The 144,179-nt window shown below is 44.9% G+C and overlaps 3 protein-coding genes across 4 annotated transcripts; all 3 read left to right on the top strand.

Moving 5' to 3' along the window:
* Nucleotides 1–29,912: 29,912 nt before the first annotated feature.
* Nucleotides 29,913–56,577, top strand: Mmp2 (matrix metallopeptidase 2). The gene is made up of 13 exons (XM_041649935.1): nucleotides 29,913–30,322; nucleotides 32,896–33,122; nucleotides 34,064–34,212; nucleotides 35,129–35,257; nucleotides 35,451–35,624; nucleotides 38,290–38,463; nucleotides 39,486–39,659; nucleotides 41,995–42,150; nucleotides 43,106–43,247; nucleotides 46,724–46,860; nucleotides 49,470–49,629; nucleotides 53,647–53,756; nucleotides 55,721–56,577. The coding sequence occupies exons 1-13, from the start codon at nucleotides 30,170–30,172 to the stop codon at nucleotides 55,822–55,824; spliced, it is 1,989 nt and encodes a 662-aa protein (XP_041505869.1). The 5' UTR covers nucleotides 29,913–30,169; the 3' UTR covers nucleotides 55,825–56,577.
* Nucleotides 56,578–58,177: 1,600 nt separating this feature from the next.
* Nucleotides 58,178–118,161, top strand: Lpcat2 (lysophosphatidylcholine acyltransferase 2). Of its 2 annotated transcripts, XM_041650013.1 has the most exons (15): nucleotides 58,178–58,420; nucleotides 66,358–66,497; nucleotides 71,135–71,352; nucleotides 72,647–72,759; nucleotides 74,519–74,579; nucleotides 75,524–75,582; nucleotides 77,124–77,158; nucleotides 80,250–80,304; nucleotides 87,536–87,618; nucleotides 89,883–90,008; nucleotides 91,166–91,319; nucleotides 109,241–109,339; nucleotides 113,106–113,241; nucleotides 116,186–116,361; nucleotides 117,260–118,161. In XM_041650013.1, exons 1-15 carry the CDS (start codon nucleotides 58,250–58,252, stop codon nucleotides 117,500–117,502), a joined length of 1,869 nt encoding a protein of 622 aa, XP_041505947.1. In that variant the 5' UTR covers nucleotides 58,178–58,249; the 3' UTR covers nucleotides 117,503–118,161. The 2 variants fall into 2 exon arrangements, with proteins under 2 accessions (XP_041505947.1, XP_041505948.1); XM_041650014.1 differs by having other exon boundaries at nucleotides 116,186–117,391.
* On the top strand, nucleotides 101,923–102,672 carry Capns2 (calpain small subunit 2). The gene has a single exon (XM_041650015.1). It carries the CDS (start codon nucleotides 101,923–101,925, stop codon nucleotides 102,670–102,672), a length of 750 nt encoding a protein of 249 aa, XP_041505949.1.
* Nucleotides 118,162–144,179: the final 26,018 nt, after the last annotated feature.

The following is a 144,179-nucleotide window of genomic DNA, read 5'->3' as shown; positions in this document are numbered from 1 at the left end:
AAAAGCCTGAAGCGGTTTCGAGAATCTGGCCCTCCAACCACTGTCGTGGTGTTGTCCTTTGGCCACAAACCTGCGTGTCGCTCAATCTGACTCTTATGCTTTCTACATGGTGATAGCAAGAGCCATGAGCCAACGGGTCTGAAAGCGACTCAGCTGCCTGTAAGTTTTGGCATCCCGGAGCCCAGCCCCTTCTTTCTATTATACCCATCTCTCTCCTATCAAAGTCTATGATTCAGTCACCTCTAAGCATTGACCCAGAGGTGAAGGTCAAGAGAAACGTGTGATGGCTTTGGTTCCATCTTAGCTCTTCCTAAGGGTATGGCCTTGAGTAAGACCTGTGACTTAGGGGTGTCTGATTCCTGGCGGGGAAAACAGTGACCTTCCCCCAGGTTGTTATGGGAACGACTGGTGCCTGTAGTCTGGCAGGCATCATCAGTGTGCTTGGCCTTATTTACCAACGGTTCGGCTTCTACTGACTCAACCACTATGGTTTGAAAATACTCTAAACAGAACTGTGTCTGTACGGACTATATGCAGGCTTTCTCTCTTGCTGTTACTCCCCAAACAGCACAGTAAAGCACTCTTGGGCACAGCATTTCTATTGGGTTCGGGATGAAATGAAGCATAAGGGAGGATTGTGTAGAGTGTAGACAAGTTTTGAGCCATTTTATAAAAGGGACTTGCGCATCCATGGATTGCGGCTTCAGAAGGGGGCCCTGGAACCCTACCCTCACCCCACAAAGGGAGGTGGCATCATGCTGAGGATGAAAAACAGTAGGACAGACAGAAACAGTGGTATCAAGGAATGGCAGCGCTTTTTTTGGTTGTTATCTCTTTTTCTTTATTGTTTTTATTGAGCTATACATTTTTCTCTGCTCCTCTCCCTTCTTTTCTTCTCTCCTTCTACCCTTCCTGTGACCCTCATTCTCCCATTTTACTCAGAAAATCTTGTCCTTTTTATCTTTCTATGTAGATCCATGTATGCCTCTCTTAGGGTCCTCTTTGTTGTCTAGGTTCTCTGGGGTTGTGAACTCTAGACTGGTTTTTCTTTGCTTTATGTCTAAAATCCACTTATGAGTGAGTACATATTATATTTGTCTTTCTAGGTCTGGGTTACTTCACTCAATATTTTTTTTTGAGATCCATCCATTTGCCTGCAAATTTCAAGATGTTATTATTTTTTCTGCTGTGTAGTACTCCATTGTGTAGATGTACCACATTTTTTTTATTCCTTCTTCAGTTGAGGGGCATCAAGGTTGTTTTCAGTTTCTCGCTATTACGAATAGTGCTGCTGTGAACCTAGTTGAGCACATGTCCTTGTGGTATGATTGAGCATCTTTTGGTTACATACCCAACAGTGGTATTGCTGGGTTTTGAGGTTGATTGTGGAATGATAGCTCTTAAGGATACTTCATAGACTGTCAACCTGTGAAAAGAGGAGTGTCAAGTCTCCTTTCCTAACGGATGCAGGATTGTACAGCCAGATGCAGAGGGACAGGTTCCATGTAGTGAGTGGGGACATTTCAGTGACAGGCAATGGTCATCCTAGGGGTGACTCCCAATGGCTCTGCAGGCCAGTGACAGAACTTCCACCTCTTCAAGGAAACCAGAAATATGCAATTCAAAGTAATCTTTACATTTGAGGGTGCTATGAGCCTATTCAGATACTTATCTGGATACTCGTCATCAGATGTAATTCAGAATCCAGATGTTTTTAGATAAAGAAAAATAATACAGCAAGGTTACTACTTGCTGCCTGATCTCCAGGCTGTGTCTCAGGCTGTCACGCTCAGGCCTGTTACCACTGCACTAAAACACTAGGGCTGGAATGATGGCTCAGAGGTTAAGAACACTTGCTGCTCAACATGAGGGCTTGGATCCATATCTCTGCACCCGCAAAAGAAACTGGGCACCCCGTTCATACCTACAGCCTCAGGTCTGACGTGAGCTGAAACAAGAGGATCACTCGAACTCACTGGCATCTAGCCTGGTTAAGCAAACATGAGCATCACATTCAGGGAGAGACCCTGCTCCTGAAGAATGGATTGGAGAGGGGCTGGAGAGATGGCTCAGTGGTTAAGAGCATTGCCTGCTCTTAACGTCCTGAGTTCAATTCTGGCAACCATATGGTGGCTCACAACCATCTGTAATGAGGTCTGGTGCCCTCTTCTGGCCTGCAGACATACAGACAAACTATTGTATACATAATAAATAAATAAATAAATAAATAAATAAATAAATAATTTTTTTAAAAAAGAATGGATTGGAGAATCTAATGATGGATAAAAGATGTTATCTCTGGTCTGTGCATAGATAGAGGTACACACCATTCACATACAGTCACACAGGTAGACAGAGACACACAGACACCCAAGATAAATTATTTAAAAAAAAAAAGATGACACTAACAGAATCTCCAGCCACCATCATGTTTCTGGGACACAGTCCTATAGGAAGCATCACTTTTTCTGGCCAAGGGTTCCAGCAAGGACAGTAGGCATGTCTGTAACCTAATGGGATCCCTTCCCATTACACAGCCAGTCAGGGGTTACCTGCCCACCTAGGACAGATGATGGGCTCCCCTTGGCCTACTCTACCATGATTTGAGAGCTAAAGAGACCGAATAGAGGTAAGATGTCGGGCAAAACCACACATTCCCGTTGCTATGGTGACTCAGTTGTGCCTTCTTATCAGTATCATAGCTGGTAATGCTAAGAGAGGAAGTAAGACTTAGCAAAGTCGCGTAGCTTGTTATCAGCAAGTGATGGAGTATGGCTTTGACCTAGCATGACAGGATTCCTTGATCTACACCAGTGAGCCAAAAGAAGGGGGAGGGCGGGGCCAACACCCACCTTCTCAGTAGAGCTTACTCCACACACATACACACATGCCACAGACCCAGCCTGATCTTCTCATCCCACAGCCTGTGCTGGGGGAGAGAGTTGAGACAGAGCTTGGAAACAGTCCTGGACACACATGTTATTATGAAAGACCTCAGCTGTGGTTATCTTTCCTTCTTTTTTTTTTTTTTGCAAATGTAAATTTTTTTTGCATGTCACATAAAACACTGTAATGACAGTTCATTGAGCTCTACATTGTTCTCTGCTCCCCTCCTTACCTCTCCCCTCCCCTTCAACCCTCTCCCAAGGTCCCCATGCTCCCAATTTACTCAGGAGATCTTGTGTTTTTCTACTTCCCATGAAGACGAGATCTATGTATGTCTCTCTTAGGGTCCTCATTGTTGTTTAGGTTCTCTGGGATTGTGATTTGTGGGCTGGTTTTCTTTGCTTTATGTTTAAAAACCACCTATGAGTGAGTACATGTCATAATTGTCTTTCTGTATCTGGGTTACGTCGCTCAAAATTATGTTTTCTAGCTCCATCCATTTGCCTGCAAATTTCAAGGTGTTGTTATTTTTTCTGCTGTGTAGTACTCCATTGTGTAAATGTGCCACGCACCGCACCCCCGTGTCTGTGCTCTGTGCGCTGGCACCTAGTTACCAAGCTTCGGGCAAGGGGCTGGAGGCTGAGAGACAGACTGATACACACAGCTCCAAACGCTGGTTCAGAAAGCCCCTTTTTATTAACACCATGTAGACTTAAATACACTGCAGTTAACGGTCAACAGGTGATCCTCTGATCCTCTAACTAGGCACAGCTTCTAGCAACTTATATTAGAATGTTCTAGGAGGGAAAAGCAACTGAAGGCCAGGACTCATTAATCTCAACATAAATGTACCACATTTTCCTTATCCATTCTTCAGTTGAGGGGCATTTAGGTTGTTTCCAGTTTCTGGTTATGACACTTAAGGAAATGTTCAACATCCTTAGTCATCAGAGAAGTGCAAATCAAAACAATTCTGAGATTCCATCTTACACCTTTAAGAATGGCCAAGATCAAAAACACTGATGACAACTTCTACTGGAGAGGTTGTGGGGAAAAGGAAACACTTCTGCATTGCTGGTGGGAGAGCAAGCTGGTAGAGCACCTTTGGATGTCAGCGTGGCGATATATCAGAAATTTAGGAAACAACCTTCCTCAAGATCTAGCAATTCCACTTTTGGGTATATATCCAAAGGATGCTCAATCATACCACAAAGACATGTGTTCAACTATGTTCATAGCAGCATTGTTTGTCATAGCCAGAAACTGGATCCTTCCTTCTTTCCTCATCCCTTCTCTCAGTCCAGATCAGCCTCTCTAGAGAGCTACTCAGTGAGCACTCAGGGCGAGGCCCCACTGTTCCTGTTTTAGCGCTGGTGATTCTCCCTGTGAACTCTACCTGGCTCCATCTAGGAACTCACCCTGAGGTACAGATTTGATCAAGGGCACAGAGTATCCATGGCCAAGCAGGTGCACAGGGGCAGTTGACGTTTTAAACGCAAATAAACCAAAGCCTGAGTTTGACAAAGACTCATGAAACCCTATTATTTATTGTGAATATGTATAGCTCTTTCCAGTTTGGTCGCTTCTCACCCTTCGCTTCACTTTTGAGGACGGAGGTTACTGGTTCTGTGGATAGAATGTAGGGCCTCACTAGACAAGCAGTTGACCACTGAATTATATCCTCACCCCTCATTTGCATCTTTACAGCCATAAAAATAGAACCCAGTAAGAGAGATCAGGAGGCAAATTGCTTCCATTTACAGACAAGAAGTGAACACCAAAGGGTCATTTGTCAAATGCTTACCAGAACTAGGTAGTAGAAATGGCCTAGAACTTTCGAGTCTTTTAGACTGACACATGTGTGCATGCAATATGTATATGTATACACACACACACATACATACATACACACACGCACACACACACACGCAGAGAGAGAGAGAGCTAGGAATCTGGAGCTACAGAACTACCGAAAGAACTGGTGGACCAAAAACCTCACCCCAGCCATTGTACTTCCCATTGTCAAAACCCTGATTTAATTACGTCACAACACCAAAATCTCTCTGAGTCATGGGTCTTCCAACAAAAGATCTGTTCTCTGCCTACCTGCTCTGGGTTGGGTGTGGTTTGCTCCGCCAAGGGTCAAGTGTTTGAAGCTTGGTCCCCAGTGTGAAGAGAGCACAAGATAGTAGAAGCTGAACGGGGTGATAAGGTGATAAGGTCTGAGAAATCAGGGCCCTTGGGAGTGATTTATGCTCGTCTACAGGAGTGAGCTTCCTCTAATGTGTTGGTATGTGTGGTGCACCATGCCCACTGCACTTTATACGCTACTATATAGTTCATGAACTGGGCAAGGGGCTGGAGATTGAAACACACAAAGACTCACAGACAGAGACACGAGTCATCCTTGATGTAAGAATGCCCCCTTTATTGTGTTCAGGGTCAGCTTATATAGGGATCCTTAACTGATTGCTGCACCCCAGCCAAACCCACCAGAAACCACTCTCCTGCCATCAGGAACTCCTGAGGGTCTTGTGCTCAGAGCAGCTGTGAGCATAACACGTTGTTTACAAGAAATTCAGGATCTGGGGGTTCACAGCTCCCAATAAGTATGGAAGAATAAATCTGATCTCTGACTCTCTCTGGCTTTCTGTTTCCCTGGGCAATTCCTTCTTTTGGCACAGACTCCCACTGAGCCACCTATAAGGCTGTGCAATGGTGACTAAGGGTCCTCATCAGAGGCTGAGGAACTGGGGGCCTCCATGTTTGGACTTTCATCTTCCAAAACTGTAACGTAAGTAATCCTTTCTTCTGTGTAAGTGTGCAGTCTTAGGTACTGGCATGGTTGATATCAAATTTCAACTTGACAGGATCTAGAATCACCCAGGAGACAAACCTCTGTACTTGTGAAGGAGTTCCTGGAGTAGGTTATCTGACATGAAAAGAGCCACCCTAAATGTAGATGCCACCATCCCTGGGGTCAAACATTGTGGCATCTGGCATTGCAACAAATGCAAAGAAAACATATTATAAATACAATGTTCATGCTTTCAACACATTTTCTTGTTCAATTGCTTGCTATTTTTCTTTTTTGATATGTATTTTAAACATTTTCTTCTTGTTTATTGTTTGTGTCTTTCACTGCTATATTTCTTATTGATTTCTAGAAACTCTTTTTATATTAAGCAAAATCACCACTGTAGGCTATGAACTGCAAACATTTCCTCATGTTTAGTTTACTTTCTATACTTGTCATTTATCCTTATAAATATTTATTTGTGGGCAAGTTGATCAATGTTTTCTTTTATGACTTCTCATGTTTCTGTCAAAATTTGAAAATTCTTGCCCAATCTCGGATTATTTTAAAGTTCCCCTTTCTTTAATTTTTGTATGTTTTGTCATACATATGGAGACACTGATTTACCTAGGATTGATTTAGGTGTAAGTTATGAGGCAGGAATCTAGCTTTATCTTTTCTTCAAAGATGCATGCCCATGTTTTTCAAAGACATTTATTAAATAAGACTCCCCCCCCCCACTTGTTTAAATCTGCTAGCCTGGGTAGGAGCTGCTGTTTCAACATTCTTCATTTGGTTCCTGATCCTGGGGATGAACAGCACAGTGGGCCAACCTCACATCGTGCTCCTCTTTAGCTTCAGGTTTCCACCACCAAGGAAAAAGAATCTGAATACTGAAAAGGGCACTAGAGCTCTGTAACCAAAAATCTGCAATGTGAACATTGATAAAGCTTATGTATGGGGGTCCAATTCCAATGTACATGAATGAATCCCCAGCCAAGACAGCAGTGATGTCAAAAATGTAATTTGAGACTATGACCTCATAGTAATGACCATCACCTACTCTCTTAACCAGAATGCTTCACCCCTCGTGTGTGTGTGTGTGTGTGTGTGTGTGTGTGTGTGTGTGTGTGTATGGTGTTCATGTATGTGACTGATGCCAGGGGTCACAGCAGATGTCTCCTTTTGTCGTTTTCCACTGTGTTTTTAAACGCTTTGTTTTAAATTGTGTGTATGTGTGTGCATTAGTGCAGGCGCAGTGGAGAAGTCAGTGGTGGATGGCTGGAGTTGGAGTCACAGGCAGCTTGAGCTGCCCTACATGGGGTGCTGGCAACTGAACTTAGGTCCTTCGCAAGAGCAGGAATACTGTTAACCATCTAGTCCCCTCCATTATATTTTTTTGAGACAGAGTATCTCACTGAATCCAGATCACTGAATCCAACTGACTGAACTGGCTCACCACTGAGCTACAGGGATCCATGTACCTCTGCCCTTTCCCTTAGCCCTAGAATTGCAGGCACATGTCACAGCATCTAGCTTTTCCAGGTCCCTCTTGTTTGCATGTCAACCCAGCACTTACTACCTGAGCTACCTCTCCAGCCTCTCCAGTAACTATTTAACTCCTGGGAAGCTGAGGTGACACTGAGCCCTGCTTCCCATAGGAGAAGGCCTGGCTGCAACTTTAATCTTCTTAGAGAAAATCTACTGAGCAAAATTATGACTTGATATGGTTGCACTTAGCCAATAGAAGCTCATAAACCATCTTCCCATCATCATGTGTGGTGCAAAGGAGTCACTAAGTGCCAGGAAACAGATGAGAACCCCGAGCTCCCATTCATCTGCGGCTTTAGGCGAGGGCAGCATATTAAAGTGATTTCAACTTCAGAGCAGAGCTCCCCAAAGAGTGCTCCAGTCTTAATTAAAATGTCAATGAAATACAAAAGTGCACGAGGGACGTTTCAGAAACCATTCCCTTTCAACTTCGGGAAGGCTGCCTATGTCTTTCTTCAAACCCAGCTTCTGGGCCCTCCAGCATGGTGACCTCAGCTAGTCACCCTTCCTTGATGTCTGGGGAGCCCTTGACCAAGGCCCACCCTCAGGGAAAGCTGGAGGGAGAGGGGTGGCAGAGGCCATCGGGAGGTTTCTCTGTTCCTTCAGCTGAGGCTCAAGATGTCATCAGATGCTGCACAGCCTAGCACTGTTCATAGCAGAGTGGAAAGATTGGGGGAGCAAGTGGAGAAAATACCAGCTCAGACTGGCTAAGCACAGCCAACTAAGAGTAGCGAGCATCAGGACTTCCTTTTAGTCTAGAAGGTGGAAAACACAAATACCTGTGGAAAACAGGTGATATGACTGAGCATTTGAGGGAAGTGGAGAGGAGTAGGAAGTCGGTGGGAGGGAGGTTGGGGGAAGACTAGAAATCACACCCCTTTCCAAACAGCTTCTGGCCTACTCCACAGTTGCTTACATGGGAAATGCAAGCCTGAAGCCAGAAACCTGCACTTTTAAGATGTGATATTTCTGTGATTTTTATATTGGCTATTTATTAAATATTTCCCCCCTGATGGGTCAATTCTACAACAAAAGTAAACCAGGCATGTGGATGACTACAGCCTTTACTCTTAGGATGGTATTCTTGGACTTCAAAGCCTCTTTCCTTCTCTCAATTTCAATATCCATCATCTATCCACCCACCAACCCACTCATTCATCCACCCACCTATCCATCCATCCATCCATTCACACACTCTCCCACCCACCCATCCATCCATCAGTCCATCCATTCATCTGTCTGTCCATCCACTTACTTAAGCATCCCTGACTTCACCCATCTCTGCATCCCTTTATCCCTATATCTATCTATCCATACCCATCCATCTATTGACACATCTAGTTACCAATCATTCATTTAATCATCCATTCTTCTACTTGTCCATCCACCCAGTCATCTCTCCACATGTTAATTTATTCACTTACCATGCATTGAATATTCATTAGTACCTGCAGGTGCAAGGTAATGTAAAAGAAACAGGAACGAGTCTAACCCCAAGTCCCAACTCATGTGCAGCCCTGGTTTTGGTCCTACTTTTGACTTTAGAGAGGGAACTAGCCAGGGAGTTTTAAATGTCTATGTGTCTTTAAGAATGGCCAAGGGCTAAAAGTTGTCTTCGCTGCCGCAGTTTCTATCTTGAACACGCCTTGAGCCAATGCCTTTCTTTGAGTCTTTTCCCACAGGACCGTCTGGAGCATGGTAAGGAGACTGTGGTTACATGTTATAGCCCTTCTGGTTCTTGACTCCATCTCAAGCTCAAGGTCAGTTATAGCCTTTGCTCTATCCGTTGAGTGACCCTCATTAGGTTAACATGCTTGAGTCTGTCAAAGATTCCACCTCTGCCAGGATCAAAGCCTCCACGACAGCTGAAATAGAGATCTGACATCTTTGGTCAAAGGGGAGGGAGCACAGAAAAGTGACACCTAGTACGTTCTCAAAGAAGGATGAGCATGGGGCTTCCATCAAAGGAGCTATGCAAAAGGGGTTCCCTCTCATGCTCCTTGGCATTGCCAACCTCGACTGCACCCGGTACAACCGGGGGGGGGGGGGGGCGATCCCAGTAGCATGCCGAGCTCTTCCACATAGGTAATGCCCCCCTTACTGTTGGTATGAGGATGCAGGGAGAGAGCAGACTTGTGTCCCTCACCTGATGTCACTGATAACTTACAAGGATAGAGACCTTGATTTAGCAGTTCCTATGGCCCGAGCCCCAGTGTCTAGCATGAAGACTGCACATAGTAAGTGGATCCTTTGTAGACTGGCTGGCTTACTTGGAAAATATCATGTTATTGGTGGGAATTAGGGACCAGAGATAAGGAGGGACTTGCTTGAGTCCCGTTCCCCTCTTCTTGCTATGTTCTCTTTGTTGCTTTCTTTCTTAATTAATTAATTAATTTATTTATTTGAGACAGGGTTTCTCTGTGTAACAGTCCTGCCTGGCCTAGAACTTGCTTTGTAGATCATGCTGGCCTCAAACCTACTGAGATCTGCCTACCTCTGCCTCTCAAGGGCAGGGATTACAGGCATGTGTCACCACCACCTGGTGCTCTATTATTTTACATTTTATATTTCATTCTTTCTCTGTCATACTCGGACACCAGAAATCCATACATACATAGGCATACTGACAGACTTATGCATTTCATAGCCTCAGGAAGACACATAGACACAGAGTCAAAGACACCCAGACTTAATACACAGCACAGAGACACAAAGTAGAACAAAAAGACACTCAACATCCAGAGACCTCTGTGGTCTGACTGCATCCTCTAAATTCATACTGAAATCCTTCTCCCCAAGGGGATGCTATTAAAAGGTAGGGCCTTTGTAAGGTGACAGAGACTGGAGTCCTTGTGAAAGAGTCTGGGAAGAGACTTCCTGCCCTTCCTACCATATAAGGACAAAATGAAAGACCATTGTTTACAAACCAGACAGCGGGCTCTCAGCTCTCACTAGATAGCAAACCTCCCAGCATCTTTGTCTCAGCCATCACAGCCTCAGAACTCAGGCAGTACATTCCTGCTATCTACAATTGTTCTAGTTTCCGATACTCTGTTAGAGCAACCCAGTGGCTGAAGCTGGAGACAAACGGACAAACGTACTTAGACACATAGACACGTGCTTACAGCCTCAGACACAGACACACCTTCACACCCAATGCACACAGACACTTGTGCGCACACCACTACACACTCACAGGTGAACATGTGCATCAAGGGTCACACAAGTAGGCCAGTACACAGAGACACTTACAAACTCACACTTTGACACCCCTATGCGCACCTTCCCGACCTCATCCCTGCCTCTGATTCCTGGTGACTACCGAAAGTAGCCGTAGTGAGTGACCTGGCCACCATCTCCTTCTCTGAGTGTCAGAGCCGCCATGTCCATCAAAGGTCACCCAGGTCCCCAGGCACATGCTAATATTTATCTTCTGATTCAAGCTGCCTTTCTCAGGAAAACTCTGTCTTTTAAGCAAAGATCTTCTGGGTCACAGGAAAGGAACAAACCTTGAATGACATTTCTGCTGGTGGAAGAATCACACACACACACACACACACACACACACACACACACACACACCGCCTTTCTCTCTCTGAGACACTGAACCAAGGCCAAGACATTCCACCACGGAGTGACATATACACCCCTCCCCACCACTCTCAACATCTCATGTTCTGGCATTTACTTTGCTTGAGGCCTGAATTAAGAACAGGCCCAAGCATAGACACATTTATTCTTAGATTTGGATGGAGGAGTAAAACCTTAGCTCTGTGTGTCTGAGGTTTGGAAAAATCGTTACCTAGTTCTTGGGTTACTTATCCAAGGCTCAGGGCTGTACTCTTACTCTTCGAGGGACTGCTTTCATGGGACCTATATCTGAGTTCAAGATTCCCAGCCCTCTGCACTTAGCTTCTCCCTGGGTCCTGTGTGCATCTGTGTAAGCCTTCTCACACATTCACCAACCTGGGACCTTTTAGGGCTCTGCCTTCTGATCAGCCAGCCAGGGGCCCCAAGTCGATTGCTATGCAAGATTTATGACTGCATCATTTCCAGCAGATAATTTGATCATAATTTAGCATTTTTTTTTTTTGCCTTTTCAAGTAACTCAGACATTCCTCTTTCATGGGGATGGGTACCCCTTTGGGGAAGCAGGGATGGGAAAGACATGCCCGGCTTTGTTCTGGCTCTGTTCCAGAGAAGTCATGTACACCCCCTACATCTTATCTGACTTTCCAGCTTTTGATCAATAGCAGAGGATATGTGTTTTATCCAAACACGAACCAAATGCATTCAACAGATTACACATTAATTTTACCATCATGACATTGAGTGGAGAGATAATCCACAAAAGTGCTTCAGATTTCTTAAAAGTGAATTTAATTAATAGTGGTCATGTGCGCTGGAGAGTTACAGTCCTGAGAAGCTATGTTCTGTACGTCTGAAAATGAGAGCTTATATTTCAAAGGCTTATTGCAGTGGAATTAAACGACCCAATTTATTAGTTGTAAATGTATGATTACTGCAGCTTTGCTACACACACACACACACACACACACACACGCACGCACGCATGCACCTGCACATATGCCGCATATTCTAGCTGGATTTAGTACACATAATCCTCTCTTCAAGGATCATATTTTGCAACAACGCTGCTACTCCATTAATTTATTTGTGAGATAGAGACAGGCAACTGATCCCCAACCTTCTGAACCCCAAACAGAAACACTTCCGAGTTTTTCTGATTCTCATTTCCATTCCTGCAAAGTGATTAGGAAGTGAACAAGGCTGCTAGAACAGAGGTGTTCTTTGCTGTCAGGATGGAGTTGGAGAGGTTGGGGGAAGAGGGGCTGGGAGGTAGAGGCTGCAGAAGGCTTGGGGCTTCTCTCCTCTTATTCAGGTGTGGAGACTGAGGGAACACCTGCCACGCTCCAGGCACCACACAGAGCACATTCCACAGGCTCTCTCCTTGATGGACCCCTCTCAGAACAAGGCCCTAAGGCAGATGAGTGAGTTGCTTGTTTTCATGATGAGGAAACCGAGGCTCAGAGGGATTGCCGAGAAATTTACAAGCATCCCTGAGTTCATGATCAGTGGGAGCAGGACTTGCTTGTGGGTCTATCTGTCCCCAGAGTCTGTGCTCCTGCCCCAGCTCCTCTGATCCTTGCCTATGAGTGACAGACTGTTCACTGGAGACAGAGGAAAGGGATGGTGGGCAGTGAGTACGTCCCTGGTGGCAAAACATGAGTTGGAGAAAGAGTAGCAGCTAATGGTGGTGAGACAGGATGTGGAGTGTGGTACCAGCAAAAACTGTAGGCATGCCATTGCACTGGGTGTCATCAGACCAAGGGAGAGAATTCCTGGAAGAAGAAGTTCTTGCAAAACAGACAGACACTGAAGAACATTAAGAAAGAGTCATATTTACAACACCGGTGAGGGCTAACGGTAAGAGAACAACAGAAAAGAGAGAGGCATGAGTCAGAGGCAGAGGTTAAGCCTGGGATATGGATGGTAAAAAGTCTTTAGTTCTAGCAAGAGAAGTTGAGGTTTCTCCTGGAGATGAGAGAAAGCTATCCATGGTTAATGAGTATGAACTGATAGTACCGGAGGGGAAAGTTGCCAAGTCACTTATCTACGGAAGCCAGTTGGGCAAAAATACAAGAGATAGAGAGCTGGAGAGGCTGTGTAAACCAGATAGTGTATCCATCTACATAGGTGTCTCATACTGGAGATGATGGAAAATTGCTAATAGAAAATAGAAATTTCATTAGGTTGGTAGGTGACTGTCTTAGTTTCCTTTCCCTTTGCTAGGACAGAATATCTGACAGAGACAACTTAAAGGAAGGGGACCCTTTTGACTCACAGTTCGGAAGGAACAGTCCATCATAGCATACAGGATGGGGAGGCGGGAGCAGTCCATCTGTGGCAGCAGGAACTTCCAGCAGCTGTTCACATTGCAATGGCAGACAGGAAGCAGAGAGCTCACACTGGACACCTGGACATGGCATGAACATCAGTACTCACCCTAGAGGCCTATGTGTGCCAGCTAAGGTCCCATGCCCAGAGGTTCTCTCTATGACTTACCCTCAAATAGTTCCAGAACCATCTAGCAAGTCTGTGGGGGGGCAGATTTCACATTTAAAACATAACAGTAGACCACAAACTAACCCCCCACACACCTTTCTTCATATGTGTCCTTTGCAACGTGACTCTGAGGTTGCCCTATCATAGACTAGAGCTATCCGCGGCAAGAGAGACAAGGTGTACTTCTATTCTGAGCCTGGCCCTACATCCCTTCTATCTCTGTACCACAAGCCTTACCCATCACCAAGGAAGCCCAGACTGGCCTGCCAGAGGAGCGAGCCCACGAGCTGTAGACCTGCATTTATACATCTACACGGTCAGCCTGACCCAGCCCTCTCTCCTAACTCCCCAGTTCTGCCAGCAAAAGGGAGCCCAGCCTCAAGCAAGCAGCAGCCCCACCCCATCATCCTGTGGACTAATGAAAAATAAAGGTTTGTCCTTTTAAGTTCTATCTTGGATCGGTTTGTTACCTGGCAATAGTGAGAAGATACAGTGACTCACTCGTTTGAAAAATAGCTCCATGCTTGTTCTCTTTCACCCCCACGAACAACTCTGGTACAATATTGAAAATCACTCCATTGCAGTTGACACAGTGGAGGAGGGGAGGAGGGCCCAAGAACATTCTGTATTCTGACACCTGGCTGCCTTTGCCTATCAGCGGTTGGTTGTTCTCAGCTGGGGAGTCCATTACAGATTCCATGAGTCATACTCACCCCAGGTCAACTGTTGCCTTCTCAAGCAGCTGTTGTCTGCAGTGGTTGTGCTCACAGCTGGCCTCCATACGGACATCTCCCTGTCAGTCCTGAACTCTGGGCTCTGAGGAGAGGATCTCGTTGAGAAGCCCGGGTAGTGGACTGCCCAATCCTCATCCCCTTAAGGTACGTCTCCTCAGTGAAGTGCCCTCTGCCGATGTCACAAGGGTGTCAAGCAACATGATCACCCCCACTCATGTGTGGCAGCACCTACTGCAGGCCAGGTACAGTTTGCAACCTGGAATAGGCAATCTGCTCCTCTCCGCAGCCATGTAAGATGGTCTTGCTCAAAATCACCCTTGCTGGTACGCTGAAGAGCCAAAGTGTTCCCCCAAAACTCTCACGCTGAAGGTTTATTCTCCAGTGTATCAGTGTTCACAGATGTGGCCTTTGGGAAGTGGTTGGCTGGTGATGACCTTGACCTCTTCAGTAACTCCATTACTTAATGGAATGGTGGAAGTGGGAAACTTGAGGAAGTGGGAGGTAGTTAGAAGAAGCAGGTCAATAGTGATCCCTGGAAGGGTGATACTACTCTCTCTCTCTCTCTCTCTCTCTCTCTCTCTCTCTTTCTCCATCTCTCCTTCTTTCCCTCCCCCCATCTGCCTCTCCCTCTCTCCCCCTCTTTCTCTCTCTGCTCTCTGTCTCTCTCTCTCTCTCTCTCTTTCCTTCTCCCTCTCTCCCCAATCGCTTTCCCTCCCTGATCACCATAGTCTGCTTTACCACAGGCCCAGAAGCAATAAAGCAAGTGATCATAGCTAGAAATAAACCTTTCTTTCTATTTTTTGTCTCGAGTGTTTTTCCACAACAATAGAAATCTAATGTGCTTGGGGAAATGAAGAAACTAAAGAGGAAGACGAAAGAAACCCCCTTCATTTGAACAGGGTATTACATCCGGCCACCAAAGGAGCCAGGGCTCCCTAAGCCCCCCAAGCCCCACTGGACTCCGAGCAGAACAGCCTGGTTTAAGAAGCCTCACAGTCTACGTGGCATTTTGCCTTCGGCATGCTCATCCTTCTCCCTTCTAACCACCGCGAGCTGGAACCACACACCGTCTACAAGGATGTGGGTGGATAACTGGGTGAACCAGGGGACCATAGCTATAGTGGACCATGAGAAACAGATACATGATCGTCACATGGGAATGCCAAGGGAGTGGGGGGAGGAGGGAATGAGTATGGTAGCTGGTGACCAGTTCTCTCCAACGTGTCCGCAAAGTTCCAGGCCAGGTATTTCACCCTGAGTCAGTTCTAGCCCTGAGCATCTGTCTGGCCTGGGCAGTCTTCCTCTTTCCTGCAGCTTTCCTGCAGCTCTTTTAGGAGCAAACACCTTATAAAGAAACCTGATCACACCTGCGCAACCACCTTCTGTGACTCCCTATTGCCCACAGACCAAACGGGTGTGACAGAGACAGCATGGAGCAACAGGGATTGGGGAAATCTGTGGCAACTTCTGCCTGTCCCTGCTGCCCCGGGCTTCCGTGTTTCAGATGTGCCGATGGCTTTGAAAGCAGAAGGTGGGGCGATGTCTTTCTGGGTGGTGTGCCACTTTGTGGATTTGGCAATAGTCCTCAGCCTCCAGTGTGTCTCTCTCCATAGCCGGCATGTGCCTGGGGGAAAGAGATGCCCAGTGGGATGGGCAGGGGCTCTAACTGGGTCCTACAGCTGGGCCTATCCTATCATCATGCCCCACTCCACCCTCCACCCAAAGGTCCTCTGTTCAAGGCTGATCATGTTGTATAACTTATACACTTCTGTTTTAAGTGTTTTCTGCCCCTGCATCTTTTTGCCCATGAAGGATGGGGGTAGAAGAACAGGGCCAGGCATGGCCCCCTGGGATCCTGAATCAAGGCACCCAGTGGCTCAGAAATGAGGCCTGCCTTGGCCTTGATCTCTTTTGTGCCCGTGTTTGACTATATTGGGGAAGCTGGGCCTTGCCTGCAAGGGAGCCATAGAATCCCCAGATCTCCCTCGTATTCCACCCCAGTCTCTCCAGCGCTCTGCAAAGGAGGCTCCAACAGTGAAGGGAGGAGGTCTTGGCCGAGGTCAAGTGGGATGGTGCGCAAACAAAGTAGGGGAGAAAGGCAACCTTGAAACTGGATGAGGTGGGATCCATGGAGAGGTTTGGTTGAAAGGCAGGATGTAGGTGTTTGGGCATCTGTCTTGGCTGCCCATATGGAGGGCAAAGCCAGCTGTGGCAATATTTCTAACTAAAGGGAGTGAGGTGATAGACAGAGGTCCTGGGCACCAGGAGCCTGGGCCAGAAGGCCATGTAGCTGCTGGCTGGCTGCTGCATACAAAAAAGAGAACCTACAGGATTCTCAGAAAAAAAACAAACAAAAAACAGCCAGGCAATGGTGGAGATACATAGAGAAACCTTGTCTCAAAAAACAAAAACAAAACAAACAAAAAGCTAAACAAGAAGAAAGAAAAAAGAAAAAGCAGAGCTGGATCTTGTCACTAGAAGGATTGTGGTCACCAGCTGACTGTTGAGGCAGTGACTGGCTCCTGACATATTTTAGTGACAATGGGGATCTGCAAAACTTTGATTCCTGCACCTCAACCTTGGCTCCGGGCCCCCTAAGGCATGACTGCAGAGATAGTCCATTTCTCCTCCTACGGAGAACAGGAGGCTCATCTGTGTTTGTGCCTTGTAGCCCTCAAGTCCGAGATTCAAGCCTGGGAAATAAGCAGAGAGAGCCTGCATCAGTGCTCCCTCACTGTGTGACGTTCCCTAATTCTGTCAATGCTCTCTCTCTCTGTCCGTGCTCTCTCACTGCAACTTTGAGTGAGCGTCTTAACTTCTCTGGGTCCAGGTTTCCTCACACATAGAGGAGATCTTGTTTTAATAATACATCCTCAGGACTTTTTCAGGACCAATGAACCAGTGCACTGAAGTGCTTTGGGTGGGAGCTGCCAACACAGTAACAGCTGCAAGCCGCCATCACTGTAAGTGTGGCACGTTGCTTTTGCCTCTGATTGGCAGGTCAGTACACACTTCATCTTCACCCCAGCCAGGATAAATATGACAGCTATCCAGATGAGGAAGAGCATTGTGCGACCCTGGGTCAGAATGGTTCTGCCCCAATGGTACCTCAGGTTCTTATTGTTGTTCTCTTTGCTGAGGCTCACACTCAGTGTCTTGTGTGTGTCTGCCAAGGAATCTGTTATTGAACTACAAGCCCCATGCTTTGGGTGATTGATATAAGTTTTTGCTCTGTAGCCCAGGCTGGACTAGAACTTGCCACCCTCCTGCCTCAGTCTCTAAATGCTGGGGTTACAGGTGTGTGCCATCCTAGGGCATCTTTAAGTGGAAAACAAGAGCGCTGACCTTTCGTGCTCTGGTCTAAGGGTGGCCAGCAGTCCTGATGTGCAGTACAGGAGCTCCGTAAAATGGGAAGGAGGGCCAGGTGGTGGCGGTGGCGCATGTCTTTAATCTTAGCAGGTAGATCTCTATGAATTCCAGGCCAGCTTGATGTATAGAGCAAGTTCCAAAACAACTAAAGTGACACCGAGAAACCCTTCCTTAAAAAAACAAAAACAAAAACAAAACAACAACAACAAAAAAGGTCAGGGGGAAGCAGGTGCCTACAAACTCTGCAAGTGTGTGTAAAGAGAAACATCTCCAGAAGTCTTTAAAGCCATGCTTCTCAAACACAAACTTTCCCAGGGTTAAGTGCTGTGGGAATTGAGTTTAGTGGTTGAACCTCCCACACCTCGCATTCTGAATTTGTACACTAATTCGTATCAGCTGGCATTTTAAAGAATCTACTCAAGGTGATTCTGAGGCTGAAGACCACTGGGTGTGGTTGTTCATAATCTTCGCTAGATGGCGCCAAAGCTCAATGAATTACCCTTCCTGGCGCTCTGAGCCCCGAGGCTGCTTTTTCAACAGCCGCGCCACCAGATGGCGACACCGGTCTGCTCGAGGACAGCCAGCCTTGAGAATCAGAGCTTCTCAGCTCAGGTGCTTGGAGCCTCTGAAGGTAAAATGAGGCACATCCAGCTTCATCCTTACCAGAACCCAAACGGCAGGGACTAGCCCCTTGTTACCCAGACACAAGCCTATACCCGGTAAGTGCTCGAACACTTTCGTCTGTTGAACTAATGTATGCACACGCACACACACGCACACAGCATGTTTGGGAAACCTGCAGAGAGCATATTATTATAAAGAGAGTGATTGGTTTTTGAGTGTCTGCTGCATGTATGCCAGGCAGTGTTAGATGTTTAGTAAGCACTAACCGCGTTACCACAGCCCTGTGTGGTGATTGCACACTTAACAGGACAAATGAAGGAAGGTTAATGCCACACAGTTAACAAGGCACCCTCTGTTTGTGAAGATGGTTGCTCCTGACTGGCTCTGAATCAGGGAGGTCTTCCCGGAGGTGTGCTTTGAGCTGACATTGAAAGTGCAATAACCTTGGATTGACCTCTGGGCCAGGGGGAGTCAGGAAGTGGAGATAGCGAGGGACAGAGAGGTGCGAAAGTGGGCAGAAGATAGTGGGGCGGGTAGGTGTGACTCTAGGTCAAAGTGTGCATTTGCAAGATAGGAGTGCGGTGCTAGCAGCAGCTGTGAGGGAAATAAGGGAAAAAGCAGACTCTGCTTGCAGCATTGTGCAGACTTAGCTGTGTGTCCTTGACCAAACCACTTAACTTCTCAGGGCTCTCTTCTTCTAATCATCTTCCAAGGGCTCACTGGGTGTACCAGGTGTCCTGTGTGACAGCGTTTACCACAGTGCTTGGCTCAAAACAAGCCACCGGTGGTGTAGGAGGGTCTTCTGTCTATGTATTACTTTCATTGGTTAAATAAAGAGACTGCCTTGGCCTAGTTGATAGGGCAAACTCAGGTAGGCAGGGAAGACAGAACAGAAGTCTGGAAGGAAGAAAGCAGAGTCAGAGAGAGCCATCTGCCATGAAGCTGCCAGATCAGACATGTTGAATCTTTCCTGGTAAGCCACGACCTCGTGGTGACATACAGATTATGAGAAATGGGTTGAATCAAGATGTGAGAGTTAGCCAATAAGAGGCTAGAGCTAATGCACCAGGCAGCAATTTATTTTTTTTTTTATTTTTTTATTTTTTTTCGAGACAGGGTTTCTCTGTGGCTTTGGAGCCTGTCCTGGAACTCACTCTGTAGACCAGGCTGGTCTCGAACTCACAGAGATCCACCTGCCTCTGCCTCCCGAGTGCTGGGATTAAAGGCGTGCGCCACCATCGCCCGAACCAGGCAGCAATTTAATTAACACAGATTTCCATGTGGTTATTTTGGGTGTACACTAGCCGGGAGGGAAGGAACAAGGAGCCAGCACCTCGTACTATACCCCTGGCAGGTCCTTCTCGGTACCATAGTTTAGTTTCCCACCTTGTCACAGTGGCTATGGAAGGTGATAGTTCAGTGAGGACAAGGGGCTCCCAAAACCAGAAAGCCACAAGGATGCTCCAGTGCAGATCGCCATATGGAGAAATCATCTTGTCTGACACACTGGTGCCCAGAGATGCCCCTGCAGCTGCATCCCCACTGGACCTTGTTCCAGGGCTTTCTTTACTGATGCCAGCTTAGAAACACACTACCCAAACATTCCCAAACCTTCCAGGACTCCCTCCTGTGGAAAATCTCTGTCCTCACCCTGCCCCAGGATCAGTGCTGGAGGACCCATGGCACTGTGGGTACCAGGACCATCACAGGCTGACTCTGGGATGGAGGATGGAGATGGAGGTGCTCTGGGGAGAGGTATCAGGACGTAGAAGAGAGGAAACAGTACAAGAAAGGCTAGCTGCAAGGCTCTGCAAGGCCCATCCTTCCTGCAAGTTCTGCTCAGGGATTCCTTAGTCCTGGGGCATTTCCCCTTTAAAAAGGCTTTCCACTAAGGGACATGGTGAACAAACCCCCTTCCTGTACTCCTCTGTCTTGGGAACTCCCTCTGAGAGCTGCGAAAGCTGAGCATTGGGGTTTCCTTCCAAGGTGGGGGCAGGGAGTTAGTGGGGTTCTGCTTGCTGACAAAGCTCAACCTGTCTGAGCCAGTCCAAGAATGAGGAGGAGCTCACTGCTTCATTAACCAGTCTCCCCACAACCTGAGCCTCCTGAGAGCAGCAGGGCCAGGGTTGCTTTCTCCCTCAACTTCTGGCTTCCTTGTGAAGACCTCATATCTCTTCTACCCCTGTAGTAGCAAAGCGGGAAGTTTTTGCCCGCAATGGAAGCAACTCACTAGTCTTGATCACTGAAGACTTTTCCCCAAGGCAATCTTATGTACAAATGATGAAAAAGCTACTGAAGTCGTACTAAGTATTAAAAAAGCTCACGGAACTGGGAAATCTAAGGCTATGTTGCTTTCCGGTGAAGATGGATCAAGGGTGTCAAAGTCTTTGACATCATCTGCCCCTCCCCACTGACCTTAGAAAAGCTCCCCATATACAGCTACACACAAATTCAATATGTTGGGGGCATACTGGCACATGCCTGTAATCCCAATACTCAGGAACTGAGGCCAGTCTGGCCTGCAGAGAACCAAAATGAAATGACCAAAATATAAATAGATTGGGAATACAGCTCAGTGATTGAAGGTTTGCCTAGTGTGTGCAAGTGCCTAGGTTCAATCCCCAGGTGCCCCAGAAAATTAATAAAAGTTAATGAAGTAATTAAAAACTAAATGATTCATGGGCTCTTGTGCCTATTTAGCATGATGACCTAAAGGCCTCAGGGTGTCCTCTGACCTCAAGCCCTCCCTTGAGATGAAGTGGGGCTCCCATGGGTTAGTGTGTGTGTGTTGTTAACAGCGGATATAGGGCAGGTCCAGGCCCCAGCTCTTCAGCTGTTTATTTCTTCTTGAGTGTAGTAATAGGGGTGGCGGGGCTGCGTCCCCAGCACCCCGGCTGCCTGGCTAGCTTATGCCCAAAATAACAACACACAAACTGTATTCATTTAATCACTGCTTGGCCCATTTCTATCTAGCCTCTTCTAGGCTAATTCTCACATATTAATTTAGCCCATTTCTAATCATCTGTGTAGTGCCCCTAGGTGCTCTTACCGGGAAGATTCTAGCCTATGTCCATCCTGGGTTGGAGCTTCATCGCGTGCGCCTGCCTGGGAGCTGGGAGCATGGCGTCTCTCTGAGGTGTCTGCTCCCGAGAGGAGAGCTGTGGAGTCTGAGCTCACTTCCTCTTCCTTCCAGCGTTCTGTTCTGTTTACTCCTCCCACCTATCTTCTAACCAATGAGAGCCAAGCAGTTTCTTTTTATTTAACCAATGACCTTCCTCCATCACCTGAGCATCTCAGACAGAGGTCAGCCTAAGGCAGAAGCCGTGGATTCTGGTGATGGGAAGTAGGTGATGGGGTTGTGATGTAAGAGGAAGGGGACGAGGCAGGTGAGTGGGACAAAAGGCAGAAAGGTGGAGGTCGCAAGGACACAAACTGTTCTCATGTCCTTTCAGCCCAGACAGGACCTCAGTCTACCTAGCTGGTTCAGTGTAGACCAAACTTGCCCGTCCTTTGCCTCCTTGATTTCCCTGAAGGAATCCTGCAGTCTCTGAGTACCAGATTCACCTTTCCTTCTGCTCACGTTCAGAGAATGTATTTTCATTCATTTAAGCAGTTGTTGAGACAACAAGTATTTATTGAGCAACTACTGGGCACGAAACCATCCTAGGTACTGGAGATGCCACTAACAGTCTAGCACCAAAGTCAACAAAGAACTAAGAAATGAAAGCAGTAAGGGTATTTTGAGGGCTGGAGGCATGAGTGAGTAGGTAGGAGGGTAAGCATGCTAGCTGTGTGAGCACAGACCCCAGCACCCTTATTTTAAAAAGCCAGGCATGTGTCTGTAACCCCAGTGCATAGGGAGGAGACAAGAGGGTCACCGGGCTTTCCAGGTACCAGCCTAGCTCCAGGTTCTATGAGAGACTCTGACTCAAAGGAACAAGGCAGACTATCCATCCCTACTCCCCAGCTCCTGACTGCTTAAGACAAGACTCTAAGAATTACTGAAGGGTCTTGTAGCCACAGCAAGGAATTGAGGTTCTACCATGGAAGTGAGGTGAAGTCAGTGCAGGTTGTATAGAGCAGCCAAGACTCTCAGAATCACTGGGGGGTGGAAGGCTGGAGCTGGTTCCAAACTGCCTGGGACTCCCTGGCTCCAGTGAAGTCTTTACCACTGCCCCTTGAAGGGGCAGTGTGTTCTGGGCCCTGGCTTAGGGACAGGGGTGGGTGACTAGGAGTGTGTCCCTTAGGCTGGAGATCAAGACATAGTGTGAAATAATCCTCCTGTACACTGTGAAGATGTGTCTTTGCCAAGGCACCTTCTGATTCGTTTAATAAAAGGCTAACTGACCAATAGTAATGAAGTAAGAGGTGAACATGCCATGCTGAAAAAGGGTACTACTACATAGTAGAGCATAGATAAGAAATGTGGGTTAATTTAGGATGTAAGAGTTACTTAGTAACAATTAGTAACAACCCTGGCTATTGGTCAAGCATTTACAATTAATAAGTCTCTGTGTGGTTATTTGGGAGTTGGTAGTCCTGATGAAAAGATCCACCTACAAAGACAGTGAAAAACAGGGGAGAGCAAGAGGCTATCAGTGGCCTTGGCTTCCCAAAGTTTTTCAGGGGCCAGCCAAAGTCATCTAAATATATTTTGGCAAAGACAAAACAAAGCCAGTCAAAGGGACTTACTGGATTACTCACTAAGGTTTCGGCTGCTGCCTGGATATTTACAGAAGGCTGGACAGCTTAGTGGGGGCAGGGAAGGAGAAGTAGGAGGAGGTTGCCTTCTTTCCCTCAGTCTCCACTCTACTGCCATCTTTGTGTCTCTTCCACTTCAAGGAAGCCATGGTCTTCTACTACCCTATGCCATGCCAAGTTCACTTACAACTGAAAGTCAGGTGGTGTAGGAGGGTCTTCTTTCTATGTGTTGCTTTCGTTGGTCAAATAAAGAAACTGCCTTGGCTTTTTGATAGGGCAGAATTTAGATAGGTGGAGTAGACAGAACAGAATGCTGGGAGAAAGAAAGCAGAGTCAGGCAGATGCCATGGCTCTCCTCTCCGAGATGGACGCTGGTTAGACTCATGCCAGTAAGCCACAGTCAAGTGGCAATACACATTAATGGAGATCGGCTAAACTAATATGAGAGAGTTAGCCAATAAGAGGATAGATATAATGGGCCAGGCAGTGTTTAAATGAAGACAGTTTTCATGTAATTATTTCGGGTGTAAACTAGCCCGGCGGTCGGGTGCTGGGAACGCAGCCCGCCCCACCTATTACTACAGAGTGGCGCCCAACATTGTAACTAACTCCACATAAAACCTAAGAGGACTTAAAAAGGAATTCTAGACACAAACATAGAGTTTAACACAGCTTTTTGCTGTTTGCTAGGGCGTGCTGTAAAGAGATTTCCCTATTCAGCAAAAGCAACAGAAAAAAAGCAGCACCATTTTAAAATGCGGCTTCCTGGGCCCTGTTGCTGGTACAAACTCCGGCTATGGTGCATTTGTGGGCCTGGGTGTTTTTGTGTGCACTTGGGATCAGGAGGAAAGTAACTGAGACCATGCCCGTGGCTCAGCTCTTCTTGCCTGGGCAGATGGCGGAATCAGGCTTGGGCAGGTGGGAGAGCATGGTGGATTCCTGCCACCATACAGACAGATGTTTCCAGGCTGCACAGTGCTCTGCATGGCCAGTTTGGCTATAACTCAGATAGAAAGAGTTTATGTGCCGCACACTCGGTCTCAGAGTTAAAGTGCTGAGTGTAGCTTCTACCTGGCTGCTCCACAGCTAGCAGAAATCATACGTTCACCATTTTGAAAATAAAGAGAGGTGGAGCCAACATCTAGAACAGCCCGCCGCTCTGCAGCTCAGAGGCGCAACTGATTCAGAGTCATAAGCAGCTCCGCCATGTTGAACTGGGCAGGGCAAGCCTGCAGTACCTGTTTTTGACCTAGGAATGTCACAGTTTAGATTTTTAAGTGCTTAGTGATTTAAAGGCGCAAAGCAAAAATGTTCCTGGACAGTAGAGAATTACAGACAATGCAGTAGGACAGATTCAGACATAAAAGACCTCTAAATGGGTCATAGTGTTAGATAGACATACATATTCTTGGGAGAGAGAAGAAAAAGAAATAGAGAATAAAGTTAATGCCTTAAAAAGGGTAAAGTCTTTAAAGAGACAGAGTACAGATAGTTATAGATTAAAAGAAATAAAGAAAAATAAGCCACGTAAAAAAATGGAAAATTCACAAAGAGCTACAGTCCGGTGCATCCAAAACAGAGACCAGCAAATGAATGTCCCTGAATTATTGTATTATTGGCTGGATTTGACAGATTCTCTCTCTTTCTCTTTCTCTTTCTTTCTCTTTCTCTCTCTCTCTCTCTCTCTCTCTCTCTCTCTCTCTCTGTGTGTGTGTGTGTGTGTGTGTGTGTGTGTGTGTGTGTGTTTGAGACAGGATTTCTCTGTAGCTTTGGAGCCTGTCCTGAACTAGCTCTTGTAGACGAGGCTGGCCTCAAACTCACGGAGATCCTCCTGTTTCTGCCCCCAGAGTGCTGGGATTAAAGGCTCGCACACCACCACCACCTAGTTTTCAGCTGATTCTTAAAGCCCAGCTGAGTCTGCCTAGCCAAGGGGTATGAGCTCAGTCTCCATCCAGGTCTATGCCAGGCAGCCACTGTGGATCTGGGAGGTGGGTCCCATCTGCTGAACCCCATCAGGATGAACCAAGGACCCAGTCCTGGGAAGACACAGGTGGCAGATGCCCACCTCTTGCAAACTTTAGGTAATTGCATTGTCCCTGTGAAGAAAGACCAGCTGTCCTGATGAACTGTATTTCTAGTTCTTTGTTTTCTGACCGTAACCAAACTTATCTCAAATTCCAGGAATAATGAGTGCCCCAAGCTTCCACCCTCTGACTGGAAGTGGCCTGCTTCTCTAAAGCAAGAACAATCATCTCCTAACAAGAAACAAATTGCCCCTAATATGATGCCCTGTAGCCAACAGGACCCAAAACCAGAGCTGAGATAATCATCAACCAGACCATGACTGGACCAGGAATGCTTGGCTGTACACTCTTCTTTTGCTCTGTCTCCATATACACCAAAGTTTTAATAACACTCCAAAGCCGGGAATCGAAGTGATGGTTCCCATTTCATCCCAATGTGGCTACATCAGATCATGTCACGTCCTTGCTTCTCCACCACTCCTTCCCTTCTGATTGATTGATTCCGGTCAGGTGCCTCTGGAGCCAAGGTCTCCTGGAAGCAATTCCTGTTTCCTCAGTGTCACAGACTCTGACCTAAAGGCATTGGCATTCAGCACCTTGAACCGTGTTCCTAACAGAGTTCCTGAATGAGCAAGTGAATGAATGGATGAGTAAGTGAACGAATGAAATGCTTGTCATAGCCTGGCACCTACCTGCCACGTGCAGCCCGGGTAGTTTCCTAGGTCTGTGGTGTTCTAGTCACATCTCTATTGCTGTTGAAGAGACACCATGTCTAAGGCCAGTTATGCCAAAGAAAATATTTAATTGGAGGCTTGCTTACAATTTCAGAGAGTCAGTCCATGACCACCATGGTGGGGAGCGTGACAACAAACATGGTGCTGGAGCAGTAGCTTAGAGCTTACATCTTATTTATTTATTTATTAAAGATTTCTGCCTCCTCCTTGCCACCGCTTCCCATTTCCCTCCCCCTCCCCCAAACAAGTCCCCCTCCCTCGTCAGCCTGAAGAGCAATCAGGGTTCCCTGCCCTGTGGGAAGTACAAGGACCACTCACCTCCATTCAGGTCTAGTAAGGTGAGCACCCAAACTGCCTAGGCTCCCACAAAGCCAGTACGTGCAGTAGGATCAAAACCCAGTGCCATTGTTCTTGCCCATAAATAAAGGACATTGAACCTATAATTCGTGATCCTAGAGAAGCTAAATAAGAAGGTGAACCCAAAGAAAAATATATAGGCATCCTCCTGAATATTAACCTTCATCAGGCGATGAAAGGAGACAGAGACAAAAGACCCACATTGGAGCACTGGACTGAAATCCCAAGGTCCAAATCAGGAGCAGAAGGAGAGAGAGCACGAGCAAGGAACTCAGGACTGCGAGGGGTGCACCCACACACTGAGACAATGGGGATGTTCTATAGGGAACTCACCAAGCCAGCTGGTCTGGGTCTGAAAAAGCATGGGATAAAACCGGACTCGCTGAACATAGTGGACAATGAGGACTACTGAGAGCTTACATTATCCACAAGTTAAGAGCAGAGAGAAGAGAAACTGTGGTGTAGGAGGTCCTTCTGTCTACGTGTTGCTTTCATTGGTTAATAAAAGAACTGCTCTGGGCGTATAGCAGAGCTGTAGGGGAACAGAGCTAGTCAGGGAAAACTAAGTGGCATGCTGGGAGAAAGGAAGCAGAGTCAGGGGAAACGCCATGGATCCACCAGAGACAGGCGCTGGGAATTTCACCCGGTAAGCCACTGCCATGTGGCAATACACAGATGACTAGAAATGGGTTAAATTAAGATGTAGGAGTTAGCCAATAAGATGCTAGAGCTAGTGGGCCAAGCAGTGATTTAATTAATATAGTTTCTGTGTGGTTATTTCGGTTCTAGTTGGCCGGGACAAACAAGCTGGCCTTCCTCCTACACAGCTGGGCCTAGTGTGGGCTTTTGAAACCTCTACCTCCCCCTCCAGCCTCCCCCACCAGCAACAGTGACACACCTCCTCCTACAAGATCATACTTAATCCTTCTCAAAACAGTTCCACCAACTTGGGACCGAGCATTCGAATATATGAGCCTAGAGGGTGCTGCTCCTATTCCAACCAACACGCGTAACAACCCTCCATAGATAACTCAGCTCTGAAGGTCATCTTCTCCCAGTTCTGGATGCCAAAGCCCTCTCAGGCACCTGCAGGGCCACGTGCTCCCCAGGAAGATCCCAGAGAAGAAGCCTTCCTAACCTCTTCCTGCAGCTGGTGGCCAACAAACTCTTGTGGAATAATGTCCTCTGGGCATGGCGTGGCTGCTGTTTGGAATCAGAACAGCTGTGACTACCCACACAAGGCCCTCAGAGGATGGAGGAAGAGATGGCTCCAGGGGCACACAGGGCAGGGTACGAGGGTTCAGGCGTGACTCCTGAGATGGTATGTGAGAGATGACCTTGCCCCTCCCTGAGGATTATATAAGCAGGCAATAGTAGTTGGCCAGGAGGGATGTTTATTTGACTGTATAACTCCTTGTTGGAGAAGGGAGCCACTTGTTCGTCCCAGCCACCCAGAACCAAAATAATCACACAGAGACTGTATTAATTAAATCACTGGTTGGTCCATTAGCTCTAGCTTCTTATTGGCTAACTCCTAGATCTTCATTTAACCCATCTCCATTAATCTGTGCATCACCACAAGGTCCTGGCCTACCAACAAAGTTTCAGCATGTCTGTCTCTGGCAGTTCCATGGCTTTTCCCTCACTCCAGCCTTCTTTCTCCCATGCTATAGGCCAAGCCAGTTCATTAACCACTAAAAGCAACACATAGACAGAAGGACCTCCCACACCAGTTCCTCATTTATCCATAGTCCTGTATGAATCCCCTTATGCTTCTATAAAGAACTCCAAGTAAAGGCAGGTCGGTTAAAGCCGCACTTGCTACCAAGCCAATGGCCTGAGTTTGATCCCTAGAACCACATAGGAGAAGACAACCAATTCCCACAAGTTCCACCTAGGGACTTCAAAAGAAAAGTCCCTCCCTCCCTCAGAGGAGCCCCAAACCTCTGCTGTTTGGGCTCCAGGTCTCCCTAAGTCTTTCAGGGAAAGGTTGAAAATGACGCCAGGTGTTCCTAGAACATGATTCTGGTCTCCGCTCTATTCGCTCAGGTCCCTATCTCTGTGGAAAGAATCCAGATGAGACAGGCAGAGTGTGGTGAAGAAGACATGGTTGTTGGCAAAAGAAAGGAAAGCATGCTTCTCGGGATGGGGGTGGGTCAGGATGACAGACACCCCTGTTTCGATGCGTTTGTGGGTAGGCTTCATGCTGTTTACAGGTTCTAGAATGGATAGCTTTCCCCAGGTGAATGACAGGCCCATTTGGATTGCCTTTCCGGAGAAGGCAATGGTACACGAAAGGTTCTGCTGGGTAGGAATTGTGCAAGGTTTTGGCGTTTAGTTTGTTACCAAGTAATAACTAGCAGACAGTCCTGGATGTCTCAGGACTTAACGTCCCCTGTTGGGTTATGATTCAGATCCCATTCCTCTAGCCTGTAAGCATTCCACACTTCCGGTCCTTGTCTCCACGACCGTGGTCTAGTATTTCAGCCCTAATGTCCTTCGAGGTAGCTAATATCTAGCTAACTATTTGACATAGTAGGTGACATGTGGGTAACTAGGGCTGTCACATGGAAAGTGGTACCCAGGGTTGCCAGGTCTTGGATAGTTTTTTTTTTTTTTTTTTTTTAACGAAACCAGAAACAGAAAATCTGATTTTTACATAAGGCTTCCCGAATTTCAAAATGCTATTCAACCCACAAGCCACGAGTTTGTAACCCCTGCTTTAGTGAGACAACTTTTTCCACTTTCTCTACCCACTTTCCAACTTGGCTCTCTGGCTATCCACAGGACTTGAGGGCCCGGTGCCAAATGGGGCTGGGTCAACAGGCAACCCCCTCCCCAGAGGTTGCCCCTCCCCAAAGCCTGGACTGTTCACTCAGATGGCCCAGTTTCCTCCTACAGATCCTGGTCCCAAGAGACTCCTTGCTGCTGACCCTGGTCAACCCCATCCCAGGCCTGCCGGGCAAGCCTGAACTTGTTAGAAGCCCACTGAGACCCAAGTCAGAGAGCTTTCCCAAGCCATGGGATAACTGCCACGATCTCCAAGCACCTTAGGCAGTGATGCTGGCTGTCTCAGCCCATGGCCTTGCTCCTTTAATCAGGCCCATCTTACCCTAATCCCAACTTCTTCTTCCCAGACTTGTCCTTACTGGCCCCTTGGGCAGAATAGCCTCTACCTTTAAGATAGAAGGTACATCCTTCTCTGATATATCTTGCTGAAAATGTCTGTCCTGCTCCTGCCCTGTGCCCCAAGGGCACATGTTGGTGGGGGGGGGGGGCAGTGGGTAAGGTCAGACTCAGTTGTCTTTCCTGAGAGGCTCTTTCTCATGGTGGAGTGCTGTGTTCTTCAGTGTATGGGTTCCACTGAGGACTACCAGTGCCACCAAGCAAATGCCTACTTTGGGAGGGAGGAAGGGAAGAAGGAAGGGAGGGAGGGAGGAAGGGAGGGAGGAAGGGAAGAAGGAAGGAAGGAAGGAAGGAAGGAAGGAAGTTAGATTCTACCAGCTTCTATTTGACTCTTTCTACATCTCAGTTTCCTCTCTTAAGTTTCCATGGCTTAAAAGTTCTGCTTCACACTCTCAATAAAGGTCAGGGTCCTCTTGCTTCTAACCATCACTTTTCCAACACCCCTGTCCCATGGAGCTCAGTCTACTGATCCCAGCATCCCTCCAAAGCCAAGGCCACCATCCAATCTCTAAATATCAAGAGCCTCTACAGCACCAGTTGTTTAACTCGAGGGTCCTTAGCTGTACTCCTGGGTGGGAGCCTGTAGGTGCAGCGGTGATAAGGAGCCCAGCTACAGAGCAAGGCTGGAGGTAGCTGGAGGCGGAAGGGGGATGAGAAATGCAAGAAGAGGTAGGAAGAAACTGAGAAGAGGGAATGGGAGTGGGGAAGAGAGGGGCGGGTCAGACTGCGCCACCCCTCTCGCCCGCCTCACTCCCCTACCCTCCCCACCCGGTTGGGTGCTGCCAGCACTCTTTCAGCCCAGCCGGCCACATCTGGCGGCGTCTGCCCGCCCCTTGTTTCCGCTGCATCCAGACTTCCCCCCAGCGTGGCTGGAGGCTGCTGTGTGTTCACCCAGGGCTTTAAATACACAAAGGGATTGCCTCGACCACCACCAGGCACCCGAGGTAACCGGGCTAGTTGGGACGCGGAACCCCGTTATGAACCCCTGAGCCTTGCAAAGCCAAGCCAATTTAGCAAGGGGATCTCGGAACGGCTCCGTGTGGAGCAGGCTCCAGCCGGGCGGACCCCAGTACACAGCCAGCAACCTCAGGGTGACACGCAGACCCCGGGAGCGCAACGATGGAGGCAGGAATGGCGTGGGGAGCGCTCACTGGCCCTCTGCGGGTTCTCTGCGTTCTGGGCTGCCTGCTGGGCCGAGCCATCGCTGCGCCATCGCCCATCATCAAGTTCCCTGGCGATGTCGCCCCCAAAACAGACAAAGAGTTGGCAGTGGTAAGTTGCTACGCTGGCTTCATCCAGCAAAGTTTAGACAAACTTTGGAACCGGAGGCCAACTTTCCTCTGACTTCCTACTGGCCTACCGAGTCGGGAGGGGCTTTGGTAAAACGTCTGCTAGGGTCTTTGTAAACGATGGGGAGAGAGTTTGGGTAAGAGGAGGCTGCTGATAAGTAACTTGGGGAAGTTCAAGGTACATGCAGGGACCAGGAAGGAGCACAGGAGGGGGGGATGATTGCCTTGGAAAACATCTGGAAAGGATTGTTTTTGTGAATAACAGAGACTTTGTCTGCGTACCTAGGGGATTTGGTCCGAGGTGGGCTTTATAAATGTCTTTTGGATGCATCAGGAGAACTGGCAAGAGAGCCCTTGGCAAGTATCTTGGCAGGCCTTTAGTACACTCAGTTTAAGAGGGAATCTATTGAAAATCAGGAGTGTGCTTTGGCATATTTAATTTGTATAAGCCTTTACGCATAGAAAGATAGCCAAAGTAAGGCTTGGCTAATTTATGGGAAACTTTGGCACACATCTGGAGACAGGCCTTTGGTGAGACTCTGGAGGGGCCCATTTGGCAAATCAAAGTGACTGGAGGGAAGCCGAAGGTGCATTTTGATGCCTTGGTTTAAGGCAGAAGTTGACCAGGAGGGTCTGAGCTGAGTTTCTTTGAACTTTTCTCTGAGGTCAGAGGATACAAGGCTGGTGGACGTGAGGAGCAGGCGCAGAGGGCCAGGGCGCGTGGGGCCGGGGCGGACTGAGCAGGGCTGGGGTCGGCCAGCGGCCAGCACGACCTCCTTCTTGGCCAGCATCCAAGCTGCGGCTCAGATGTTGTTGTGTGAGCGTGCTCCTGGCTCTGGGGCTCCCGGGTAGCAGCTTTGCATAAACCAGACTGGAAGACAGCTGCCAGGCAAGACCCAGCCAGGAGTAGGCACCTCTCGCCATCCATGGGCCTTGAATTGGCTTAGATGTCAGGTCTCAGGACATCTGCACCTTTGTTGCCATTATTCAACCATTGTAGGAATCTTCCAGCCAGCCTCCTCCCCAGTCTACCCAGAAGTAGGAATCACATGCTCTTGGATAGCCTTTGGATGTCCCTGCTGTATGAGACACCAACTCTCTTTCCACAGCCCTCCCTTTAGAGCCTCCATCCTCTCTGGATAGATGGGTTGGGAGATCTTAAAATATTTAGAGGGCTACCCCCCAGCCACACAAGAGTCTAAAGTGATTTGTTTGTTGACTAAGAGTGTAACTTAGGAGCAGTTACCTGGGTCTCCATGCCTTTTGTAGCCTAAAGAAGCCTTTGTGACCTAGAGGCACATGCTAGTGAAGAGAGCTTAATAAGGGTGTGTGTGTGTGGGGGGGGGGGGGGGTAAGCCCTGTGGTGCACACCCGTCAAGCCAGCCTGGGGAAACTGGGACTGGAGGGTCCTGGGTTCAACTTTAGCTTGGGCTTTACAGTGAAAAGATCCAAGACAAAAAAGAAAAAGAACAGAGGGGATTTTGAGCTTCTGCTGCTCCCTGCTTCCTCTCAGGGAGTGCACTGAGCTCTGAAGATTGATTGGAACTTCTGCAGTGGCCATTTCTGTGGAGTCAGAGGGTCAGAAAGGCACCCATCTTTGTGATCAATGGGGAGGTGCTCTTAGGTTCTTAGAAGAGTGTTTGGCACCTGGGAAGCACTAGTCAACACCAGGCCTTATTGCTGTTACACCGCCATTTTCACCTCTACTGTCTGCCATGCCCTCCTTTCCCTCTTTGGTACTGCTGCCGAGGAGGTGAGACCCAGTCCGGATCACTTCTGGTTCTATTCACTGTTCCAACTAGCCCTTCCCACGTATTTAATCTCTCATTTCTTGGTGATCCGCCCACATTCTTGCACTGGGTTTGAAGTGCAGGTCCTGATCGTCAGTTTACCCCAGCAGTAGCCCAAGGAGTGGCACGTGGTAGGTAGGCATCTATCAGTGCTGGCTGGTAGTCTGAGGCAGACCCTCTGAAGAAGAAGACCATTCTCTGTTTAGAGATCACAGATGGGAGGTTTGAAACTCAGGTCTGCTACCAGATCCCATGCACACAGTTCCTGAATTTCTTTGGAAGGAAGGAAGGAAGGAAGGAAGGAGAGAGAGAGAGAGAGAGAGAGAGAGAGAGAGAGAATGAAAAAAGAAGGAAGACAACGTATGCCCAGGTCTGTCGGGAGGTTCAGTAAGATAGAGGCTGGAGTATCAGGGTTCAAGCATGGGCACTGGAGCATGACCGCTTGGAGTCAAATCCAGATGTGCCATCTGTGAGTGGTTTCAGCTTCAACACGTCCCTTAAGCTGTCTTATGTATACTGAGCAGTACATAAATTCACATCTAATAAATTAAGGGAAATAAAAGGTGGTAGCTATTCCATTTATAGACGCACCACCCAGTTGGTGGGTGACAGAACTTATTTGAGAGCCTAAGACTTCACTCAGTGTCCTTGAACTCCTTAATTCCATCCTGTCCCAAGTAGGGGGTATTTGGGGAGTTGTTGGGGCTGTGTGCTTTGCCATCCCAATGTGGTTCCTGACTCTGAGCCCACCTGTTGTCTCTTTCAGCAATACTTGAATACTTTCTATGGCTGCCCCAAGGAGAGTTGCAACCTCTTCGTGCTGAAGGACACCCTCAAGAAGATGCAGAAGTTCTTTGGGCTGCCCCAGACAGGTGACCTGGACCAGAACACCATCGAGACCATGCGGAAGCCACGCTGCGGCAACCCGGATGTGGCCAACTACAACTTCTTTCCCCGAAAGCCCAAGTGGGACAAGAACCAGATCACATACAGGTGCCAAGGAGGGGCTGGGGATGCGGGGCCAGCAGCCTGAGGGATGTGAGTCTCCTTGGGACTCGTCTTTCTAATTCAGGGATCCCACAAAGTGTCATTACTGAGATCTGACCATACAGAGACATACAGAGTTCTTGGTGAGTGGAACCAGGCAGACCTAGACTTGAGTCTCATACTCACTAACCACAGGGCACTGGTCTTGTTCTCCCACACTTTGAGTTGGTATCCTTGGCTATGAAACAAGAATAAGAAATTTCTTTCCTAAAGGGGTGATTGGGAACCTAAATTAGACGACATGCCAATCAAGGGCTTCCACAAAGTTTGTTACAGAGAAGCGTCTAATAAGTGTTGATGATTGTTATTATCATTTGGACCATTAGAGTAGGTAGAGGAAGCTTGATAAGCAACTGATAATTGTGGTTTTAATATTATAGTTTTTTTTTTTTTTAAGATTTATTATGTGTATCGTGTTCTGCCTGTATGTATACCCACATACCCACATACCAGAAGAGGGCACCAGATCTCATTATAGATGGTTGTGAGATACCATGTGGTTGCTGGGAATTGAACTCTGGACCTCCAGAAGAACAGCCAGTGCTCTTAACCTCTGAGGCATCTCTCAAGCCCTTAATATTATAGTTTTGTTATGATTTGTTGCTAATAGAGCTAAGAGCTCCACTCTGTGTGGCTGGCATTTATCAAAGGGGAGAGCTCTGCCTTTTGTCCAATATTGCACTGTTTGTGTTCCTGGTGTCCTTGTCCCAGACGGAAGTGAGAGCTGAGGAGGTCTGGGGATTCTGGGATGATCAATAACTATAGGAGGATGTCCTTAGCTTGGCTCCACACATATGTGCAAGGACATTGCACATACACACACTGTGCACGTAGACAGTTGTCCAGATGGACATGTGCACACTCGCATGCATTTCTACCCTTTCTAGGATCATTGGTTACACACCCGACCTGGATCCTGAGACGGTGGATGATGCCTTTGCTCGGGCCTTACAAGTGTGGAGTGACGTGACTCCTCTGCGCTTCACTCGCATCCACGATGGGGAAGCTGACATCATGATCAACTTTGGCCGCTGGGGTAGGCAGAGGGGGACTGGAGGGTGTTGCAGCGGGGCCGTGTAGACATCTGAGACTCCATGCGGGGATCCTGAGGGCAGGAAGCTTACCAAGCAGGTGCAGACACTGGATGTGAGTTAGTTGGAAGTGGCAGAACACGGCCCAACATGGGAGAGCCATGACCATGAGAGCAGAGGCTGCCCCACAGTGAACCAACCCATCATACAGCGAAAACCTACCGCGCCCTCTAAATGACAGCCCCTAAATGGCGACTTGGATTTAAAGTAATACAAAAGGCTTTTTAATTAAAATTCAGTTCTCACAATAGCAATATGGGGGGAAGGTGGACTAGAATCTTGGGTCAAACCGCCATCTAAGCTGTTGGCATGAACCGGCTGCAGCATACATATGAAGGCTGCTTTTGTCGGTACAAGGTGGTAAAGCAACGAAGGCGGAGGGCGGGGGAAGAAGAGCATAGACTTGGGAGTAAGGTGAGCATGCTGTCACCGTGGGCCTGAGGGCTAGCTCCCTGGGTAGTGATGACAGTCTGTCATGAGAGTAGGGCATGGCAAGGAAGACGGTGCTGATGGGAGGCATGGTGTCAGGAGGATATGTGGTTAGCATGCTCTCGTGGTACTGGAGGCACACGGGTGAACCCAGTGCTGTTGATAGCGATGGAAGCAAAGGTCAGTGGTGCAGGTGAGGGCACCCTGTGGACTTGAGAGCGGTGTGGTCCACCGCATGGTAGCAACCAAGCTAGAGCCTTCCCGTCAACTCCCTGCAATACCTATCCTTGAGAACCCCAATGGGAAAAGGGTAGGAGACAGGTGCTCGGCGGAGCAAAGCATTCCAAACACAGATGAGGGTGTAGCTGGTCTTAAGAACCAAGTTGTTGGGGTGTGGGAACGTTAAAAGCTAACAACCAGTGTGGGTTTCAGAGCATGGAGATGGATACCCGTTTGATGGCAAGGATGGACTCCTGGCACATGCCTTCGCCCCTGGCACTGGTGTTGGGGGAGACTCTCACTTTGATGACGATGAGCTGTGGACCCTGGGGGAAGGGCAAGGTAAGACGACCTCCACCTACCGGTATGCTTCCCGGTCCTCTAGCAAGCAAAACCAACCTTAAGCCCTTCATCTGCTGTGATGGGGTGAGGATGATGAGATGGGGGAGGGAAGTCAGCCTCTAGGGTGAGCCCACAGCCTAGTGTCTGATGGAGGCCCTGGAGAGGTAGGTGTCCTGCTCTGTGTCCCCTACAGTGGTCCGGGTCAAGTATGGGAACGCTGACGGCGAGTACTGCAAGTTCCCCTTCTTGTTTAATGGCCGGGAATACAACAGCTGCACCGACACTGGCCGCAGCGATGGCTTCCTCTGGTGCTCCACCACCTACAACTTTGAGAAGGATGGCAAATACGGTTTCTGCCCCCATGAAGGTGAGCGTCTGCCCTGGTCTCAACCCTCATCCTACCCAGGTCCCCAGCCTATGTGTGTTTCTGCCATGCCTTCCCCTTCCACATTCCACAACCGGTTAACCTTCATCCCGTATCCTGAGGTCAGCCTCCTCTACAGTTATAGCATATATTGCTTAATGTCAGGCTCAAGTTATAGAAAGTGCACAGCTGTCCAGGTTCATCATCACCATGGGAACACAGCATCCTTAAACAAGCTGAGATGGGTATAGAGTTACCAGCCAGTCTGACCTTATGGGACCACTGTCACATGGGATTGCCACTATACGTGTGGTCTGTTGTGACTTAAATGTTACTTTTGTGGTGTATGACCATATGTACTTACTTCATATTTACTTAAGTCACCTCAGGTTTTTAAGTTTCTCAGTATTATTTGTGAGACATGAATTTGGGCATATTATTTTTTTCTAATATACACGAGAATGACCTTAGATATGTTCACAGACCCTATGGTTGTTTCTGGGGCCACTTTACACTCCAAACAAGACCCAGGGCTCAGGGACAGTAGGACAGGATGGCAGGAGGACGAGAGAATAAACTTGAGGCACAGAGATGGATTGACGTTTAACAGTGGCGAGAGAACAGGGCTCAGTCCGAGCTGGTACTTGGTTGAAGTAGGGGCTCCAGTCTGAGAATATTAGCCCACGAGAGTCAGTGTAAGTGGTCACAGCTACGACATCGGACTCTGCCTTCTACCCTTGTGTCATGACAAAGGCCTCCAGCTCCACTCTGTATGTGTGTGTGTGTGTGTGCGCGCGTGTGCGTGTGTACATGCTCCAGTGCTCATGCAAGCTCAAAATATTCTTTGCCCCGTCTACCATCACTTGAGGTAAAAGTGTATTGATATACACACTCAACCAACTTTGAAAACATCCTGGACATGCCTTGTAATCATAAATCTTTTTAAGAATCTGCATGGCTTCATACTTGGCCAGGCCATCTCACTTGATGGCTATAGAGATCAGAAGTCCAGAAAATGTTAGAGAAGCGGGAGAAAATACAAACATACTTCTGAGTAGCAGCTTATTTCCCAGCCCATAAAGACTTTACCGGATCATAGACTGAGGACAGTCTGTTTGGGGTGAGGAGCGACTATAATTGTATATAATTGTAATAGCTTGTGGCTCTCCCTGTCCCTCTCGCAACGCAACACTAACACCAACCATCTAGACAGAAGGAAACAAACAAAGAGTTTCTATTTGTCTTCCTGTTGACATCTTTCTTTTCCTTCTTTCTTTGTCTGGAAGATCCAACCCATGGCCTCACACATGCTCGGCATGCTCTCCTCCAACACTGGCCTCTACCCGCAGCCTCTTTATGCTTTTGTCACGTAAGCTAAACTTTGTACTAAGACTCAAGCTATTGACTGTTAGTAAATCAGAGATTTTGAAAGTCTGTGCCTTGCATTTCCCAGTAGAACATGAGGAAAGACAGAAACTCCTGAGTCAGCCATTCTGTTAGAACAGTCTTCGTGGATAGATATGGAAACAGCCTCCCATTTCATGAGCTTGGAAAGGCTTCCTCTGTGTCGGACACCAGCCATTCCTTTGGTCCATAGCCAGGTGCAAGTACGCATAGTGCACACGTGCTTGGGTCTGGGGCAACAATTCTGATTACTCAGCCCCTCCTGATGGCTGACTCAGTGTCTGCTCCCTGACCTTCTCTTCGGGAGGAGGGTTGATCCCAGAGGAGATGGGCTTCTGGGTGGCAGAAGCAGAACTGGCGGGATCCGAGTTATCACGTAGCCCTTCCCCACTCAGAATCACCAGGGTCTCTGGGATTCACTTTGCTTCTTCCCTAGGTCCCACACTTGAAGCTTCATCAGGGAAAGGTGTCTTGGTTGGGGATGAGCAGAACGACTCAGATATACGACACAGATAGAGAGTTCTGAATTTGGGAGGCCAGAGGTTGGACTCCATTCAACCTGTGGTAGAGTTAACAGGCCTGGTGAGGTCACCTCTGGCAGGGCTGCGCACAGATGGTCCTTGTTATGCACTTGTGGTTTTGCTTGTTGGCAGTTCCAGAGACACCATTTTGTAACTCGAGTGGAGGGAGGAAGGGCCCAAGACAGGCTGACCTTGATCCCTTCTCTCCCTGTGCTCCAGTCCTGGCCCTACCTGGGGTCATCGGCGTGGGAGGCTTGGACCCCAGCTGCCCCTGCCTCCTTCTCCTTGTACTCCTGCAGGGACCACAGCGGAAAAAGAGCTGTCCAGAAGGGACGGGAGCTCTCTCAGCCAAGCACATCGTCACCAATGAGTAGAAACTGGCTTTTTAGATTTTTTTTTTTATCATTTTAAATTACGTGTTGGGGTGTGTGTGTGTGTGTGTGTGTGTGTGTGTGTGTGTGTGTGTACACAAGAGTATAGGTGCCCTCCGAGCTTAGAGGCATCAAATTCCCTGGAGTTGGAGTCCCAGGTGGTTGTGAACTGCCTGACCTGGGTGCTGGGAACAAAACTTGGGTCCTCTGGAAGAGCAGCCATTGCTCTTAACCTCAGAGCCATCTCTCCAGTGCCTAGAGATTGTTTGCAGTTGATATTTTAACACAGCAACAATTTGACTTGTATGAGCCAGCTCTGCCCAGGCCGATATCTCTCTCAATGGCGTCTTCTCCCTCTCTTCTGCTCTCCAGCCTTGTTTACCATGGGTGGCAATGGAGATGGTCAGCCCTGCAAGTTCCCATTCCGCTTCCAGGGCACTTCTTACAACAGCTGTACCACGGAGGGCCGCACAGATGGCTACCGTTGGTGTGGCACCACGGAGGACTATGACCGAGATAAGAAGTATGGATTCTGCCCAGAGACCGGTGGGTATCACTGCCTCTCTCTGCCCCTCAGAGGCAAGCGTTTTACCATGAAATACCCGTTTGTCCACCCACAGCGTCCTTTCCCGAGACGAGCTGCCGTTACCACATGAGTATGGAAGTCAGCTGGTGTGGTTGTGCTTTGACTTCTGGCCAGCCACCTTGCACCCTGCTCGCTGGCCTGCACCCCTTGTTTTCCAGTTCTGACACACACTGTATTCCTCTCCCATCCTCTGCCCTTGAATTTCGCCTCTCACCTTCTCTTGGCTATATCTCCTCTCAATCTGTTATTCATCCTTTCTCACTTCTCTTTCTGCAACCTATGTTTACTGAGCCTGCTTCTTGAAGCTAACTCAGTGATTGGTCTCAAAGACTGAGCCTAAAGACTCATCTAGGATCATTGAAACCTTCTAGAGTGTTGAGACCATCAGCTTGCTCAGTCCTTTGGATGTTTGGCCTCTCTGCTCCTATCTACAGGGGTCCAGCTCTGGACTCTGAACCATGGCTGCCTGTGTTTAAACCTTGGCTCTGATAATTCCTTTCTTTCTTTCTTCCTTTCTTTCCTTTCTTTCCTTTCTTTCCCTTCCTTCCCTTTCTTTCTTTCTTTCTTTCTTTCTTTCTTTCTTTCTTTCTTTCTTTCCAAAACAGGGTTTCTCTGTAGCTTTGGAGCCCGTCCTGGAACTAGCTCTTGTAGTCCAGGCTGGCCTCGAACTCACAGAGATCCACCTGCCTCTGCCTCCCGAGTGCTGGGATTAAAGGCGTGCACCACCACCGCCTGGCTTCTGATACTTAATTTCTAGCATTATCTGCTCAGCAAGTTTCTTAAGTTCTTCAAATCTCGGTTTTTCCCATCTATGATATGGAGATGTTACTACGGGGTGTCTACCATGCCAGGGTTGTTGGCGGGGTGAATAGGATGGATCGGTACCCAGGGAGTGGATGTTAATGTCAGCATCTTGTCATTGTTGCCTAGCAGTGACCTCACATCCTCTGCTGCCCCTTGACCTGTGTTCCTTATCCCACAGCTATGTCTACAGTGGGTGGGAATTCAGAAGGTGCCCCATGCGTCTTCCCCTTCACCTTTCTGGGCAACAAATACGAGAGCTGTACCAGCGCCGGTCGCAATGATGGGAAGATATGGTGTGCCACCACAGCTACCTATGATGATGACCGCAAGTGGGGCTTCTGTCCCGACCAAGGTATGAGGCCCTGCACTCCTCCACACCTGAGCTGGAACATTCTGAGGATCAGGTGACTTTCAGCACGGATGTTGTCTCTTGACAAGAACCTCAGTTAGGGTTGCTATTGCTGTGAAGAGACACCATGCCCACGGCCACTCTTATAAAGAAAACATTTAACTGGGGTGGCTCGTTAGAGGTTAAGTCCATTAAGATCATGAAGGGAGTGTGGAGGCTATGTAGGCAGACATGGTGCTGGAGCTGGGAGTGCTACATCTTCTAGGCAACAGGAAGTCGTCTGACTGTCACACTGAGGGAAGCTTGAGCAAAAGAGACCTCAAAGCCCACTGTCACAGTGTCATACCTCCTGCAACAAGGCTACACCTCCTACTAGAACCACGCCATTTGAGAGCCATTTTCTTTCAGACTACCACAAGAGACCCCCATTGGGCCTTCAGACCTCCCCACCTGAGTAGAGACTCCGCTGAGCCCTAGTGATGACAGGTTCCTTGCTAAGGTCCAGCCAATTCAGTCAGACACTCCCACAGCTTCCAAAATGAGACCCCCTTTCTTACTAGGCACTGGCCCTGGGTGGGTCTCAGCCCTGTTATTTCCACTCTTGTCTTCCGCTCCAGCCACCCTTCCCTGCAGGACTGTCACTAGCAGGAGACAGCCAATGACCTTAACTGTCGTCAGGACTATAAGCAGGGTGCTTCGGGCCTAGCTTTCAGGGCCCAAAGGCCCAGGGTTTCAGTTTTCAGGTAGCCCAAAATGTTCAGGCAAATCGAGGACCTGGCAGAATTAAGCGAGCCTCTGTCCTCGTTTGATTTTTGTTGTTGTGAATAAACGCTTCGGAAGGAAATGGTCACAGGCAGGCTTACACTCCCAGGTTGCAATCTATCCAGGGCAGTCAAGAACTTAAGGAAAGAACCCAAAGGCAGGGACCATGAAGAACACCACTCACCCATTTCACCGTCTGGCTCAGAGGCTCATGCTTAGTGAACTTTTTATAGACCAGGTCACCTGCCCAGGGACTGGAGCTGCCCATAGAGGCTGCGTTGGCTTTCATCAACTAACCGTAATACAGTTCCTCACAGACATGCCCGGAGAACAACCTGATGAAGGCAACTATTCAACTGAGAGTCTTGAACTATGATTCTTGGCTGTGTCTCATGGACGGTTAATGTTAACCAGTACAGTCCTGTTGCTATTGTCCTTAGTGAATGGCGCAACTGGGCAAATCAGCTTTCCTTAGGGGTTTTTCTTGCCCCAAATCCTATGCTAGGAGAGATGCTGGCATCTCCGCTCTGTGCAACTTCTGCCAAAGGTGGGATCTCCATCCCTGTGGAGAGCCTGTGGCCCCTCGGGCTGTCATGTACAGAGCATAATGTATTGGTGCCTTAAAACAGCATCAACCTACTCTTTGCTGGGCTGGACATTTAAAACCAAAGTGTTCCCTCCGAGCCTGTATCACTTTATCGTCCGCTTCTGTCATTACATGCCCATCTCTGCGTCTGTCTCTTCGTCTCTCTTCTTAGGAGGTCATGAGACACACTGGGTTAAGAGCCTCTCCATTGCAATGTGGTGGTGCTTTAACTTATCCGTTATTTGAGGCAGGGTTTCACTACGTGGTCCACGTTGATCTCAAGTTCACAATCCTCCTACTTCAGCATATCAAGTACTGGGATTATAGACCTATAACACCACTCTTGGCTCTGCCTTCCAGTTTCATGACATCTGTAAATAAGATCACATGTCCTAGATAACCAGGAACAGAATTTGGGTGTTTTTTTTTTTTTTTTTGTGGTAGTGGGGCCCATGGGATAACAGGGTGTGGTACATCATTTGCCTGTTCTCCGTGGCCAAGCCTGAGCAACACATACAGGCATGGATATGTTTTTAGTTTCCCTATGGGACTAGAGATACTGCAATATCATCAAGTCACACTCCCAGGGAAGTGGTTTGCACTCCCTTCCCCGAGCAGAAGTGGTGAAGCCCTCAGGCCAGACTATCCCATTGGCTCTCCCTCTTTGATATCCCGAGTAGCAGCTTTGACCTCCACTCTCACAAAGAGCCAGGAAGTATGATTTTTAACAGATGAGCCTCGAAGCAGATGCTTCTCTCTCTCTCCCTCATACCACATGCAGCCATCACCGGGAAAGAGCAAGCGGATGTTGGCTGACCCACTCAAAAGCAACAGAGCTCTCAGGAGAAGGAAGAAATCAATATACCACTTGCAGAACTTTAGGCCCACCCCAGAGATGTCCCCCAAAGTGTTCTTCATATGAGGCAAGTCTTGATGCCAGTCTCGTCGCTCTGTCTCAAATTCTATCCCTTGTCCCTGCCCTGGCATCAGGATATAGCCTGTTCCTCGTGGCAGCCCATGAGTTCGGCCATGCAATGGGGCTGGAGCACTCACAGGACCCCGGAGCTCTGATGGCGCCTATCTATACCTACACCAAGAACTTCCGCTTATCCCAGGACGACATCAAGGGGATCCAGGAGCTCTATGGTAAGCCTCGGCTTGAGGGCCTCTGCGGGTGGAGGTGTCTACAGTCATCCCACAGCCTGGGTGGGAAGCCACAGAAGTGGAAAATTCCAGATCTCATCTAGCCAGAATGGTCAGGGGGCATGAATGGTGCCTGGTCCTTGGGCTTCGTAGTAATGCTTCAAAGGGCCACTCACACAGCCCTGTCCTTTCTAAATGAGTCTTTCGTGACCCTATTGGCTCACCATTTCCAGGGCTCTCCATTAGTTAGGTGTGTAACCCAAGGCAAGTCTAGGTTTCAGTGACCAGATAGGGTTCAGGATCTAGAAGAGTCAGCTGACTATCCGGCAGGATTTCTCTGACGCAGAATGAGAATGACGGCATGGGAATGAACGTTACCAATCTTTGTAGGATGCTGATATTTTAATTTGTGATAGAAACATAACAGTTGGTTCCTGCAGCCAGTGATTGCTTATTGTTTGTGCTTTCGGAGAGGCTTGAGGTTAAAAAGTCAGTCCATTGCCTAAAAAAAAAAAAAAAAGAAATCAATCATATAATTGATAGATAGTCCTTGTAGTTCCTGGATCAGGCAAAATAGTGAAGGTAGAACCTGAGTGGGAAAGCCTAGAGACATTGAACTTGGGAAAGAACTGGAGATCCAGACGGTAAGGGGTGGCATTGCGGTCCTCTCTAGACCTACTTTCCTCAGATGTGGCTGCTCATCAGGAGGGATAAACAAGTGAGTCCTTAAGAAAGTGCCACAGCTCTGAGGGGACCCAGACTTTCCTGTTCTTACAGTAAGAGACCACACAGGATTCAGCCTTCTCTTAGCTCCCCCGTCTACATGCAGTTGCCCCTGAGGCAGATGTCTCTTCCTTCTAGCCTTTATGGGTTAAGTGAGCAGTATTGGGGTCTAACCTGGTGCTGAGAAGTCTATTGCTGGGGAGAGTCTAAGTTCAGGTGTCACCCCATCCCCCAGGGCCCTCCCCTGATGCCGATACTGACACTGGTACTGGCCCCACCCCCACGCTGGGACCTGTCACTCCCGAGATCTGCAAACAGGACATTGTCTTTGATGGCATTGCCCAAATCCGTGGTGAGATCTTCTTCTTCAAGGACCGGTAAGTCAGGCTGATTTTGTCTTTCTTGTGTTCCCGCTGTTTGCTGAGGACCCCAGGGACCTCACAGAATGACCTGCAGTAAGCAGTTTCTGCTGTGTGCCTCACTACCTGCAGATCTTGGTGGCTTCCACGTGGGTGGCTCTCTCGAATTCTGGGTCTACCAGGCGTCTAGGCTATTGCAGCAGTAGGAGGTCAGGTACATTCCACAAGCCACTCATTCTCCTACAGTTAGCAGATACTTGTGGCAGAGGACAGAGTGTTAATAGGCCAAATCAAACCATTCGCGGATATAGAAAGATTTGATGCACATCATATCTGAGAATCTCTTACCAATGAAATCGAAAAACATGGCTAAACTGGGCATCCCAGTTCACCCCAGCCCAGCCGTAAAAGATGGAGTGCATTGTTATGTATTAAGGCACATGCAGGCATGATTCTAAAGTAGGTTAGAGAGAAGAATGTAGGGGGATTAGCCAGTCTTCCATTGGCTTTCTCCCTGAGTGCTATTGATCTCAAGTGGCCAAATTGCTGTCTGTATAGAAAGCAAGTGACCATAGGTGGAGAGAAATTATTTCCTTCATTCTTCAAGGCTATGGTCATGACAAACAACTGAGAGTCACCCTAGTGCCTTAGATCTCTGGGTAATAGCAGGAACTGTCTAGTACCTCTTCAAAGAGTCTGTTTATTCATCTATCTGTCCTTCATCTATCTGTCTATCCATCGCTACCTTCATCTATTCCTCTATCACCTGTCTGTCTGTCTGTCTATCTACCAAGCATCTTTTTCTGTCCATCTAACCTCCATTATCCTTCCATACATTGATACAGTTATCCACTCACCCATTCATAGTGTATAAGAGTTAGAAAATTGGGTTGTCAACGTAGAATACTACGGTCGCTATCTACAAGTTGTATGGCTACCAGTAGGCTAATCGTTTTCTTTGTACCTCTGTTTACCCATCTCTAAGATGGGGCTAACATTTTACCCTATCAAATAGGGCAAAAATAAGGATCAGATGAGTTTAGTGCTAGAATAAGGCCAGCACAGAGTGTGCTTGTTTATCCCCATCAGCCGTCACCTCAACAAATCATAGTTTAGCAGCCCGTGTGCCAATTGCCTTGATGGTAGTTGAGGAAGGGAAGATGTGTGGTGGGGAAGGGGTTTGTTTAAAGTCACATTACTGTTCTCAAGAGAAGTACACAGGTCTCCTATCCTAGAACCACCTGGAATGAGGATATTAAAAAGCCACAGGCTTCTGCCCTCTTCCTGAGCCCTTTGACTGTACTCTCTGGGGGCAGGGCACACTTCTCTGCATTTTACCAAATTTCCCAAGTGATCCGGACGCTCTTTGATGGTGTACCACTGTGTGGTTAGGGAAAGAAAGCCATAGCAAATTGACAGTAATATAAAGAACTTCTATCTAGATGTCCCAGTCAAGGAAGGCTTCAGAGTGACGGTGTCCTCTCAACAGGGCCTTTAAGGGGAAACAGCATTTTGTTGGGTGGTAACAGTAGTGGCAGATTAGGAGCCATAAAGCAGAGACAGATAAAAATTCCTGAGTTAAACACTGTAGGACAGAGAGCCTGGGGAGGCTAAATGATATTCCAGGAATGTCCTCTGTTCCACAAAGGGCTTCTCTTCAGACACGGGGGCAGGGATGGGACACACATGCTCTGTCCTTCACTGCATATACCACTGGCCAGTAGGCAGTAACAAGAAGGTGGAGAGAGAAGTGAGAATCAAAACACGGTAAGTCAATTCTAGTTAGGTCTTAGTGCCCATGCCAGTATTAGTGATTACAGAGTCCCCTGGTATGCTGCTGCACCTTGTAGGGAGGGGGAAGAGGTGCGTGGGGACTCTAGTCTCCGGCAAGATCCCCAGCTTGGAGCACTTGACACTGTAGAAACTGTGACCAAGTGTAGTGTAGAGCTGTCAGAAGCGAGAATCGCAGACACTGTTCTGAGCCCATGCCCAGGCCAGAGCGGATTCTGACACAGCATCACAGTCTCTACCAAAGAACCTAACTGGGCGTTCAGTGCTTCACTGAGCTAATTTGCTGTAAATAACTAAACAGTAAACATACATAAACATTGGTGCCAGGCTCTGGAAGGACAGCACAATACTACAGGGTTCGTGAATATGGATTTTGGAGTTGGACATGCACTTCAGTCCAGATGATATCATAATCATAATCTGAGTGCTGTTTAGCAAATTAGGGCCGTAACCCTGCTTTGTTTGTGCTCCCTCAAGTAACAGAGTTGCCACCTTCTCCTATCTCAAATTAAAAAGTGGAAGAAAAATTGGTCTTTCATGGTATAGCTTCCAGGGGTAAGGCTATTTGTTTGAAAGGTCAGAGGAGGGACAGCGACTTGTTTTTGTCCATTGACACTTTTACATGGCCCCTGTGCCAAGACTGGGTCCCAAGATGACTGCCAGGGGCAGTTAGGACCACAGGCTTCCCATGTCCAGCTAAAGTGTGGGGTGAGGTGGGACGGAGAGAGAGATGTCTGGAGGTGAGATACTGGTCTATCTGCTCAATCTTGTCATGCTGATTGATATAAGACGCATGGCAAGGAATGTTAAGCTAACCAACTTTGGCAAACCAAATCATCTGGAAGGCTTGTTCAAACAGAGTCTCAATCATAAGCCAGATCTCAGGTCAGGCCCAGAAATTTGCATTTCTGATACATGCCCAGGTGCAGCTCGGCCCACTGGCCTGAGGATCACAGTCTGAGAGTCAGTGGCTCACCTGTGTCCAACCTGCCACTAAGGCCACATTGCAGCTGAGGACAGCTCTTGTTTTGGTCATATGGCGCTAAGTCATGTTACAGTGTCTAAAGTTTGGAGACACCTGGGACTCATCCCTAGGATGGAGATGAGGTCATGGGCAGCAGGGACTCGTGGTGCTGAAGGATGGGTAGAAGTGTGGAGCTGAGAGGAAGGATGGTAGAGAGAGATGCTGGATGCTGGGCAGATAGCTCATCAAGTGCACGCACATGTTAGGCAGTTCTGAGGCTTACATTTTACAAGGCTCGTTCGTACAAGTGCTTGGCTCTTTGTATACCCTTAGTAAACGCAGCTCTTAGTTTGCCAAGACACCCAGCTTCATTCCATTGAAGTTCAGAAAATGCTTTGAAGCGCCTTCAGCCCCTGCCTCACTCAGTTGGCTTCTAACCAAATAGGACTGATAGATTAACAGCACCCGCTCCAGGCACTCAGCGCTGGTGTTTCGGAGAGACCCTGAGTAAGGAAACACAGTAAGCCAAGACAGTCTGGGGAGGCTTCCTGGAGGGGTGGGGGCAAGAGGGAGGATGGTGTCTTGCAGAGCAATCTCCTCCTATTCCCCAGTGTCCCCCTCTAACCTTCTCTAGATCTTGCCACCTTTCACTGCCCTACCATGTTTCTGATTGGACTTGGCGGTTAGAGCTTTAGAGGAACGGAAGGTGTGACTTCTTATGTCCCATTCCTATCCCCAGGTTTATTTGGCGGACCGTGACACCACGTGACAAGCCCTCAGGGCCCTTGTTGGTGGCCACCTTCTGGCCTGAGCTCCCAGAAAAGATCGATGCTGTGTACGAGGCCCCGCAGGAAGAGAAAGCTGTGTTCTTCGCAGGTATGTGGGAGGGTCTTGCTGGCCCTCAGTTCCCGTTTAACTGGATCCACTCCTCCAGGCACCCCATCTTCTCTAAAGATCCGTCTCAATGTAATTTCCCAAAGCACAGGGTCTTAGTTGGGTTTCTTTTGCTGTGATAAAACACCACGTTCGAAAGTAACTTGGGTAGGAAAGGGTTTATTTCAGCTTACAGATGTAGTGTAGCGTGAAGGCAAGTCAGGGCAGGAACTCAAGGCAGGAACTGAACCAGAAACCATGGACAAACACTGGCTTGCTCCCCATTGTATTGGCTCCGCCTGTGCCTGCTTTCTTATAGACTCCAGGACCACCCACTCAGAAGTGGCACCACCCACAGTGGGCTGGGACCTCCTACATCAATCAGTAATTAAGAAAAATGTGTCAAGGGCTTGCCAGCAGGCTGATTTTTTTTGGAGGCACTTTTCTCTACTGAGAGTTTTCCCTTCTCAGACAACTCTGGCTGTGTCCCGTTGACAAAAGGGGGAAGCTAGCCAACACATACGGGATTTTTCTGGGAGGTTGGTCTAGACACCCAGCATCTACTAGCCTCGCCTTCAGGAGGGACATTTCCTCCCCTCTGGGTTCTTTGTCAATCTCCTCATTCCTTTCCTAAAGGAAACAGTCTTCTTTCAGTGATGTTTCCCTCACATCACTCCCTTGCTAGAGTCTTGGCTGGTAGCTGCTTTAGTTAGACCTTTAGTGTGGTGTGTGTGTGTGTGTGTGTGTGTGTGTGTGTGTGTGTGTGTGACAGAGAGAGAAAATCAGAGAGACAGAGAGACAGAGAGAGAAAATGAGAGAGAGAGACAGAGAGACAGAGAAAGGGAGAGAGACAGACAGACAGACAAAGACATGCATATGCACACATACATATGTTGTAATAAGAACGGCGGGGCTGCGTCCCCAGCACCCCGGCCGCCTGCTAGCTTATGCCCTGAAATAATTACACGGACACTGTATTCTTTTAAACACTGCTTGGCCCATTAACTCTAGCCCTTACAGGCTAATTCTCATATCCCGATTAACCCATCTCTTATAATCTGTGTAGCATCAGTCTTACTGGGAAGATTCTAGCCTACGTCCATCCTGGGTCGGAGCTTCATCGCGTGTGCCCGGGAGAGGGGAGCATGGCCTCTGCTCCAGAGAGCAGAGCTGTCGAGTCTGAGTTCACTTCCTCTTCCTCCCAGCATTCTGTTCTGTTTACTCCACCCACCTATGTTCTAACCAATAAAATGGGCCAAGGCAGTTTCTTTATTAGCCAATGACCTTCCTCCATCATACATACATGGTCTCATGCAATCCAGGCTGGCTTTGAACTTGCTGCATAGCCGACGTTGGCCTTTAACTTATGATCCTCCTGCCTCCTCTCAAGTGTTAAAATTAAGCATTTGCCATCACATCTGCTATAATTGGATGCCGTGAATGGAACTCAGAGTCTTGTGCATAGCTCTCTACTAACCAAGCCACAGCCCAACCCCAAACTATTTAAAACATTATGTATATTGTGTGTGTGTGTGTGTGTGTGTGTTTGTGTATTGGGGGCAGGGGTGGACATGAGTGAGGGTGCTCACAGAGGTCAGAGGCATTGGTCCCCCTGAGGTGGAGGTACAGGTGTGTCTTAGGATTTCTATAGGGCATCTTTAATCTTACCTCCTATCTTCTAGGGAAGTCAGAGCAGGAACCAGGAGGCAGAGATCGTAAGCTACCCAACCTGGCTACTGGGAATCTAACTCTGGTCTTTAGGAAGAACGGGAAGCACTCTTAACCACCAGACCATCTCTGCAGCCCCAGCCTCTCATTTTTAACATACAATGCTTTGTAACATGCATTGGTTTGAATAGTAGTTCCAGTAGGGGAGCATCTAAAAACAGGATGTAAACAAACTATTCTATACATGGTATTTAGATGCCAAACCAGCACTGTTCTTTACTAGGCTTGTTACCTTTGTCTTTGTTCAGAGGCAGGGCTTATGGCATAACTGGGGCTGGGCTTTGTGTTGCTGTGTAGCCCAGGCTGACCTTGATGGTGCAGCTAAGATTTGGGGCACCGGCTGTCCCGTATATGGACAGCTTCCACCTCCGTCTTTGGTGATCCCGGGTCCTGGCCAGGCTAGCTTTGACTCCCAGGGCACTTTATACATGTCAGATAGAGGGGCTTCGTGGAGCAGACATGACACTTCCATGGGCTGCTAGCCTCCTTTCACTGTTGCCTTTTGTAACTGGCTGTAACCGGCATAAACTGTGTGCAGGAGCGGGGATGTAGTTCAGTTAGTAGAGTGCTTATCTAGCCTAGAAGTTCCGTTCTCAGCACTGTATCCATCAGATGTGGGACAGCCCGCCTCCATGTAGTCCCAGTACTCAGGAGGATCAGGAGTTCAAAGCCAGCCTGGGTTATATGAGCTCTTGTCTCAAAAATGAGACATAACTGTGTGGTGAGGCCTGCTTCTAGAAACAGAGCTAAGACATGAGCAGGAGGCCATTCCCTGTTGAGAAAGACCCAGTAGGCTCTTCTGCCAGAGAGATGATGGCGGAGGGCAAGATGGGCCTGAGGCATTTCTCCACAGCCACTGACCCGCCTTCTGCCCCTTACTTCAGGGAGTGAGTACTGGGTCTATTCTGCCAGCACTCTGGAGCGAGGGTATCCCAAGCCACTGACCAGCCTGGGCCTGCCCCCTGATGTCCAGAGAGTAGACGCTGCCTTTAACTGGAGTAAGAACAAGAAGACATACATCTTCGCTGGAGACAAGTTCTGGAGGTAAGGGGGCCCCAGGTAGGATGGCAGCATGGCTAGTTTCATGGGGCAAGACTCTCTGTGGCTTGATAGACATAGTGTGGGTAGACACCCGCTCCCTGGTCTTTAGCCTGCCTGCCAGCCGGCCCTCACCACACAATGCACCCTCTTTATGACACTGTTAGGGCTGTTCTGGCCAGAATCCCCCTTTCCTTTCTCAGCCGCCTCTGATTGGGCCTGTAGATACCTCGTCTAGACCTTCATGTTATAGCAACTCACAGTAGAGTTGGTGATATACATGCAGGTAGTAGCTGATACTGTTGCTATTGTAAGCCAGTTGCTATTGCAAAGGCCCAATGAAGTAGGAATCACTGATCTTCCCACTTTTCACATGAAGAAAACAGGGTTTCAAAAGGTTAAATAACAAACTTCAGGTTCCATGGCCATGGAGTGACAACCAAGCTTTGAGCCTCTTGGCCCTGGAGAATGTCCTACTTTCTTTTTTAAAATTTATTATGTATACAGTGTTCTGCATGCCTGCCAGAAGAGGGCACCAGATCTCATTTCAGATGGATATGAGCAATCATGTGGTTGCTGGGAATTGAACTCGGAGCAACCTGAAGAATAGTCAGTCAGTGCTCTTAACCTCTGTACTCTTCCTGATACAGTGGAGACCCAGGGAGGGAAGGTATAGGCAAGGCAGCAGAGGGAAATGAGGAAGACAAGATCCAAACTAGGCCCTGGGGTGTCACAGGCACCCTCCCCCATGTCTGCAGCAGGCAGCCTCCCCCATGTCTGCAGCAGGCACCCTCCTCCATGTGAGCAGCAGGCACCCTCCCCCATGTCTGAAGCACGCACCCTCCCTCGTGCCTATAGGTCTGGCCAGTTGTGAAAACTGGCAGGGGAGTAGTTTAGAAGCAGTTGGTTCAGCTCCTCTGGTGAGAAGGCTCTAGCACTGAGAAGCAAAGGTCTGAATGATGGACCAGAAAACAGCATCCCTGGACGTAGCTCAAACACAGGATTATGTTTATCATCCTTCACAATTTACCCATTGGGATGCTTAGGCCCTAAGAAGCTAAAGGACTTGGTCAAGTCACTTAAGTGTAAGCATAGCTCTGGCCCGGAGCTATGTTTAAATCTGCTTCTCCTCTTTCTCCCCTGTATCCCCTTCACTGTGCACTCTGGGTCATTTGATCAATGAGGAAAAGGGTAGGCAAACAAAAGCTTTGCGGGCATCTCCTTCCCCTTTCCCTCCCATCTTCTGTGGCTGTGAAGGCAGCCAGTCCATACCCAGGAACCACTGATGGAACTCTCAGACCTTGTCTGCTGTCCCCGAACAAACATTCCTGCTTCCCTCGGAGGCCTCAGTCTCCTCCTCCTTCTCTGCCCCTCACCTCACCCGAAACTGCCCTGATTCAGCAGCTGCTTATGTCCCCCGGCTGCCCATGGCAGGGTGGAATTTTGAAGGCACTGCTGAGATACTTAACAACCTAAGCTGATTGGTATCTCAAGCCTCGAGAAGAAAAACAGTCTGCAGGAAACCACTGAGCAGGCCTTTTAGCCCATGGGCTCCGGAACACTCCCCAGCACAACCACGTACTGCGAATGGCATCTCAGGCTCTTGAATTCATGGGCACTCTAAATCTTTAACTCTGCCTGTGGTGAGCTAGAGAAGTCACAGACACATGATTCAGGAATCTCAGACTCCTAAAAGCCCAGGTGATTCCCCTGTGGTGCGCGGGGAGCATTGTCACCGTCTTCCTACTACACACCCTCTGTGGGTACACATGCAAGAACAGGCATGTCCCATATGAGCAGGAGTGTGTACGCATGCATAGACTCACAGGCCCTGAAATGCCTTGCTGATTTCTTCTAATCCTCTTCCTTGACAAGGCCTTCCTCCAACTCTAGATGCCAGAACAAATACCGTCCTCTGCTGAGGAAGTTCCGTGAACCTTGGGTAAAGGCTAGAGTGGATAGAGTTGGTCCTAGCTTCTGGACTGTGCATTCAAGGGAGACAGGTCCCTCCCAGAAAAAAACAGCACAATAGTTTGAAACATTTTCTTGGGCCATGACTGCAGGAAAAAGAGAGTGTTTGGAGTGACCAGGGTGAGCCACTGTCTGTCCCCAGCATGCCAGGAAGCCCTCAGCCACTGCCTTTCGAAGTTTTCACCAAGACCACAAATACATGTTCAGTGTCCTTTATGTGCTGTGCACAACGTAAATTCATTTGCATCTCACATTGGTGACTCCTTCCGACCTGTGTGTGCTCTGGGTGAAGGCTATGCATATCATCTGGATTTTTCATTTAATGTATACATTGTTATCAGCTCCACTTTCTGGACCAGGGATACCAAGGCTGAAGTAGGCCAAGGACACATGGAAAACCTGGGACTCAAATGTCGCTTCTGACACTTGGTATTGCACCTTCTACATCTGTAGATCAGCTGCCCAGATCATGAGTCTAGAGGGACAGGGAGGAGGTGACACCTCTTCTGGATGAAAAGAACTTTCAGTAAGCAAGTTGTTTGGTGTCTCTGGCCTTCACGTATACAGTGGGGTTGATTCCTGCCCTCTGCTTGTGCCAAGGAAAGTCCTTGAGGCTTGGGACACATATTCTGTATCATTTTAATCCCAGGGATTTATGGTGAGCTTGGTAGTGGTCAGATGGGGGCATGGGAATTTTAAGCTAGGGGACTTAGTTTTGGTAACCTGGGCCATGAAGAAACAGCCTTCTTAAGAAACTGTCTTCAGATGAAGCTGTGGTTTTGAAGGTGTTACTGCCAGGTCTTGGGTGATGAGTTGAAAGCGAAACCCCTATAAAAATAGCCTTAGGGTAGTCTATGGTTGGAACCCCTGATGGGGGTGGTACAGCTGCCACCAGGGGAAAAGGAGAGCCAACCAAAATGCTGTGCAGAGCAAAGAAAGCTTGTCCATCACCAGGATGGGATCCAAAGTGATCTGTTTAGAAACTTTCAGCTCAAAGGTGAGGCTTGATCTTGTTACTGAGATATCCACAGGCACATAGTCGGAGCACATTAGCTTACGCAGTGTTGAATCTGTATAATGAAATGAGTAGGTTGAGGGGCAGAGGGAGGGGAATCAAAGGAATAAAAAGGACAACAATTCAAATGTTTCTCCAAGGAACTTAAAACAACAGCCAAGGAGAAAGACTTCATAATGAATAAGGTATTTACCTGGATTAAAGACAAGCCCCAGAAGGGACTGGGGTGGCATGCAGTCTGCCAGTGAGTGACTCATGGCCTTGAGCTCACACCCACCACATTGCATTGTAACCTCCCTCTCTGAGCCTCGGTTCACTCCCAGACATGGCTGGTCATCTCTGCTCAACAGATGAAAAAGCAGCAATTTGTTCAAACCACACAGTGAAAGAATTATGGGTCCACTCCATTGGTCCTTGGACTGCAGCCGGGAATCAAAGGTTGTAAGGGAGGGGCTGAAGAGATGGCTCAGCAGTCAGCAGCACTGTGCGCTCTTCCAGAACCCTGGGTTCAATTCCCGGTACACACACACACACACACACACACACACACACACACACGGCTCATAACTGTTTACCTATAACTCTAGTTCCAGGGATCTGACTCCCTCTTCTGGCTTTTGAGAGCATTCACACACATGGTGCGTAGACATATGTGCAAGCAAAACACCTAAACACATTAAAAATAAATCAATCTCAAAAGAAACTTTAAAAAAAAAAAAAGTTGGTAAGGGAACACTCAATTCCCAAATCCCTGCTCAATACCAGACATGGGAGAGACGCAAACATGTGTTTCTTGGTGGCAATGACACTTGCTCTTCGGTATCGTCTCAAGAATCAGGAGCTAGTAGAGTGGGATTCAGAGTCAGGTGTAGGCCCCCACACTGCTGCCTGCTTCCTCTCTGAAAGAGGCCAAGTCTTTTTCCCAGACCCTCTCTGTGCCATCCTTGGATCCTTCTCTCCAGGACTGGGGGGTGAGAGTGGGCAGTGGGGACTGGCCTTCAGCGAGGCCATTTGCTTTTCCCTGTCTCTTTCCCTAGATACAATGAGGTAAAGAAGAAAATGGATCCTGGTTTTCCTAAGCTCATCGCAGATTCCTGGAACGCCATCCCGGATAACCTGGATGCGGTCGTGGACCTGCAAGGCGGTGGTGAGCTACCCAGGCCTCTGTTGGCATTCTAGGATTGCCTGCCCCCCAGCCAGGAAGCAGCTCCTCCTTTGTACACACTCCTCAGGGCAGCCATGCAGTCCTGGAAAACAAACCAGTCCCTTTAGCTCAGTGCTGGGAAGGCAGCCAGACTCCTGACCCTTGCCGCCCCAGCCAAACTCCAGGCTGTAAGACCTAGAAAGGCCCCTCACAGCTGCAGAGCCTGGAGCCACAGTAGAGGAGGCCTGGGAGACCTCCAGGGACCAGGAACATGGCCTGGTGCCCTGGATTCATTCTGGGGGTTGAGCCAGGCTGTATTGGGTTTCTCAGGAGGCCTTGTGACCATGTCCCGTCAGGAGCACGGTTCTACTTGAGACAAGGCAGACTTTGTCATGCTCTGTCACTCCCATGGCAATGATCTCCCACTCAGCAGCTTGCTTCTTTGTCGTGTCAGCACAGGAGAGCATTTGGGATTTGAAAACCATATTCTCAGGGAGGTTTCTGTGACTCCCTGGGGTGCTAGAAATGAAGTCAGTTTGGCTTTTTAGAGGAGGTGTTAGTTCAGATTCACAAAAGTTTTATTTTTTTTTAATGTGGTGCATGTGTGTGTGTGTGTGCGCGCGCGCGTGTGTGTGTGTGTGTGTGTGTGTGTGTGTGGTTTTGCCATCTGCAAAGCTCACGTAAGCGCCCATGCTGAGGTTTCACACACGCAGAAGGAAAGCAGTGTCTAATCAGGTGCTCCATTAAGGCTGACCTTCAACCAAATATCTCTCAGGTCCATACTGTGAGCTAGGGTTGTAAATGGGGTAAACGGGATCATGTGTGTTTGAAGGAATTCACAGGTTCTAAAGCCTCTAGAGGCCAGGAGGGGAAACAGTAGAAAATAAATTATGCGTGTGTGTGTGTGTGTGTGAATGTGTTTGTGCACATGTAAGTGTGCATGAGTGTATGTGTGAGTATGCACATACGTGTGTTTGTGTGGGTCTAAATGTGTGTGTATGAATGTGGGAGGCTGTGTGTGGGTCTAAATGTGTGTGTGTGTATGAATGTGGGAGGCCGTGTGTGTGTGTGTGTGTGTGTGTGAGAGAGAGAATTTGTGTGTGTGTGTGTGTGTGTCTGTGGTGGATAAGTGGATTTGAGTGGGGGGCTGAATGTGTGAGTATGCTTGTTTGTGTGTGTGCCTGAGTGTGTGTGGGTGGAGGGCCTGAGTGTGGGAGTGTGGGAGTGTGTGTGTGTTGGCAGGGAAGGGTTGCTTCTCAGAGTCTGATGACTGTAGACATGCAAGAGTAGAGCCTTGTGGTTTTTAGACGTTTTAGAGACTTAGAGAGAGGCCAGACATCTGCACATGCATGTGACATTGCCAGATGTGTTTATACCTTGGCAAGTCATTCAGAATTAAAGACAAAGTGAAGCAAACATTTGTATGAACCTAATAAGCCTGATAGGCCTGGGGGGTCTCCTACTTCCCATCCCCTGATGTGTGACAGTGCTTGGCTTGGTGCTTGTGCTCAGGAAGTCGCCAGGAGCAAGTATTACTAACTTAGTCTCCTAACAAGCCTTAGACAGCGGTTCTCGACCTTCCTCACGCTGCCACCCTTTAACACAGTTCCTCATGTTGTGCTGACCCCCAGCCATAAAATTATTTTTGTTGCGACTTCATAATTATAGTTTCACTACTGTTATGAATCATAATATAAATAACTGACATGCAGGATAGCTTATATATGAACCCAAAAGGGCTGTGACCCTTGAGAACCACTTCTCTAAGAGGTTGGGTCCTGATCCCTGGCTCAGAGATGAGCAGTCAGTGACTACAAGACCCAGTTTCCCTGCCATTCCTCTTCCTCCAGCCCAGAAGGTCTTCCCAGGCTGAAAAGCTTCTCCCCTATGCCAGGCAGAGGTGACCATTTCCAGAGACATTCCATGTGCCATGCATAGGTCCAGTCTCTCTTCCTTGTCTCTCTCAGGTCACAGCTACTTCTTCAAAGGTGCATATTACCTGAAGCTGGAGAACCAAAGTCTGAAGAGTGTGAAGTTTGGAAGCATCAAATCGGACTGGCTGGGCTGCTGAGCTGGCCCTGTTCCCACAGGCCCTGCAATCAACACTGCACACCAGGCCCAGAATACTGGGGAAGGATGTGGAGGGGCCTGGCTGCCCTGCCTTCAGCTCTGTAGTTAATCAGCCTTCCCCCTCACCTGGTGACTGAAGATTTAAGAGCGTGGCTTCTTTTGTGTGTGCCCAAAGAAAGGTGCTGATTGTACCCCTCCCAAGTGCTTCTCCCCCCACCCCCTCCCCCACCCCCTCGGGGATGCTTGGATGTTCTCAATGCAGCCCTCTTTTGGGCTGCCCTGGTGCTCCACACTTGAGGTTCTTCTCATCTCTGATCTTCTGTGGCTCACAGCACTGTCAGAGTCAACAGAGACTGTCTTAGGAGGGCACTGGTGGCCCAACAGCCGGCACAGGGCAGCGGGATGCAGGTGCGTCCAGGTGGAATTTGGAGACCCCTGGTTTCTCACTTCCGGCCGTCCTCGTGTCTGCACGACATTAGCGGTTTGCTCTGTGCGCGCTTCCTTCATTTCCCTCAAGCTTTTCCATTTCCCACCATGCTGCATTTCCTGACGCAAGGACTCCGGTCGTCTGACATCACTGCACGGTGCCTCTCAGCCCACATGCTTCCTTGTGCGCTCTAGAGCCTCCTCAGTCTCTTCCTCCACTGGATGGAGGAAAACCAAACCAGTCGCTTCCTGCTCAGCCTTCTTGCTTCTCCCTTTAACAGTTCCCCATGGGAAACGGCCAAGAAAGATAAATAAAGACACCAGTTGAGTGACAGTGTTTGCCTCTGTTTTAGCAGCTCATGGCCAAAAGGAGGAACTTAAAAGGCAAACCTCTGCTCAATGCAAGGCACAGATGATGTGTGCTGGGAAGATCAGAGCTGCCAAACCAGGAACCACATGAAGAGCGGTTCTGGTGCTGCTGTTATGGGGGTCTGTTGGAGATCCCCCCCACCCCCACTCTCTCTCTCTCACTTTCTCATGTTCTTAAACTGATAGACATCCTAATGATAGTGCCGATAGCAAGGAACAGCAACCACACAAACCTCTTCTTCTAAAAGCCCCTATGATCAACTTTACAGACCCCTGGAAAGGGGCAGCTGGACCCAGAGGACAGTGGTTTGTCTGGGGTCAGACAGCTGTTAGAAACAGATGTTGTCTATTGTTTTGGGACTAGGAAATGGAATGAGGAATGGATCCGGTTCCTAGAAGAGATCTCAGTGGGTCGGAAATCACTTCTTCCGTAGCCAGCCCACAAGTTCCGATTCTTGAAGGTCCCTCTTGCAAGTGGCTGGCTAAGGATTTGCAGCCCTGTTTGAAGAGTCTCTAGGCTGAGAAGCTGACAGACTAGCAGAAGCTCGTTGTTAGTAAGATTCTCTGTTACATATTCGGAGAGAATTCAGCTGCTCCCACCACACCATGTCTGGAGTGTTTCACTATGAACGCTACAACGCATTATTTAATTCTTACGACAGCCCTATGAGGTAGGAATTACTCTCCCACTCTTAGAGGAGGCAACTGGCTCAAAGAAGTTTACCGACTAGGCCAAGACCCCCTACACACACACACCCCATGCCTTCTGGAAGCAGAGTTAGTCAGTAGGAGTGAATGATTCAGTAGCTCCATTCTTCAACCCTGGCCAGTCAGGATTCTACCCACTAGCAATTGGCCTAAGGTCCTGGGCAATCCCGGTCTTCCTCTTCCCCTGCCTTCAGCCTACACAGCTTCAAACAGGTCTCATATTTCCTCAATACGAAACTGCCTTGGCCATTTCCCGTCTCTGGGTCAGGTTCCTCATCCACAGTGGAAGCCAGTTGTTTTTGCCTTTTCTAAATAATGGTTCAGTTTGCCATGAAAGACAGCCATCTCACACCGCTAATTCCTGCTTTGAGTGGGACAGAGTCTACCGCTCTGCTGCCAATTCCTGTCTCAAGTCTCTCTCATCTTAACCTACAAACACTCCCAAATTAAACAGGTTTACACAAAAAATGAAACGCACACTGGAAAGCGAGCAGAGATAAGCAAAGCCCACCCGGGTTTATTAGTTTACTTACTAGGTTGTCCCAGGGGTGTTTGTGTCGCCTCAATTCTGAGCAGGCAAGTGTGGGTCACAGAGATGAGTGGTTTGGTTTAGGCACAGAAAATCCTTACGGCACAGCAGAGACCAGTGTCTCTGCTGTTAGGACCCTTCAGGTCCTTGCTTGCCTGCTAGGAAAACAGGTGCTATGTTCTGAAAACAGGTACCTAGGAGGGCGGGGCCAGAGCCAGGGGCGTGGCCACGGCCGGGGGGCGGGGCAGTCCGTGGCTAGGTGACTCTGGCGCGTGCGCAGAAGCCGGGAGCAGCGCCTGGGGCTGGTACTCTCGTGGGTCTCTGACCGAGGTCAGGCAGCAGCGTCCACCCGCGCGCTCTGGGTCCCTAGCTTTTTCAGGCGCCGGAATCCACGATGAACCGGTGCGCCGAGGCGGCCGCGGTGGCGGCCACGGTGCCGGGCTCAGGCGTCGGGGACGCGGGGCTGCGGCCACCCATGGTGCCCCGCCAAGCGTCCTTTTTCCCGCCGCCAGTGCCCAACCCCTTCGTTCAGCAGACGCGGATCAGTGCTGCCCGATGGCTGCAGGTAGAGGCGCAGTACGAATGGAGGCGGAGGGGATGTGGTCGGACGGAGGAGGCTGGGGAGGAGTCGTGCATCCAAGAGAGGAGGCACCTGAGGGCGTCTGGTCTGAGAGGGAAGGTGTCCAAGAGGATCGCAGGTCTGAGGGAATATGAGGGGATCGTGGGTCTGACGGAGGAGGCATCTAAGAGGATTACGAATCTGAAGCAGGAGACGTCCGGGGAGATCAGAGGTCTGCCTCTGAGGGGTCAGTGTGTCTGGCTCAGAATTTGTCGGAGGAATTGAAACTCCGATGGGGTAGGCATCTGAGGAGACAGTGAGTCTGAAGGCGGAGGCTGTCTGAGGTGTGGAGTCTGGTACGAGAAAGCATCTGAGGAAGAAAGCTGTGGTACTGACTGGGAAGGGTCATGAGAGGGCAGATAGGAGGATGTGAGATCTGGGGACACTGGGGGATGGGATGACCCGAGAGACGTGAAGGCACAAGAAGGCACAGATGTCAGCAAGGAAGAACCCATATCGGGGACTATTCTTTGCCTGAGAAGGGATGGATGGGACAGGAACTTTTGTATCGAATTTGTGGAAGCACAGACGATCGAAAACTACCAGCTCTCAGCGTTCTCTCCTTTTTATGCCCTTTGTAAAAAGGGGAGTCCGTCTGTACGGGTAGAGTAAGCGAGGAGGCTGACAACCTGGTCTATCCTTGGAAACACAGGTAAGGCTGTAGTGGTTTAACCAAGCAGGGACAACCGAGCTGTAATTAGGGATGCAAAGCAAAGAGATAACTGGCAGACCCATGAAGGTCTTAAAGAGTTTTTTTTTTTTAATTTGAATCAGTCTTCACTCGGCGCACCTTTTCTAGATTCAAAGCTGACAAGAGAGGTAGCCACTGTTGAAAATGGCCACCACAAAGGAAGTTGTCTTTATCTTGCACAGGACAGCTTTTACCATTAGTTCACTTTTTTGACTTCCTCTGTGGTGAGGATAGTGATTGGAGAACAAGATAGAGGATGAAAACGTTGACACTTCCCTGCCCATCTCATAAATTTTGTTATGTTGGATTGAAGTAATGGCCATTTTTGTATTGTTTTTGTATACAGCTCTAAGACTAGTGACCTCTCTAGAGGGGACCTGTGAAGCACTGAGCTAAGTGTCCAGTGGGCTGAGGTGGTAGTGGTTAGAATAATGATAGTTGGGGGGGGGGCGTGAGAGGAAGAGAAAGATAAAGGATGCGGAGAAAGTAAGTTTCCAAAGTTCCTCTTTATGCCTTGGATCATCTGCAACACTTGCGAGCACATTGCCATCCTTTATAATGAACTTCAGACCCATAAGTTCTATTCAAATGAAAAGGTACCTCTTTCTTTGGGTGCAGAGTTTGGAGGGAGGCGCAAAGCGGCATATTTAAATCTCTGTATTGTACCTTGAGTAGATTATTAGTTTTTAAAAATCTTCTAAGAGCGCTCTTTTAAGAACTCCAATAGAACCACATAAAAGGCAAAGAGCACTGGTCACTTGTTAGGTCTGTAAATTTGGCCTAGTCACTTCCCTCCCCTGTCTATTACATTCTCTCATTCTATTATAATGAAAGTAAGTTAAATGAGGTAATATGTGGCATAATGTAGTTTGGTTTGCTGATTTTGTTTTTCCTGGTTTTTCGAGACAGGGTTTCTCTGTAGCTTTGGAGCCTGTCCTGGAACTCGCTCTGTAGACCAGGCTGGCTTCGAACTCACAGAGATCCACCTGCTTCTGCCTCCCTAGTGCTGGGACTAAAGGCATGCACCCCCACTGCCTGTCTGGTTTGCTGATCTTAATATAGGCAGTTCTGCTGTGTGTCTGTAATTGTATCCTCTACTTGAAATTTGCTGCATGGATTAAATTGTTGTGATATAGTCAGGACATTCTCTCTTCCTTCCTTCCTTTCTCCATAATATCAGTGTTACCATAGGTGCTTCAATAACATGAATAGCATGGATAAAGGAAAAAATTGAATAGGCATAGATAAAGTTGAATATTTATTCTATCTAGTTAAAATACAGATTTGCTATCAATTAGGTAAAACAATATACTTGGTTCAGGCTAACTTTAATATTGAATTATGATTGGCGACTTCCTAAAGATTATTGTCACTTGGGCATTTCATTATAGGGCTTACAGTTTAAATCTGCCCCTTCTTTATTTATGTATTTTTAAAAATCATTTATCTTTAATTTATGTGCACTGGTGTTTTGCCCGCATTATGCCTGTGCGAAGGTATTGGATCTCCTGGAACTGGAGTTACAGACAGTTATGAGCTGCCATGTGAGTGCTGGAAATTGAGCCCTGGTCCTCTGGAAGAGCAGTCAAATGCGCTTAACCGCTGAGCCATCTCTCTAGCCCCTAGTTATGTATTTTTAAAAACTATTTAAGGGTCTTTTGCTACTTTGTGGTTTGGAAGAAAGTAGCCTAATTGTTATTGCTGCAACAGAATTTAGAATTAAAATGATTAGTTAAAATTATGAGGTTATTTGCTCATATCAAAAATATTTGTTTGCTGCCTATAATACAGTACAGATCTCTGGACATATAGAGGTCCACAGAAAAGATCCTGTGTGCATGCTCTGGAGAGGTCCCAGGAAACCCTAAGATCTCATCTCTGACTGACCTGGAGGATCTGTATAAACAGTGCATCAGCCTAAGTTTTGAGCTGCCACTTGTACTGACACATACCTCAGTATGTACAGCAAAATCTCGGCCAGTACTGGGAGATTTGTTAGTTCCTACACTAAAGGAAATTCCTGTATTCATTAACTATTTATCAAATTGATCAGAGGCTTCAGTAGCCACACACTAAAAGGAATCTAATACAGAATTAAATTACAGAAGTCCCCGGCTAAATGGATCAATGGGAGAAAGCTGGGTGCAGAAACAAACACATGTCTATGGCCATTGATTTTTCTACAAGAGTGCTGGAGCATCTCAATGGAGAAAGACTTGTCTTTTCAGTAAGTCTGGGATAAATGGATTAACGTGTACAAGAGAATTAAGCTCACGTCATATCATATAAAACAGCCTAAGCTAATAAGAGAACTAAATATGAGAAAATATGAGAGTTAAAATGATGAAAGTCTTAAGCGAGAACATAGGTGTAAATATTAATGACCTTGGACTAGTCATTCATTTCTAAAATAGACAATAAGCAAACACACACACACAGACACACATGCACACAGACACATATGCACACGAGGTGGGGCAGGAGAAATCGATAAATGGTATTGCCAAATTAAATGCTGTGTGTTTCAAAATATACAGGAAATTAAAGGATGCAAGGAGTGGCTCAAACCCTTGTCACGTAAGCATGGCAACCTGAGTTTGGGTCTCTGGAGCAAGCTGGGCAGGTGTGGTGCCTATAATCCCATACTAATAAGGCAAAGAGACAGGATCCCTGGGACAAGCCGGCCAGTTAGATTAGTCTAAAATAGTGAGCTATGGGTTCAATAAGGGACCTTACCCCAGTAAATAAAGTGGAAAGTGATCTACCATTGATTTTAGGCTTCCCAATGCATTCAATCTCTACTCCACCCTACATGAGCCCACAGCAAGCACGGACACCATGTAGACATGTTTAATGAAAGAAAGAAATTAAAGTGATCACCTAGAAGATTTGAGAAAGTACTTTTACATAACATATCTGTTAAGGGTATAGTATCCTAAGTGTGTAAATCACTCCTAGGACTCATTAATAAAAGGCAAGTCAATCTAGAAATCCGTACCGATGAGGAGAGGCTGCTGGAGGGATGACTCACTTTGTAAAGGTGTTTGCCGTCACACCTGATAACCCAAGTTCAATCCCATGACCCACATGGTGGAAAGAGGACCGACTCCCACAACATGTCCTCTGTCCTCTACACACGCACTACATCACACAAGCTTCCCCACACATACAGTATACGCCTATACATACAAAATAGAAGATAGATAAATGAATGAATGAATGAATACAATATGAAAAGAAAACTTGACTTAGAAATTAAAAGAAAATGAAGATAGTTTTAGAAGGAAAATGGTGAGAGGCTGCTGTAAGAACGGTGTGAGGGCCCACAGTTTTGACTGAAGGTCCAAGAGTTCAGACCTGTTCTTGCCCCTCAAGGACAAACAACAAGACTGACCAAAGGTGTGGCTACTGGCTGCCCCACTCTTCCAAGGCCAGTCAGCAGGATGTTTTGATTTAAGGGCGTGGTTACCAGGTGTTTGGAGGTATAAGGAGGTAATTAAGGTTCCTTGCTCTTTGTTTCATGGGAATCTTGTATCCTCCTCCTTTTGTTTGGGATATATAAGTTTATCACTGAGAGTAATAAACTTGGGGCTTTTTGGCTTTTTTCTTTTGACTTGTATTTACTGGAAACCACCACACCCCACACCCCAACTGTGTCTGTTGTCTATTTCTTTCCTCAATCCACACTCCCCTCTGGAAGGTGTGCTGCCTCAACTTGTGGGCTGAAAATGGGAATAGAAGTGGAAGCCCCTGACAGGACTGAATATAAGAAATGGTAAATTGCCAGGCGGTGGTAGGACATGCCTTTAATCCCAGCACTCGGGGGGCAGAGGCTGGTAGATCTCTGTGAGTTCGAGGCCAGCCTGGTCTAAGGCTGGTTCCAGGACAAGCTCTAAAACTACAGAAAAACCTTGTCTCAAAAAAAAAAAAAAAAGAAAGAAAGAAAGACAACAAACAAACAAAAAAAATCAAAAAAGAAAGAAAAGAAAACGGAGCCATGCATGGTGGCACCCACCTTAATCCTAGTGCTCTGGAGGCAGAGGCAGACAGATCTCATGAGGTATAGGACAGACAGAGTTATGCAGAGAGACACTGTCTCAAAAGCAAAACAAATTAAAAGAAAAAAAAAACAATGAAAAACTGCTTGCGGATTAGAGTTGTGTAGCTCACTGGTGCCACAGTGTCAAACTGCTTGTGGCCCTGAATTCAATATGCATTACAAAAAAAAAAAAAAAAAAAGAAGAAAGAAGAAGCTGTGGAGAAGGCTCAGCAAAAGTCTCATGCTGCTAAGTCTGACTATGTAAGTTGGTTTTCCCAGAACCTGGGTGGTAGAAACTGACTCTGAATTCCACACATACGCAGTAGTTTGCATACACATGTTTGAGCACACATTTGACATACACATACACACACGTGTGTACCATATACCATACACACGCACCACACCATACATACATGCATCATATACCACACACACGTGCATCATATGCCACACACACCCACACACATGCATCATATACCACACATACACACACACTATACCACACACACACAAATAAATAAGTAGGTGTGAATTTTGTAAAAGAAAGAGATAAAGAACGTTTTTCCAGTTGTAGGAACACGCTAAATCATATCAAATCAAAGCACAGATCCACAGGAAAGGTGGAGACTATTGGAAATAATACTTGGGAATTAGTAAATAAAACTCATTTTTCTTCTTCTTAATTTAACCAAAGAACTATAAAATATGACATTTAATGCAGACATCTGACAGTATTTTCTCAAGTGTACATATACGTAGATGTGAAGCATCATGAAGAATTCTGAAAGGATGGACTTGCTCTGGTTTGTCTTGCACTGTGTGTGGACTGGTATAGTTTTAATTCTGAGTTGTCATTTATTCAATGTACATGCTATCGTTCTCAGAGCACCTGCTGGCCAAAATCACAAGACAGTTTAGCCAAGGAGTCATTCCAACGTTTTCGGTGGCACACTGAACTGGGCTAGTAAACAAACAAACGAAAATTCCACTTTGAGGATACTAACACTCATTTCTTAGTAACTGATAGAAAAAACAGAGCAGAGATGATTATTAAAGTCTGAGAGCTGAAGAACAATAGTGAACACCTTTCCTAAAGGGACATTTGTAGGGTACTGTCTCCTGCAGCTGTAGGATACTGAGAACTTTCCAAAACAGACCAACTGTTGGCAGGAAAGAAGTCTTGAAAATATCAAAGGATTGACATATTACAGAATATGTTCCCTGACTGTACCAAACTATATTAGAGATCAAAAACTGACTGGGTGTGGTGGTGCACATATTTAATGCCAGCATTCAGGAGGAAGAGGCAGGAAAATCTCTGTGAGCGCAAGGCTAGCTGGTCTACATAACAAGTTCAAAGGCTGCCAGGCTACTTAGGAAATCCTGTCTCGATGAATGAATGAATGACCCATATGTTTGAAAAAAATCCCCATACATTTAAAAACCAATTTTGTATTTACATCAAACAATTGCAAAAAGTCCTATATATAATAACAGCAAGAAGAATATTTAGAAGTATATTTAGTTAAAACCATGTCTGGTTGCTATACTAGAAACAACAAAATAGTGCTTTGAGAAATTGAGACATGTCAGTGTAGCATATTTATAAATTGGAAAACCCAATATTATCAGTATGACAAGTCCTTCCAGATAATCTCCAAATTCATTGTAACTTCAATAAAAATGTGTATGAATGTATGTAGAATGAGGAATTCTAAACTTCTATGGAAATTTGAGAATCTAGAAATATCTTCAAATAAGGTGAAGAAGAAAAACATAGAGATCACACACCACCCCTTGAACTGAAGTCATTCTTGAAAACCGCAGCAACTAAGATAACTAGAATAGTGTGGGCATTTTTGTAAGTTATTTGATGATGTTTAGGTTCTCATTGAGGACACTACAGGCAGAAGACAGATGGCGCTGTTTGGATCATGTAATTAATTTATAGAAAAAAAGGTTATTATACATAATGACTGTTCACCTAAAAGGCCGGATGGTGTAAGGATTAGGAGTAAAGGTTTTAAATATAAATTTGGTCCCACTTCTGTTGATATGAACATGATTTTATTGTGATTTAATTTATCCATGGCATTCTTTTCATGTAAAGCAATTTAAGATCTTAAGAACTAAATGAATCACTATGCCATATACCTGACACACAGTATACATTTACATATGATTTACTGGTCTTATTCATGTACTCTTTATTCTTATTTACTTTTTATTTTTATTCTGTTCTCCAGTTCCTTATTGCTTAGTTACATGGCACTGGCAGGCATGGGAAGCAGAACAATCCGTCATTCACTAATGCTTTTATTCCCACTCTTCTTCCTGTATAGGCTTTTGGGAAACAGTGTAACTGTCTTGCCTTGCTAGCATCTGCTTGCTTTGTGTTTAGCTATGCTGGGACCAACTGCAGGAGCTATGCATGTTAGGCAAGCACTCTGGGACCAACTGCAGGAGCTATGCATGCTAGGCAAACACTTTCTCACTGAGGCATCGAGCTCCAGCTCCCTTCTCTTCCTAGCTTAGGCAGCCTTGAACTCACTCTTCCTGCCTCAGCCTCTCCAGTAGCTAGAGCCAAAGGCTCGGCAGCACCTTCTGCTTTTGCAGGACTCTTCAGGATACCACTCCCCCAGGAAGCTTGTTCTGGCTCCTAAGTCACACCACCTTTTCTTCGTTCTACCAGCATCCTCCATCCCCTTTCATGAACATCCAGATCAGAATCCCATGGTTCTCCTCACTGCTTCTTTTGCCTTTTGTATTGTTGTTGTTTTGTTTATTGCGACGGGGTCGCATAATGTAGCCCTGATGACCCGGAACTCACTATATAGACCAGGCTAGCCTCTAATTCATATAGATCCCATAGAAATCTGCCTGCTTCTACCTGGAGAATGCTGGGATTAACATACTACAATGCCCAGCAAGAAGTAGCCCATTGAGATCAAATGTCATGTTGTATGTGTGTGTGTGTGTGTGTGTGTATGTATGTGTTTGTGTGTGTGTGTGTGATAAAAGACAGCATTTAATTCCTCTTGAGTATATGCATGAAGCCAAAACCTTCCTATTGCGCTTTTGTGTTTGGTAGTGATATATTTAAATAACATCCATTTATCTTTTTTTGTTTTTGTCAACTTTGATTTGTAGATTTTTCTTCTTGGAATAATTCTGCTTCCAGTCCGTGTAATATTGGTTGCATTAATTTTGTTCCTGGCATGGCCATTTGCTGCAATTGCAACAGCATGCTGCCCTGAAAAGTTGACCCATCCGATCAGTGGTTGGAGGAGGTAAGAGATAATTATATCCAAATATTATACAAGGCAAAAATTTTAAGTTTTGATTCTAGTTCCTTCAGTGACTATCTGATTGTTCTTTCTTCAGTATCTTGCTGCTTCTCAGTTTTCATAGTTTATATTTGTTTCTTGCATGGAAATGATCTTGATTTTTTTCAGAAATTATCACATAGGCACATTCTGATAATATTCAGTTCAAGGTAAATTTTTTTCCTTTCTTTTTTTTTTTTTTTTTTTGAGACAGGGTTTCTCTATGGCTTTGGATCCTGTCCTGGAACTAGCTCTTGTAGACCAGGCTAGCCTTGAACTCACAGAAGTATAATTTCTCAATGTTAAAATATTTTGTTTTCTGAATTATTGTGAAGGATATGCACCTTTGGTTGTGAAAGAGTCCCTGTGTTGTGTTTTTACATGGAATGAATGTCTCCAGTCACTTCATGTACTAGCATCTTTGTTGGCAGCCAATGGGAAGTGACTGTATCCTGAGGGCTGTGCCCTCACTAAAGGATTAATCTCTTGATGGATCAAAATATGGCGGCATGATTAGGAGGTAGTGAAAATCTGGAAGGGCCTAGCCTAGTTGGAGTAATTAGGTTACTAGGAGTGTGTCCTGAGGAAGGAGGAGATAGCCCCTTTCTATATTCGCTTTCTGTGTTTCCGGTCTACTGTTTGGTGAGTAGCATCTGCCATATTCTCTCACTGTGAAGCCCCATCTCACCATGTCCCCGGAACACAACTGGTCACTGTTAACTGAAACCTCTAAAGCCATGAGCTAAAAGATAAATCTTTCTTCCTTCCTAGCTGCTTGCTTTGGGCCTTGTGATACACCGATACAGTCTGACTAATACAGTCTGTTGTATTCTTTGGAACATTATAACTATAAAATACTTGGCTTTCTTTTGTATTTCCAAATTTTCACATTTACTTTTCCTTCGAGGTAACAACAATGTACCTTCTGCAATAATACAGTTAAGTGGATTGATTATATTATTTTTTAGTAATTATGTTAGTGGTTAATATTAACTTTTTTTTTTGGTTAATATTAACTTTAATTAACACTCAGCCTAGCATTTTTTAAATGTTAGCACTAAGGCGAATGGAACTGCTTTTCTAGAATTTCTAGAATTATCTAATTAGCATGGTTCTAGACAGCAGCCTGGGCAAGAATAAGTAGAATATACTGGTGGAAGCCATTACTGTTTGGCAGGATCGGGTTATTACCATCTGTACCTATTGTACATGGACCTGCTTCCTGTGTACGCCATGGATTCCAGTAGGTTGCAACCCATGCATTTATTTTAGGACACTCATGAACTCCTGAAAGTGTGTGTGCGTGGTGTTTGTTTGCTCGCTCGCTTTTTTCCAGATGAAAGGATGTGTTGTTGGTTCTATGCAGATCTCAAATGTGGTTATGCCCTCCAGAATGACTGAGAACTACTGCTCTACAGCTTTTAACAGAAGTGTGCGGTTTGCTGTTTGGTTCTTGTCCCAGGGAACAAATGCGAATATGGAAAACAAGGCTGGTTTGAAGTGGAAATGAATGCAGTGTCTGCAGCGCCCAAGAGAAAACTCAACCCCTGCACATCTCTTTGTTTGTTTTATAGCTCGAGGATTCACAGTATAAAGCAACTCTTCATGGGCTGCTTTCCGTGATTCACTCTGCTTTCAGATTCTTTCTTTGGTTTTAGAGTCGCTGGCTCACAAAAATGTAGGGCGAGGGAAGGAATAGTTTAAGAATCTAGAAAAAACTTAGAAGTGTTCTTTTCAATATTTTATTGATTTTGCTTTAGAAAACTGGTACTTTTGTCAGTTAAATCAGCATCTCTGTTTCCTCTCATGCAAATAATTTTGAAGTTATTATGTGGCACAAGACTTTTAGCTATTAAATTTTTTCTTAATTGTGTATGTACGTGCACATACTCGCATGTGTGTGTGCCACAGCACACATGTGGGTGTCAGAGGACATTTGGGAGTTGACTCTCATCTTTCCCCTTGTTTGAGGTATACTGTGTCATGTCTCTGTGATGAGAGCATAGTCCATGCTCACTAGCTCACTGTCTCCACCTCCCGTCCCTCCATAGATGTGCTCTGATTACAGATGCACCCTGCTGTAGCTGGCTTCTAAGTGGGTTCTGGAGCTCCAACTCAGCTCATCAGGTTTACATGGCTCTTTCCCCCTGTGGAGTCATTAAAGGGTCTGACTTCTTGAAATATGTTTCTTAGAAGCTGTACCGCTATAGCTAAATAGCATGACAAGCACAGCAGAGTTCTTTCTGTATGAGTAGAGTGCTTGCCTCTAGACTAAAGGGAGAGGTTGTCACTTACCCGTGCCCTTCGGAAAGCACTGTGCTTTACTGGGCCTCACTTCTTGGGAGGTCAGCACTGCAGAAGCTTCCTCTCTGGCTAGTTACTAGAAGACTTTCACTGGCCAAGAAAATTAGAAACTCAGTGTTTCAAGTTCTTGCCAATACCTAATGGGTGCTATATAGTCAGCAGTGTGTTCTGCATCTGCAGTTCAACCAACTGTGGAGCAAAGAGCTCAGAAAAAAGATTACATCTCTACTGAACAGTTGTATACTGTTTACTTATTAATGGTCCCTAAACAGTATACTATCAGACCTGTTTGCATAGCGTTCGTATTATCTTAGGTATTATCAACACTCTAGAGGTGTTTGACAGTCTGCAGGACAGTATGGGTAGCATATGCATCATGGCATTATATGAAAGGCTTGCGCATTTGTGGGTGTTGCTCTTCGCCAGGCTGTGGAGTCTGTTCTCCACGATTACTAAAGGATGGCTGTGCGTATTTTATTTTACATTCCATGAAAAGCCGTATTGTTTTGTTAAGTAGAGATGTGAACAAAGGTCTATTCATGCAAATAGGACACTGATGACAGACCAAAGAGATGGTTCTCCACCCAAGTCTAGCTTAGGGAAGCAGTGAGTTTAATGGGGGGGGTGCTTACTGGAGGATGGAGGAGAGGTTGCCTACGGAAGGTACAGTTAAGGGAGGCGAGGGCACCACAGAAAAGGTGCAAGCCCCACTTCCACCCCAGCAGTTGCTTTTCGCTTCTGTATCTGGAGGGAAGGGTACGTAAGTGAGCCGTTAGTGAGACTGAAGCTTCCATGCACCGCCGCGTGTCTTGTGAGCACTCTCGCCTCTCCATGAGGGAGTACAGTGGGCCCAGTCTGTGAGGGGCTTGTTGGGATCATTACAGCTGGTCTTTTCTTTTCTTTTTTAGTTTTTCAACACAGGGTTTCTCTGTGTAGCCCTAGCCATCCTGGAACTCAGTTTGTAGGTTTGTAGACCAGGCTGGCCTCGAACTTACGAGTTTCGCCTGCCTCTGCCTCCCGAGTGCTGGGATTAAAGGCGAGCACCACCATTCAGCTTACAGCTGTTCTTATTTCAAGCCAGTAAGAGCCATGCCATGTCTGGATGCCCCATAATGTGTGTTTGCTCATATCCGAGATGCCCATTCTGTGCTTTGGAATCTAAATATATATGAGAATATTTTTTGTTCTCTATTCATTTACTTATTTTTACTTTTTTATTTTATTTTATTCTTTCGTATTTTCAAGATAGGGGTTCTCTGTGCCGCTTTGGAGCCTGTCCTGGAACTCAGCTTCCCTGCTTATTTAAGCATATTAATTGAGAGACTGGAACTTACTTGTCTTAAGTGTCCAGCATAGCTCTTTACACAGTGTGATGATGATCTTTTTTACACTGTTTTGTGTGTATATGTGTGTGTGCATGTGCGCACATACCACTGCACACACGCAGAGGTCATAGTTGGTTCCTTTCTCCTTTGTGGGTTCTATATATTGAACTTAGGTCGTCATACTTAGTGGCAAATGAATTTACCTGGTGAACCATCTTGCCAGCTCAGATAATTAATCTTTAATGTTAGTCTATCTTAAACTGTTTTTAAAAAGTAAATAAGGAGGCTTCTGGACTTTCTTGTGTATCTAAGTTCAGTGGAATGCAACAGTGAGTTTATTTATTATTTATTATTTTATCTATTTTTATATCTTGGTGCCTAAAGGTGATCACACTATGAGATTTATCTCTAAGAATTATTCCTAAATTAATTTAGCATGAGACTTCTTGTTTGGGTAGACAATAGCACATTCATTTTGCAGGAGAAATTCATTCCCAAGATGACTGCTTCCTACGGCCAGTACTGATGTTGGTGATCTCAGTGTGGGATGTAGTTTGAAGATTCCTTATGATCATTTCAGGCTTAGAGAATAATGGAGTTCTTTATTAGCCATGTATCTCTGGATAAATTGCTTCTCTGTGCCTCAGTTCTCTTAGCCTCAAAATGAGGACATGGAAATGTGGCTCAAGAGTGAAGACTGTTGGTTCTTCCTCCAGAGGACAACACTGGGTCATTGACCTCCCCTTTGTAACTCAGCTTCAGGGAATCCGATACCCTTCTGGCTTCCCTGGGCGTCCATATGTCTGTGACATACACAGATAAAGCTACATATAAATAAGATTAAATTTGAATAATGAGGTTAATGGGGCTGGCGAGATGGCTCAAAAGGCAAAGATGCTTGCTGCCAAGCCTGATAACTGGAGTTAGAGTAAAGCAAAGCCAAACACGTCTTCTCTACCACTGTTTTCAAAGGAAGATTGCTCATCCAGCTTTGAAGTTTCTGGGCCGCGCCTTGTTCTTCTCGATGGGGTTTATGGTGACCGTGAAGGGGAAGATCGCGAGCCCCTCGGAAGCCCCCATTTTTGTCGTCGCCCCTCATTCAACGTTCTTTGATGGAATTGCCTGCATTGTAGCTGGGCTGCCTTCTCTGGTATCACGCAATGAGAACGCACAGACCCCTGTGGTTGGCAGTAAGTACCAGCAGGGTAACAGCTTAGATCTTATCATGTGCGCAGTTTACGTAGAAAGAATCATGTATCATCATTTTCTGTATACTTATTTGCTTGCATTCCTGAGTAGTCAACCCCTGATCTTGTTCATGAAAGTCAAATAGTCTAATACTGAGCAAAATTCCCAGCCAGTTGAAAATAAAACTTTAAAAGATTTTAAATGTATTCCCTTTTATTTAAATGTAAAGAAAAAAATTAGACATGTCCCCTAATCTTTAGACGTTTAGGGAACTTGTACTTTCACAATGCCGCCATATCTTTGTGTTCCTACGTGTCATAAGGAAAATCAGATTTCGGATACTAAACATGCTTAATTATTTTTTTAAAAAGAATCTGAAAAACACAGGTCGCATGCTATTTCACTAACCTCTCTTCATGGCATTAGGCTGATGAATGTGCTACGTCTTTTCTTCCAGCTCTGTTTTCTAAATCATTGTGCCCCTATAGCTCCCCGAGGGACATTTATGTAACTCCTTGAAAATTATGATGTGGAACAATAAGTGCTTCCTGCCATAAAAAATAATGAAGCGCGTGAAATGTTTTTCCTGCCAGATGCTGCTATCTCTCCCTGAGGAATCAGTCTCCAAGTAAACTGCTCCCGGTTGTCCCAAGGTTACCACAAGCACCGCAAGCACCTAGCGCTGAGCGAGGGGGTGTGAAAGCTGCTGGATGTTGTCTTAGTGTTCCCCGGGAAGAACAGTAGTCCTTGTAGCTTTGTCATTGAGTGAGGACACTTCTTTTTCTTCAGCGTGCAACTACCGTGCTTTCTGCACTATGGCTTTTTCCTAAACATTTCCCTTGCAGATCACTTCACGTTTATTTAGCATGTGATGGGGAGCCATATCTTCAGAGGGATTTGAGTAAAAATCAGTCGTAATTGCCCTCTGGTCACGCACACTGTCGATTCATACTACGAGCATTTAAGGTCCTCCTAAAATCAAACGTGATAGTTTGAAGCTTAGTCCCACAGTTTAACATCCACTAAGAGAAAAGACTCTTAGGAAACAAAAATTGTTTTTCCTCCCCTTCTACACCCCCATCCCTTCTGCTAACTTCTGTAAAATCAATGAAGAAATACCCATCTCTGCATATGAGATTAGAATCTAACTAGGCAACTTGGAATTCGGTTTGAAAAGTATCATTCTTTTAGATTTGCTAACATTTTCATTTTCTGTAAACAGATTCTTTCAGCGAACCCGGTGTTAATGCCATGGTGGCTTAAGAAAAATGACTGGGTTATGACTTTGTTTTCAAGGACTGTTACGGGCTGTGCAGCCAGTTTTGGTGTCCCGTGTTGACCCAGATTCCCGAAAAAACACAATAAATGAAATCAGAAAGCGGGCGACATCCGGAGGGGAGTGGCCCCAGGTAAGATGCAGGAGTCATTCATCTACATGGAGAGCTTTTGTGTGTCTGTAGACTTACTCATTCGGGTTCACAGAGAGCGAGATGTCACGCCACGTGTCCACAGCATAATAGACGCAGGATAAACAAACCAGTCAGTGTGAAGACCCCGCCCCTAGCACATCCCATTCCCTTTTAGTCGCCAGATATTTTCTTTGTGTTATAACAAATGATTCTCTGAATTTAATTCCTGTTAAATAAAATAAATATTTTCTATAATTTAATTCACTTGACGAAAAATATCCTAAGTGTGCCAATTCTTTTCTGAATTATGTTTAAGTGGAGCTTTCCATTCAAGGGCACGTGAAAATAGCCTGTAAGCCTATCAGACCTCACCAACTCCCACCCCTTCCCTGGGAGGCCCTTGGAGGTCAGTATGCATAGAGCAGGGATGATTGCGAAAACCACCCGTGTATCTTTGCCGAGATGAAAGTACGTGATCTCTAGTGGACAGTGTGCTACAGTGGTCGGCCCACCCGTGGTAACAAGTAGACATTCTAGTGCACCAACCCTGGAGGCTTTAGAAACCAAGGCAACAGAGGTAGAGCTTAAAAACAAGTGAGGTAGCATTTGGGAAAGTTAGACTTTCTCTTTGGCTCCAAGAACTAGGTCTAAGATTAGTAGGCCAGAGATAACAAGAAGATAGCTTTCAGCTCATTTTTTTTTTCTCGTTTTGCAGAACTTTTTCCCCGTCCAGGGATAAAAATGGCCTGCTTTGCAATCCTTCTCAGGTGCTGAGTCACAGCCACTTGGTGAGGGGAGGAGACTGGTGGAAATAATTTAAACATTAGAACCACGAGGCTATTTTGAGTGTTCCGTCTTCCCTGAGATTTCTGACTCGTTTTGTTAGCATTCCTTGTTAGTAAGCTATTTGTGGATTTATGCCAAGTAAAACTGTTGGCCATTGTGTCTGCTCGTCACAGGAAACCCATTTTATAAATCAGAGGATGGAATTCTGCCCACTCATTAATTTTTAGTTTGTAGTTTGAGCCAATGTTTTCTCTCTCTAATTACTGTAGATCATATATCACTAACTGCGTTGAGTACAGGGATTTGATTTGGTTTTATATACTTAGCAGCTAACTCATGACTAAATTTTAAAAGCCTCAGAAAACCAATCTTGTGTCTTAACTAATGGAGAAGAAGCTCACAGTGCTTGTACGTCTTTCACAGAGAAAACGCCAAGTAAAACATTAACAGCTAAAATGCCTCCTCAGGACAGGCAGAGCAAGCTGTGACGTCTGTCCCGCACGATAGCCAAGGCAGCTGAGCAGAAGGCGTGTCACAGGCGTTTCCTCCTTTGTTCTCAAGGCCTCCCCGAAATATAGACTGGGAATAAATAGCATTTAATGAGAAAACTAAAACACAAAGATTTCTTTAGGTTAAGGATATAACCTTGCTATATGTCTTCTTTTAAATTTATTCAGATCACTAATAAAAACTTTCAGAAACAAATGTAAAAGGAAGCAGAAGTAAGCCACATATTCTGTAAACTAAGAGTATTATTTATTTAAAGCTTTAATTGTCTTCTAATTATTAGACTAGTCAAACTGTACCCCTTTTCGACGAAGATGGAACAATCTGATTCCAGTTTTTGTTAGAATCATGAGTTAGCTTTTTATTTAATTTTGGAAGCATTAGCGGTGTTGGTGACGTCATAGGAGAATAAAGAGGTAGCCTATTAATTAGATTGAAATATTAAATTTATTCCTTTTCTCCCAAGATACTTGTTTTCCCAGAAGGTACTTGTACTAATCGCTCCTGTTTGATTACTTTTAAACCAGGTGAGATAAATTAAATTATGCCTTGTAACAATGTAGTATTTGAGATTTCTCAAATGATTCGATTGTGATGCACAATGCAACTCAGTTGCTCCTGGCATTCTTTTTCTTATAAAACCTTTCTGATGCTATGATTCCACAGAACGTATTCCTATTTACTCCTTTCCTCTCCTTTTTGACATAGGCTTTTCCTTTCAGTGGGGTGTGTGTATGTGCGTGTGAGTGTGTGTCTGTGTGTGTTAGTTTGTCTATGTGTGTCTATTTGTATATATGTGCGTGCATGCTCAAAAGGCACTGACGTTTTTCTTTTTCCTCCAAAGACCCTCATAGATACCTGGAGTCTTCTTTCATAAAGTAGGCAGCCTACCTTAATATCATTCAAGTTTTTACATGCCTTCCAAAGTTCACTCTTTTTTTTTCAACCTTAAGAGGGCAGCCATGGATATGCCTTTTAACTTGTGACACGCTAGGCTGTTTATGTTGGCTGCTAGTGTGCTCCGCACCAAAGGTGTGTGTGCCTCACTTCAAGCCAGCATAATGGCTTTGCTTCCAGCATTTTAGTTCTTATTTTCTCTTGGATTTTATTCTCTCCTTGATTTTACCATGACTTTCTTATGTTGTTGGGTAGCATACATTTAGGAAATGAAAACAACCCCTAAAATAAATAAAAATGGTACAAATTATGTGTATCCTAAAGAATTGTTTTGAAATAAATGTCTTTAATTTTCTTTATCAAAGGAAACAGTGAATAAATATATGCTTACACGGTTGAGCATACCATTTAATGTTTGCCTTAGGTCTGACTTGTGATGACTCATTTTCGTAAATATTTCAGCATGGTTCATGTTTTGTCTACTCCTAAGCCATCAGTGTATTTATACAATTTTTGCTATTATATACTTCTTGTTCCTGTACAAACCATGCTAACAATCCCGATGTGATTCCAGGAGCCTTCATTCCAGGAGTTCCAGTGCAGCCCATCCTCCTCAGATACCCAAACAAGCTGGTAAGGGAAGAGTTCTGCTCTCCAAATAGCTTATTCTCTTAAATAAGACCTTCTTAAATATCTGATTGATGAATGGCTGAATGAAAGAAGCAATTGGGTAGACTGAGGCCACCTGCCACTGGGTTGGCTTTTTTTTATATATATATTTTGCAAGATAAACGGCTATCTGTGATAGCAGAACTAAGTGTCATTCTGTATAACTTAGCTCCAAGAGGGTATTGCTTGGTCTCTGCTGTGCCATCTCTGTTACGGACGGACAGATTATGTCTCATATGTAGGCTCTGCTTATACCCGACAGCAGGAAGTTGTGATTTTTGTGGAGATGACAAGGAACCTTTTTCTTTTTTTTTTTTTTTTTTTGGTTTTTTGAGACAGGGTTTCTCTGTGGTTTTGGAGCCTGTCCTGGAACTAGCTCTGTAGACCAGGCTGGTCTCGAACTCACAGAGATCCGCCTGCCTCTGCCTCCCAAGTGCTGGGATTAAAGGCGTGCACCACCACCGCCCGGCGACAAGGAACCTTTTTCGACAAGGAACCTTTTTCGAGGTGACTTAGTGGGAGGAAGGCTGGAAGTAGAGGAGGATTCACCCGGGGGAGGAAGTAAGTGCAGGCCAGAGCCTTGGGAAGCAGCATGATTAATTAAGTCCTAGAGAACTTCCCCTCTTCTCTAAAGTTTAAGGCTGCTCCAGGAAACAGTGTCTTCTGCATCACCTGGTCGCACTGTTCTCTGGACATCAGTTATACGGCCCTTCCCCAGACATTGGGGTCAGACTGTAATCCTCTGGACATCAGTTGTATGGCCCTTCCCCTGACGCTGGGTTCATCCTGAAAGGACCCTACCAGAGGGTTATAAAAAGGCAGAAGTAACTGTAATACTTACTATTTAAGATTATAAGTTCTTGGCCAGTTCAGCTTTCTGTTTAATGGCTGGTTTCTCAGCTTGAGCATGTCCAGTAAAAAAGGGTTAAAGTACATCAAGCTACTACTCTGGCTCCTGCCTATATATTTGAATTTTTATATAGTAAAATTCTTTTACTATATGCTGCTTTGATGTTTTCTTTTAAATAATCATTTTTATACTTGAGAAATTATATATATTACATATGCACACAAATTAATTTTTCAGATATGCTCATTTGGGGAGAAAAATAACTGAACATGTACAACAATTATTTTTAATTCAGAACAAGTTGTTCCGTGAAGACATATAAAGTTGGGAAATGATCTCTGTGTAGCTATATAACCTGTGTAGTTCAGGAATTTGTGCATTAGTTCACATCCTTTAATAATCACAAATTTATTATTTTCGATACGTTGCTTTTGTTCCAAGAAACATGAATCTTAATACTAAACAAAGCCTTATTATTTTGTTTAATTTTTGTTTTGTTTTATTTATTTTTGAGGCAGGGTCTTAGGTAGCCCTTGTTGGTGTTGAACTCATGGTGTAGCTAAAAAATGATTACTTGCCCGCATCTCTCCTCTGCTGAGATTACAGGTGTGTGTCCTAGTCTAGACTGACTGTTTGTCTGCTTCTGTTGTTTTAGGATACTGTGACCTGGACATGGCAAGGATATACATTGTAAGTCCCATATAGTTTAATAGTTTATGCAAACTATCTTACTGAAGAAAAGAAATAGCATTTATTTCTTCTTTTTAAAAAAAAGTCTTATTTTTGTAAAAGTAAACATTTCTAATCAATCTTTAATCTTTTAGCCATATCTCTAGGAACAATATCACTTTCTTGCCTACTAACTGCCCAGTGAGACTCATGTCTGTTCTACCATTTGAGGAAAACTAGCTGTCTGTCAGCTTCACGATTTTATCGACCAGTTTGTAGGGAACATTCCAGGGCCCTGGCTCCCATCTTGCTTTAGCTTGAATCTTTCTCTCATTCCCACTGTAGATTTAGTATCCCGCCCTCTGTTTGGATTTTATGAGGTTAGTTTAAGCAGTTTAGATTACATCAGTTTCGGGACCTGACACTGGGGTGGCACGTCTGTTTGCTGAGGAAATGGCTCCCCAAGACTTCTGTTCCATTCCCAGATCCTCAAAGCGCAGGGATCAGCAGTTTCTGGAGCTCTTAGAGAGGTAAGGCGTGTTGTCACCATTGAGCAGGCTGAAGTCAATGAAACAGGTAGACTCCAGCTTTCTTCCAGGACCTTTTGTTTGGCTCCCTCTAGAAAGGTGTGAGCCTACTTAAATTTCAGTGAGAGCCATGCAAATGTGGGTTTGAAAATCTTCCCCAGGGACCTTACCCAGTAACATTGCCAATGGGAGTATTGGAGGAAACCTGCATTGCTTTCTAGCACGCTCTAGCTTCTCACACATCATGTGTACACTCTCTTGACCTTTGGAAAACGGAGACGGGGAGAGTGTGTGTATTTCTCCTTTTGTGTGTGTGCAGACATTTCTCTGAAATAGTATGTAAATCAGAAAGATAACGTAAGGGCAGCTGAACAAACGTCACTGCATATAGAACGCACATTTTCCTTTTGAGCTTCACCGACTCTGGCACGTAGTGCTAGAAACAAGACATGAGGAAGGAAATGTGTTACATAATGTATGGAATGTGTGATCTTCCACTTCTCAAGGAGCCAGTTTTGACGTTCCATGCCACTACTAGTTTTGAATTGTTAGTTTTTAACTCTTGCACAACCAAAGTCCTCAAAGAAACAAGTGGTCCATGATCATCTCAGAAACACAGTGTCTGGAATTTCAGTGGGTACCAACTTGTATCTTCTAATGCATGCCATCCATTGGGCACCTCTAGACTAGGTGTCCTGTGGAGACCGTGGCTTTGTCATCGTGCAGCAGTCTGGGTGGTTGTGAAGGTCAAGTAGAAGAACGTTTTCTGGAAGTGGGTAGGGGAAGAACGGAGAGTGGCTTAGGAATACAGCTTTCTAGCCTGGGGAGTGTGTAATGAAGGAAAAAATAAAATTGGGTGCGCTTGGGGCCCTTTTCCTCCTACTTGGTTGCAGAGGATCCAGGTATAATTCCCAGCACCCACATGGCCTCTCATAATCAATGTCTGCACCTCCATTTCCAGGGCATTCAATGACCTCTCTGGTGTCTTTGGGTACTACACACACACACACACACACACACACACACACACACACACGGTGCACAGACATACATGCAGTCAAAACACTCAGATACAACATAATAATAGAAAACATTCAAGAGAAAACTGATCATGGTTAAGAAAGGTTGGTGTGACTTGGAGCTTATGCGTAGTAAAAAGTCTTCCTTTCCCCTTTCAGATGGTAAGCGTGGCCACAGTCACATTTCCATATCATAATTAACTCTGCAACTCCTAAATGGAACTCCCAAATCCCTTCTTTTTTTAAAATAGGAAGTTCATTAAATTTTTTTGGCCATTTCATACGTGATGCATTCTGAGTATGTCATTCCTCACCCTCTTCCCTCCCTACCCCATCAACCTGTCCTCCTCTGTACAAGTCCCCTTTCCTACATTCATGTCTTTTTGCTTATTCTGTGACTGAGTTTAACCAGAGCTGTCTGTAGGACCTCGGGTTTATAACTATCCACTGGAGCCTGGTGGACTGACCAGTGGGTACACAGCTGAGGGTGCTGAACACCCTCCATCCATCTGTAGCCAGTATTCCTTGTGGGAACCCTAACTCACTTTAGTTAGTCCCTGCAGATCACTTTTTACAGGTAAATTATTCTTTCATTTTTTTACAGCAAAAAAAATAAAAATTAAAAAAAAAAAGATTGGTTGTTTTCTCAAACCCATGGTCTGATCCACTCTGCCTGATTTCTGGGTCAGCTGTCTAAAGAGGCTAAACTGAAAATCCTCCAGACATCCGGCTCAGCGTCTAAATCTCAGAAAGCTGTAAGGAAGGACATTTGTCTCAAAAAAACTATTGTTGATGGGTTGGTCAACCACTTAGAGAAGCCCTTTGTCCAGATCTACAATGAAATTTGCGAGTTTTCAGGACATTTCCCCATAGCTCAACCTTATTACTGAGACAACTTTGGTAAAATTTGTGATTATAAGGAAAAAAATCTCACTGACATTTTGAAAGTTGTTACCCAAAGAATTTAGAAATTCAGTGTACTAAGGCGCATTCCTGTGAACACACTTATAAGCCTTTATAGCTTATTTTAGACTTTTTAATTTTGACTTGACATGTATAGGGTTTTGCCCACGTGTGTCCCTGTGTACCACGCGCATGTCTATTGCTCATGGAGGTCAGAGGAGGGCATCGGATCACCTGGGACTGGAATTACAGACAGGTGCACACTGCCATCTGGATGCTGGGAACTCAAGCTAGGTTCTCTGGGAGAGTAGACAGTCTCCCAGCTCTGTTTCCCAACCACATTTACATATATTAAAGCAGACTGGGTATTCTCTCTCGAGACTTAGAGTGAGCGTGTGCTGTCAAGGAGACTGCAAACCTGAGGTTTGGTCTATTTGAGCTATTCCTTGCACTCCACCAATCCGGCACAGTGATGGTGTTTGGTGATTTAGTTTTTCAATAACAAGACTGGTTGTCTCACCCAGAAAAAGAGGGGCCTTGGCTAGAGTGCAGCCTAGTTAAGTGCAAGCTGTGCATGCGGTGTGATGCGGGGATGCCTGGGTGTAAATCACAGATGGTGCCTGCCTGGCTGTCTGAGAATACCTTCTCTCTTCTTCTTTTCAGCATCCAGTTGTGTGTGCTTACTTTCTGTCAGCTCTTCACAAAGGTGGAAGTTGAGGTAAGTCATTAAGATGTAGCCTCTCCCCTGACTGAATCCTCGCTTAGGGGTGGCAGCCCAACACCGTTAAAAGGCCCTCCCCCCCACCCCGCCCCTGTCTCCTAGATTGCCTTTCTAAGTCCCTGCTGTCAGATTTAGCTCTTGGAATCAAGCCAGCAAATGCATGTAACTTCTGAGAACCGCCAACATGCTAATCACTCTGGCAGGTAAAATTTGCCTCCCCCTTCTCGCCCCTCTACATTCTAATGCCGACTCATGCCTCATTGTCTGTCCCACACCTGACTAAAGGAGAGGCGGTAGCTGGTGGAGCCAGCTTTCTTGAAGAGTAGTGTGAAAATGGAGAGGTAATGCCTGTGACGGAGACACCAGCTGTAGATGCCTTCAGTGACAGTGTGCGCTTGCACCTGGGAACGCTGAAGAAGTTTTGTGTGGCTTACATCATAGTCCACAGGACAGTCTTTGAGTTGTAGGGGAAGAATTAAATAATAAGAACATTTTCAAAATTTGGACCAAATTCTGAGACCCTAAGAATTGGTTTCAGGTAACAAGTGAAACCCTTAAGTCATGACTGAAGGGTGAGGGTTAAAGTTTTGGGACCTAAGGCTCTAGCCTGGTGTCCCCATTGCGTCTGTGAATTAGGCAGTGAATAGCTTAAACTTTTATGTATACTGTGGAATTCTGAGTGGAGGCTTGTGCTCTTAAGGGGCAGGAATGTAGCATTTAAAATATAATTCTAACTTGCTGGATAGCTTAATTGTTTAACCATCTAGGTAACTAGCAATATCAAGTGATGTACAGGAGTAAACCAGACTTTAAAATGCGTTTAAACTCTCATGAATTCTTTGGAGATTTGCTTGCTCTCTGCCTACTTGGAAGATATCTTTTTATTAGTCTTTATGTACACCTACCCACTTTTAAAATCAGCTTGGCATCTATCAACATTGTCATAAAATGTAGCAGGACACTTACTGGTGGGCTAATCCTAGTGGGGGGGGGCAGGGCAGGGTCTAATCTGTGTCCCAGAAAGTTCAGGAAGCACTCAGGCAAATACAGTGAACTGGGGTCTTTCTCAGAGCCTTTGAACTGCTAGACCACAGAACTCTTCCACAGAGGATGGGCAGGCTCACACTGTTGTCCCTAAGTGCCCTGAGCACGGCTCTTCCTTCTTTAATAACTTTTTGTATGGTTTAGCTCTATTTTCTTTTCCTATAAAAGACCAACAAGCCTATACTTAAAACAACCTTTTTGTCGCCTCTGCAGATTTGGAAGCTCTCTCTCACACACACACACAAGCACGTACACACACACACACACACACACACACACACACACCACATGCCATAAGTGTCCTCTCCTCTAAATTGACCCTTCTCCAGACAAACTTAAGACCCAGCTCCGAATGCAGAAGTACACCCAGAGATGTACTTTCCTGTCTAGCGTACATGTCCATGGTGAAACAGCATTACAACGGGGTACGTCAGTTCCTCATCGTGGCCTCTGACTGCTGTTACCACATTTCCTTTTTGTGTCATGACTATTTCTTAAAAAAAAAAAAAAAAAACCATTCTCCATCTGGCAAAGGAAAGAACGTATTCTTTGTTCTTCACAAGCAAATTGGCTTTCAGCCTGTTGGAAATAGCTGGGTCAGTAAGGGAACTGAATTGAGGTATTTGGATTGTGGTGCTGAACTGGAATTTATGGAGTTTGAAGTTTAGTATTCTTGTTTTTTATTATATTTATTTTGGATTTATAGTTCTTCCACACATGGAGATCCTGACTGCTTTATTTTGTGTTTTGTGGTACTGGCATTTCACCCAGGGTTTCACACGTGCTAGGCAGGGGTTCTACCAGGGAATTGCATACATTCCCCCAGTATTTCTTATTCAGTTTAAGAAAGAATCTTGCTAAACTGCCCAGATTGGACTCCGACTTGGAATTCTCCTGCCTCAGTGTCTGAGTAGTTAAGATTAAGATGTATACCACCATGTATGGGTCTAATAGCTTAATAACATTTGAATATTTTAGTTATCTATTCTTTGACTCTAACTCAGATATGCATCCCCGCACCTTTCAGGCACTAAGCGTGGCCACACCCTAGCACAGACTAATAATCCGGGCCTTGCCTCCCAGGCTCAGCCTTTCCCACTGGAACTTCTGTAGCGAGCTGACCTGCCCCGCACGGAGCTCTGTTGGGCGGGGGGGTCTCTGGTCATTTGTCCCTGGGATTGTAGGTGTCTGGGCAGTTCAGAAGCAACTCTGATTTTGGGGGGGGGGGGTGTTCATTCGTTTGTTTGATGGAAATCTTTGTTATTTTTGTAAACATGCTACTAAACCATCTTCAACACTGAGTAAACCCAATCTAAGTCTTGCTATCTAAGAATATGATATTCGTTTTATACTTTTAAAAGTAAACTTTGGGTGGATTATGACAATGATTACTGCATATTATATAGCTTTTAAAAAAGTCTTCAAAAAGCCAATTACTTAAGGGAGGGTTGAATAGGTCATGTATTAAATAACAGCTAGGCATGTTCACAGAAATGTGTTTTATGTAGACATTATAGGCTGCCCTTGTACAAATCTAGACGGAAGAGGCTCTCATACATAGGTTCTCTCAACTGCATGATAGAGCCTGTTGGTTCTCAGCTGCAAACCTGTTTAGCATTTGCTGTGTTAAATGCCGTAGGCAGTTATGTCACAGTGATACTTGAACATCTAAAAACATGTATCGACAGCTCCATTGCAACCCTACAGGATCATCACTATATACGAGGTCCATTGCTGAACACCATGTTTTACCGCCTGTGCCTGTATGTTTGTGTAATTTCTTTAAATATCTAAATGCCTTAAATTATTTGTAATTTTGAATCTAAAGCAGGCCTTTTAGAAAAATCCAGATTTTACACCTTCATATAAACACACACCAGCCACATGTATGTTCTAACAAAGCAACTTTGTTCTGGAACTTGACAAAATTTGCAGTTTGTAAGTATTAGTAGACATGAGTATTATAAAAAATATCAGATTGTTCCAGGTTTTTGCTGCTTGCCTACATGTGTGAAAAGTACTTAACTTCTCTAAATCTATGTTCTCACTGGTGAATGAGGATAGTAACACCTTTTTATAGGGCTGTGAAATTTAATAAGGCTACATACATGGTAAGCGTTCATTAAGCATTAACTTTCACTTCCCACCTCATCTGGCAGTTTTCTCCCATTGGAAAGGAAGCACCAAGTGGTGTTGATAAAAGTCTTTCCTTCATTGCGCATTTTCTCTCTGAAGATTTAGAAAAGGAATCATAAGCATACAATCTCACATGGTTAGAGTTGACTTGCGATGCTTTCGTTTTCTAGGACAAAAGAAAAATAAGACAATCATAGTGTCATCATTTAGCAGTCTTCCCCTTCTTACTCATTAGTCAGTGGGAAGGATGTGTGCCTGGTGTGGTTACGAAATCATGAGCAAACTAGTTTTACTGGTGTTTGGTGTTGATGGGAGGCCTGGTCCTTGTTATGGGATAAATGTACCTAATACAGCCAGGTGTTTTCCCTGACTCTTGTGTGCAGGTTAAAGCTTGAGAAGAGGTGGGCACCATTAAAAAAAACAAAGCCCGAAGCTGGGAAATGGGACAGCAAAGCTTTTTAACAGGGACAAAGTGAAACATGGTGTAAAACTGGAGACTATTTAAACAGGGAGGGAAGGGCAGCTGTGAGGCTGGGGGCTGGTACAGTCGCCTAGCGTGGGCTGCCTTTCTCTGGAGGTCAGAGTAAATTGCCGCTGACTTTTAAAAACTAAAGAATTGTTTGGCAATTTAAAACTTGATTTCCTTTTATCGTTTTGTTAGAGATTTAACAAACATTTTTAACCTCCTGTTTTCTTCTTTGAATTACATATTATGTAAGTGTAGTCTGTTTTGCTAGGTTAGGGCAGAGGATTTGCAGTTCGTTGTTCTGGATATGGATATAGTAAGTGTTGTGGAGACCTCTGGTGGCTCAATTGGTTTATCCACCCTGAAGAAGTAGGTGCTGAGCAGAGAGACTTCTAATTAGAAAGAACCTTAGAAGTCCTTACTTTAGAGACTGTGGAGTCAACGCTGTTCATTTGACAGAAGGACTTAAAGCCCCAAAGAAGCTAAATGCCTTTCCGTGGATCGCACAGCAGGGTCATTCTCCAAAGTGCTGTTGCTTCCATGTCCAGTTAATAAAATAAACATGAAAAGCACAATGACACATAGCACGTTTATCTTCAAAAGGTCTCTTGCATCCCAGCCCCGTTCTGCATCTTCATTCCTCCTCTTCCATGTCCCAGCGTCTCTCCTGGGACCATTGCAGAATTTTCCAGACTCTTCTTTCTCTGTTCCCAACTTTTTCATCTTTGGTACCCAACCACACAAGCTGTTGCTCAAAGACTCAGACATCGGGGCTGGAGAGATGGCTCAGCTGTTAAAGGCACTGGCTGCTTTTCCAGAGGACCTGGGTTCAATTCCCAGCTCCTCTATAGTGGCTCACATGCTCTGGAAACTCCAGTCTGAGAGAATCCAGTGCCCTCTTCTGGTTTCATTGGCGCACATGTGGTTACATGTGGCGCACAACCATATATGTAGGCAAAACACCAACCCACAAAATAAAGCCAATGAAATAACCCTAGGCTTTGTCTTGTCTCATCGCTTTGCTCAAACTTTGTCTGAGTCACCAGTGTCCCAAGATTCATAGTGTGCTTAGCAATATTTGAATATAGATCCATTTGAAGAAAAGTGCTATTTCTTTATACAAATCTTTTTTTCCCCTTTAAGTTCTAGGCCTGCCATTTATATTATACATATATATAATTGTGCTATATTATTTAGTCTTTTTTTTTTTTTTGAGACAGGGTTTCTCTGTGGTTTTGGAGCCTGTCCTGGAACTAGCTCTTGTAGACCAGGCTGGTCTCGAACTCACAGAGATCCGCCTGCCTCTGCCTCCCGAGTGCTGGGATTAAAGGCGTGCGCCACCATCGCCCGGCTATTATTTAGTCTTTAAGTCACATTTTCATCATAAGTTAAAAAGCTAACATTTCATATTAAATGGTAGGGCTTGCCTCAGAGCTGAGAGGGCTAATTATAAAGCCCCTTTGAAAGTACTCAGTACTGACTTAGCTCATTGTATAATAAGTATCTGCCATACTTCATGGAGAACTTCCTGAGGGAGAGGGCCTTCAGTGCCAAATCTCCAGGGCATGGCTTACTGACCAGCCCATGAGAGGTCTATGTTCAACCAATATCTGTTGAATGAATGCAAGTCATGATACCTTGAGTCATTTAACCTTTATAAATCACGATTCTTTATGATGTAAATAAGAATTTGTAGTAATATGGGCGGCGGGGCTGCGTCCCCAGCACCCTGGCTGCCTGCCCGGCTAGCTTATGCCCGAAATAACAACACACAAACTGTATTCATTTAATCACTGCTTGGCCCATTTCTATCTAGCCTCTTCTAGGCTAATTCTCACATATTAATTTAGCCCATTTCTAATCATCTGTGAGCACCGGTCTTACCGGGAAGATTCTAGCCTCTGTCCATCCTGGGTCGGATCTTCATCGCGTGCGTCTGCCTGGGAGCTGGGAGCATGGCATCTCTCTGAGGCGTCTGCTCCCGAGAGGAGAGCTGTGGAGTCTGAGCTCACTTCCTCTTCCTCCCAGCGTTCTGTTCTGTTTACTCCTCCCACCTATCTTCTAACCAATGAGGGCCAAGCAGTTTCTTTTTATTTAACCAATGACCTTCCTCCATCAAGAATTAATAAAATGACGCATATGAAACACATAGCATAGTCCCAGGTTCATTGGTATATTTCAGTAAACTAGCGAAATGGGCAAAATGGCGCATACCCTTGGAAAGCCACGATCAAGGGTTGGGTTTTCTGTAGCACATTCTCAACAGAATTAGCTCTTTGGTGGAACCTTCTCCCTAGCCTCATCTGCTGCATTGATGACATTCCTTTACCTCCCACCCTCACTCAAAATTCATAGTCTCCTGCTCCTTGCTCTCACACTCCAGGAGAAATGGTTTTGTGGGAGAAAATAAAAGTCTGACAGGTCTTGGACCGAACCTGGGCCATGTGAATTCTCTAACACTGGGTAGGTGAGCTAAGAGTTAAAACGCTGCATGTAATTGTACTTAGCATGAGGGGTGGCAATGATGTGTTCATCTGCCTTACTAAGATGTGGGACTTCTTAGAAAAAAGGGTCCTAAGAATCTTGTCTGGAATATTATAAGATCAGAAAAGTTACATAATTTTGATATGGAATTAAACCCTTCTCGGTGTTAGAAAACCATAAATATAAAGGCTAGAGGCTGGAGGGAGGGTGCAGTGACCACTCCATGGCATGAGCATCTCATAGCCCTTGTGTTGGGGAGAGGAAACATAGCTGGGGTTGCCTGGGGAGCTCTTGGTCAGTCTAGCCAGCAAGCAAGCTCAGGGTTCCGTGAGACACTCTGTCTAAAAGCAAATAAAGTCGGAAGAAATAGAGGACACACCTTGAAGTTGACCTCTGGCTTTTACATACATGTGCACATATGAGCACATACACCCTCATGACGTGTGCACATATACACTCCACACACATACACACAGGCAAGTTAAAAAAAATAAACAAGGGCAGCACAAGTCAGGCATCAATGTGAGGCGGAGAATAAAGTTAAAAATGATGAAGGAAAACAGACAAATAAAGAAAAATACAAAGCCACAATAAAGTATGACAGACAAAAGACTAGAAAGCCAGTTCTGAAGTTTAATTTTTTAAAGTAGGAAAAGTAAAAAAAAAAAAACATAGTTTTCAATCAAATAACTTAAGTATTGTTAATTTTGGAATGGACGGAATATATGATAGTATAAAAGATTTTTAAGGCCTTTTCCACTTAAAATAGGAATGAAAAAAATCCAGCTCTGCAGGTGAAGTGTTGGGCACTGCTACATTACAGATTCTAGAATTCCAGGAATCAGTCTTCTTCAGAATCAGAGTAAGGCTAGTAGGTGACCATGGCCATCTTTCTGCCACTGGGAAGGCAGTTTAGCAAAGTTAACACAGGAGGCTCCCATGTCCCAAGTCTGAGCCCAGAGTCCCTCGCATGACATGGAACATGGGCTCCAGGAAGGTCAAGGTTGAGCTATGCTGATTGGTCATTTAACAGAATTCATTTAGTGTTTAATGTCCTGGGCCTAAGGACCGCTGTGGAAAGGTGTGTTTGTCTTTCAGTTCCTGCCTGTCCAAGCACCAAGTGATGAGGAAAAAAACGATCCTGTTCTTTTTGCCAGTAGAGTCCGGAATTTAATGGCAGAGTAAGTATGTCTTAGAGCTTCTAACTGATAAATAATTTGAAAATTATTGGTAAAATGTTACTTAATATAGCTTAAAGAACCCCCCCCCCCATGGTTCTCTTTCGTGAGCTCATGAGAGGGAGGTACGGTGGTGTGCTAAGGTACACAGTCAGCAAAATAGCTGATTATGGTGTTTCTCTGCTTGAAAGGCCAGTTAGAGTCTTCCACAGTGCTGCCTGTCACTACGGAGCCTTGGGGTGGTTTCAGGCACCCTCAATGAGACTATAGTTTTCCATCCCCTGAGCTGCCATGGCTGACCGTTTCTAGAGTATTAATGATTATACTATCAGAAAGGAAAAGGCTTGCTTGTGGGATGCACAGAGAAGGAAAAGAACTCCCATACGAAAGAACGGCTATAATAGCATTCACAAACTGGACAGTGTATTTCTTGCACTTAAGGGGGTTTTAACTGGCGAGTATTTTAATTAGATAAATTACCCTGACTTGTAACAGAAAACGTGTTATTGTACACCACCACTCAGGCAGCCTTTGGGCCCTCCGTGTGTATACCCTAACCAGGGTCCCTCTCTGAGCCCCAGTAGGTGCCCCAGTAGGAGGTTTGGGACTGATAGACACACAGATTTCCCCACTTGCCTTTCAGTAAAAACTCTATAGGAACTCCAAATTTGACTTTGCCCTGGTTAGTTTTATTGACTATCAACTTGACACAGGCTGGGATCATTTGGGAAGACGGATTCTCATTTGAGACAATGCCTCCATGAGATTTGCCTATAGGCAAGTCTAGTGCGTTTTCTATCTTTTCTTCTTGGTGGGAGGATTTTAAAAATTATTTCTTTTAGTTTTTGAGATTAATATAACAGCATAATTTTCCCCTTTCTTTCAAATTCATGTACTCTTTTTTTTCATTAAGTATTGTGTTTGTGTGTGTGTGTGCGTGCACACTTTTGTGTGTGTTTAAATACATACCTACAAGCACTCAATCTGAATAATGTCACTTATATCCTTGTTTTCACTGCTGATGATTTGGTATTGGATAACCAGGTGGTGTGCTCATCCCTGGGGAAGACAGTTTCTCCCACTTTCAGCATTACTTAGTTTGCAGTGAATTTTCTTAATTACTGATTCATATGGGAGGGCCCAGCTCACTGTGATCAGTGGCGTCCCTGAGCTGGTGGTCCTGGGTTCTATAAGAAAGCAGGCTGAGCAAGCCATGGGGAGTGAGGCAGTAAGCAGCACCCCCTCCGTAGCTTCTACATCAGCTTCTGCCTCCAGGTTCCTCTCCTGCTTGAGTTCCTGCCCTGACTTCCCTCAGTGGTGAACTGCTACCTGGAAGTGTAAGCAAAATAAACCCTGAGTCTTAAATGTGCCTGCTCATCTCAGCTCTCAGGAGGCTGGGTTGGTGACTTCATGTCAGCCTGGTGTGCACACCAATTCCTATATTAAATGTGCCTATGTATTTAAGCTCTCAGAAGGTTATGTTGTTGGCATCATGCCAGCCTGGTATGCACAGTGAGCCCTGTATTTTTATTTATTTATTTTATCTTTATTTATTATGTATACAATATTCTGTCTGTGTGTATGTCTGCAGACCAGAAGCGGGCACCAGACCTCATTACAGATGGTTGTGAGCCACTATGTGGTTGCCGGGAATTAAACTCAGGACCTTTGGAAGAGCAGGCAATGCTCTTAACCACTGAGCCATCTCTCCAGCCCCCTGAGCCCTGTATTAAATGTGCCTGCTCATCTCAGCTCTCAGGAGACTGGGGATGGTGACGTCATGCCAGCCTGGTGTGCACACTGATCCCTGTATTAAGATACGAAAGGCTCAAAGCAAGTGCTATGAAGGCCCTTTATGCATATTTTCTCACCGTGTGCTCAGAGCAGCCCTGTGGCAAGGAGAGCAGTAGGCTGGTTCCTGAGCAGTTTCCCCCAGATCCTGTGAGTTGGTGACAGGCTAGGACTCAGATCCGCACTTCCTATTGCCAAACCCCACAACACTAATTATTATGTTACATAATTTGCAATACTACTACTAATAAAGTATTTTTCCAATGAGAACACAAATTGAATTTTCAGCTATACAGAAGCCTAAAGACAGAAGGAATTTAGATAGGAGTGGATCGAGGAGGTAGAGCAAAGCAAGAGAACCAACCATCTGAGGAACCACAGATCCCTTTCTCGTCACCACGGCCTGCTCACCAGCACAGGACTGGTGAGACATCATGAGTGTTTCATGCCATGTTTTTCTTCCTTACTGCTTTTAGAGCGTTGGCAATACCAGTGACGGATCACACCTACGAAGACTGCAGGCTGATGATCTCAGCAGGACAGCTAACGTTGCCTATGGAAGCTGGGCTGGTAGAATTCACTAAGATTAGCCGGAAATTGAAGTAAGTATAATTCAAGATATATGCGCACACCCATACACATTCATCCCATTCTTGCCAGAACGCACGTGTGGAGGTCAGGAGACAACTTGCAGCAGGCAGTTAATCCTCTTTCCACCATGACTTCCACCGACCAGAGATTGAATTCAGGTCATCAGGCTGGATGACAAACACCTTTACCCAATGAGTCATCTTGTAAGCAGCCTTCCCATAGTTTATTTTATCATTTATTTATTTATTTATTTATTTATTTATTTATTGGTTTGATTACCTATTTGGTTTGGTTCTGCTAAGGCAGACCCCCCCCCACCGGCCCCCATGTATTTGTAATCTTGTTTGAACTATTTGGAATTACTAATTTGGCTATGTGGTATGACTCTCACATCTTTCTTTGATTATGGTTAATTCCGTTCTTATCCTTACTAGGAATTTACAGAAGATATTGACTTAATAAATGTTGTCATCCTCCCTAGGCAATTACTATAAAACTAGTTCTCCTTTCAAAGTTTCTTATGGAAATGGATTTTGATAAGTTATATAGAAAATATTTTTGTCTTTTAGATGACAATAAAATTTTGCTTTTGTGCTAGCACTATGTCCACAATATTCCTCAGGTTTGAAAAGTGATACAGTCATTGAAACTGCTTGTAGAAGTATGTATTCGATCACATATTTAATTTCTCAAAGCAAAGAGGTGATGTAAGCGTAGTGTACTTTCCAATATTTTGTCATCCTGATTTTCAAAAACTAATATCAGAGGAGATAGGTATAGTTTAGTGAATCACCCAATCGCAACATTTCAAAAGCTTGTTGAAAGAATAGCCATTATTTCTTTCATATCAGCTCAATAAGCAGCAGTTGACTTTCCAGGTAATATTAGGTTCAAGTTCTTGGGACTCTTGCTGTTTCGCCACACTGCTTGTATTTACTTTACTTTCCTTCCAATATTTTATGGAATTTTTTGGTCACCTTTACTGATACACTTTTAAAAATTAAGTAGTCACATACACCTTTGATATGTTCTCTCAAATATTTATTTTCACTGCCTTTTAAAATTTAACATTAACTATTTTCCCATGGACAAGTTGATAAAGTAGCGGTCACACAATGTACGTGTGACTTAGAAAGAGCTAACAATGTCGTTACAACTCTCTGTTTAGGTTAGACTGGGACGGCATTCGTAAGCACTTGGATGAATATGCCTCTATTGCCAGTTCCTCCAAAGGAGGCAGAATTGGAATTGAAGAGTTTGCAGAATACTTAAAGTTGCCTGTTTCCGATGTCCTGAGACAACTTTTTGCACTCTTTGACAGGGTATGTTCAAATTTATCTTGAACGTTTTTCTCAGCCTGTTCCTGCAGACCTCAAAGCAGGCACTGACAACCTTCTCAGACCGGCGCGAGAAGAACCAGTGTAGTGTGATGTCATGAACTGATTTTCCCCTTAGTGTGACTACTAAGTAGTGCTGGGGACATACTTAGTGCAACATTAGTAGTGTGTATTAATTTAAGCATCGGTTCAGAAGTGAAAACTGCCTGTAGTCACAACTGCGATGTAGAATTGGAAATGTTTACGTCATTGAGAGGAATTTTTAAATGTATGTAGAATTTATACGTTGGTGACCTGGGTGGTAGTGTTCTATTCTGAACATTTCTGGGCTGTCTCCAAAATGGATGAAGGCCAAGTGGGTTTTATTTTTAAATGAAATTGCCTGATAGAGTTCTACTAAACTTCTCAACGTTTGTAAATATGTAATTGTGTGCAGCCAGTTAACTGACCTATCAGTAAAATTTTTTTAAGAAAAATTTATCAAGATTTCAGATTTTCTTTTAAAAGTTATTTTAGTATATGAAGTGTTAAAATGAACTTTTTAGTTATAATTCCAAGTTAGCACATGCGTAGAAACCTGTTGCTTCCATTACATTTAAGACAAATAGTCTTAAAATTTCTAGTCTAAAAATATACTAAAATAATAATTCCTGTAGAGCTATCCATTTCTAGTTAACTCCCCCCACTTTAACTCCTTTTATCATTAATAAATGCTGCTGTCCATACTGGTCAGTATGTATTTTCAAGACTCCATATAAATGGGACCATATAGTACTAACATCCCAATTATGGTTTCTTTAGCCTAGCATATTGTATTTAGTAGTCAATCGCTGGGTTGAATGTGGCAATAATGTGTTCCCTTTATCTGTTCCTCAACTGAGGAGTATTTGCCCTGTGTTCAGTAGGGGCAATTTAAACACGTCCTCCTACCTTCGGGCCTCCATGCTTCATAACCTTCCTGGTTGTCCTCTGAGCTGTGACTACCTTTACCAGTCATTTAGCATTTTGTTCAGGGGCAGTTTGGTTGCTTTGTGTTTTGCCCATGGTTTGTAGTTTAGTTGGGAGAGAGCTCAAAGGGGTCTGACTTCCTCTTGTTTAATACTGGAATTCTCAGTTACCTACCACCACCAAGAAAAGATGTTTTTCAAGGAAATTATGCCTGATGAAAGACAGAGCAAGCTTTCCCCATCCCTGGTGTCTCTCCTCCCCCAGCATGCTCATCTTCCTTGTGATTTGTTTTGTGTTCTTGAAGAATCAACTAGTCTTTAACGCGATACGGGTCACCACCCTTTCTCTGTATGAAATCCCTATGTGTCTCTTCTGGGCTTGCTACAATAGTCAAATTACATGCACGCCTACATGAAATAGCTTATTAATGTCATGGTATGCTTAAAGCGCCATGGAGATTTACGGTGAGAGAGAAAGACTATTGGACATTAACTATGAAAGTTGGTAAATCAGAGGTGCTTTTTACTTTATAACCACTGTTTCTGTGACATTTCCATCGCAGCATTCACTGCGGCTCAAAAGCCATGCAAGCAGTTTCCAGTGACGTTTTTTCTGCAGTCAGCAGGATATCGCAGCAACTTACAAAAAAGAGGAGATGAGGAAATACAGGGACAGAAGGGGACGATGACAGCACATCTTTAGACAGCATCAGGACCTTTTCATCAACATTAGAGTGACATTTGTAAAAGCTGTCCTTATACTTCAGGTGCCACACCACCGGCAGATGCAGGATTGCTCCAGGTCTGACTGGTGGCACCTGCTAACACCTCGGCTGTTTCTATGTCATGTTTAAATATGGAAAGATTTGGGAATGCGAAAGGGGCAGGGGTTAGAATAACCACCCGACAGACAGATCAAGTCACTCTGACCGAGAGAAGACAATTGGTCCTGGGCATAAGAACGCCAGTGAGAACCGTTGCCTGTTTTGCCAATCACATTTCTCCATGGGCTATTGTAGTAGGTGTCGTGTTTATTTTACTTGTTTATTATTTGTCTTTCTTACGAGAAATGGCATTCATTTCCTTTTGTGGTGGAAAACCCCATATTGCTAATGCAAACATGCAATCTTCCTCCTAGGCTCCTTAAGCAGTGTGTGTTTGATTTGACTCTGGCCGACTCATGGGTTCTTCCTATGCGCTTATGTTCTGTTTACCCTCACTGAGCAGTGGAACCCCATAGTCTCTGCTTAGTTGTCCTGCCTCTGCTTTGTAGAGCGACTCCACCCTCTTTCTTATGGTCTTCCTAGTGCTGCAGGCACTGACTTCTGACCTCTTGTTTACCTGAGTACTTACTTTCGTGCAATAAAGTTAACGAGACATTGAAAGTCGTTAGGACATTTTGAAAATCTATTTATAATACAGTAAAATGTTTATGACACATTGGTAAAAAGAATTCGAAGTGTCAATTTATACAGCATGATCTCAATTTTATGCTAAAAATAAAAGACTGTATGGCAGGTCCCATAATATGAGTCATATACATGACTAAAGTGAACACGAGGAACTCCGCGTGGTGATGGGCTACATGGCTCCAGGCCATGATATGAGATGAAGACTTTTAAATTTGTTTTCTCTAAAAAATATTGGGAGAAATTTCCCTGCGCAGGTGTCTTCAAAGAAGAGACAAGGAAATGAAGGCTGGCCCAGGGTTCATCTGGAGCGTTACGGTCTATACAGGGAGCTTAAGACTAAGTCCTCAGAAATAGAAGCGGGTACAGCTGGGGAGACACCGAAGCTGGGGAAGGAATTCATGCAATACAGACAGATTTCCCTCGCCCTTACAGCGTCACTGTGCTTCTCTGTACGTGGCTTTCAGTATAGATCCCAAGAGGTCTTCTGCCTGCCGCATATTAGAAGGGAAAATAGTGTGGAGAATTAATGACTAATGTAGTAGATAAGTCTCTATCTGCCTACCCTCCATCTCTCTCTCTCTCACTCGCTTGCTGTGTGTGTGCGTGCGTGCCTCTGTGTGTGTGTCCGTGTGTGTCTGTGTGTGTGTTTAATGCAGCCGCATGTCTGTGCCTGTGAAGTGTTGAAGTGAAGTTTTGAAAAGCTGAGTTGTGTAATGGTTGCCACACCTTGCACACACACTCACACAGGCCAGGCCTGTTTCCTCAGTCTAGTGAAATGATTGAGCTGGAGAATATTTGATGGGAGAGCAAGGAGTGTTGATTGCCTTGGGGTGGGCTACTCAGTCTAGGGTTAGTAACCCACCTGGCAGTCAGTTATTCCAGGGTCACAGAGAGGCACCACCTGGAAGATAATGGGCTAGGAAAGCGGAAGGAGGCTAAGCGAGAATTCTTGTCAAAGCCTCAGGGGTACAACTTTTATAGGGTAAAGAGTTGGGGGGTGGGCACAGGGGCCTGGGCTCTTGCCGCGTGGTTCACGTTGGTCACATGGTCTGAGTTGGTCACGTAGGCAGGAGGTTGTCTTCGGTCAGGTCACTGTAGGCCAAGAAGCCACGAGTTGACACACCTAGATCCCTAGATAGTTTGGAATGTGGGGTGGATTCTGCTAACAGATAGCTCTCATTAACAGCCAATTTGGGTGTGGGGTAGGCTCTGTCAATAGAACTATTCCTAACACAATTAAGGGTGTGGGGTTCTCTGCAGACTCCCCAGGGTGATGGTTCCTGCAATGATTTTAGGAGGAAATTGGCTCCTGACAAAGGAGGTCCAGCAACTCCGAGAGTGTTTCCCTCAGTAATGCTTAATGAAGGCTGGGTGTTCCTGTTGACCCTTAGCAGCTATGCATTGTTGTATGGAAACCCCCACCACTTTCCATGTGCCTTTGCCCTCTTTTCCCTTCTCAGTTTTCTTAAGACTCTTTCTTCTTGGCTAATTTACAAACTCTGCGTAATTATTTTTATCATTTTGTCCTAAACATACTATTAGTAGTATGTTCTTTAGACTCTCAGATATTTGATTGTAGACAACTTAAATGTTCCAAAGGTGAGCTGTCATTGTTTACTAGTTTGGAGGCATTTCCTTTGGCAAGATCCCGTCTCTTTGAGGGACAAAAAAAAGACTTTTTTTATGTTTGGCTTTAATGTAGCTTGTTTAATACTCACGGTTATTTACTGAATTTTTCATATCAAAGATTAATTGGAAAGTTAATTAAACGTCCAGATAAGTCTGAGACAATGGTTTAGAATATTGGCGTCTCAATATTTTTTGCTAATAATTCAAATTAAGTACTAAATTGTTTGCTAACACGTGTGAAGGAACTTAAGAGCATTTAATGAGATCAAGAAATAATACTGGCTAAATCAGGAACAATTATGGGACAGTCATTTCTGTAGCTATAACTATGTCTTGCCAGGACCATAACAGCAGTGATGATTTCATCCTCCACAAAATACCTCTGGTTAATATCCTCCTACACTAAAAAAGGAAAAAAATATGTGTAAGAGTGTTCTTCCTGCATGTATGTCATTGTCCCGCATGTATGCCTGGTGCACACAGAGGCCAGAAGAGGGCATCAGATCCTCTGCAGCTCGACTTACTGATGGCTGTGAGCCACCGTGTGGGTGCTAAGAGTTAAAACAGGGTCCTCTGGAAGAAACAGCCCGTGCTCTTAACCTCTGAGCCATCTCTCTAGCCCTCCTCCTCTAGTTTGAAGTAGTAGTGTATCAACAATCCTCACAGACACAAGGAAAAGAATGAGAGAACTTGATTTCTATTTCCTTGGATCTAGTCTGACATGAGCTCGGTATCTTACTAACCAATACGATTCTGTACACAGACCGTTGACTAGTAAGGATACATGGTTACTATTTCCCTTCTTTAGAAAACATTGATAAGTATCACGTTTCCATTTCTGCTGTTTAACCCTGAGCTCTTCTGGCAGCAGAATGTCTTTTGTTTAAGTATGACTCAGGAAGGGTTTATGTATACTTTAGCACTCTGGCAAACCAGCCTTTCTGGCTGTTGTAAACATCTGCAGATCTTTTATTACTGTTTCATTCTGTGGAATGAATGTATTTCTTTATTCCAACTTCTTCCCATCTGCCCTGTTCTTGGTGTGAATCCAAGGGCAAGTCTTGAATGCCAGTAATAACAAACAGCCTGGCTTGCCCTTGCTTTTAGAAGCAAGGTGCTGTGGTCCAAGGATTTACTCCTGGTGAAAGTCAAGACACCGGTACCTTCAATGTTTGTAGAGAGACTAGAAAATTCTCATCTTTTTGACTTCTGTGTCAGTTTTGATTAAGTAACATAGTGTTTCATAGTTTGTATGACAAGAGTCCAGCTATGCAGTCTTTGCTCTATGAAAGTCACTTTGTAATTTCCATGGTATCATTTGAAGGGAAAGGCTACAACTTCTGGGTGGGATAGGTGAACTTTTCTGCTCAGTTGTCTTGAAAGTTTGGCAGTTTTCCGTCTGAGCATTTCTTCCCAATTCCTGGGTGGACTTGTCTCTCTCATCTCAACTATCATAGTGTTTTTCTGAGTGTTATAATATTATCAATATATATCTAGATATAAGAATCATATTTTTTACATTCTTAGTGCCTGGTGCCTGGAAGGTTAGGAGAGGAAACAGAAGAGGGGCTGAAACAGTCCAAACCTCCGCACTGTAGCAAGTGAGCAATTGCTGGCCTCCCCCAAGAGCGGAGGGAAGTAAAAAACCGGCTTTGTAAGGAAAAGATTGTGTTCAGTTTCATCCCCTATGCTGGACAGAGTGAGAGTTCAGTATAAGGCAAAAATCAATCCTGCTCACATAGACTCTAGAAAAGCTTTTGATTTCATCCAGCGTGACATTTTCATCAACAAATGATTGCCAGATTCAGAGTATCTACTCCACATCACTTTTGCAGTAGCTAAGACGACACCTGACAGAAAGACTTTATTTGAGATGGGAACTGGGGGTCTTCCATGTAGACTCAGTCCCTTCCTGTGACCTGGAGGTCCCCCTTAGAGGAGTAATGTACTCAGCATACTTTTGAAAACGAGGCAGCGTGTAAACATAGGGTTAGGAGTAAAGTAACATGTCCTTCACGTTAATAGAACCAGGCTCAAGGTACAGATAATTAGATGTGTGTATCAGAAAGAGGTGTAGGTAGCAGAAGGAAACTGAATGGAAGAATGTTGCTTCTGTCACTATTACATGACGTGAAAATCCAGACACATGCTGGGTGGTGGTGGTGCATGCCTTTGAACCTAACACTAAGAAGGTGGAGGCAGTGCATCTCTGTGAGTTCGAGGCCAGCCTGGTCTACATAGCAAGTTCCAGGAGAGCCAGGACTACACAGAGAAACCCTATCTCTAAAAACAAACAAACGAAAATGCCCAACCAAACCCAAAACAAAGAAAAAGGCCAGACACACACAACTGTCGAACTTGAGGCCTTAGGTTCTACCCATTCTCTTCATTTTGTGGTAAGCAGCTAGGCCAAGGGAGGAAGTTCCACCTCATGGCCACAGAGCTAGCTAATTGCACCATGGAAACTAAACATTTTGTGATCTTTTTGCTGTTAAACTGTTACCGTGGATTTAAAGAACAATTACCTTCCTAAGGTGTGATTTACAAATCCTGTTATTCGCTTCCTTCGGGAATGCATGTCTTCCCCTCGGTTTATTCACCAGACTCTGCAACCCTCACTGTCAATCAGTTTTAGCATATTTCTGTCACGCTCAGATGATGCCTTGTGCCACTTACTGTATGATTTTTTTGGCACATGCTTCCTTCCTAGAACCTAGGTGGCTGCTACTAATCTGCCTCCTGGCTTCATACATGTGGGCTTTCTGGACATTTTGCGTAACTGGAATGTTGCAACATGTAGTTCCTTAGTTAGCATGGTTTGAGATTTGTCCTTGTAGTATGCATCAGTGGTTAATTCCATTTTGGTTTTGATTAGTATTTCTTTGTATCAAATATTCATTCGCCAGTTGGTAGATATTGAGGTTGTTTTCACTTGGCGCTAATAGAAATGATATTATATTCGTGTTCATGTATCATTGTTTATCTCTTAAGTTCAATAACTCTTTTCTCCCAAGTTGGGCATAATTTTTCTTTAAGTATAGCCTGGTCTGTCTTTTCTTCCAGATTTTAGAAGTGGTTTTTCCTCCCAGATAGCAACTCAGGTTGTTATAAATGTTCTAATAAATAATTGTAGAAGATTAAGTGGACAGTGAAGAAAAGACTTCTTCATCTAACAGCAGCATGTTATGCTCTGATGATTTACGACAAACTCTTAGCCAAATACCCTCCTTCTCCTTTGAATATAAATGACTGGAATTTTAAATATAGCAAAACAACCAAACAACATGTAAGATGAGGTACATTGTATAAGATACTAGTTGCTATTGAGTTAATTTGCAACACTAAAAAAAAACCGAGAGTTGTCTCAGTGGTTAAGAGCTCTGGCTGCTCTTTTGGAAGACTCAGGGTTGAATCCCAGCACCCACAGGTGGCCCCCAACTGTAATTCCAGTTAGGAGATCTGACTCCCTCTTCTGGCCTCCGTGGGCACTGCATGCATATGGTCCAAAGATGTGTGCAGATAAAACACCAAAGCACATAAATTAAAAATGTAAAAATAAAAAATTTTATCTCTTAAAAAGAAGCTTTATAAATGGGTATAAATCTGTGTGAGACACAGTGAGCCCTGTGCGTCTCTTCAAAGGAAAGCCGTCATTTTTGTGTACATTTCCCTACGCAGTTAAGGATATTTGTTCTTTAGTGTTCACACAAGTAATTTCATTGTGCCCCTAAGAAATAAGGCCAGTTATTGGGTATGGCTGAAATAGGATATTGAAGACATTGTTCCATGACCTAAAAAAAACAGAAAAATAATAATAATGTCAGTTGGGTGTGGTGACATAGATTCGTAATCCAAACATTCCAGAGCTGAAGCAGGAGAATTGAGACTTCAAGGTCTTCCTGGCTCAGAAGGGAGGGAGAGTTGCGACTCTCTAGCTACCGTTCTCCTCTAAGCGGCTCGCACACTCCTTGTTCTAGAACTGTGCAGTTTCACACCTGTTCTCTCTGTGATTCCACTCTGAGCTGTGGTGGTTCTGCAGTAACCTGTGAGGTGGACCCTCTTACACAGTGGTCCCCAATCCTTTCCAGTCCCGCTCTGATTTGCTGCTCTCTCATCGTTTCCACGCATCTGAGCAGACTCTCATTACTCTGTGCTGTTGACTACCTCCCGAATACCCCGCATCCCCTGCTTCCCTGTGTGTCTGCTATGCTGTCCCTTTGTATCATCGTCCATGGGGAGGTGACTCCACCCATAGTCAGGTGTATGCACTATCTTTCCTTTGTCTCAGTGGGATCCTTGACTTTCTTTGGGCAGCTTTGCTAGTTTGCTAATGCAGTATAAAGCCCATCACCTGAATCATCTTCAGAACGTGGTACCTTTCCTGAGTTTTCCTTTATTTAGAATATGTTTTTATCTTCCAGGAGAATTTAATGAAATCTTAACACCAAACTATGATCTATGAAATCTTAGTTGTTTAGTATTAGTAATAGAAATATGCAAATGGACACAAGCTTACACTTAGGATCAGCCCTGTGATCTTCTTGACTTTGAGCACGACAGTCCTATCTTATTTACCTTTGCATCCTAACTGCCTAGCCCTTGACCTAATACAGACAAAATTGGATCGAGCCATGGTGAGGCAGGTAGGGAAGACACTCTGATTATCATTTTTCAGATTTGAAATAAGTAATAAAATAATTACTAAGTAATAAAATAATCATGCTGTGTGTGTGTGTGTGTGTGTGTGTGTGTGACTGTAACGACTATGTGAGTGTGTGTACATGTTGAGGCCAGAGGTTGATGTTGATGTCTTCCTTAGTTTACCCTCTACTTTACCATTTGAGACAATGTCTCTCACTGAACCTGAAACTTACTGATTCGGCCAGACTGGTTGACCAGCAAGCCCAGGGATCCTGTTGTCAGTACCTCCCTCCCCAGAGCGGGATGGCAGGTGTGTGCTGTGGCACCTGGGTTTTTACATGGTTTCTTGAGATCCAAACTGAGGTCCCTGTGTTCTCCACACTTGACTGACTGAACTATCTCCTTAGTCGTTAAGCGATACAATAGTTTAACCATTAAGTCCTAGCCATCTTTCTCTGAATTCACCAGTGGAACTCTCAAAGCGCCATGGAGGACGTGAGTTCAGATGTAGCATATCGAAGGTGGGCTTTCTCAGAGTGTTGTCTGAGACCCACCTACCACACGCTGACTTCTGAAAATGCTTGTTAGAAATATATACTTGAATCTCACCAATGTAATATTGGAGAAAGAAAACAGACAAGGAAGCCAGAGCAATTAGTGGAAATGGGAGGAGAACCGTAAGTGCTAATTTTACAGCAATAGCAATTAGTGCAAGAGCAACTGTGTGCCGCCCATCTGGATAACTTAGACAACGTAGAGTCATTCTTAGAAAGACTTGGCGTGCCATGACTGAATCTGCAGACTCAGAAAAGCCTCTAAAGACCTAAGGTTCTTTTTCTATCAGTGACCCAATGAAGCAGTCTTTAAAAAGAAAAAGAAAAGATTTTATTTGATCTGTAACTCTGTGTGTGTGTGTGTGTTTGTGTATGTGTGTTTATGTATATATGCCTGCATTGCCCACTGAGGCCAGAAAGGGGTATCAGATCCCCAGAAACTGGAATTAAAGGCGATTGTTGCCTGATATGGGTGATGGGAACCAAACTTGGTTCTCTGCAGGAACAGTACTTGCTCTCAACTGCTGAGCCATCCCTCTAGCCCTAAAGGAATTAAGTTTGGACCCAAGTCAGTAACTTCTTTACAATGAAAGGCCCAGGGCATATGGCTTCACTGGCGAATTCCTTCAAACGTTTAAATAAGAATTTACACTGTGGGCTACGACACGCACACATTCTGCTCTTGTGGAGGATGAATTCACCCCTGACAGGCAATCAGCAGCTCACAGATGCCTGACTCCAGCACCACAGATTCCACAGAGGCATATGCATATATAGCATAGCTTGTATATGTGTTAGTCTCCAAGAGGTCCCAAAAATAGTAATTAGGGACCCTATAGCTGACCTCCAGACAAAATTAATTTCTGAGGGTAGGATCTGGAGACTTTGACTAAAGAAGACCCCCCCCCCCGCCACCAAGTTGTCTTTAAGAATTGGATTCTGGATTAAAAGAAGGACAGCATCTGTGTCAAATTCCCAAGAATTTTCTTCAGTTTGATCCCTACAGTAAATATTCCTTGGTTAAAAAAATTGTTGATTTGAATCATTTACCTTCTCCTGTGAGGAAAATTCATGTCCTGTTTTGGATGCTAGCAAAAGTCAGAACACAATGCCATAGCAATGTATAGTTTTATATTTCCTATTTAAAATAATATTCTAACATGGAATATCTAAACATGAAAAAATAACTTCATTGAGGCCCATGAAAATATGGCTGGTGCTAGGACCCAGCGGAACTCAGCAACTTCAGTTGGAGATGAACCATCTCCTGGGGTGTGGTACAGTTTTAAGCAGGTACAGAAAAGCCAGTTCTTCCACCTGTGCACTGCTCTGACTCCATTGCAGCTCTCTCCAAACTGTCTCCAGGATTTTCGCAGCGTTCACACCCGCTCGCTAACCCGCAGGCATGTTTCTGGCAAAGGCAATCCTGGAAGGGGCCGATCGGGGTCTTGGGGGAGCTCTCGGAGGCCTTCTTGGAGGAGGTGGTCATGGAGGAGGAGGAGGCGGAGGCAACATCGGAGGGATTATTGGCGGGATTGTCAATTTTATCAGCGAGGCTGCTGCAGCTCAGTATACCCCCGAGCCGCCTCCCCCGCAGCAGCGGCATTTTACCACAGTGGAGGCCTCGGAGAGTGAGGAGGTCAGGCGGTTTCGGCAACAGTTTGCACAGCTGGCTGGACCCGACATGGAGGTGGGTGCCAGTGACCTGAAGAATATTCTCAACAAAGTCCTTGCGAAGCACAAGGATCTGAAGACCGACGGCTTTAGTCTTGACACTTGCAGGAGCATTGTGGCTGTCATGGACAGCGACACGACCGGGAAGCTGGGCTTTGAGGAGTTTAAGTACCTGTGGAACAACATCAAGAAATGGCAGTGTGTCTTCAAGCAGTACGACAGCGACCACTCCGGCCTTCTCAGAAGCTCCCAGCTGCACGGAGCTGTGCAGGCTGCAGGCTTCCAGCTCAACGAGCAGCTCTACCTCATGGTCATCCGCCGCTATGCCGACGAGGACGGCAGCATGAATTTTAACAATTTCATCAGCTGCCTGGTACGGCTGGATGCCATGTTTCGCTCATTCAAGTCTCTGGACCGTGATGCGGATGGCCAGATTCAGGTGTCCCTCCGAGAGTGGCTGCAGCTGACCATGTATTCTTGAAATGGGCACAGAGAGGGTGAAACCCACCATGGAAGAGAGGACTGCTGAAAGCCTGGCTGTGTGCACCATGGCTCATATTCTACCCACAGCTACCATTTCCTGGGGAGGGGGGAGCTCTTTTATAATACTTCATATTCCTTCTTGATAATATAGTATTCATCTATACTGTACTGCTTAATTAAAACTAATTTTGGACAAAAAGCGTTCCAAGTTTGTATTATGACTTTTGAGAGGCAATTGTAGAGACGAGACGTGTATATGATGAGGAAGTACCAGTTGACTTTAAAAGGTTGTTGCTTATTGGTGAATGGATAAGCATTGTTTACCATCCTGGAATAAATCAGGAAAGCATCAGGGACTAGGTTTTCCCCTTGGAAAGCCGAGAAGGAAAGATTAATGTCTGTTTTACTCATAATTTCACATCTGGTCTTTATACCATGAAGACGTCTACTTTCCAGAGAACTTTCTATATTGTATAGCAATACGTTCAAAAAATGTAAGATTAGGCAGTTTTATCAAGGGGTATTAGTTTATAAAAAAATAGAGGGTACCTACCTAAAAGTCTAGCATCCTTTGGCTGCTTCCTAATGAGACAAACAGAGCAGCTTTGTGCTGGGTGTTTGTAAAGAACCAAGGACCAGAGGAATGAAAAGGTATTCCCATTGTTCAGAATGTTTTTAGCCGTCTTAATGAGCCAAAATGATCACTCTTATGTTTACTTCAGACAAAACCAGGCGCACCCAGGGGATATTAGTCAGCTCTTGTCCCATCTTGCCCAACCTAAGAGCAAGGAAAATTCCTTTGCTTATCTTTGGAAACAACAGGCAGGGAGAAAAAAAAAAAGACTAGGCAAAACACATAATTAACCCTCAGTGAAGTGGAGTATGAAGCGGCATAGACAACAAAGGTTGCTGACTTTTCTCTCGCAGTGGCTTGAGATCCTGGCTGTAGATTAGCGTTGCAGGGAGAGGCCTTTAGCAGTGCCTGACTGACTCCTCCTCCAGATGAAGTGATTGTCTTCAGAACCCTCTTTAAGCTCTTCAGGTCATGCCAATGCCGAGGTGACAGACTTAAGCGTTGTAGATTATACCTTACTTCCCAGTGCTTTTCAAATCTGTCTCTGCCAGAACTGCCAAGCAGGTGAGTTGGTGCCACCTCCCTTCAAGAAAGGGAAACTAGGAAAAGTGAGAGCCTACCACCCTGCCACTGAGTTCACCATGTCTTTTCTGGTATATAGCACTTTGCCTGATTTTATTATTTGGTGCAAGTTGTTTGTTACAACTTCAAGCAAAACCCAAAAGAGGCTGGGTTGCAAGTCTTTATCCACCCATTTCCCGGTCTTCGGTGTTTTTTACTCTCTGCTGTTTAGTGCATTCTTTCCATCCTGGGCCACTTTGGAGAGTCCTTCTGAGATAAACACTAACTTAGAATAAAGTTGTAGCCATGGAAACAATGTAGCTGTCTTCTTAAGAGGTCTGGAGCTCATGTCAGAAAGCCCCAGTGATGTTGGGAGAGGTTGGCATTTGGCCACCATGTGTACCATCACCTCCTTCGTGTAGCATTTATGAACTACCACACATGCAGTTCTGAACTGAGCCAAGCACAGAGATCATATCTACTTTCTTGAAGGAACTTGTAATTTAACTTGGTCTGATAGTCTGCTTAGACCAGCTCTGGGTGTATAAGCATGAGACTACTGCTGCCAGCAACCTCACGTTCCTACCAACCTCACTATTGTAGAATCAATCCACTAATACATCGGACATGGGAGCGGGAGAGTAGCCAGGAAAGGGAGAAAGCTGCCAAGATGTCTATCAGGACTTGGACTGTGTTTCTGATTTGATTTCCACACTGTGGTTGTAGAAGGGACAAGGCAGACCTTGTATTTTCACTCCAGATTTCATCATAACTGCCTTATAAAAGTTAAGGCTGTCATCGCATGATAGAAGTGGCGTTAAGTATTTCCCTCCATTTCCAGCTCAGGGAATACCTATTTCATGATTCTCCTCTAATGTGTGTGAAATACATCCAGAAGCCGCCTAAGTTTCTCTTCTGCCATCTTCTATGTTCATATAAAATTTATCCTACTAACCCCATTCACTGTTGTGAACACTAGAAGACTCAGTCCACCCTCAAGATTGTCCTAAGCAGGCAAATCTTTGTCTGTTGCAATGAAACAAGAGCTCGAACAGTGACCGAATTTCTCAGTTTTCATTCAATAACTAACGTTTACAACTTCACTTTCAAGGTGAGAGAAAGTATTAATTTGCAGCTTTAAAAAATGTGCTGTGTTGCTGTCTTGGAGTCACATGTCTGTCTATGCTCTTCACACTTGGGACAAAGGCTGGGGTCAGGAGTTCAAGTCAAGCCTTGACTATGTGATTAATGAGTTTGAGACCAGCCTTGGTTACATGAGACCCTGTCTCAGCTCCTATAACTCCCATACATAACTTACCCATTTCTGTATGGAAAACTGCTTATGGCCTGTGACGAAGGCTTTTGATTCATCGACTCCATTGTCAGCGAGAGTCTAACATTAAAGAATACTATCAAAGCAGTAAGCTGAGAATGATAGTGAGAAGCATGTATAAAATTGTACTGTAAACATACATGTCAAAAAAACTGCATATAACTTTGAAAGCATGTGTGCTATGTATCCAAAAGCAAGAAATTTCCAAAAAAACATTCATGATGTGTATGTCATCTTGAAGGTCACTTTAGGAATATGTTTTAGTTTTAAAGCTTTATGCCCATAACGACCCTGTACTGAATGTGAATTGATCTTGAAGAATGGCAGAATTACTGTTTGAAAGTGCTCACATAATGCTAAGTATATTAAGGTAGTTTAAGTACAGTAAAATTGGTAGTGTTATTATATATGTGGTAGAAATATACTCTCAGTTGGAATACCCAAGTGATTGGAACAGCTTTCCTTGGCTGTTTTGATAAGTAAGACAAACAGTGTCCTAATAATAGAGTTCCTCAGGGAATAATGTGTCATCACAGGTGGAGACTTAAGGCAGACCAGTAGATTATATTTTATGGGGATGTTTTGACTGTTACTCTAAGAGCATTGGTTATTTCTCATTCTCAAAGATTATATTAATTGTAACGTAACAAAGGGAAAAAGAAAAACTGTCCTTGGGATGTAACCCCTTGTAAGATGGATTCAAAATCATATCCTTAAAAAAAAATCTGATTCTAAATGACAAAATACATTAAGTTGTAGAACAGCCTCAGAAAACTGATGCCTGAGAATCAGGCCATTTATTCCTCCTGAGATTTTTTTTTTAATTTATTTTTATGTGTGTGGATGTTTTGCTGTGTACCATGTGTGTGCAATACCTGAAGAGGCCAGAAGAGGGCATCAGATCCCCCATAGACTGAAGTTAACAAATGGTTGTTAGCTGCCATATAGGTGCTGGGAATTGAACCAGGGTTCTCTGGAAGAGCAGCCAGTGTTCTGAAATGTTGGTGGATGTTTCTTTCCCACGTGGAGACTTAATATTAATTACAAATGCTCCATCAATAGCTCAGGCTTGTTACTAGTTAACTCTTACATGTTAATTAATCCATATTTCTTATCTGTACTTTGCTATATGTCTAGGTACCTTTCCTCGGTATGGCATGTTCATCTTGCTTCTTTCTATGTGTGCTTGTGGCTCCTCCTTCTCCTTCCCAGCATTCTCAGTTTGGCTCTCCCGTCTAACCTTATTCTGTTCAGCTCTTGAATAGTCAGCTTCTTTATTCACACAGTGAGTAGGGATATTCCATACTAACTGCAGAGTGGTCTTCCTGGGCCTCCTCCTGAGATTTCAACAGTTAATATAAAGATGACTTACTTGGACTTCCCATTGCTCCTAGAAGCCAGGGCAGCAGGTCAAAGGTGCTGGGTGACTAGACTCACTATGACTCCTCCCATACTCTTTTCTGATGCTGCTGACTTCCAGGAAAGGGACAAAATCCACAGCTAGGGCTCACTGAAGCTTGGCCATGCTTCTTTTTGCAGTGATTCAGGGTAGCTCTCTGGCTATTCCTCAGCTCTGCTTGGCAAAAGATGTGAAGAAATGACTAGGACCTTCCATGGAAAGGTTTATTTCTTCATTTACATGTAGTTATGAAATACATTTTAAGACCAGGTGCTATTATTAAGTTTATAATTCTTCCTGGGGAAGTTTGAAGGAAACCGCCATAGATTTATGGAACAATTTAAAAAAAAAATCACAAAACTGATTCAAAAATATGAAAGTTCAAAGAATGCATGTTGTTATATAATGTTTTGTCCATTTAAAAATGTACTTTGTCAAACTCTTAAGTTTGAATGGTTGATGATCAAATTAAATTTAAATTTAATTGCAGTTATAGAAATAGTGAGTTTTATTAACTTGAAATGAAACACGTGTCAACTTCATTGGTGGTTTCTACAATTTCCTCCAGTTCTGAAGTTTATTATACTGATTTAAAGCCTCAGTAGTATGTTATTAATCCAATAAAACAATCTCTCCAAGTAATTTCCATGCTGGTTTTTCCTCCACCTTCACATTACTGGAAAGAAAAACTGCATATTCTTTCTCATGTGAGTCAAGGGTCTACCATATTATGAAACATATCAATCAAAAAATGTGACTACTAAAGACTGCTTAGCTGCCATATACTAGTGTGAATTTGTCTTGTTCCTAGTGGTCATAGGAAGGGTCTGTTATGTTTTTGTTTCTGCAAGAAGAGCCGTGGTGCTTGACCTGCGTTCCTCACAGGGCCAGTGGTGTAGTGAAGACTGGTCGTTCATGATGCCATTCTTGCTCAGGGAAAGTCAACTGTGTAGGAAGCTTATCTATGTTGGGCAATTTTGCCGTGGTCCAGATGAGCTCCTCTGTGTCTAAGACTCTCCAAAAACATTGTGTACAGTGCGTGGAGAATTGAGTGATGACGGCACAAGAAGTATATTGTGCTCCTTCATACACTGTCTTCTTTGACACTTCCGTGGTGATGGCGTCCAGATGTTCACTGTGGCAGTGACTACCTGGAGTATGTGATATCGGTTAGACACTTCATGTAGGTGCATCCAGCTGGATGTAACTTATACAGCAGTAAAATCAATTTTTAAGTCTAGTTATTCTCAAGGTGGTTTCTTGGCAAATGGAGAAGATGAATGACTTCAGCCTTTGTCTTAGAAATAAACCCTAATACTTGGGGGAAATCTTAAAATTTCTGTTTCTGCTTTTTCTGGTGGGAACATGAAATGAGATTATTGTTCTTTTTAGTTTCCGCCCTGCAGTAAGATAAAGTAATAGGAAAAAAGTGATTTGACTTTTTGATATTTGAGAGGCGGAGGAAAACCTCCCTAGAAAATGTGCTTTCAGAGAACCTCCCACCGCGTCAGGGCTTTCCAGACACCCCTTCTCTCGAGTGTTCCTGCTGATTGTGTCTAGATGAAGATCCATGCTTGATGATGCAGAGCGCCCTTTATTAATCTGTGAGATTGAATGTTGCTCTGGCCTCTTTGTCCCTGGTGCGGAGTTTATCGGGAGATTCGTCACTTGGGAGTTGTGCTGCCAAAATGATTCTCACATCTAGGATTCTTCTAGAATTCTGCTCACCTTCTCCCTCTTTCATCTTTCTGCTCATCTCCATCTCATTCTGCCTCGTTTCCTCTGGTGTCTGTTCTCTCCTCCTGAGTTGTCCCTTGTGTTCTAACCTACCTCTCCTTCTTTTTCTTCCCTATTTGAGACAGGGTTTCACCCTGTAGCCCTGGCTGTCCTGGAACTCACTATGTGGAACACGCTGGCCTCGAACTCAGAGATCCACCTGCCTCTGCCTCCTGAGTACTGGGCATCACCAAGCCTCGTTCTAGTTTCTCTTTATTGTAAGCTCTCATTCTCTTGATAGTTGATGTGTGTGCCAGCCTGGGTCAGAGCCCCCCATCCTGTGCTTTCTGTTGTGGTCATGACACCCTTCCTGGTCTATATCCTGCTAGTTAGGCTTAGTTTTCACTCACCCCACAGTACAGGTGCTTCTGCAACCACAAACCCTCAAAATCCTCAAGAGGTTGTTGGGTTTGCCATATCAGCTCCTGGTTTATTCCAAAGTAAGCCAGAAAACTAAAGAATGCATCTTAATTAATGTCTCAGTGTCCCTTTTTCCTTTCACTTCCATTTTCTTTGGTAATAAACAGAAAGGTTGTTTATTAACCTTCTAGGACCTTTTGGGAATCCTCTGGTGCAGGCCATCTTGGCAGGACCGTTTGCACCATGGACTCAAAGCTCTATTTCCACTAAGGATTAAAGTCTTAGTCCCTGTTTCCCCAAAGGGTCCTCATCAAAGCAGTTCCAAACTTAGGAACCACAGTGAGTGTTAGTGTATCACTTTACATGGCCTCAGGGGTAATTATTTATCGTTACTACTGAACTGGCATTGGGTGGTCCTTCCCTCGCCGTCCTTCTCGGGAAAACTTCTCTTCGAAGTGTCCCAGCGCATGATGCTGCCGTGCTGCACAGCATGCTTGTGCTTCGCCTTGTGTGATTAGCGCTAATTCGATGACCACCTTCCTAACTGATGGCTATCTTCACAGAATAATGACGGCAGTATTGACTTCCGAGAGTATGTGATCGGCCTGGCTGTCCTGTGCAACCCCGCCAACACGGAAGAGATCATCCAGGTGGCATTTAAGGTACTGCCAACCCCACTGACCACATCTCGGCTGGCCTTGGAAATACGTGTTGACTCTAACTCCATTACTGGAAGAATCGGTGAATCTGTTTCCCGAGTTTATAGATCTGCTGTGACATGTTCGGGAGGGTAATGTGATTAAGTCAATTGCCACTGAGACTAAAGAAAACACAGGCATCCATTTAAACAGCTGTGGAAGCAGCCTAGGTGTGAGCATCAGGATGGAAGAGTGGGTGCTTTAGCTAATTAAAGTTGTTTCTTTTAAGGCCTCTTTTGAAGTTCTGAAGTAAGACAGATATAGATATATAGATATAGATAAATACCACTCCCTGCCCCACATCCTAATTCATCTAGAAAGTTCTGATCTGTCCTTATTTTGCATCTGCTAGATTATTCAGTTGGCTGGAGTTTATTCAAGTGTTAGAGTTTATATTGTGTGGTGATGTCAGACCATCACCATAAATGTCCCAGTCTACCCTGCTGATCTTACTGTGATAGCCGACATATTTCCAGCGTAGTGCAGGGATCTAAATTAACAGAGAGAAGTCTTTCTTATCCCCAGCAAAGCTTGAGGAAAGATCCAGACTGCACTTGCCACTTACACCCGGTACACACCAAAGTGCATGTCCCGAGAGTGGAGACCCATCATCTGTTAGCGTCTCATTGTGGTCTTTTCCTCTGAGTTCTAAGCTCGTGGGGCATCGCTCAGCTGCCTTCATCTCCCCACTGACCTCGCAAAGCTGAGTTCGTTGTCTTGTTCAGTGATAGTCTCAGCTTCCATGTAGCCTGAAAGCCAGTGACTTCTCTCCTATCCCCTCCTCTTCCTCTCTCCCCGGCTTTCTCCGAAACAGATCTCATTGTGGTTCCAACAAGCCTTTCCCCTTCTCTATTATCTGGCCAAGACTCCGTGTGTGTGTGTGTGTGTGTGTGTGTGTGTGTGTGTGTGTGTTTTAGAGGCCACCAGGGGTGGTGTTCTCTCCTTATTGGATGTACCCCTGAGGACACTTTCCATTGCAGATTGTTTTAAACTGAGCGAACTGGATGTAAAGAACCCCGGGTGACTGGTGATGAGCATGATGCAGGGGCCAGATACTTTCCCAAAATGTCAAACCTTCAGCTTTTAGACTTACTCATCAAAAACCTGAAATGACACATAGAGCTAACTTATTCCAATCCAGACATCTCCGTTTCTGTTTTGGAGTTGTATGTGTAATTACACGTTTAGCTGAGCAAATGGTCACTCTTGGTTTGCCAATGAAAGTCCCAATAGAAAAGCTGGCCCTTCATCACAGTAATGACTGTTTTTAAAGAAACCATGAAAACCTTGACCAGCCTAGACCTTGGTTTGATGATGGAAGAGGGAAGAAAGGAAGACTTAACATCTATAATTAGCTCATTTTTTTCCTATGGCAAGGGTCATGCTTTACATTGGTTTTAATTTACGTCTCTTTATGTATTTATTTATCTACCTTTTTTTTAAAATTTTGAGACAAGGTCTCACTCTGTAGCCCAGGCTGGCTCAAACTTGACATACTTCTACCTCAGCCCCTTGAGTGTTAGGATTACAGGTTCCACCACACCTAGCTCACACTGGTTATCTGAAGCTGATTTTTGGTATGTTTTGTTTTGAGAATATTTCACGTATTTTTTGTTATCAGTTAGTTACATACTTTCATAGTGTATAGAATCCTGTCGCATCTTTTCTGTGGTAAGCCCATTATAGCTCACTTCCCATCTTTTCTTTCCTCTTTACACTGGACTCTACAGGTAGAATAGTAGAGGTGCGGCTGAGCCTGGCAGTTACTGTTTGAAGTCTAGGATGTATTAGGAACCTGTGGTCTACAGCTTATGAAAACCTGCCAGTTCACATCTCTTTCCAGCCACCTTCATCACCCTTAGTTAAACAAAAACAAAAAAACAAAAACTCAATAGCAGGAAATGGGCCAGAAGCCTGTTCCCTTTTTGGGGTAACAAATCCCAAATTGGAGCTATGGCTTTTCTTTGAGCTGTGGCTTTTTTTCTCTCACCCACTGTTCATTATCCACTTACGGTTTTTCCATGATTATCAGACCTTACTAACGGCAATTGTTCCATGTCTTTGATCTAACGTTTGGTCTGAAATATAGATGCCAAGCACTGGGGCCTTTCCGTACTGACGACAGCATTTGCTAGCTCTGCCATCTACAGGTTGCATGCCCTGGGACAGAACCTGCTACCTTCATTGGGCCTCAGCTGCCGCATGTCTAAGAGGGCTAACATTGGCATCTGTTGCCATAGTGTATTGGGAACATTAAGGATTCATACGTGTAAAGGGAACTGGATACCTCTGACCAGTGCCTGTAAAGAATAGGTTCTAATTAAATATTCTGTTTTGATTATTGATTATCCAGCATTTACCCCTCTTCCACTGCTTGGCTGTTGGCCTTCCCAGCCCACTGCTTTGCTTTCCACCTATAAATGTAATCGCCTCTCGTGCCTGGTGTTATCTCATTTCTGCTGCCCTCTCTTCTGTAACTTCTTAGAAATGCCCATGCCAGCTGCCGTCGCCAATCTCTTGTTTGTCCCTTGACTCTCATTACCACTTCCCCTTTGGTTCTCTGAAACTGGAAGCTTCTCATCTCCGACTTACCAAATCTAGCAAATAGTTTGCTCTCTTTGGTCATCCTATGGCATTGTAGTCTGGTGCCTGTTTCCACTGTCAAGTCTTCTTCTACTAACACCTTCTGTTAGCTTCAGTTGACACACACCTGTCTAATGCCTGGTGTCTGTTTCCACCGTCAAGTCCTGTTCTATTAAACCCTCTGTTAGCGTCAGTTGGCACACACTTGTCTGATCCTTCTAAGCCTCCGTTCCTCTTCTGCCCACCTCTCAATGGTGGCTGGCCCAGGGCTGGTTCTTCACTCCATACCCTCTCTGCAGACGAGCTGCACATGCCCCTGGTTCAGTTCTTACCCGAATTTCTACCTGGAAACTTATAATCCCTTGAGTTCATCACTGATTCTTTTTTCCCCTTTCTTACTTACTCCTGGCACCTCTAACTCAGATTTAACTTTTCTAGGCACAACTCTTATCTCATTTGGCAGTAGTTAAACCTGTTTTCCTCAGTTACCCAACTAGAAAACTCTGGCTCTTTGGCTCCTTCCCATCACTACAAACCTTTTCTGCAGCCTGTGTCTGTGCTGTGTGTACAATCTGTCCTTCCTGTCCTGCTTGTCCACCCTAGCCTCACTTGGTCCTCTTGCTTGGGAAAGGCTCCTGCCCCCATACTGTCTTGCACACTATGTCTACTTCAGAGGCCTCCTTCAGAAGACATGTGATGAACCTCTTCCCTTTGCAGGTATTAGGTGGGGCCCTATACATCCACCATGGTCTGGATCTAGCTTCTCCATCAGTCTCTGGACTTAAGTCCCAGGGACTCACCTGCCATTCCTTTTATCATCTGGGAACTTCTCTTTACATTATGAGAACCAACTGTAATGACAGCCTTTGTGGACCTCCCTGGGTGAGAGTCATCAGGTCCCTCCAGGGCTCCCATGTCTTTTAGTACGTACTATTGGCATGGCCCCAGTTCCGGTTCTGCCTCTTTCCACTACCAAACTACTGTAGGCATTTAAGTCTTACAAGAGGAACAGAGACCATTCTCCCCCTGTCCCCTCTTGCATGTATATACATTAATATATGCATACGTGCATATATATCTTGTACAGTAACTATTTCCATTATTAAAGGCTTTACTTTGCTACTTCCGTGTGCTGTTTCCCTTGCAGCTCTTTGACGTTGACGAGGATGGCTACATAACAGAGCAGGAGTTCTGCACCATTCTGCAGGCTTCTCTTGGAGTGCCTGACCTTGATTTTTCCGGTCTCTTCCGGGAAATTGCCCACGGGGACTCTGTTTCCTATGGTGAGTAGGCAATCCCACCCCCCACTTATTTATGATGAGAGCATCCGGGCCTTGAATTGAGAGTCAGGTGAGTGGGTTTCCTTGGCTGACTATTGGTAACAGCAATGACGATGGTGGCTACAGCGTTGTTACGGTGGTGATAATAACAGCTAATTATTGAAGACTCGCACACCAGGTTCTCTTTTATATTTTGTGTTTATAAACTTGTTTAATCAGTGTCCTGGTTTTTATTTTATTTTTGTTTTCTCCACATCTGTGTTTGGCGAAGAACAAAAGATTTAAATAGCTTTCTGAAGACTGTCCACCTGAAGATTGTCAGAGCCAGGGTTCAAAAATTAAGAGCCTGGCGTTAGAGCCTGTACCATTGACGATACCTCAGTGCCTTTCCTATCTGCACTGAGTGTGGCTGCCCTGAGTGAGCTAGTCAAGCTGGGCTGTAACTGCAGGGGAGGGGTATGGCCCAAGGCACCACGACAGTAGTAGCTAAATGACTTATGAAGGTCTGTGTAGTAGTTTATATGGGCAGCCTTTGTCTTTGCCATCTTAGAGCAACCCCCATGAGGGAGTGGCCATGACAGAAGAAGGTCTGTGGTACTGTGGTGTAGATACAGAACCGTGTGCTGGCTTCTCCTTCATCCTGATGGCTCAGAACCGTACATCAAAACAATGGTGGTAGATCTCTTTCCCTCTATTCCCCAGTGTGGTCTTTCAGAAACGTGGAGGCCTAGGTGATTGTTTCCTGCTTAGCTTTGATGTGGTCCTGGATGCCAGGCCAGCTTATCTTCCCCAAGCTTTCGCCTCCGGCTGGAGGGACACTAACTACCTAATTACATTGCCCTGATGGTGTTCCCAGAGGTTCAGCTTATTCATGCTTACGGGATGGGGAACTCAGGTCAGATACTTCTCTTACTCTGTGTTTAGTTACTGGCCTTTTGTCTGCCCCATATTCTCTTTGAGATAATTACATATAGAGGGCTATGAATCTGTTGAGGTCATAAAAAAAAAACCTTCAAAAACTCATGTAAACTAAATTTTCTTTGGTCATTTGCTTCCATGATACTCTCTAAAAATACCAGTTTTTAAAGCTTATTTTTCTATGTATATGTTTATTTCTGTGCCTCTGTGAGTTTGCGTGCACCATGTGCATGCAGTGCCCAATTAGGCCAGAAGAGGGCATCGAATGCCCTGGAACTGGAGTTGTAGCCAATTGTGAGCTAGCATGTGGGGGTTGGGAACCACTGAGCCTTTTCTCCACCCCCAGAACTACCAAATTTTGACGAAGTGTTTCATTGAAAGATAATAATTTTTAACTATATTAAAATTATTTGTGATGGCCATACTTTGGTTAGCTTAATAATCTGTTAGATGCTAAATTGTTTGGTAATTTTTTTAAAGATTTATTTATTTTATGTATTGGAGTTGTTGTTGTTTGTGGACCATATGCATATCTGGGGCTCACAGAAGTCAGAACAGGGCAATGGATCTCCTGGTCCTAGAGTTATGGACGATTGTGAACTGCCATATGGAGTCAAATCTAGGCCCTCTGCAGGAACAAGTGCTCTTGACTGATGAGACGTGTCACCAGTCCCAGAAGATTTTTTTCTTTTTTTAATTAAAAATTTTAATATAATATATTCTGATCATAAACAATATATTTATTTGAAAATTTATATATACACATATATATGTAGATAGAGATAGAGATAATTTTTAGCATATTCACCTCTCATGGTCTCTTTCTTCAACTCCCTCCAGGCCCTCTCAGTGCATCTCCCTTCCAACATTGCTTCCTTTTTTTTTACGACTAACCACTGAGCCCAATTAGCACTGCACAAACGCACATGGGTGTGAGACCGTCCCCTGGGCCATGGGCTGTCTGGTGATCTACCAGTGGCTAGAGTTTAGTTTTGTTTTTCAGTTCAACTGTAGTAATAAGGGCGGCGGGGCTGCGTCCCCAGCACCCCAGCTGCCTGCTCGGCTAGCTTATGCCCCGAAATAATTACACGGACACTGTATTCTTTTAAACACTGCTTGGCCCATTCTCTTCTAGGCTAATTCTCACATATTAATTTAGCCCATTTCTAATCATCTGTGTGTAGCACCCCAAGGTGCGCTTACCGGGGAGATTCTAGCCTATGTCCATCCTGGGTCGGAGCTTCATAGCATGCGTCTGCCCAGGAGCCAGGAGCATGGCATCTCTCTGAGGCGTCTGCTCCCGAGAGGAGAGCTGTCGAGTCTGAGCTCACTTTCTCTTCCTCCCAGCGTTCTGTTCTCTTTACTCCTCCCACCTATCTTCTAACCAATAAAATGGGCCAAGGCAGTTCCTTTATTAGCCAATGACCTTCCTCTATCATTCAACCTTTTTCTTTTCAGAATACACACCATCTTTCCCTTCCCCTATTACTATGTTCATCCCAAGTTTACAAAATATTTGAAGAATTTAAGTAGTTTTTAAACTAAGCGTTGACATTTCTTACTTTGGTCTGCGTGTTTGGGCATCCTATAAATGAGCTTTGTATCTGGCATTTTTCACTCAGCGCACATAGTCCTAATGCATCATCATTGGCCACTGGCTTGCACTGCGGTCATTGTGCTCCATGACTATGCCACAGTTTCATTTGTTGCTGCTGTTGAAAGACATCTGAACTCTTTTCTTTCTTCCCTGTTATGAATGATATTGGCAGGAACATTCTCATACCTGTCCCCAGGTGTAATTCACAGTTTCCATAGGTTGTGTACCTCAGAACAGAATTAGTGAGTCGCTAAAAATACGTGTCTATAACTTGACTATTGCAGAGTGGTTGTACAGTTTATGATGTCATCAGAAGCTTTTTGAGTCCAGTAACAGTATTCTGCAGTCATTGTATGGTTAAGATCTTTTGTTACGTTTCATCATGCCAAAAGAAGAACACCCTAATTTATTGATTTTTTTTCTTCCTTCTAGAGGAATTCAAAAGTTTTGCCCTAAAGCACCCAGAATATGCCAAGATCTTTACAACGTACTTAGACCTCCAGACATGCCATGTGTTTTCGTTGCCAGATGAAGTCCAGACAGCTCACTCTGGGGCTAGTAATAAAGTCAGCCCTGAGAAGCATGAAGAGGGCGTCTCAGACAAAAAGGTCGATTGAGTCGGTGTCCCCGTGAGGAAAGCTCTCCTCCTGCCTGTCGTTGGGAAGGTGTTTGTTGACAGCATTGGACATGTGCTTAGCAACTAATGATGTTCAAAACAGAAAGCTTTTTTACTAAAATGACATATTTTCTTCCTAAAATGCTTTTATTAAGCTGCATATATCAAGTAAGTTCTTTTTGTCTTACATTGTGCTCTTACTGGTTGCTTTAACTGGCAATAAATACTGTATATTTTTGTGAATTTTTCAGTTCAGTTTTCATAATAAACTCACTGGTCTTCCTCTGTATTGGCCAACATTGGTCAACACTGTGAGTTTAGCAAGTACAAATGATTTTCAGTTCTTCCACATATAATAATACTGTGTTTTCTCTAATTGCTTCCCTTTCTGAAAGTAAGGATAAGGAATCTGAAAAGCATGGCAGAATTTTGTATTTTTATCTTTGCAGGTTTATTTCCCCATTTAGATTTCAGTTTCCTCGGTCACTGGCCAGGAGCGGGGAGTCCTTAGCTAGATGTCGCCTTCTAAGAGTGCACACTCCCCTTGAGATGCATCTCTATTGCAAGTTTGTTTTTTTTTTCAAATGCCTCCTAAGGTCATCAGGTCTTTTTCTGCTATCCATAGTATAAAAGGGACCGTGTTTCAAAATGACCTCAGTGGCCACAGCTGAGTGGGAATTGCCTTATTGAAGGGAACAGTGATTGCCTAATGGGAAAATGAATTGTTTGCTACAGAGTTGAATTGAATTTGAGTTGGCTGGTTCTGAAGGTAGCACTTTCCCAACAGATAAATCAGATTTGTTCTATTTATATAATGGTCAAATTAGTATATTTTACCATCCAATTCAAGAGAGAGTTTTATTGTGTTTAATTTTCCTCTCAAACTTTAGAGTTTGTCAGAACTATCCACATGGAAAACAGATGCTTCCAATGTATCATCAACAGCCAAGGAATCCAAAAGCTTGGTTTGTCAATGCGTGACCACAGTCTACACCCAGGCAGAAATCCAACAGCAACGTAGCCCCTCTATGTTAAGTGAAAATTTCTCCAAATTCCATTTGTATGGGGACCGTGTCTGCATGCTCTTAATATCACTTACATTTGCGATTTCGAATGAAGGACCAATTTGTTAAAAGAATGTACAAAAATAATTGGTTACTGTTCTGCATTTAGTCTTTGATACCAAATGCTTTGCTCTGGCTAGGTTTCAGAATCTACTAGCCAGTCTGCCTTAAGTTAGAGTTTTCAAGTCCGTTTTGAGGCTCTGAAGTTTCTGGGATGCGTTGGAGACTACATTTAATCAAGGGCCGAGATTCTGAACTACTTTCACACACAAAGCAGGTGTTTTCTAAGTTAACGACTAAATACATACTTGGATATTTGAGCAGCAAAGTTTTATTCTTAAGTATATGTAATTATTTACTTTTCATGTGTATTAAAGCACTTTTAAGAGGCGTTAGAGGAGCTGAAGCAATTGCTTAAGTAATTAATTATGCTAAGTAATGTTTACGCTGATGTCTGCCAGACACAGTAGATGTATGTACTCAGGTAAGCCCAGGAAACCCACATGTTAATCCACTAATCACGGGAGAGTAACATTCGGAATTAGAGGCTTTCTGTGAGGCTCTCAGAAATGATCCCATCATTTCCTTGTTTTTATACGTCAACTTCTGTCAGTATGGTGTTTCTATTTTACGGTTTCATCAATGAACAAACAAATTTGCAATGTAAAACTTGGCAACTACAAGGTTCTGGTTTTATGATGTTTATCTCAAATATACTTTTTTACTTAAAAATACCACAATTTGAGTGTGAGTTTACATAATTATGGATGTAGTTCATCGTTTTCTTTCATTTATTTTATTATGCTCTACTGCAAAAAACCCAGACTTTACCCAAAGTTATAGTAGTATTGGTCTTTAGATACATTTATTTTTATTTTATGTTATGTGGGTGGTTTTGCCTGCTTGTGTGTCTGGGCATCATGTGTGTGCAGTGCCCACGGGGGCCAAAGAGGATCCTGTGGGCCTGGAGTTATGGATGGTGGTTAATCACCATGTAGGTGCTGGAAGCAAACCTGGATCTTCTAGAAGAGCAGCCAGTGCTCTCATTCACTCAGCCAGCTCTCTAGCGCCATGTGGTTATTCCTAAGGAGCTTGACCTGAATGGCTGAATGCTCCGTCATTTCTTACTAAGCAGCCCTGGACCTTCCTGCCCTGCCAATTTCTTCTAGAGGGGCTTTTCTCCTCTTAAGATTGAAGATTAGAAATTAATCTAGCAATCCACTATGGTCATATATACTAATTTGTAGAGGGAAAATGAGAAATGTTATTTCTTAAAACATTTAGTAAGCAAAGCACATTTCAATCAAAATAGTTCTACTGGGAGATTTTGATGTACCAAGTTGCTTAGAGACCGCGGTTGTTTGCATCACGTGTGGTTAGCTTTCCTCTTCCGGCTGTGATGATTAGTGGTGATAGCTCTAACTGGATATATATTTAACTTACATTTGCGGCTGGATGTGGGCGCACACTGCTGCTGGTTTTACTCTCTGCTCTGTTGTCCCTTTTGGGGACCCACCACCGAGCTCCCAGATAAATCACACACAGATTCTTATTCTTTCATATGAATGCCCAGCCTTAATTTGACTCGTTTCTTAATAGCTTTTCTTAACAATTATCCCGACTCCGGATTTCCTGAGAAACCGAAACACTGACTTCCACAATGGTTGCACAAGATGGCATTCCCACCAGCAATGGATGAGGGTACCCGTTCCTCCACAGCCTCTCCAGCAAAGGTTATCCTTGGTGTTTTTGACTTTAGCCATTCTGACAGGTGTAAGATGATATCTCAAAGTTGTTTTGATTTGCATTTCCCTGATTGCTAAGGAAGTTGAGCACGACTTTAAGTGTCTTTTGGCCATTTGAACTTCCTCTGCTGAGAATTCTCTGTTCAGTTCAGTGCCCCATTTTTTAATTGGGTTAATTAGCATTTTAAAGTCTAGTTTCTTGAGTTCTTTATATATTTTGGAGATCAGACCTTTGTCTGTTGTGGGGTTGGTGAAGATCTTCTCCCAATCAGTAGGTTGCCTTTGTGTCTTATTGACTATGTCCTTTGCTTTACAGAAGCTTCTCAGTTTAAGTAGGTCCCATTTATTCAATGTTGCCCTTAATGTCTGTGCTTCTGGGGTTATACATAGGAAGCGATCTCCTGTGCCCAGCTCCTGTAGGGTACTTCCCACTTTCTCTTCTATCAGGTTCAGTGTGTTCGGGCTGATATTGAGGTCTTTAATCCATTTGGACTTGAGTTTTGTGCACGGTGATAGATAAGGGTCTATTTTCATTCTTCTACAAGATGACATCCAGTTGTGCCAGCACCATTTGTTGAAGATGCTTTCTTTCTTCCATTTTATACTTTTAGCTCCTTTATCGAAAATCAGGTGTTCATAGGTTTGCCTGGACCCAGCAATACCACTCCTGGGAATATACCCAAGAGATGCTCTATCATATGACAAAAGCATTTGTTCAACTATGTTCATAGCAGTATTATTTGTAATAGCCAGAACCTGGAAACAACCTAGATGCCCTTCAATGGAAGAATGGATGAAGAAAGTATGGAATATATACACGCTAGAGTACTACGCTGCGGTAAAAAACAATGACTTCTCGAATTTTGCAGGCAAATGGATGGAAATAGAAAACACTATCCTGAGTGAGGTGTCCCAGACCCAAAAAGATGAACATGGGATGTACTCGCTCATAATTGGTTTCTAGCCATAAATTAGGGCCACGGAGTCTACAATAGGTGAACCTAAAGAAGCTAAGAAAGAAGGTGAACCCAAGGAAAAACATATAGTTATCCTCTTGGCTAAGAACCTTCATCTGGTGATGGATGGAGACAGAGACAGAGACCCACACTGGAGCACTGGACTGAGCTCCCAAGGTCCCAATGAGGAGCAGAAGGAGGGAGAACATGAGCAAAGAAGTCGGGACCACGAGGCGTGCACCCACCCACTGAGACAGTGGAGCTGATCTACTGGGAGCTCACCAAGGCCAGCTGGACTGTGACCGAAAAAGCATGGGATAAAACTGGACTCTCTGAACATGGCGAACAATGAGGGCTGATGAGACGCCAAGGACAATGGCACGGGGTTTTGATCCTACTTAATGTGCTGGCTTTGTGGAAGCCTAGCCAGTTTGGATGTTCACCTTCCTAGATATGGATGGAGGGGGGAAGACCTAGGACTTACCACAGGGCAGGGAACCTGGACTGCTCTGTGGACTGGAGAGGGAGGGGGAGAGGAGTGGGGGGAGGGGGAGAAGGGTGGGAGGAGGGGGAGAAGGGTGGGAGGAGGGGGAGGGAAATGGGAGGCTGGGAGGAGGTGGAAACTTGTTTTTTGTTTATGTTTTTTTTCTTCTTTTCTTAATAAAAAAAATTATTAAAAAAAAAAAAACAATTATCCCGACTACCTTTTTCCTCTGGGCTTTTTCCTTTTCTTGCTTCTGTAATCTTACTGACCCTCTTACTCTGACTAGGTAGCTAGGCCCTAGCATCCTGCTCTCTCCTAGTTCCCCTTGTTCTTGTGCTCCTCCTCCCAGATTTCTTCTTCTAATTATTTATTCTATTTATTTTCTCTACATTTTATTTATTTACTAATTCTATTTATTCTCTCTGTCTGCCAGCCCCACCTATCCTTTCTCCTGCCGTTCAGCTCTTTATTAGACCATCAGGTGTTTTAGACAGGCAAAGAATCATAGCTTCACAGAGTCAAACAAATGCAGCAGAAACAAAAGCAACACTTCTTTACGTGGTTAAACAAATGTTCCAGAGCATAAACAGATGTAACACACCTTAAAGTAATATGCTTCAACAGCACACCTTTAATTCCAGCACTTGGAAGACAGAGGTAGGTGGAGCTCTGAGTTCGAGGCCAGTCTGGTCTATAAAGCCAGTCTTAGGAGAGCCAGGGTTACACAGAGAAACTTTGTCTCAAACAAACAAACAAGCAAACAGAGAACCCCATATTAATTTATTTGGGGGTGGGGGTATAGGCATGCTGTGACCATCCTGTGTGGATGCCGGAGGATAACTTACTGTACTCGGTTCTCTATTTCCACCATATGAGTTCTGGGAAGTGAACCCAGGTCATCAGACTTGGCAACAAGTGTCTTTCTTCAGTGAACATCTCACCCGCCCACCTCTGCCACCAGAGTTCAGTGCAGAGTGACTGACTCCCTTCGGAAGGCATGGGTTCTGCGCTCTGCATGAGGTACAGCGGTAAAGCTGCCTGATTCACAGGCTCAGAAGCTCTTCCCATCATATCATTCCAAACACAGGGTGTTTAATTGGAGGCAATGTGTTTTTCTCAAACAGAGGGACATGCCCTGTATGGAACAGACAGGCTTTTTGCTATGAAAGCCTTTGGATGTTTTGTCTTTATATGGTAATTATCAAAGAAGATAAGATACTTATAGAAAGCCCTTTGCTAGGAAAGCAAACATATTTATGATGTGTTAATCTCTACCCTCCCTATACTTGGATGAACTTTCTGAGCTTTTTTGGTCTTGTTGGTTAAATCGTTGTTATGTCTTAGGAGTCAAATGCCTTCCATAGGTTTCTGTATTTGAACATTTGGCCACCATTTGAGAGGTGACGCAAATTTGAGGAGATGGAACCTTGATGAGGAGATAGATCTCCAGAGAGAGACCTTGAGATTTAGAGCCGGATCCAGTTTCTTGTCCTCTCTGCTTCTTAATCCTAAGCAGCTCATTTGAACACTCAGTGGAGCATGAGTATTCTATCACTAGTTCCAGTGAACAAACACCAGAACTCAGTAAGTTGTTACGTATGCAATTAAGTCAGAATTTACCCAATTCCAACAGCCGTGCTTTTACCCACGAGCTACAGCTCCATACTGCCTGCTATACAGAATTTACAGAGTTAGATCTGTCCTGTGTTTTCTCACTTGTAGGTTCCAGGTATCACATTGTGACTTCGTTCTTAAATGGAAAAAAAAAGATAGATGTGATTAAGAATGGTTGTGGGACCCAGATTGGAGATATGACTGAGCATTTTGGGGGTTCCTGGCTCTGACATGGAGGTTCTAAATACCTGTAACCCCAGTTTGGGGGATCTGATGCCCTCTTCTGGCCTCTTTGAGCACCAGCAATATACATTCAGACAAACCCTCATAGACACAAAAGAAAAATAAATTTAAAATGAAGAGAGAGAGAGAAAAGAAATGGTCTGAACAGCGAGCCATGATTGAGATGAAGTAAGGCAGAGGAACTGCAGGCTGGGGAGGGCAACACCTCTGTCCTTTGAACATGTCCTTTGTTATGGTCCCACCCTCCTGTGTGAATTCTGTAAACGAGAGGTGAGGTGAGCTTCAGGATGCTACAGAAGCATGCCCCTGGGGTTAGTGCTGGAGCCTGGGGGTCTCCACTTCTCACCCTCTGCCATGGTGCCATTGCAGTCACAGAAGAGCCCAGAGGTGGAGCTGAGGGTCAAGGCATCCATTCCAGCTGTTGGGGATAGTATTCGCCCTGCTGGTGCTCCTCCCATCCTGTGAATGTGCCTGCCGTGCAGGAAGCATGGCAATCATTTCATCGCATGAGCTAGATATCACTTCTCCAGTTAAAGCTTAGCAAAGGCCACAGTTCCAATACAGGTAAAGGAAAACATTGAGCCTGGTGCATAGCATCCTCACGGCCTGACTCCTCGCTGCATGCTAGATCTCAGCTGTCCTCAGTCTGCTTTCTCCACCAAATCCCCGACCCAATTTCTTGCCTTCCTGCAAGCTGGCTAAAGCCCCTTCCAGTCTCGGAGTGGCTCTGCAGCTTTCTTGGATGGACTCTTCGCCTGATCTATCTTCCATGACTTTCTGTTTTTCGGGTTTTAAAAACAACTCCACCCAGTGCAGCTCACATTTCGTACAATGCTTGTTTTTGTTTATTCACGGGGTTGGGTAACCATCACCATGATGTAATGTTATCACACTGTCGTATGCGTTCAGATTTTAAATCAAATGTCATATCGTCTTTGGGGATTGCCCGTCGTCAGTTAGATAAAGCTATGGACACTCTCAGTCCCGCTACCTTTCTTCTTGTTACACCTACCTGAAGTTAGTTATTCGTGCGCATCCTTGCCGTCCGCCATTTCTAGTGTTTAGGTTTCCCTGACGCGTGATGTTTGCTGGAGACATAATGGTAACATTATCTTTCGTTTATTGTTCCTCACATGGTATAAGAGAAAATCTTTACAGCAAACTTAAAAATTTAGACTTATTATCTCTAAAGCTCACCTAAAAGTCAAGGCCAGAGAGTTACTTCTTGTTGAGAGTTACGTAACTGTGAGCACTGGGTAGGAATTCAAACCCAAGGCTGCCTGGCTCACCATGAGAGGTCTTCTGATTTAGCTAATGTAATCTGGACCCATAAAATAACCAAGGAACTACATGGTCAGGCCAAGGCTTCCAGAAACATGGAAACTAGATAATCTGAGAACCCCTCAGCCACAAAACCTCTAGAATGCTAACCATCACAAGCATGAATGCAGACACAGATGAGGGTATAGTGTTCGAAGGGCGGTCCTCAGTGACAAAACAGAAAAGAGCCACGACTCAGGCCACTGGAGGGGATGAAGACTGCAGCTTTCCTATGGACACATGCCAGGCTTACTAAGGAAGAGGGTCTAGAAGCAAAAGGTAAGGCTTTGGTTTACGGTGGTGGGGAATCAGAACAGGCATCTCAGCAGAGAAGAATGTGTTTGCTAAATTCTCGGTATAAGAGTGACTTGAAAAAGAAAGTTCATCTTCTGCCTAAGGAATACAATGAGGAGAGTTTTTCTCATCTTGGGTACTAGAATGCAGAGTGACAGCTGATATTTTTTATTTTCCATTTCCATTCTTTTAACTGTATGGGGACTTACTTCTTAGTCTGATATATGTCCTGGTGCATGCCCCATGTGCACTTATGAAGATAATATACATCTGAAATGAGTCTTTTATAGTCCATATGTGTCTTGGGTTATGTATCCTGCCTTACACGGTTTTTTCTCCCCTCACCCTGTATGTGTGGATGTGTGTTTATGTATAATGTACTTGATGCAGCTTGATTTCAAACAGTAATAGGCCTTTAACACAGGACGCTCACGATATCTATTCTTTGACATATTCCACCCCATGATGGGTGCTGACGTCAAGTATCGTATGTGTGTGTCTTAAATCCCTCAAGGAACAGATTTACCATTTTTATTCTAAACAGTAAATTGTATGTAAGAGAGAGAATCTGAAAGGGGAAGAAAAGCTCCTTTATATTTATTTCCATATCTAGTTCCTATTTCTGGCTTGTTTCCTTCCTTTCCCTCCCTCCCCCTGTATCTCTCTGCCTTTTCATTACTTCAGAATGTTATTGAACAACACAGCTTTATGAAAATGATTCTTACAGCTTCCTTTGTTTTGATTAGGCTTCTGTCTTCATTTTTGAAGAATATGTTTTTCCTGGATAAATAATCCTAGGTTATACCTGCCCCCCTCCACATACACAAGCATGTGTGCTTTCAGAATTTAGAGATCCCACTGTTACCCTTCCTCCTGTTTCTGATTAACAATTAACAGCAATTTTCTTCATAGTTTTATCCTATGTAATGAATTCTCTTGTTTTCATTTTATTCTTATTATTTGTGTGTGGGTATTTTGCCTGCATATATGTCTATATGCCGAGTATGTGTAGTGTCTGTAGAGGCCAGAAGGGGCCTGGGTCCCCTGGATCTGGAGTTACAGATGGTTGTGAGTTGTCCAGTGAGTGCTGGGAATTGAACCTGGACCCTCAGGAAATGTGGCCAGGACTCATAACCATTATATACCCATTATAGAGGCATCTCTATACTATATTCTTATCATCAGGCTACTTGCAACATTTTTCTCTTATTTCTGGTCTTAGAGAATTTTAGTATCGTTTACCTAAATGTGATCTTTCTTTTTGTATGTGTCTAGGGAGTCTGTTTTTTATTACTTCTTTTATTTTTGAGATTATGATATAATTATAGTTTCTCTCTTCCCTCCAAACTCTCCCAGTCATTTCTCGTCTTTCAAATTCATACTCTTTTTTTTCCTTATTCTTTTTTCATTGTCATTGCACACGTGTGTGTATATGTGTGTATGTGTGTGTGTGTGTTCCTAAAGACATGACTATAGTTTTGTTTCAGTGACTGACCACGTGGTATTGGATGGCAGAGCAGTGTACTCTTCCCTAGGAAAACTGCTTCTCCCACTCTCAGCCTTCCTTAGTCTCCTGTGGTTCTTTGTGTAGGACTGAAGCCTCCTGGGCTTTCCCTGTCCACTCCAGCATGGCTATTGTTGTTCCTGTTTGGCTCATGTTTAAGCAGTCATGGTGGTGGTGGTATTTCTTTTGTTGAACCTTTTCCAATGTTTAAGCTTGCTATTCCCATCATGTTTGTAAAATGAATGGCTGCGGAAAGTTCTCCAGAAATTTGGGAATTGATAAAAGAAATCATGAAACATTGTGGGAAAGGGAAAGATATGGTAAACGAAGAGAGTAGTTTCAGTACCCTTGAGTTTTCTAAATTATGTTTGATAACTAAATCAGAAATGACCTTGTATGATTAGCTCTAAATGTATCTAGGAGCAGTATTGAAGATGGCATTATAAATGTGTAAGGGTAAAGGGACCCCAAAGTAACACCTGTGTACCTAAACTAGTAGGTGACACTCAGACACAAAGGGATTGTACCTACCCAGAGCAACCACTCAAAAACCTGTAAAAGATACTCTAAAAACACTACTAGTAAATTGAGATGGAATTAGAAAAATGTTCAGAAAGTCAGGGAAGAGAAAAGCCAAAAGCAGCAAATAACCAAACCAAAACAAAAGACAGATGAAAGCCTCAACGTCTTAACAACTGAATGGAGTGTGAAAACTTTTAATGGACTATTTAAAAGGCAGAAACTGGTCTGTTGAATGAAAAAAGAAATACACAACTGTATACTGTCTGTAAGAAACGCTCTTCAAGCATAACCATGTTAGGTATCGTGTTTGAGCTGTCCAAAGAAACAGACCAGGCCCAAAAGATGTGTGTGTACATGTGTACGTGTACAGATACATACAAATATGTGTATATGTATATCCAGAGAGAAAGGGAAAGAATTTAAACACTTGTTACACAACTATAGTGGCTGGAAGATCCAAAATCTTCAAAGTCTCTTGTAGACTGGAGACCCAAGGAAGGCTTGATGTTACAACATAAACTCAGGTACAGTTTGAAGGCAGAAATTCCTTTTCTCAAGGGGACCCCAGCCTGTTTTTCCTTAACTGAGTGCTAAGTATGAACCTCTCATTTATTCAAAAATTGGGGAAACAAGAGCCAGCAAGATGACACCATAAGTAAAGGCAACGACATGTGCACCTGCTTGCATATTCTCTCTCCCTCCACCCCACCTTCCTGTTTCTTCCTCCCTTTCTTCCTCCCTCTCTCCCTCCCTTTCTCTCCTCCTCTCATGTGTACAATAAATAAAATAAAATAAAATAGAACTGGGTGAAAGACCCTTCTGAGACCCACTGGGACCACTGAGATGGAACTGAATTAAAATAGCATTGATCAACTCACCTCCAGAAGCCTGACTGCTAGACCACCATGATGTTCTGAGTCTCCTAGAATTAGTGTTGGTTCAGAGCCAATGTCCAATGATTCTCAAAAGGCCTGCTACTTCCTTTTCTACAATTCAATTATCTTACCATTCTGTGTGAGGAAGGTTGGGGAAATTTCTTGTTTTATAACTGCCAAATGTGTCAAAGTTCAGAGGCCAAATGTCTCCATCTCATTAGATTCTACCTACATGTCCGTTTGATTTTTTTGTTAATATATTTATTTATGTTCATGTGTCTGTATGCATTTATGTGCACCACATGCATGCGGGAGTCTTCAGAGGCCAGAAGACTGTTGTCGTCCCCTAGAACTAGATATATGTGGTCACTAGTTACCATGTGGGGGCTGGGAATCAAACCTGTGTCTTCTACAAGAGCAGGAAGTGCTCTTAATCACTGAGCTATTTCTCTTTCCCACCCCCACTAAATTGTTTAAAACTCATTCCTTCTTAACTAGTGTCTTGACTTTAACAGTAGATTCTCTGTAAGGGCAAGAGCTCACCTTGTGTTTTGTTCAGCTAGCTATGGGTTGAGAGTCTGATTAGCAGTCCCTGTCCTGCGAGATGAGCCTCCTTCAGGGCACATAAGGTTTTCAGGTTATTTATATGGTATTTGAGCTGGGATTTCAAACCCCTGAGATCATTTTCTTTCCTTTTTCTGTCCCTTGACATTAAAAGTAAAGAACCAATCTCATTCTGCAGTGTGAGGACTGGGCTCTGCAGAATGCATAGGCAGCCAACTGCTTGCTTCATAAACGGTTGACTCGGGGAGTCCAGTGCTGATGTTTTCCACACCTTCATGGCTGCATCCAACCATGACCTCCCCATGCTTTTTATTACTAGTAACTGAGTCCCTGATGTCCTTATATATGATCACACTGGAGAAACTATCCCAGAAACCCAGAGCAAATTCCAGAAAGCCCCGTCAATCCTCTTTTTCTAGCATGACTTTCCGTGCCCAAACTCGAGGGTTAAAACTTCCCCGAAACGGAAGGAAGTTGGTACATGACAGGTTTGCGAATGAAAGTTTCTCAGGAGAGTGCCACCTTCCTTGAACCTTCTGTAATCTGACTGATTAGAACTTCAGTGATGTGGATAAGGCCAGAGCCAAATGACACTGGGACATCTTTACTTTCTTAACAGACGTTTATTGCCCTCTTCCGTATGTAACTTGACATCCTTGAGAGTATTAGGTAAACCCGGCAAATGTAAGAACAGACCCCTGATTTCCAACCAACCAATGAGATAAGGATGCTGTCGAATATTCTGAGGTCTATAGCAATTTTTCTTGCTTTTTTTTTGTTGTTGTTGTTTTTGTTTTTCTAGCATTAAGGGAGAAGAGTCTAGGGGGACACGTGGTGAGATAATCTGCATTCACAAATGCTTACAAAGGCAGTGATTTTTTTAACCCTTTTTAAAATTCTTATATGTATGGATGTTTTGTCTTTATGTGTGTCTGTGTACTACATGCATGAAGTAACCCCAGAGGCCCAAGAGGGCATCAGATCCCCTGGAACTGGAGTTACAGATAGTTGTGAGCAACCCTGTGGATGCTGGGAATCAAACCTGGGTCTTCTGGAAGAACAGCAGTGCTATTAACTGCGGAGTCATCTTTCAGCCTTGCTTTGCTTTAACCCGCCTTATGTTTCTGGTGTGGATTTAAACAGTGCCTCATGTGTTTCCCGTGGGCATTTGAAAAGCGATGTATGATATTTTTTGTTGTATCACTATAAAATGGCATAAGACTCTTACCACACTGGAACATGGACTCTGAGAAACTTGAATCTGTGTTTCCAGACCATAGCCACTGCAATTAGGCTCCAGAATAAAGTATCATTTTTATCCTTTGAGGTTGTGGTGGTTTTTTGTCAACAGATATTGTTTAATCAATAAAGAAACAGCTTGCCGGGCGATGGTGGCGCACGCCTTTAATCCCAGCACTCGGGAGGTAGAGGCAGGCGGATCTCTGTGAGTTCGAGACCAGCCTGGTCTACAGAGATAGTTCCAGGACAGGCTCCAAAGCCACAGAGAAACCCTGTCTTGAAAAACAAAAAAACAAAAAAAAAAAGAAAAGAAAAAAAAAAAAGAAACTGCTTGGCCTGATAAAGCAGAACTTAGGTAGGCAGAGAAGACAGAACTGAATTCTGGGAGGAAGAAAGCAGAGTCAGGGAGACACCATGGATCCGCAGCCAGAGGTAGATGTGCTGAAACTTTTCTGGTAGGCCATGACCTCGTGGTGATACACAGATTGATAGAAATGGGTTAAACTAAGATGTAAGAGTTAGCCAATAGGAAGTTAGAGCTAATGGGCCAGGCAGTGTTTAAATTAATACAGTTTCTGTGTGAGTATTGTGGGTGTAACCTAGCCAGGCAGTCGGGAAGACAAGTAGCCCGCTCCTCCTGTTATAAATAAGGAGTTAACTTTCGTGATTATGGGAGCTAACAGGTCACTAGAGGTTAAAGGTAAGCTTGAGACCTAGGAGACACTGTTTCAGTTCAGGTCAAAAGTCAGGAGAACATCAGTGTCCCTGTCCAAGGCAGTCAGGCAGGAGGAGGACATTTCTTCTCAGGGAGGCTTTTCTTATTCAGCTCAGACCTTAGGAGAATGTGTGGGGTCCCCACTTTTAAGAGGGCAGTCTGCTTTACTTAAGTCTGTGGACTCAAATATTAATCTCATCTAGAAATACGCAGAAAGGTTACTTAAGCAACTGCTTGAGCATCACATGGTCCAGGTTAGTTAAAATTAAGTACATGACCTTTGGTCTGAAACTACACCTTTAGTTCAAATTTTCCACAAGCTTAAAAATAAAATGCAAAACTACCAAACTGTCTAAGTAGGCTTAAAATCTCTTTGGACTCTGTATTATTCTACTACTCTAACAAAATATCCACTGCTGGGCACTTGTACCTTAATCTCTTATTTTTCAAGAGTAAGAGCCCAAAGAGCCCAGTATCGGCTGTGGTGATGATGAGAACAGGAGGTAAAATCCGGTCAGGTTGAGTTCTGAGAACATCCTTGCTGGAGGCCAGGGATGCCAGAAGGGAGCTCTGGTTCCTGTCTCTTTGTTATCTCCAAAATGAACATCTTCCTGGAGGCTGTATGTGACTGGATGCTGAGACTGAGAGACCTCTCCTGCAACACAGACCCATCCCCTTAGGCTCCCGCCTATGTCTCTGACTTAAATTTCTCTCTAAGACTCATCCTTTGTGGTCCATGGATTTCATTCTTTAAAATCCTAGGGACAAAAGACAAGAACCTTGAATTCCTGAGGCAAGACAAGAATCGGAAATCTGGAAAGCCACTGGCTCAGACAACTTTGGTGACTGTTGATTCTTCCAGAACCTGGGCTCCCCAAGACAGGTTCTGTTGTCCTCATAGGTGTCCCAATATTTCTGTCTCACTTTGTATCTTCTGACTGGGGTAACTACCTCAAACGACAGAATCACAGAGGATACATGTGTAAGGGACAAGAAGCTAAAGGGTGGCCATTCTCCAGGAGTACTTTAAATTCATCTGAGAACACAACCTCAGGGACCTAAACCCCCTCCCCACAGCAGCCCCACTCTTAAAGACTGTACCACTTTTTAGCTTTACCATAGGAGAGCAACCTCCCATTACACAAACTTCTGGGGGACAAAGCATATTTGAAACGTAGCAAATTCTAAGAGTAAACATAGAGTTTTTATGGTGAAAACAAAATATGGTTTCACAAAACAAAAATTGATAAACAGTGCATCATCAAAATTTAAATCTTTTGTTCTATGAGACCTTATTGAGGTGAAGGATGACCTACATATTTAGAATAAATTTTTACAAATCAGATATCTAGAAAAGTAATATATAAAATATATAAAGAACTCCCAAAGTCCATTGGTAAAAACAAGACAATCCAATTAGAAAGTGGTTAAGAGATCCGAGCAGATACCTCAGAGATGCAGCAGATGGTTGATGGGATATCCATGAAGAGATGTCCGACATTATTATGTCAGGAGGTGCAAATGAAATCCCAATGGAACACTGATGCATACTTAGCAAATGACAAGAATAAGAGTTTGTGACACTATCAACTACTGACAAGGCAGCGGGATGCTAGACACCCATGTAATGTTGTCACGGGTGTGACCTGGTGTGACTCTGGAGAACAGGTACCTGGCAAGTTCTTAAAGAAAAAATTTCAACGACTCAGTGACCAAACCACTATTCTAAACATTAGCCTCAGAAAAATGGATGTTTTTATTCACACAAGTTTTACATAAGCATTTGTAGCGGCCTTATTCATGATAACCAAAATGTGTAGACAAACCAAATATACCTTAAGAAGTGGATCAACTGTAATATTTTTAGAATATTGTAGGAAATAAATTTGAGGCTGTAAAGAAAGAGACCACTCCTCCAAGGAAAGTGTCTGGACAGGGCAAACTCTACCCTTAACCAAGAGTGGAAGTTCAGAAGATCAAATACACAGGAAATGCACTTGGTCTTTATTCTAATTCAGGTGGTGACTATGTCTGTTCCCATTGGCTGAGGACTGTCACAGTCTCATTCGATTGGCCAGTCTTAAAGAACTGACTCCAGGAGAATGAAGAAGGAAGGAGAAGGGGGTTACTACTCTATGCCATGAATTTCTGGAATGCAGAGGGGATTTTTGTGTAAAGAAACATTTTACCAGTTTGGGGAGGGCCTTAAGACATTTATGTAAAAGTCTTATGAGGTGAGGAAAAGATTTGAATTCCATGTTTACACAAGTTTTATAGAATTTGGAAAAAAAGACTCATTTAACAATTTTTACCCTATTGAGTGAAAAAGAACAAACCATTGATAAAATCAACAATCTGGATGAATCGGTATGACATAAGAGAAGAGCTAATTCCTACTGGTTACAGACAAACGATAATTCCTTTTACACGACATTATTGAAATGACAAAGTTATGAAAATAGAAAACAGGTCAGTGCTTACCATAGGCCAAGCAGATAGGAAGAATGGAAGGAATGGGATGTAGACTAGCTATAAACAGCAACATAAGGAACCATTGTAATGGAAGTATCCGTGTCAACACCATCACCCTGATCGTGGCAGTGAAGGATAGCTTGGCTAAGTGGCAGCCCAGGGAAAGCTACACAGAGTGCACAATCTCTGTGTTACAATTGCTGGTGAATTTACAGTCATCTCTGTTGTAATCCGCTGGCCTGGTCTGTCACCTGGGTACCCTGTTCCTTTAAGAGACAAAGCTTCACCCACTCCCAGCCTCCCCCACTTCTGCCTTTCTCCCCAGCTCCCCCCCCCCCCCCCCCCCCCCCCCCCCCCCCCGCCTCTGCCCTTTTGCCCTTTTGCTGGAGAGGCAGACGCTGTCTCACCTTCCCTCCTCCATAATCCATTCTCTCTGAATGGCGAATCTGTCTCTCACCCACCCAGGTCTCCCACCCGCCAAGGGGACCTGCCAAGGCCTCTGGTGGTCCGCCACTGCCCCTCATGGGACCTGTCTCGGGTCACCCCACGTTTATGAATGATAACACTCTTCCCCAAAAACAATCTGTTAAAAAATAATTGGAAAAGTTGATTATAGGAAAAGTCATCTTAGGAATATAACATGAGCAAAAATACATCTTTAAAATGTTTTAAAAATCATAAGGGAACACTATGAGACCCATTCTGTCAGTCTTATTGAAGTTTATATCAAATGAGCATTTTTTTTAAAGATTTATCTTTAATTATGTGCAGGGATAGGATTGTACATATGAGTACCCTCGGAGTCCAGAAGAGGGCATTGGATCTCCCAGAGGTGGAGTTACAGTAGGTTGTGAGATGCCCGGCATACGTACTAGGAACCCAACTTAGGTCCTCTGTAGGAGGAGTAAGCACTCAACCACTGATCCATCTCTAAAGCCCCTCAAATATTTTAAATAAAAATCTAATCAATCTAATGTAAGGAAAAATGCATTCTGTATATATAGTGAAACATGACACTACCCACAGATTCAATTACAATGCGCCAATTTAAAATAAAGTGTTTTTTTGTTTGTTTTTGGTTTTGGTTTTTGTTCTTTTTTGGTTTTGAGACAGGGTTTCTCTGTGTAGCTCTTGTTGTCCTGGAATTCACTCTTTAGGCCAGGCTGGCCTGGAACTCAGATCTACCTACCTCTGCCTCCTGAGTGCTGGGATCAAAGGTGTGTGCCACCAGCATCCAGCATACATGGTTTGTTGTTATTGTTTGTTTTGTAAGAGAAGGGGCTGGAGAGTTGGCTCATCATTTAAGAGCATTGGCCACTCTTCTAGAGGACCCAGACTGGATTCCCAGCAGCTATATGGCACCTCAGAGCTGTCTGTAGCTTCAGTCCCAGGCATTCCAATGCCATCTCTGGCCTCAACAAACACTGCATGCAAGTGGTGCATAGACCTGCATGCAAGCGAAAACCCATACACACAAATGAATAAGAAAATAATTAGAAAAGAAGAAAAGAGAAATCCTGAAGGTTAGTGGTGTATAGGTAACCCCTAGTAAACACCCTGATATATCTGCATATAGCGTTAAATCTTTAACTGAAGCAATAGATTGCCCCAGAGTTGTGTGTGCTCCAGTAGAGTTCCAGGAGAGAAACCTTGACACTGAAACCCAACAAGGAGAAGTGTCCCAACTATTCTACTTCATGTATGAGTAAATTATCAAAATTGTGGAAATGCATAAAGGACATTAATGGCATGAATTTGTGGTCTCATCCCAGGAATCTAAGGAGGGCTTAGCATTAGAGAATATGTCTGTGTAGTCAAATTTACCTTGTATTAGTGTCCTATGGCATCTAGTACTAACTCATCTCACTGTGTGTCCCTGGGCTAAAACAGAAATGCCTGTAAGTTTCACTGCTTTCTCCTGTGGGGTTCATGGGAGAAGAAATGTCTGTGTCTGTTGCACCTTCTAGAGGCCACCACATTCCCCAGCTCATGGCTCTCTCTCCTCTGCCTTCAAAGTCTGCAGGGATATTCAAATTGTCTTTGTTCCATTCTGTCCTAACCCCTTTGCTGGATTTCTACTTTCAAGAGTCCACCAGGGAAATCCAGGACAGATTGATTGATTAGTAACTGCAATTACATCTGCAACCTTATTTATTCATTTATTGCCTTGTAAGGTAGCATATTCATGGGTTTTAAAAAAAACCAAACAGGAAAGGAATAGTTAGGAGTCCAATAGTCTGCCTACGTTCTTCAGGGAAGAAACATCACAGTATAGAAACTGCATTAGTCGGTTTTCCTTTACTATAACACAATACCATGAAAAACAACTTTCAAAGAGGAAGGATGAATTTGGTTCACAGTTCTGAAGGTTCCAGAATCTGGCTTGACCACCCTTGTGGAAAGGCAGCAAGACCACGGTGAGGAGTGTTTCACGTTGGCTCAAGCTACTTCATGCCAAGCAAAAAGCGAGAAGAAGGACGGGGCTAGGGTTCCTCACCTCTTTCCAGAGCATGCTAATAATGTCTTTCAGCTGGGCCACGCCCACTAAAACTCCTGCTGTCTCCCAATAGTCCATGGCCCCGGGACAAAGCTTTAGCACGTGGGCTTTGGAAGATGCAAGATATAGCAATCACAATAGATTAAACAAGACATTCACAGAATTCTTCCTCCCCTTATTATAAGCATCTCGGTATATATAGAGAGACTTCCTTCACTTGATCATGTACCAGAAACCAAAAGAAAAATGCACACTTATGAGAACATTCTTCTAAAACCCGGAAGGAGACAAGAATCTACAGTCCTGATTCCGATGTTCCTAGTCACCGTTGCGGTGGAAGTCGTATTCAGCACATGGAGACAAGAAAAGCCAGGCACAGGAAAAGGAAAATAAATCCTAGCCTAACAGTGTACAGGTTAATTAGTTCAGTTAACAAGGGCACTACCCTGAGCAAGGCGTTCTCACCGCTAATGTCCAGGCACTCAGGACACTAAAGCAGGAGGAACAGTTTGTGAGTTCAAGGTCAGCCTGGGCTAGAGAGAGCGGGACTCTGTCTCAGAAACAGAACAAAATAGACCAAGACTGCTATCCAACCACTGTAAAAGAAAATGGTTTAGACGTGTGTGAATCGTCTAAAATAAATTCACAAGAACTTTGTTGAGGAAATTCTGAAGACATTATTGGAATTCATTCATTAAAGACAAGGGAAAAAGCTAGGAAGACATAATTAAATTTATAGGCTGACTTCATGGGCTAACCACGAAGGTCTCCGTCAATATCTCATAAATTCCAAGCCAGTGCAGAGACACTCCCGCTGTGGTCAGTGCTTGTGTGTGCGGGGGCAGAGCTGATAAGCACCCGTGAGGAAGCTAGCTGTAAAGAGCCTGTGTGTGGGCAGGGCAGAGGGCTGCAGACTGCAAAGGAGTGCCCAAGAAAGGCCACACGTCTGGTGCAGGGCGCTTGTCACCTCAAAGATAACACCTAAAATGGTGACACAGGTGTCCTTGTGATCCAGGTTGGAAGAATGCAAGATAGAGATTGGTGGGGCAGCAGTGAGCCGGAAGATGGCTTCTGCTGTACTCACCCTACCTGCCTTGGTTTAAATTCTTCGAACAAATATCTGTGCGCACTGTGTACTGCCGGGGTAGATGCCAGTGACACTTTGGTGAACTGGACAAACAGGACACAGTGGAGAAGGCAGATATTTGAAAGTGAATACACGCTGAGCATCCCTAATCTTGAAGTTTGAAATAAAAAATGCCCCAAATGTCAAACCTTTTTGAGCACAAACATGATGTCCCAAGTGGAAAAGTTCACACCGGGCCTTAGGAGAAGGTCCTGGGGAACATGCAGAAGCACTAACAAGATGTTACAAAATTATCTTCAGGGGATCAACAGATGGGCAAAGGTGCTTGTGGCTGAGCCTGATGTCCCGGGTTCTGCCCCTGGCTCAATCTAATGACTTGAATTCTACCCCTCTGGAGCCTATGTGGTGGAAGGAGAGAATTAACGCCTATAAAATGTCTTCTAACCTCCACGAGCACACCATGCCATGTGTATGCATGCACACACTCGCAAAATAAATAAATGGATGTAAAAAAAAATGTTGTGAAATGTAAGTGTATTTAGTGTTAAGACTTGAGCCTGTGAGTTGAAGTGCTGACAGGGGAGCCACCCCTGTGATATTGGTTCTACCATACTGGTAGATGAATTAGAATTTCTGTGGCCTTGAAAACATGGAACCCTGCATGTCCGGAGCCAAATTATCTTGGAATATCCTTAGGCTCCTTAAAAGGCATTCCTTGTCAAGTTCTGTATTTGACCTAAAGGTTTTGTGACTATTGGGTGAAATCTAGCAGCAGCTCAAAGGCCAATGACACCGTCAGGTAACAGCAGAGGCCGATACAGGATTTCTCTGCTTTGCTGGGCCCAATCCACCTGATCACCATCACCATAAAATCAAACTTGCCTTGAGTTGGAAATGCCTTTGTTATGTTACTATAAAAACATCATGAAAACGTTGCCAGGTTGGAATGTGAATATTGAAGTAACTTTAACCTAAGTTCCTGGGCCACTGTACTCATATTTGATATCAGAATTAAATATATCTGTCATTGTCTTTGAGGTCAGAACTGGTTTTGCATTGACAGGTCCCTTCCCAAGGCATCTTTGTGTGTACGTGCAAATATTTTATAATATTGAAAAACTCCAAGATCTAGAAGCATTTCTGGCTCTAAGTGTTTTATATTAAGGACATCCAACCATGGTGACATGTGTGATGAGCTACAGGAAGCAGAAGAAAACAAAGTCAGACAAGAGACTTTGCACAGCAACACAGGTGTAACTGTGAACTGGGGTGAAATCGCACGCTACAGAGATGATGGAGTAACTGCGAGCCAGAAGAGGGGTGTCCGCCTCCCTCTCCCTGCCTTCCTTCAGTTAAAGCAATGTTCTCAACCTTCCTATTGCCGTGACCCTTTAATTTATTCCTCATGTTGTACTGATCCCCAACCCTAAAATGATTTTGTTGCTACTTCATGACTATAATTTCTCTACTGTTACGAATCTTAATGTAATCTAATATGTAGGATACTGGATAGGCGACCCTCAAAGGTTGAGAACCACTGGTTTAAAGTCTTTTAATTTAGAAACAAAGCAAGCTGCACTTAACGCTATGAGGAAATCCTCTCTGCTTTGTGGGACAGGAGGAATGGGCAGAAGTTAGACCCCGTTAGGAGAATAGAGTGTTTCTTTAGATGAAACAAAATGTTCTGGATAAAGCAAGTGCTATTCATGAAGTCTGTCCTGGTTTATATTGATATTGTATATAGTGATAAACATGGTGATCAAAGGCCACTCGGGGAGGAAAGGGTTTATTTCACAAGATGTTTCCAGGTTAAAAATCCATCATTGAGCCAAGTCGGGCAGAAACTCAAGGCAGGAACCTGGAGGGAGGAACAGAAGAGGAAGTCATGGAGGATACAGTGCTCTGTCTCTCCCCCCCTCCTCCCCCCCCCTCTCTCTCTCTCACACACACACACACACACATACACACACACACACACACACCGTTTTCTTCAATAGAAGAACAGTCAATATATAAATTCATAAAGGTTTTTAGACTTTGTAGACTCAGTCATCTGCTTTGTTAGTGTTTCAAGCTAGAATTTGGTAGGAAAAATAATTAAGCTGAAATTATTGAGACAGAAATTGTTCCCCTAGATATAACTGTTCTTAAAAAAAAAAAGGAAAAGCTGTTTTCCTTTTGAGTAGTGAACACAAGCCTTGTAAACAGTTTGCAGAGGGCTCAGAGCACAGCTCACTGTAATTCCTTCCAGGTCACAGGCTGGAAGGAAACTGATGATTTGACAGATCTCCAAAGAAATAGATGAGGGAAAATATAGACAGCTAAAATGACTTCCTGGCATAGTTTATCTCTTTGAAGATGCAGCCTGTCAGCCTCCTTTGGATCAAGGTTCCCCCAAACACCTGGGACTAATTGCCAGGCCATGGAACCTTTGGGAAATGGGAGAACCTAGTTGATGGAGGCTAAATCCTTGGGAAATGCTTTTGAAGGGGATGTGGGGACTCCTCCGGCCCCTCACTTCTCAGCAGCAGTGAGGAGAGTAGGTTTCCTAGATCTATGAGACTTCGACTTGCCGGAGGCCGGAAGTGGTCACAAACCAAACCTCTGAAACCATAAGCCAAAATAAGTCTTCCCTCAGTGTAATCTGGTTATTTTAGGCACGTTGTCACAAGAATAGGTAGACGCTGTAATACACTTCAGTAAATGCGGCATCTGATCAATTCCTCAGCCCTGTCGTGATCTTGGCTGTGCCTGTACAGGCAAGATGTTCTTTTCATTCAAGTCCTGCCGTGTTTGCACGTCTTGCCTACCTACCCTCGCTAAGGTGTTTCAAATCAGTAACCAAATACTCCTGACTTGAAAACCGCTTCTTGAAAACAAAAGCAAATAAAACACTGAAAATACTGATAGAAAAATGCCATCCGTTCCCCCGAGGCAACTCCCCGAGACAGACCAGCTCTTCCTTTAAATGATAGGGAGACAGAAACCCAGCTTGAGGGTGGATGGTCCCCAAACTGCTGTGGCTGCTTGCTCCCTCCCATCATTCCCCTGCAGCCTTTGTGTGCAAGTTAGAGACATCGCTCAGAGTTTAGATGATGGCAAACGGTTGAGGGGACAGTTCACGTGAGTGACTCAGAAGGACTCCTACCATCCTGTGGATAGCTCTGCAGCTTGCTAGGCCTAAGAGTTGAGGAGGGTTGCAGTGGGGTATATCTGGAGAGTCGCTAATAACTGAGTTTCCTTCAGCCCTCTCTGGGTTCTGCCATTCACTGATTCAGAAGGCCATTGCAGTAATGGTACCTAAAAGTTTGACTTTGCTTAAAAGTTTCTAAAAATACCATCAATAGAATCTACCTGGATTTTGCACACCAGGATCTCTAAGTCTATAAAGATTGATGGGTCTCTTTTACAAACAAAGAAACTGAGCCGGCTGCTTGGTCCCAACACTGGGGACAGAAGTTCCATACCCTGAGGCCAGAGGAAGTCTAGGAATCCAAGATCTCTAACTGCCACCTCAGGGACACACCAGCCCAGGGCCACTGAGTCTTTTCACATCTCTGTTTCCACACGCGGAAAGAGAAATGATCATACTGGCTTGCCCACACCCAGGGCCCTGGTGTGACCACTGTAAGATGATATAGGAGAGGACTCTAAGCCACAGGCGGGGAGGAGCTTGAATGCAGCCCCTCGGGCACATTAAAGGCTGGTGCTTCCTGGCCATTGTCTGTGCATTTATGGAGGAGTTCCTGCAGAGGTCACCAGGCCCCAGGCAGTGACGCAGGACTTCCTAGGGTGGAGCCAGTACTAAGGGTGGGAGAGAGTGTCCTGGAGTTGAAAAAAGAAAATCCTTGTTTGTTCCCAGAGAGTTTGATAGACAGGTTTGAGACAGGATGTATGTGCACTTTGAGGATAGGAGCCCAGAATGGGCAGCACAGGCCGGTGGGGTAAGGACACAATCTAGGTGACGTGGATGTGGACAGGTCCTTAGGCTTAGTAGCTTAGTACCCCTCCATCCCTTCTGCACAGTGTGCCTTCCTCCCAGGGGCTGTAGTGAACAACTCCTGGTGTTAGTGCCTGTGTTTCCTCATGGATTGCTATGGGTTTTGCCTTCTCCGTGACTCAGTTTCCCCCCATCGGTAATTTTTCTTTTTCTGTGTTACGATCAAAGTCAGACTAACTGTATGTGGGGGGGAGGTGCATATGTATGTGTATGTGTGTTTGTGTGTGTGTGTGTGAAACAGAGAGAGAGAGAGAGAGAGAGAGAGAGAGAGAGAGAAGAGAATAAAGGGAAAACACACTTATGTCATTGTTAAGTTTTTTTTCTTTTGGCCAACATGATCATGCGAGCTTCTGAAAATGCAAGAATCTGGATGGTATAAGTTGACATTTCTCCTGCACAAATCTCTGCCTGGCTGTCCTTTTAGTGTCCTAAGGCGTTCTCTCATAGATGTGTGGCGGGGGCTAGAGATACCCTCAGAAGGTGGGAAAGATGGATATTTATTAGCCCAACCACCTCCAAAGGACTTAGGGGAGAAAAGAGACAGGGGAATAAACTTGAGTTGATGCTGAGGCAGCCTGAATGAGAGTAGACAGGAGGTGGGAGCGGTGTTCTGAGTGCTTACTGTGTGCTGGGGGCTCACATCCCGGGGACATCTTCTTTGAACTGTAAGCTACCTTCCTCAGGACAGGCATGCTTCTCAGTCTTGTCCAGTGGGACCCTTTAGTGAGGGAAGACGAACTCCAAACTCAGGAAAAGGAATGAAGTTTACTTCTGAATCCTTGAACCAAAGTCAGTCATTTGGGTCTCCTGGAATTACAAAAGAAAGCTAAACTGTATCTTTTATATATATCTCTGGCATCTACTAATAAATCAAGTCCAATGGGAACCAAATTTCCCTTCCAAACTCCCTAAAACTAGAGTATAATTAAAAAAATTAAACATCATTATCTGAATGAACCATATAGGTTTGGCTTGAGGAAGGAACGGGTCAGGGAGGATACAACCAGAGCTCAGAGGTGCGTTTCCTGCAACTGCATCTCGTCGGTAGTAGCCAACAATGTCTCCTGCTGCTCATTGTTAAGTTGGGAGTGTAGACCCCATCCCCTCACATCTATCCCAGCCCCCAGGCCTGAGAGTTGTATCGGTCTGGACTCCAAATCCCATCAGGCCAGGGAGGGATCAGGACCACTCCCACAGAGTATTTAAGTGAACTCCCAAAAGAGGATCATGTGGTCTCTTTTTCTTCCTCCCGGTGGGTGGTTGAGTTAGTGGTCTCCCGGTTTCCCCTCAGGGCCATCCTAGAGTGCAGGAATCCCATTAAACCTGGATATTTTTTAAACCTACAAGAGGAGGGGAGGGGAGAGGGAATGAGAGCATTGGGGGCGCTACCCTCAAAAAAGATTAACATGGTTCTTTTTGTTAGTTTTTTTTTTTTTATCAAAAGAACAAGCCTGCGCCCTGAGTCTCTGGCTTCTCTTGATGTTTGATCTCACAATACTCCAGCTATGATGACACTATTCACCATCAGCCCTTCACAAGAGACATAACAACCGGGGCCTCCTGTTCTTCAATATTCAGCATCTAAAATAACACGCTCAATTGGCCTCATTCTGTGTGTAGTACCCTACCTCAGAAGCATGTATTGGGGAAGAGGTTGTAGGGTAGGAAAAATGTTCAGATCTTGAAGTTTGTGGAAAGCACACAACCTAAACCAACCAACCAGAAGATGTGGACCAATAGTTGTCAGGTTCTCTTCCATATTTAGAAGAAGTCAGTTCAATAGAGGAAGGTCCTGTCAAGATCTACCATTTGTGTCTGCGCTTGAGTTCTGTCCTCTGTGTCTGCACTTGGGTTCCATCCTTTGTGTCTGCGCTTGGGTTCCGTCCTCTGTGTCTGCACTTGGGTTCCATCCTTTGTGTCTGCTCTTGGGTTCCATCCTCTGTGTCTGCACTTGGGTTCCATCCTCTGTGTCTGCACTTGGGTTCCATCCTCTGTGTCTGCTCTTGGGTTCCGTCCTCTGTGTCTGCTCTTGGGTTCCGTCCTCTGTGTCTGCTCTTGGGTTCCATCCTCTGTGTCTGCTCTTGGGTTCCATCCTCTGTGTCTGCACTTGGGTTCCATCCTCTGTGTCTGCACTTGGGTTCCGTCCTCTGTGTCTACACTTGGGTTCTGTCCTATGTCTGCACTTGGGTTCCATCCTCTGTGTCTGCACTTGGGTTCTGTCCTATGTGTCTGCACTTGGGTTCCGTCCTCTGTGTCTGCACTTGGGTTCTGTCCTATGTGTCTGCACTTGGGTTCCATCCTCTGTGTCTACACTTGGGTTCTGTCCTATGTCTGCACTTGGGTTCCGTCCTCTGTGTCTGCACTTGGAGTTCTGTGCTTCAAAACTACGTTGCGTGGGGACTTTGTTTTATCTGGTGAAGAGGGATGAACACCGTGCTCTATCTTGGAGAAAAGATTCTATCATCTCAGGAAATGAGGACAACTCCAGCCTTGACTCATAGAACAGCTCCTGTCCCCTAAGATGGCAGAGGCCATGATTTCATGGTACAGGTTTCTCATCTGGCAGTATGATTAGAATTTGTCCTTAGTCCTTGGGCATATCTCATTTGTAAAAGTGAAGACAGTTTCAGTTACTGTGGACACCTAGATATGCTCCGGATATCCCAAGGGAACTGTTTCCTAAACCCTTCTGTTTCCCAGTGAAAGTGTAGCAATCGAGGTTCTTGGCCAATCCAAGAGTGAACTTGCCATGCACGTGCTTGACAAGTGACACTGAATGCGTTGTCCTGGGTCAGCTGTGTCTGGCCTCACAGCCTCCCTAATCCAGGCGTCCCTTTAAGATCTGCCAAGTCTCCCCAAGGGCATCACTTTGGAGTCTGGTTCTGATTTGTTCAGCCCATCTCACTTTTCCTCACTTGCCTCTGAACATTACATCTGGGTGGTCCTACAGTGCACCCTGAGCCTGGGCATACACTACCTTTCATCACTTGCCTCTGGACGTTACATCTGAATGGTCTCGCCATGCACCCTGAGCCTGGGCACACACTGCATTTAATCACTTGCCTCTGGACGTTACATCTGGATGGTAGCGCTGTGCACCCTGAGCCTGGGCACACACTGCATTTAATCACTTGCCTCTGGATGTTACATCTGGATGGTTTCGCTGTGCACCCTGAGCCTGGGCACACACTGTATTTTATCATTTGTCTCTGAATGTTACATCTGGATGGTTCTGCAGCGCACCCTGAGCCTGGGCATACACTGCATTTAATCACTTGCCTCTGGATGTTACATCTGGATGGACGTGCAGTGCACCCTGAGCCTGGGTACACACTGCATTTCATCATTTGCCTCTGAATGTTACATCTGGATGGACGTGCAGTGCACCCTGAGCCTGGGTACACACTGCATTTCATCATTTGCCTCTGAATATTACATCTGGGTGGTCCTACAGTGCGCCCTGAGCCTGGGCACACACTGCATTTAATCACTTGCCTCTGGACGTTACATCTGGATGGTCTCGCTGTGCACCCTGAGCCTGGGCATACACTGCACCTCTAAAGTCCTCTAAGAATCTTGTCAACAGTGATCAGATCCCATTTTCTTCTGTATCGCATGAGTCAGTCTGATGTCACTATGTATAGTATGAGCTTTGCTAAGGATTGATTTTTCTTGTTGTGTGCAGGGAATATGTAAAAGCAGCATCAGCAACAACACCAATAGTGCTAGAGAGACTGAGGGAGGTCAGTACCACGTAACTGCACAAAATGACTTGAAAGCTGATCCTGCAGGGCTCGTGTTTAGTAGACAGCGAAGAGTGCGTGGTGGAGAGGGGTGCCTTAAGGGAGCGGGATGTACAAAGACAAGGACCAACTGGTCTTGCAACACTCGGGTAGGCAGGAATGCAGGGGCATGCCAGTCATGGCTAGGAGGTAGGTGGAAATGAGAAGTCTTGAATGCTCACACAGAAACAATAATAACACTTCCCCAGACCGTGCCATCATCCTGGGGTGATGAGGAGGGAGATGTGTCAAAAACACAAAGATGGAGCACAGAAGCAAGGCAGGTGGGAAATCAGGACTCTGAGGTCATCTGGAGAACTCACGCCCTCCCTCAAATTAGGGGTATCCAAACAGAGCCCCCAAAGCTTTACATGAAGCCAGAAACTCAGATGTTTTATACAGAATCTCTCAACTGGAAAAGCACTAGGTAAAACAATAAAACATGCCTGGGTCTCCAGTAGGTCGATAAGGAACTGGCTGATGATTCCCTGTAACAGAGGTGTAAGTCCTTCCCTGGTCTACCCTTCACCGTGAAGTGCCACAGCCACTTAGTGACCCTCAGGCATCTTTCTGAGTGATCACCAATGGTTATGGCCTGTCTCTGGTGATAGAACAGGGGAAGATCTCTCAGGATGGTCGTGCAGGGCATGTGCTTATGTTTCACAGGGATACAATCGGAGCAAATTGGGTGAAGGAAGCCTGAGAACATCAATGGCTGAAGCAAGGAAGAAATGTGTCCCCATAGTCCTTCGGTAATGAGCTTTGCTATCCTGACAACTGTTGACTTCCAAAGGCAATTCTGGAACCAGTCTCTTAAGACCTGTTCAGAAACA

The sequence above is a fragment of the Microtus oregoni genome, unplaced genomic scaffold (genome assembly GCF_018167655.1).
Source record: "Microtus oregoni isolate MIOR12 unplaced genomic scaffold, Mior012 000004F_ref0000308, whole genome shotgun sequence".
Lineage (NCBI taxonomy): Eukaryota > Metazoa > Chordata > Mammalia > Rodentia > Cricetidae > Microtus > Microtus oregoni.
This window is presented reverse-complemented; position numbering and strand designations above follow the sequence as displayed.

Bases quoted from the DNA above. Each gene is read 5' to 3' on its own strand.
- Mmp2 (XM_041649935.1), top strand. From the start codon at position 30,170: ATGGAGGCAGGAATGGCGTGGGGAGCGCTCACTGGCCCTCTGCGGGTT. The intron at 35,258-35,450 runs GTAAGACGACCT...TGTCCCCTACAG, and splicing joins GACCCTGGGGGAAGGGCAAG to TGGTCCGGGTCAAGTATGGG. The intron at 53,757-55,720 runs GTGAGCTACCCA...TGTCTCTCTCAG, and splicing joins CGTGGACCTGCAAGGCGGTG to GTCACAGCTACTTCTTCAAA.
- Lpcat2 (XM_041650013.1), top strand. From the start codon at position 58,250: ATGAACCGGTGCGCCGAGGCGGCCGCGGTGGCGGCCACGGTGCCGGGC. The intron at 71,353-72,646 runs GTAAGTACCAGC...TTTGTTTTCAAG, and splicing joins ACAGACCCCTGTGGTTGGCA to GACTGTTACGGGCTGTGCAG. The intron at 109,340-113,105 runs GTACTGCCAACC...TTTCCCTTGCAG, and splicing joins TCATCCAGGTGGCATTTAAG to CTCTTTGACGTTGACGAGGA.
- Capns2 (XM_041650015.1), top strand. From the start codon at position 101,923: ATGTTTCTGGCAAAGGCAATCCTGGAAGGGGCCGATCGGGGTCTTGGG.